The sequence below is a fragment of the Micropterus salmoides genome, unplaced genomic scaffold, assembly GCF_014851395.1.
Source record: "Micropterus salmoides isolate LMB-PRFRI ecotype aquatic unplaced genomic scaffold, ASM1485139v1 Ms_hic_scaffold_7, whole genome shotgun sequence".
In the NCBI taxonomy this organism is placed as follows: domain Eukaryota; kingdom Metazoa; phylum Chordata; class Actinopteri; order Centrarchiformes; family Centrarchidae; genus Micropterus; species Micropterus salmoides.
This window is the reverse complement of record NW_024044459.1, coordinates 38,086,337-38,193,836: the sequence shown is the minus strand read 5'-3', so window position 1 is coordinate 38,193,836 and position 107,500 is coordinate 38,086,337. Positions and strand designations below refer to the sequence as shown.

The 107,500-nt window shown below is 42.4% G+C and overlaps 2 protein-coding genes and 1 long non-coding RNA gene across 7 annotated transcripts in view; all 3 read right to left on the bottom strand.

The window, feature by feature from the left end:
* The window catches only part of LOC119891605 (scavenger receptor cysteine-rich type 1 protein M130-like), a 9,958-nt gene extending 4,864 nt beyond the window's left edge, over positions 1-5,094 (bottom strand). Inside the window, exons 1-5 of one of the 3 annotated variants that reach the window (XM_038703378.1) lie at positions 4,782-4,894; positions 3,313-4,542; positions 2,487-2,617; positions 624-1,850; positions 233-523 (exon numbers count right to left, since the gene is read on the bottom strand). In XM_038703378.1, the coding sequence (XP_038559306.1) occupies positions 233-523; positions 624-714 (382 nt within the window). In that variant the 5' untranslated portion in view covers positions 715-1,850; positions 2,487-2,617; positions 3,313-4,542; positions 4,782-4,894. Of the gene's footprint in view, positions 1-232; positions 524-623; positions 1,851-2,486; positions 4,543-4,781 lie in introns of all 3 variants that reach the window. The other 2 variants (XM_038703377.1, XM_038703376.1) reach the window with 2 other exon arrangements.
* Positions 5,095-10,489: 5,395 nt separating this feature from the next.
* Positions 10,490-97,680, bottom strand: LOC119892346 (scavenger receptor cysteine-rich type 1 protein M130-like). Its single transcript, XM_038704541.1, has 16 exons — positions 97,627-97,680; positions 95,223-95,331; positions 92,264-92,599; positions 91,880-92,170; positions 79,591-79,914; positions 79,213-79,497; positions 48,193-48,498; positions 30,322-30,609; positions 25,066-25,407; positions 24,963-24,972; positions 20,750-21,024; positions 14,647-14,961; positions 14,271-14,561; positions 13,572-13,901; positions 11,843-11,937; positions 10,490-11,743 (listed from the first exon to the last, which is right to left on the bottom strand). The coding sequence occupies exons 1-16, from the start codon at positions 97,678-97,680 to the stop codon at positions 11,666-11,668; spliced, it is 3,729 nt and encodes a 1,242-aa protein (XP_038560469.1). The 3' UTR covers positions 10,490-11,665.
* Positions 52,534-61,776, bottom strand: LOC119891624. Of its 3 annotated transcripts, XR_005442467.1 has the most exons (6): positions 61,594-61,776; positions 60,628-60,794; positions 60,252-60,475; positions 53,637-53,790; positions 53,415-53,514; positions 52,534-53,259 (listed from the first exon to the last, which is right to left on the bottom strand). It is a non-coding gene; the product is annotated as an uncharacterized LOC119891624 (long non-coding RNA). The 3 variants fall into 3 exon arrangements; XR_005442466.1 differs by having other exon boundaries at positions 53,415-53,790; XR_005442468.1 differs by having other exon boundaries at positions 53,431-53,790.
* Positions 97,681-107,500: the final 9,820 nt, after the last annotated feature.

Here is a 107,500-nt window from a genome sequence, read left to right as displayed (position 1 = left end):
CAGACAGATCATAATAAATAATACACACAAACTACAACCAACAGGGAAAACAGACTGAAACGAGGATTAAAGAGAACACAGAGCAGACAAAGCCAAAATAAAGCAGACACAGAACAAGGAGTAAATACAAAGACATTAACTAAGACACAGAGCTAACATGCAGGAATAAGCCAAGATAAGAGACAGAACAGGTACTAAGTGAGCTAAACTGAATATGCAAAGGTGGGCTTACCTGAGCAGGTGAGATCCAGAATAGAGGAAGAGTAATATGATGTTACACACTTCCTCAGAGCAGATCCAGACTGAACACAGACAGACCTGATCCACCACACAGGTCTGTCTGAGGAATCCTCTCTCTCTCCTACAGAAACAGGAGAGCCACAGTGCAGCTCTCTACAGACAACAGCTGCTGCCTTCAGGGTCCAGTTATAGTATCTCATTGGTCTCCAGTCTCCCTGATATTTCAGCTCCAGTGTTCCTGCACAGCGACTGGCTCCTCCCACCAACCTGACATCATCAGCCTCTGAACAGAAACAAGAGAGTCATCAGTAAAGAAGTGCATTCAAGAGACTAAACTAAAACTTGACAGCTGATTCTCCTTCTGTGATTCTTTCTCTCTTTACCTGTTGAGGTGTGTTGTCCGTCAGCCTGGAGTCCTGTGATTGCAGCACAGCCGTGGACAGAAAAAAAACACTTTTGTAAAGAACTTTCCATCAGCTCAGAAACATCTCAGTGAACTCCCTCTGGAGTCATTTTACCAGTTTACTGTAGGTGAGATGAACATGTGAATACACAGAACAGCAGCCAGCAGACTGGTTCATATAGAGTTAAAGGAAAAGCTCTGCTTCACTTCATCAGGATGGAAATCAGTATGTGGATTCATGCAGTGAGAGCTGCACAAGTTATTTCTGTATTACAAGAAACAGAACATATGTTCATATTTACATCACCACTGTTGATAATGATTTCATCAGGTTTAGCTCTAGATATTATGTCCTAATCCCCAGGCCGTACCGCTATACAGCTTGTTTGCTGGACCTAGGAAGGCATATTAGGAAGTCATTACCCTCATGTTTTGGGTCCAGAAGAATGGCGTATTTACACGTTTATACGGCCTCATTTGGTTGACAATCACTAAAATGAATTACATTTTATGTAGTTGCTATAATGTATATGTTGAACAGATGCAGACTGCATTAACTGTTAAACATGTCTTACACTATTAATGTATTCTAAAATGTATGAACCACCATCTAAGACAATTAGACACATTAATTACAAATGTAAAACACCAAAACGCCAAGATTAAAACTTTTTAAAATATGTATCTGGATGTACCAAATGTGAATGGTCAAAATGAAAAAAATACTAATTGGCCCATTTGGCCCAGAAAACACTCGAGAGCAAACCAAAGCTGTACAATCAAGATTTTTTAATTAACATCTACTGGCTCCACTTGAAAATACAAACAGACCATTTTTTTCCACAGTGACAATTTTCAAAATACTATCTTGCAATGTTGAGAACAAAAAAAAAAAGCTATACCTCAAGTGTTGGCTGAGACATATTTCCCAGATTTCATCTAAATTTTTGAGATATCTCACAAATAGACGAATGTGACTGAGTATGTCTTTGGCCGAGGATAATATGAATTGTTGGACTGATCGGGCTTTGCCTTGATTTATAAAGATCTTAACCTGAAAAACACAAATCAAGACTTCTGTGCTGGTTTCACATTTATGTCCTGTGTTTAACCGTTAACCGATGAAGGCAGACTGCCTCATCCATCCATGATCTTCTGGCTGATCTGCAAAGCGGAGCAGGTGCAGTGAACTCCATGAGGGCTGATGCTGGGGAAAGGAAAAACATGTTTATATAATGTAACACACCACAGCAACCCCTCAGCTACCACCATGGTTAAAATACCAGAAGTAGAGATTGTTCTTACTGTGTTGAGGCAATGCTGCCACCCTGTGACTGAAAATGCCTAAGTGCCATTAGCTTTTGACTGCACAGAATATTCAAATACAGTAACAACTTAATTTCTGTTTATTAGGTTCACTGAGCTAAAACTAATGCAATCCAGTAAAACAGCCCTGCAATAAATGATATCTTCATGAGGGTTAAAATGATTTTTGTAATTTGTATAATGTCGTGATCATGTGTTTTTACTCTTTGTCTCCAAAATGGCTGTTTGACTGAAACATATAAAGACAATTCATACTTAATAGAGCTGAAGAATTTAACATTTTCAAAACGTAATCTTTACTCTAGAGAATTCCTTGTCCTTTACTTTAATACAAATGTTGGTGTGTTGCATCTCTTTTACAGAATAACAGTGTAAGCCACTTTTGGCACAATCTGGGAAATTTCCCACCAAAACAATTTTTTTCTGGAGGCACTGAAATCAAAATAAATCAGGCACCGACCAGCACCACTAAAGACAGCACCACTTATGATCACAAACTGTACACGGTAAGTTGTACCTGGTTCCACCGTGCCGTGTTCTTGGATGTTCTGAACGTGGTTCACCATCACATCTCCATTAGAGTGGAAGCTGCAATCCAGTACAGATGTTTAATAATGGCTGGCCTCCACAGACTCAGGTCCTTCCTTTCTGTAAAAAAGAAAATGTAATTATAACAACAGCCTAAACGAAAAAACCACCAGCCCTGCCATACGTTCGACCTGTACAAAGCTTACAATGCTCTGTCTCTGCTAATGTTCAGTCTGAGATGTGTTAATTATAATAATTTGCATGTATTATGTGTTTTCTAATTTCTAATTTTATAAAGGCAACCGTTTTTGTTTTTGTCCCCATTCATCATGAGCTGAACTCAAAGATCTAAGACTTTCTCTATGCACACAAAAGGCCTGTTTCTCTCAAATATTGTTCACATATCTGTCAGAATCTGTTAGTGAGCACTTCTCCTTTGCCGAGATAATCCATCCACCGCACAGGTGTGGCATATCAAGACGCTGATCAGACAGCATGGGGATTGCACAGGTGTGCCTTAGGCTCATTAGTGAAAATGAAGCAAAACAGTATTTAAGTTGTCATCAGCAGAGTAGCTATGACCTATGACTGTGCTGCTCTTGTTACTTATTTGCCTCTTGCTTGGCCAAGGCCATGAGTGCTCCCTTTGTAAAAGGAATTTCACATCTACAAAAACTCAGTACACATTTAAAAATATCACATTATACACTGAAACACTCATAATCTAAGAAAGAACATGCAAACTCCACACAGAATGGCCCAAGGCTGGATTCAAACCTGCCAAAATTTAAAAATTTAGGATTCACACAACTCACCGTTTCAGCCACGCTGTTGGCATCGCTCCTCAACTTCAGTCTTCTCTGATAACGTTACCGCTTCACTGCCGTTGCATCGGTGAAGAAAATTTGCTTCCAACATGTATCTGGTTATCTGTTTTATGTGTATCTTTGCACTTGTGAAAGCTTTTTGTAACACGGTAAAGTGCACTATAAATAAAGATTATTATTACTACAATGTATAAATCAGGAGGTTGAACACAGAGAGGCTGCCCCGGCAGTCAGGGGAAAGAAAAAGTCACGGATCATTCACAGTGCCTGGAGGTGCTAGCTGTTAGCTCCCCTTCCCCTCCTGTGGATCGCTGCTACACTGGGTGGAAATGGAATCAGCTAGTTAGTTATATTTACAACCAGGAAAAGCAAGCAGGCTAAGAAACCGGACAAAGAGACGTGTTCTATCTACATGCCGAACGATTTAGAGACCAACAAGTATTTAACTACTTGCCTGCAGTGCAGCTGCAGGTAAGCCTGTATGTGGCGCTTGCAGATTTTAATTGTTACGAAGGATCTGCTGGATTTACGGATTTAACAAACAAAGTTTCAGCGTCTGTGTGCAATGCATCCTCCAACTAACAGACATATTTCTCACAAATGTATGACTTAATAATCTCAGAGCAGATCCTTGTTTCTTTCTTGTAAACTTGTGAGTTTTATCTTGCACGTTTCCATTTTAATCTCAAAGAATATCTGAGTTTCTGTTCCTGTAATTTTTGCAACTTTAACTTTCAAAAATGTAGAGTTTTTACTAAGAATATCCCCTCATTTATTCGTTTTGTTTATTTCTTCTTTTCTTAAATGTTGTTGGACTTTGAATGCGATTTTATCCTTATTATAAAAAGAATAAATCAGTATCTTTAATTTGACCTCGCTGTATTCATAAATGAGTTTAAAATGACAGCCCTGAGGATGTGTGTGTGAGAGATGTTGGTGTGAGTGATAAGCCGTTTACAGTAGTGAACTACATGCAAACCGCAACTCCGTCACACACAGAGGGACAGAAGCTACTTGGGTGTGAATGTCAAATTATTTCCTTCTCCTTCAGCTGGTTGCAGTGTAACAGGAACAGTTGAGCCATTTCGTCAGAACCATGGATGAATAATAATCTGGTCAACATGTGTTCAGGTACGAGTCTGGAAAGAGTGGATCTTATTTCAGGAGTCAGCAGATTGTTGCATGTTGTGGATCATAAAGAGAAGTTTAGGAGGTTTACTGTGAAGAAGCAGACGAAGAGATGAAGTGTGTGAAATATATGAAGCTGAAGAGCAGAAATGAAATGCGACATGTGCAGTAAATATCTCTCCTGATGTTTAGGGACGTTGCTCTAAATCTTTGTTAGACCGAGACACCAGCTGTTCAACAGCAGCAGCCTTTCATATTGTTCTGATTTTCTCCCAGGTCCAATAAAGAGATCTGAATTCTAACACATGATGTTTAAAGCAGAGTCCTACCTGAGCTCCACAGCAGCAGCAGCAGCACCAGGTGATCCATGTCCAGGTAGACCGTCTCTCTGGCCGTCCGCCTGCTCTCTGCTCTGATCATCGTGTGCTGTCCTCAGTGTAGATCTGTGGACAGGAAGAGGTGGAGCTTTACTGGAACACAGCTCATGTAGTTGTCTTTAGTTCCACAGTGAAGACTCCTCGTCAGACTGAGTCTCTGTCAGGATCAGGGTTTCTGTCGGCCGTGTTCATAACCTGGTGTTTGTGAGGTCCTGTGTGGCAGATTCATGTGGGCTCTGAGAATCGCTCTCAGTCTGGCCCCTCTCATATCATGGTGAGTGGGGGCAAAAACAAAAGGGTTGTGTTTATAATTTTGTTCAGTGTACTTCATTCCAATTATGTGCTAGATCCATTAAAAACAGAGAGCAGGCTGTTGGCTCCTTCTCATCTCAGATGATCTACTCATTTTTACACAGCTGCTGCTTTTCCCCTCAGGTGGTGGACAGAATATGTGATGTGTTGAACAAAAACATGCAGCATTACTGCCCCTCATTTCTGCCACACAAGCACCAGGCCAACTTTGAAAACTTTAATATATTAAATGAACTGGATGATCTGAGGTTAAGATAGTAATCATGACAGAACAGAAAATAATATGTAAGAATGATGGTGACAGTTTAACTTCTGCTTTTGTGGTGCAAAGAGCCAAAAAAGAGACGTATGAGATAAGTATGTGTGTTTGTTGCAACAGGAACTGGTGCTGGTAGTGAAGGGCCATGTTTACTGTGTCGTCCACAGACCTGTTGGCTCTTTAGGCAAACTGCAGGGGGGGGGTCCAGGAGTGGGTCTGTGACGGATTTGAGGTGGATCAACACAAGGCGGTCAAAAGACTTTACGACTACAGAGGTCAGGGTGATGGGTCTGTAGTCATTTAGTTATCTGAGTCTGTCTGTAAATTATTTTTTGTCTTGTCTCTTTTTGTAATCTGCTTGGAAAATATCTGCCTCCACCTCATGTAAGCCTTGTTGCAGGCAGGCAAGCAGTCCGAGACAGCAGTTTGTAAAGTTGGGAAGCTCCAGGTCAGTATGTTTGGACATTGCTTTTGGTGGCCCCCAGGGGTCAGGGTTGGGCCCCAAACTGTTTATCTTGTATATTAATGACATATGTTCAGTATCTAATGTTGTTTGCAGATGATACAAATATATTCCGTTCAGGTGAAAACCTACAGCAACTAGTGGAGGACGTCACTAAAGAAATGAACAAACTAAAAATATGGTTTCATAGAAATAAATATTCATCATCAAATTTGAATAAAACAAATAATGTCATTTGGGAATTGCAATATGACTATTCAGGTGAACATACAAATGGATGGGGTTGTAACTGAAAGAGTGCATGAAAATAAATTTCTTGGGGTAATTATAGATGACATCATGTACAATCTAAACTATCAAGATCAACTGCAGTATTAAACAAAGCAAAACAGGTTCTGGATCAAAAATCACTCCACATCTTGTACTGTTCAGTAGTTTTAATATATTTCAATTACTGTCCTGAGATTTGGGGACACAACTACAAATCTGTTCTCCAAAAAAGAACAATATGGATTATTCACAGCGCTGGGTATAGGGATCACATTCACTCATTCTTCTTACAGTCATCCATCCATCGTCAACTGCTTATCCTGTGTACAGGGTCCAGCTGACATTGGGCGAAAGGCAGAGTACACCCTGGACAGGTTGCTAGTCTATCGCAGGGCCACACAGACAGACAAACACTCACACACCAAAGGACAATTTTGGAGACACCAATTAACCTAGTCCACATGTCTTTGGGTGGTGGGAGGAAGCCCAGTGAATTTGCCACGGGCTTCAGACACTGCATAAATGTGTTAATCATCACTTCCTGTGTCCCCTATGTGGCGCTACATAGCACTTCGCACTACGACTATAACTGAACATGTAGATGTGTTTGGGGCAGGACTGTAATGAAGCATGTAAAGTTTGGTGCAGATGTGAGCATGTACACTGAAGTTAAAACAACTTCCTCTTTCATGGCAAAGAGTATAAATTTACCACTACGCCACCGCCACACCGTTAACTGCAAAGTGTACAAGTTTTACAACATGGCTTCATCAATGTGTTTAGGGTTTTGAACTGGGACAGTTTTGAAGTTGATACATCTAACCTGCTAGGAGTAGTACATTACAACATAAAACGTGTCATTTCCGGTTGCCAGCAGGTGACACTATGACACTGAGTAAATACTGGCATATGGATGTGTTCAGGGTGGGTCCCTTAATATACATATCAAATTTGGTCCAGATGTGAGCATGTATACTGAAGTTATAACAACTTCCTGTTTCATGGCAAATCATCAATACTTGACAGCACGCCATAGGCAAACTGGTCGACTGGTAATAACCGTTTGAATAACTCAGAATAACTTATCAATGCGTTTAGAGTACACAGCAAATATCTGAAGTTGGTTGGACTAAACTCCTAGGAGGAGTTCATTAAAGTACAAAGTAAATCACCAAAAATAACCATTAAATCCAAAATGGCCAACTTCCTGTTGGGTGTCTGGCATCGCTCTAAGAGGCTTTTTTGTACGTCTGGACATGATACACATACCACAGAAATGTCATACACGTAGGTGAAACTTTGTTCGGGGGCTACTCTGTAGGGGGCGCTAGTGAGCCATCTTGCCACGTCCATGCGTGAAACCCATAAAATAGTTTGGTGAGTTTGAGTATGTTTAGGCTCCCAAAATTGAGGTTGCTTTAGTCCTTAATCCTTTAGTTTCAATAGGGACCCCACACGTTTCGTGCTCAGGCCCTAACTAAAGCAACGTCCAGACATAAATCAGTTTAAAATCAGATATAAAGATATGGTTTTCTAGGGTTACAGGGATGAAGAAGGGTGTCAATAATCAACGAGCGTTTTGTGTTGTTGGGGCTAGTATTTTCTTTCATTTAATTGATAAATCGTTGCAGCTGTATGATGAACATCTTGTTGTTGAAGAGTGTTTGTAGCATCACTCAGAATCTGCTGCTGTGAAACCAGGTTCTGTTCCAGAAGTTAGAAAACTTCATTCTTTGACTTTTGCACGTATTTAGAGAAATAACTGATATCTCTATAAGAACAAGGCTTACAGGCAGTTGATCCAACAGATCGAGCAGCACAGAAACAGGCAAGATACTCCAGACACGACAATGACCGGACAGAGACTGAACAGAAACAGTAAACATTTAACACCTGGTGTAGGAGCCATTTCAATGTTTATGTCCAGGTTTGGCCATTAGGTGGCACTAGGGTTATGGCATAGTGATTGGGGCTTATCTACTTAGGCTAGCTGTAATCAAGGACAGGTGTTGCTAGAGGGAAAAGGGCAAACTAGTTTTTGAACGCCACGCCAGGCGACGGAGGCTGTGGTTGAATGCATGTTAAGTGACTGTTGGTGAAGATGGAATATTGTTCTGTTATGGAAAAGGAAATCCTTGTGTAAATCCAATAAACATCTCTCACAACAGAGAAGAAAAGATAACTTTAAGCTTTGTTGTATCATTGCTCAATCAAGCCAAAGCGACCACGGTAAGCGCGTCAACTATAGCCCACTTTAACCCTCTGCATAACCCTCGGCTGTTTTAAGCTTAGCGGTTACACCTGGGACTAACAAGCAGGCGGGAGAAACACAGATGAGAGGGATCAGGACTAATGAGACAGGCAGGCAGAGGGATTCTGAACTAACAGACAGGATACAGGTTACTAAACACTAAACACAGACCATATCAAAATAAGACGTAACAGATCAGGGGCCCATTCTTCGTACGTTGCTTAAAACAACCGAGATCAAATGAGACATCCAAGATAATATCATCGGCCTAATCATGATCTGGCTAATTGGGTTCTTCGAACACACCTGCCTTTTATGATTAGTACAGCTGGATTGAGTTATCGGAGATAATTGCACGTTCATGTGCTGGTTTAAAAGGGGATATGTATCGATAGTAGAAACATTGATCAGCAATGCTGCTATTGGCTGTTCACCATGGCCAAAGAGCGCGCTCAGTTTTTCCTCTGCAGCAGAGCAAGAGTTATTGCTAGAAGGATATACAGAATTTGAAAACTTACTTAAAACGTCAGGGAACACCTTACAGTGTGCAAAAGCCAGGAGAGAGGGCTGGCAAAAAGTTGCAGACAAATTAAATGCGTAAGTGCTCCATGTTATGGTTCTATCACTTATTACAGTATATATTCTTATATTTTAATAATTTAATTATTGCTTAATGTCAGAGCCACCTCAGGACCCACTAGAACATGGGAACAAGTAAAAGTGAAATACAAGAATATTCTTCAAAATGGTAATCTTTTCTACTTCAACTGTTTAGTCTGTTTTACCAAAATAAATGTTAAATTATGTGTTCGTCTGTTTGTAACAGCAACCAAGAAAAAGGCAGAGCAGAAAAAAAACAGGCGGTGGTTCTGCACCCCCACATTATACCCCGGCAGCTCTTCCTTAGACCAAAAGCCAGGGACCAGTCGCAACATCTTCATTACTGGTAAATGAGTTTTAAATTATCTTGCTGCACTGTAAATAATTTGTTGCTGCATTGAATTAAGTATGTCTATAATCCAAATGGCTGGTACAGTCATTTCAACTGATAAATATTGAGTAGTGATGAATTGCTTTGACTTGTGAAGGTGAAAACTGCATAACTTAATGTAAAAATATTTTGCAATATGTTATTGATCACATTTTTTCCCTAGTGTAGTACATTGTAATGCCATTGTGTTCTCCTCTTTTGTGCAGTTTTACATAATACACCAACACTTTTGTTGTGGTTCCAACAAATTAATGATGTATATGACACCCTCACGAGAAAAACGATATCTCTCAATAAGTATATTATCGCGCTGCGCTAAAGGATCCTGTCCATCTCGCAATACGCGATTAATTCGAAAAGCCCTTCGAATTATTCTCTCCATCTTCAGCAACAGGTTCTTCACACAGAGCTGACTGGTTCCAGCCACTCTCTGCGGCTAGTGTGCAGAATTATACGGCACAATCCACAACCCCTGCTGTCCTTGACGGAGTCCCATCAATGCTCTGGCTGCTTCCCTGCCAGGAGAAATGTGCTGGACAATCTGGGTGAAGGTACGGGTAAACAGCTAAAAGGAGTGGCAGACAGGAGAGTCTTGACCCCATTACCTCGAGGGCCATGCCTCGTCTCGGCCCTGATAAGTGGGAAATCACATAGGCGATCTTAGCTCCATGAGTGGGGTAGGAGCAGCTCAAAATGCAGGCTACACTGAGTAAGGAAGGCTCGACAGTCACCGGACTCACCAGAAAAGCGTTCAGGGCGAGACAGATGGGTTGAAGCCACAGGGAGCGCGGGCGGAGCTGGAGGCAGGTTTTCTACAGCAACAGTGGGGAACGCCGGGGTGATAGGTTCTGCTAATGGTGCGGGAGCCAGCAACTGTATCTGGTTGGACAGGTGGGAAATCTGCTCGCACACGATGGTCCAAGGTCTGTTTGCTGCTCAGACACACCACGCATCTCCTGCTGGATGGCTGAGAGAACTTCCTCCTGCTGGTACAGCCGCTGTCCCTGGATCCGCAGGGCTTTCCTCATAGGTTCGGAGTCGGCAAAGTCTCTTGTTTGGCCAGACCGTACTATCAGGCTCTCCCAAGAAATGAACTCACAATGCACAACTCCGATAAGATGAGCAATAACTTTATTGCAGGATGATACAAAAGTCCAGGTAAAGGTATCCAGAACACAAGGTGAGAGTCGGGGTCAAAAAACAGTGCTACGGTCAAACTCACTGATTAGACGGGAATCACACAAGGAATCAGGCTGGAAAGAAACCTCAAGGGAAGGTGGGTTTATATATACAAAGGGAGGGGAGACAATGAGACACAGGTGCAGCACATTAGGGTGGGGACAGTTAATCACACATGGAAGGAAGGCAGACGAAGACCTGAGACGAGACACAAGATGAGTAACTGAAACAAAACAGGAAGTGGTAACAGACAAGGAAACTGAACACATCACTCAACTCGGGGTAGGCACTAGATAGGCTAGTCTCATTTTTATTCATTTATTTTTTTTATTCAAGCTTCATATATCTATTCAGATTATTGGGTTAGTTATGAGGATATTTCACAGCAAATGCGTAAAAAATATGTGAAGTAAAAAGCAAAGAGAAATTCATATGAAATAAGCAACTTCCTTAATTACTAAAGGATTCAACGTGATTAGAAAAGAGGCTAAAAGCAAAATTCCTTCATGACAAAATATTCTGTATCCACAAATATGAAATTGTTAAAAAAACAAAGTTTCAGTTTTTGGTATTTTGAGGGTGGAAAAGACAGAAAAAGAAAGAGGGGATTCCATTCCACGCTATGTTGCTTGAACCTTTTTGCTGATTTATATTTTAATAAAGACACTTTGAGTAGAGAATCTTAAAGATTATTTTCCCCTCTTCCCCCTCCTGCTGCCAGGTAAGGTTCATCCACACTGCCTACACCAGCCTCCTGGGTCGGCGTGGCTCTGGTTCTGAACTGTGCCGGGTGTTTGGACCCTGATACTTAGTTTTAATATGAAACTCCATATTTGTGAGGAAGCTTTTTTTAAAGCTTGACGTCTTCAGGAGGAACCAATGGGCTTGGAGCTGAGAGCCACAGACAGGAAGTCTGAAAAGACTGACACGCTGTTGGTTTTGCTCTTTTCATGTTGAGAGTAATAAAATGTTTCCAATGTAATCTAATAATTCCAGCCGGATTGTTTAAAGGGAACATCAGTATAAAAGTGTAAAATCCTGGACTGAGCTGACATGATCCTTGGAGGTCCTACTCTGCTCCCTGAGCTCCTTCCTCTTCAGTCGGCCCACCTTAAACTGCACAAACACCCAGGTTATAATAATCCAGCTCAATGTCCTCCTGCCTGCCCGGCTTCTGCCCCCTGCTGGCCTGGAGAGACATGACAGAGACATGAGAGTTACTCTTCTTCAGTAAACACAGACTGAGTGCTTCATCTCAGTCCTCTGAACAACAGACACGTGTCAGTACCTTATAGTAGAAATAAAGGGCAGCGTTCACCAACACCAACAGCAGCAGCAGAGTCAGCGGCCGGACGACCAATATGATGAGAAGACCTGTTGGATCTGATCAAACACATGGACAGTCATCACATCACACACCATCATGAGTCCATCAGCTCCCATTAAACACAAACTGTAGAGACCTGAAATCTCCAAAACCACTTCAACATGGAGCTGTGGGATTCTGTCCGTCAGTAATCTCTATCAACAGATATCTGAACGCAGAGTCTGGAGGCAGGGGACCAGGTTTTGGTATCGGCACAGTTCTGGTTTCTGTTTAGAGTGCGACCAATCAGGTTTGAGCGGGCATTGGTTTCATGACGGTAAACGGTCCTTACGGAGAGCAAAAGAGGAATGCAGTGGCCCAAATGAACTCTGGGTATCAGCTATCGTCTGACGGTGGTTTACTTTTTATAAATGTATCTGCATTCAAATCGGCGTCAGACAGCGAATGGGTTCTGAGATTGTTCTGACAGAGACTCTTAAACTTCACTTCTTCCCCTTCATATTTACATTAAAGTTGGCTCTTGATCACTTCATTGTGTTTGTTAATATAGTTGTTGTCCTACTGGTCCATCGGTTTCCTGCCTGTCTGATCTGAAGCGGGATCTCTCCTCTGGTGATCCTCCTGAAGCTTCTTTTCTGTGGATTTCATGATCCTGTCCTGAGTGCTGTGTTTTGGGGTTTTGATTCTGAGGGTTTGGTTTTGTATCTGCATGTTAGTCCCGTCATCTGTTCTGTGTTTATTCATTTATCAGTTTGGTATCTGCTATTTAGTCTGTGTTTTGGTTCCATGTCTTAGTTCCCAGTCTGGTGTTAATGTCTTAGTATTTACTCCTGGTCCGTGTACTTCCGTGTTTGTTATTTTGATCTGTTCAGTATCCGTCTTAGAGTTGTTGCGTTTTGGGTTTGGTTCTATCTGTTGTCCAGTATCTCTTATATAGTTAGTCTGTGTACTTCTGTGTTTTACCCATGTCTGCTATGAGTTCTGTTTTGTCCCATCCTCAGTCTGTTTAGTTTTGTTGTGATCTGTCTGCTTGTGTCTGTTACCCCAGTAATAATGCATGTCAGTCTCTGTTTTCCCCTGCTCTCTCCCTGCCTGCCTGTGTCTCGTTAGTCTCATGTCTGTCACCTGTGTTGCTCCCGGCCTGCTCGTCCCTGTGTATATATACCTGGTGTTTCTGTTTAGTGTTTGTCCAGTCATTGTGGTGTGTTGTCCTGTTTTTGTCCTGCCTTGCTTGTCGCGCTCGTCTTGTCAACCTGTTTCTTTGGATTTAGGATTTTCTTTTTGGATAACCTTATTTTTTGTACTCTGTTTATCAGCCACTCCGCCTGTAAGTGTGCTTGCCTTATGTTAAATAAACCTTTTTGTACCGTACCAACTCTGCTCAGTGTCCTGCGTTTGGGTCCATCAACCTGCCTCACCACACAAACTGTGACAGTGGAGTTTGTTTTGTTCCTGTCCCGCCACACCTCTACACGATGCCTCAGGTCCTCGGACGCAACAACACTAGAAACCATCAGGACAAAGTGCCGGACCTGGGGTGACGGGGTCTTTGCAGTTGCTGCGCCCTCCCTCAGAAACACCACATGCTTGGAAACTATCAGCTGATTGTTGACAATCAGTTCGGACTGATCATCTTTTCCAAAGCTGCATGGAAACAGTGTGACGTTTCAGCTGCTCTGCTTCAGCTTACCTGAGACAGTGAGAGACAGCCGACGGCTCTCAGAGGAGAAGTCATGAGAAAAAACATGGACGTGATAAACACAGCTGTAGCTTCCTTGGTGGGCGGGCTCTGCGGCAAGAAACAGGAAGTGGGCAGAGTGATTGACAGCTGGCTGGGTGTAGTTGGTTGATATGATGGAGGAGGTGAAGGCGAGCTGGAAGGAGCCTCCTGGGTACTGTGGCTGGATGGAGCAGCTGATGTTTAAGGTGGAGCCCCTGGACACCTGAAAGCCCTGCTGCTGGGCCTCGGAGACCCCGTCCACGGAGGAGGACGCAGAGATGTTGGGCTGAAGCAGCAGGTCTGTAAACACACAGATGATGAAAGGTCACATCAACAAAATGGCCCCTGAAGAAGGAAGTGATGTCACAGGTCTGACACGGGTAACAAACATGGAGCAGAGCGATGACAGACTGTAAAAGGAGGGACTGGATCCACCTGGTGGGACGTCCCCAAACACAGAGACAGACAGACAGGTTCCTCCAGGTGTGTCCTGTCAGGTGAAGCTTCCAGAAACAAGCCCACCTCTCTACACTTTAGGACGTCACTGTCCTGGAGAACTTTACAGTTCAGTCCAATGGAAACCACTGAGACACTGAGACAGAGGAGAGGACACACTGGAGACATTACTGTCATACATGATGTCATAGATGATGTCACTGATGGGCTTACCTGAGCAGGTGAGATCCAGGATGGTGGAAGAGTAATCTGATGTTACACACTCCCTCAGAGCAGATCCAGACTGAACACAGTCAGACCTGATCCACCACACTGGTCTGTCTGAGGACTCCTCTCTCCGTCCTACAGAAACAGCAGAGCCACAGTCCAGATCTCTACAGACAACATCTGCTGCCTTCAGGGTCCAGAGAAAGGAACTCACTTTTCTACAATCTCCCTGATGTTTCAGCTCCAGTGTCCCTGCACAGCGACTGGCTCCTCCCACCAACCTGACATCATCAGGCTCTGAACAGAAACCAGAGAGTCATCAGTAAAACAAGTTTCATCAGAACAGAAATGAACCAAATCAAAGCTGCAGCTCCTCTTCTACCTGAGCAGGTGAGTCCAACAGCTTTTCCAGGTGAGCAGGTGTTTCTAGCTGAGCCTGAGCTTCTACAGTCCAGGAGAGCAGACTCATGGCCTCCACACTGGAACTCTTTGGTCCACATCGGAGCCTCCACTTCTCCATAGAGCGCCCCCTGGAGGACTGAAGGAGCCCCACAGCCGAGCTCCCTACAGACCACCTCTGCATCCTGCTGGTCAAAGTCAGCTTCACACACTGAGGACCACCTCTGGTTAGACTGGTTAGACTTCACCTCCAGTCTGCCTGAGCACAGACTAGTCCCGTCCAGCAGCCTGACAGAGTCTGGAGAGATAATAGAAGATGAAATAGAGATAAAGACAGCAGACACAAAAGAAAAACATGTCATGAAACAACAATTCAGTGATTCAAGGTGGACTCAGCACAACTCCAACATCAGTTCATCATTAACAACAGAACACATCTTTCTACCAGCACAGACTGCAGCAAGTTCACCAGCACATTTCCATTTAATACTCTGTCACATGGGCTGTGCGATATGATGATTAACATCATCTGATGATAGAAAAACATTTATTGTTTACAATTATGTTCTATCATTTAGAATCAGCATATACAAAGGGAGTCAGCGGGGTCCGTGTTTCATCCCATCATTCAATTATTCCATTTAATCTGGCAAACCAATAACGAAAAAACGAATAAACATTTAATTTTTCTGTTTTTCTGTATGAACCAAATAGGAAACTTGACATTTGTTTCCTTACTTTCCGCTCAAAACGGAAAATATAATAAACAAGGAAACCAAAATAAATCTAGAACTGCAAGCAGTTGTAAGCTCCCGGCGCCAGCCTCTCCCCTTGTCCCGCGGAGGCCGCGCAAGTCGACCCGTGCGCCCCGCCCTGGTTCGGGGGGCCCGTGGGGAATAAACGACAATGTATGTCTATGGGAGTGTTATTTCATATACGCTTAGTAGCTCCACCTAGAGGCCAACTGCCACCAAATTTCACACAGCCCGTCGGGAGGGCGTGGTGTGTAGATTGGCCATTGCAAACCTAAGATATGACATGACATCCAGTTTTTTGAGTTTGGGCAAAAATTAAATTAAAAAAAAATTTATAATTAGTTTATAATTAGGACGTTTTTTGGCGGAACTTAATTCCCTCTACAAGCCTTTATTGGCTCGGTCCAGAGATGGTCCGTGCCAATCGGCCATTCCAAACCCAAGATATTACGTCACTTTGTGTTTTTAGCGTTTTTCGCAAATATTTGTTAGCTTATAAATGCAGCATTTTTCTTTGGATCAGAATTACCTCTACAAACTTTCATCAGCTGGATATAAGGTTTTTGATAAAAGCCTTCGTGAGCTCCAAGCCCAAACGCAAAAGAATTTGTTATAGCGCCCCCTAGAGGTGGAAGTGTGCAAATTTTTGCGCCTGCGGTCGCTGCGGTGACCTGAACCTACCCTATGAGTTTTGCATCTGTAGCACTTACCGTCTAGGCTGTAGTATCAGTTTTCTTCATGGAAGAATAATAAACTGGTTCCCAGCCCACTCTTACCCCTAATAATAGGTCGAATTTACATTTTCTTTATTTTTCTGTATTTGTTTTCCCATTTCCCACAGTGCCGTAAATTCTGTTTTGCGCATGCGCAGTGGATCTCTCTCTCTCTCTCTCTCTCTCTCGTCGGGCCTAACGTGGGGGTAGCATCAGAGCTCCATTGATGATGGCTTTTTTTTTATCCCCACGCACTTCCATCCGGTTCAACATACTCAGAGTTGATTGAACTAATTCTCAGCTGCTGTTCTGGAACCGAAAACCCGAACTTTCTCAGGTTTAGTCAACTCAGAGCTCAGGGATAAGCTCAGTGTCTGTTAAGCCTGCTTCCTGAAACAGGGCCCTGACTTCAGATGTTTGGACCCCACTGTAACTTAGGTGTAGGTGAATCTTATCATACAAATCAAGGATTATTCCGATTTTATAATGTCGTTCTTATATTTTAGGGTGCCGAAATCTGAACCCCATACCCTACAATGCAGAATACATGGGGCACAAGCTGCATGTAGATCAGAATGAAAAGCTTGTTATGTTTGGAGTGACCCAAGTAATGGCTAACGATGGTTTTAGCAAGAAGGTTGTCAGTCACTCCTTCCAATAAAGAACAACATATTCATTTATGAGGAAGTGTACAGGTAAAATAACCGTTATTGGTAGTGTGAATGTCAAAATTTCATTGGTCAAGATACTGTGCCCAAATTGCTCGGTGGTTGTGTGGTAGCTTGCCGCTGTAACTCCAAATTCTGCGAGCAGTCAGATTCTGTGTCAAAACCCAAACCACAATCTTTTCTTAAACCATTTCCTCTTTGGCTTGGAGGGACCAGTTTGCGTCCCTGGTTTGCTTCCATTGTCGTGGCGTCCCACTCTCACTAACAACTACATTCTTTAACCGGCTTATGCGCACACACACATGTACACACACACACACACACACCCACCCACACAGACACACACACCCACCCACACAGACACACACAGTGTCAGACACAGACACAAACAAACTTAGGTTGTCCCTGGTAGAATTATTCCTGATGCTTTTCTTTCAGTTACTTATTTAAATTAATTATTATTCCAGCTCTCGTGGCTGTGCTGTGTTGCTTATTTAGTGTGTGTGACTGTTTCTTGTTTTCATTTTTCTCTTAGTTGTCTTACTATGTCAGCTGTTTATTGCTGCTGTTCGGCTGGTTGTCTTTTACTATTATTATTATTTTTTATTGTTTGTTTTTGTTTGTTGGTGTTGTTTTTCTCCTCCCCAAGCCCCCCTCTCTGTTCTATTGCAGGTTTCGTTGCTTTCTGCAATTGGTGTTTCCCACAGCTTTTCCCTGTTGTCCCCACCTTCCATCCCCCTTCTCTTGCAGGTGTTGTCCTTTCTCTGTGCTGTCTGTTTGTGCCCCCCCATCCCCGTGTCTGCCCCCCTGTCCGGCCCGGTGACAAATCAGTACATAATTAAATAAATAATAAAACAGACAAAGGAGTATTTTAATACTCTCTTTTTAAAGTAAAATCTGTCTGGCACAATATGGTGTCCAGGTCATTATACTCTACACCAGGCTGCTGGGCAGGACAGGTTTTAAAAAAACAAAACAAAAAGCTGTGTAGTGTGAACAGCACGGCTGTGTTGTCTGCACGAGGCTTCACTAACTGTGATCCTTGATCACTGATGCTGCCTCATAACACAAAAGACACAGATCTTGCCTACGGGTTTTTCTCCTTGAAGCACAAACATGTATTCACTTTCCCACCATTCATGAAATTGCCTTCCTTCTGCATAAATTTTTCTCATCTTGGACATTTAGGGATTGTTTGTAAACATTTCTCATCTCCACTTGTCGGAAAACTTCTGTAGTGGGTGTGGAAACATCGCAATCTAGTGGCGGGATGCCGTCTTGGATCACAAAATCGACATGCATTGTGGGAGATGTAGTTTATGACTTTTATTTTAGGACAATTATGAATTTTTAAAGCTTTCGCGGGCCACATAAAATGACGTGGCGGGCCACAATCGGCCACAGGCCACAAAAGCTGGCAGAACACAGATACAATACTCAAAGGCAGCCTTACCTTCAGACTCCTTCTACAAGGGTGAAATAAATGTTTTGTTAAAAATGAATCCAAGTTTCTTGCAATTGTATTTCTAATGAGGGCAGGGAGACTTACACTATCCTTAAAAACCTGCACAGAACCATGTGATCGAGAGAATGTGGTAAGAGGTGAATGCCCAAGTCAACTACACTTTAAAGGCAGCTTTGATAGAGCTGGTGGACCAAGAGGAACTGGACATGGAGGACAACACATCAAAGTATTGTGTGTCAAACCTGGCATGCCAGATGGCTAGGATTGGCATCACAAAATTCACAGAGGCATGGAATGCACACAGGATCCCAGATTAATTTCATTACTATCATGACTTATTAATTAAGCAGTTTAAATCTTTTTTGCTGTTCTATTAAAGATTTAAATATGTATTGGATTAATTAATTTGAATTAAACTACAAATTTAGTACTGACTAAAACTGCAGTATATGGGCAGAACATGTAAAACATGTTATGTCTTGCAGGAAAGGGAATACCCTAAAGAAGGGTGTCATGCAAAACTTCGAGGACCTTCTGCCTATTGGTTCTGTTGCAGCTGACCTGTATCAGCAGGAAGTGGGATCAGTGTTGAAAAGGGAATCCATTTTTGGATGTGATCCTTTCCCCTCTGGAGAGGCCCAACAATGGACTGAAACTGAGTTTGGTTCTCACTTCGACATGATATCACCATACGAAAATGTGGTTCACCATAACTACGGCCCTTTTAAAGATGCAATTAGGTCTCTTATTGATTTCACCTGAAGGTGTGTGTAACCTGTTACACAGTGACCTGCAATGGTCAATAAAGAAGCAGTATACTTCCAAAAATAACATTTATTACAAAGGAAACTGTAAAAGTGGTTTCAGTCCATAACAAGCTAAATTGCACTAACAATGCAGTAACTGTGATTGTTTGCAATGAATACACAGCACGTACAATCTTTGTTTCTTTGTTAATCTTCGTTTTAAATGTAAATGTCATGTAAAGAAGTTGAGCTTTTGTCTAAAAATCAAGCTCAGATGTACAGTAAAGAACATAACATCAGTTAATCTGTTTTAACTACTTCCTTTATAAACTGTTCTTTTAAGAGGTCAGTGGCCGTTAGGAACAACTGCTTCATTCCCAAATCTGGTAAAATTGACCATGTTTCGTTATCACATCTGCATGTTATATAAATCCTGTTTGATGTTTTATAACAATGACCTCTTCTACACTCAAACTGTCTTCAGCCCTTCGACTTAAATGTAGGATCAGAAAAAAAATTATTCAAGATGTATTCAAATTGTGTATACTGTATGAACAAATGATTAAACATCTTTCTGAATATTTTACTCTGTAAAAGTGCCAACCTACGGTACATTCTCTAAGCTGTTGTAAATTTATATTTCTGTAGGGTAAATAGTCTTTTTTTGTGACCAAATATGTTACTGAGTCAACAGTAAAACACATTTTTCAAAAGCAACGTGTTACAAGCAACATAATATACATAACCCCCCCAAAAATTTATTAAATAAATAATTATAAAAATAATTATAAAAATTAAAAAAATAAAACCGAATAAACAAAAATGTATTAAAAATTAAACAAGGCAATGCTAAAATACACAAATAAATAAAGATAATAATAAATAATATAAATTATTAAAAAAAGTAATATTACTAATTCAAGTTAGTGATGGCCATACAAAAATATGCATATCACATCGTGCCTAAACATACACACGCACATTATATAGATATAAAAACCTACAGACACACACAGATCTGAATCACATGCCAATACACCCACATATGTAAACCCATGTCACCCTACGCTCCCCAGGACCCCATGGGCTGGTAACTGTAACCCCAGTCTGTCTTTTACTGTCTCTGCTGCTAGAAGCCACATATCCACATTTATCTGTCTAGCTCCATTGATGCGGGCTGTTGAAGGTCGGATGCCACTGCTTAATGGTCAGAGTGTGTGGAGGCTTCCAGCGCACAGCCACCATTTTTTTTTGCAGCTATAAGTACAGCGAGGACTATCCTTTTCTGATGTTTAGAAACCTGGGGGTAAACAGTCTTATAATTAAATTATAATGATTAAATTCTAGGGCTGGGCACGTTAATGCATTAATTAATTAACGCCAACAATTATTTTATCACGTTAACGCAGCTTTTATTATTATTATTGTGAAAGTCTGTTTCTCACTGGCCCTGAATACACATCCAGTCAAACCATGGATCACGGGGGGGGGGGGGGTCGATCAGCCTGCAAATCACCCAACTGAACTAGCAGATAAGGGAGGCTTCGGCAGACTACGCTGTCATGAAATGTCCTAATGTCACCATCTGGCCAAAAGAATGATTTACCAGTGTGCTTTATACTGTGAGAATCTTTCTTCTCCGTACACATTCCAGTGTGTATAAAATGTAACATGCAATGTCACGCTGGAGACATTACTGTCATACATGATGTCATAGAAGATGTCATTGATAGGCTTACCTGAGCAGGTGAGATCCAGGATGAAGGCAGAGGAAGTTGATGTTACACACTCCCTCAGAGCAGATCCAGACTGAACACAGTCAGACCTGATCCACCACACAGGTCTGACTGAGGACTCCTCTCTCTGTCCTACAGAAACAGCAGACCCACAGCCCAGATCTCTACAGACACCAGCTGCTTCCTTCAGGGTCCAGTCAGAGTATCTCACTGGTCTCCAGTCTCCCTGATGTTTCAGCTCCAGTGTTCCTGCACAGCGACTGGCTCCTCCCACCAACCTGAAATGATCAGGCTCTGAACAGAAACCAGAGAGTCATCAGTAAAACAATAAATTGAGTTTCATCAGAAGAGAAGTGAACCAAATCAAAGCTGCAGCTCCTCTTCTACCTGAGCAGGTGAGTCCAACAGCTTTTCCAGGTGAGCAGGTGTTTCTAGCTGAGCCTGAGCTTCTACAGTCCAGGAGAGCAGACTCATGGCCTCCACACTGGAACTCTTTGGTCCACATCGGAGCCTCCACTTCTCCATAGAGCGCCCCCTGGAGGACTGAAGGAGCCCCACAGCCAAGCTCCCTACAGACCACCTCTGCATCCTGCTGGTCAAAGTCAGCTTCACACACTGAGGACCACCTCTGGTTAGACTTCACCTCCAGTCTGCCTGAGCACAGACTAGTCCCGTCCAGCAGCCTGACAGAGTCTGGAGAGATAATAGAAGATGAAATAGAGATAAAGACAGCAGACATGAAATAACAATTCAGTGATTCAAGGTGGACTAAGCACAACTCCAACATCAGTTCATCATTAACAACAGAACACATCTTTCTACCAGCACAGACTGCAGCAAGTTCACCAGCACATTTCCATTTAATACTCTGTCACATGGGCTGTGCGATATGATGATTAACATCATCTGATGATAGAAAAACATCTCTGGTTTAAAATGATGTTCTATCATTTCATCAGAATCAGAAATACTTTATTGATCCCCGAGGGGAAATTCTTCAGTCCCAGTTCCTCACATTGGACATCAAAGTATAAAGGAAGAGAAATAATAAGAGAAAGTTGGTCAATAGCAGATAAAGGAATAAACAATTTAAAATAAATATTAGAATATAAATCAGAGTGTGGAAAATGTAAAGTGTTTCAGGCTGTATGAGAGAAGTTTACTGATAAATAATAATAACAATAATTAATACAGATAGTGTTGAATGTATTAAAATCCTTAACCTTGGACAGAGAGTAGAGAATACTGCACATCAGTTTCTGAAATATTTCACTACAAGCTCTGTTACTGACTAACAGAGCGTGGGACTCTCTGAGGGAGGAGTCAAAGAGTTTGAAGGACTTCCTGTGGCGCTCTGTGGTGCACGTTGAGTCTTGCACTGAAAGTGCTCCTGTGTTTGACTATCACTACAGGTGCTGGTCATATAATTAGAATATCATCAAAAAGTTGATTTCAGTAATTCCATTCAAAAAGTGAAACTTGGATATCATTCATTCCACACAGACTGATTTATTTCAAATGTTTATTTAATTTAATTGTGATGATTAAAACTAACAACTAATGAAAATCCCAAAGTCAGTATCTCCGAAAATTAGAATATTACTTCAGACCAATACAAAAAAAGGATTTTTAGAAATTTTGGCCAACTGAAAAGTATGAACATGAAAAGTATGAGCATGTACAGAACTCAATACTTAGTTGGGGCTCCTTTTGCCTGAATTACTGCAGCAATGTGGCGTGGCATGGAGTCCATCAGTCTGTGGCACTGCTCAGGTGTTATGGGAGCCCAGGTTGCTCTGATAGTGGCCTTCAGCTCTTCTGCATTGTTGGATCTGGCGTATCGCATCTTCCTCTTCACAATAGCCCATAGATTTTCTATAGGGTTAAGGTCAGGCCAGTTTGCTGGCCAATTAAGAACAGGGATACCATGGTCCTTAAACCAGGTCCTGGTAGCTTTGGCACTGTGTGCAGGTGCCAAGTCCTGTTGGAAAATTAAATCTGCATCTCCATAAAGTTGGTCAGCAGCAGGAAGCATGAAGTGCTCTAAAACTTCCTGGTAGACGGCTGCGTTGACCTTGGACCTCAGAAAACACAGTGGACCAACACCAGCAGATGACATGGCACCCAAACCATCACTGACTGTGGAAACTTTACACTGGACTTCAAGCAACGTGGATTCTGTGCCTCTCCTCTCTTCCTCCAGACTCTGGGACCTTGATTTCCAAAGGAAATGCAAAATTTACTTTCATCAGAGAACATAACTTTGGACCACTCAGCAGCAGTCCAGTCCTTTTTGTCTTTAGCCCAGGCGAGACGCTTCTGACGCTGTGTCTTGTGTAATGCGACAGCTGAAACCCATGTCTTGCATACGTCGTGGTGGTTCTTGAAGCTCTGATTCCAGCTGCAGTCCACTCTTTGTGAATCTCATTTTTGAATGGGGTTTGTTTCACAATCCTCTCCATGGAGCGGTTATCCCTATTGCTGGTACACTTTTTTCTACCACATCTTTGCCTTCCCTTCGCCTCTCTATTAATGTGCTTGGACACAGAGCTCTGTGAACAGCCAGCCTCTTTAGCGATGACCTTTTGTGTCTTGCCCTCCTTGTGCAAGGTGTCAATGGTCGTCTTTTGGACAGCTGTCAAGTCAGCGGTCTTCCCCATGATTGTGTAGAACTAGACTGAGAGACCATTTAAAGGCCTTTGCAGGTGTTTTGAGTTAATTAGCTGATTAGAGTGTGGCACCAGGTGTCTTCAATATTGAACCTTTTCACAATATTCAAATTTTCTGAGATACTGATTTTGGGGTTTTCATTAGTTGTCAGTTATAATCATCAAAATTAAAAGGAATGAACACTTGAAATATATCAGTCTGTGTGGAATGAATGTAAACATTATACAAGTTTCACTTTTTGAATGGAATTATTGAAATAAATCAACTTTTTGATGATATTCTAATTATATGACCAGCACCTGTATGCCTGCTGAGGTATTTGATCGATCTTTGCTGTACACATAATGCCCCGGTTGTTTGTCATGTCCAGCACAATCTTTTCAATTTGCTCTCAAAGAAAACATCTTATCTGTTGAAGCATATTCCTCAGCTTCTTTACATTTGTGCTCTTCTTCTCATAAATCCTTTTCTGCAGATTCCTCCTGGTCTCTCTCCTCCTCAACAAGGTTTCAAATTATATCTAGAGCCTCTGACACAGTATAGTATGGTAGAGCATGATAGGGAGGCCTCTTTATCATGTTGTCTCGGACTGAAAAGCTTCAAAAGCTCAGATTTATCAACTTTTGTTTTGTTGTTGTGAAAGGCATATCAAAGGAGTGGTAGGAGTACGTGTACAGAGACGTACTTACACTGAAGAAACACTTTTGTTTTTGTCCCCATTCATTGTGAGCTGAACTCAAAGATATAATACTTTCTCTATGTACACAAAAGGCCTATTTCTCTCAAATGTTGTTCACAAATATGTCAACATTCTGTGTTAGGGAGCACTTCTCCTTTGCAGAGATAATACATCCACCTCACAGGTGTGGCATATCAAGATGCTGATCAGACAGCATGGGTATTGCACAGGTGTGCCAGGCTGGCCACAATAAAAGGCTACTCCAAAATGTGCAGTTCCATCACAGCACACAGGTGTGTGTGTGTGTGTGTGTGTGTGTGTGTGTGTGGGGTGGGGGGGGGATTAATTGACTTTTTGCAATTAATTTATTGTTTATTTAGGGTGTAGTGTTGAAGCATCCATGTTATTTTGGTTTAATTTCATGAAAGAAAACCATATTTTTCATACAAAAGAATTTGAAAACGGGTCAAATTTGACAACACAAAGGTTTTAAAAATGTATTAAATACAGGAGACTTCCCTGTTGAAATAAAGGTTAAATTAAACAAAGACATTACTGTCATCGAGGATGTCACTGATGGGCTTACCTAAACAGGTGAGATCCAGGATGGAGGAAGAGGAATAGGAACGTGATGTTACACACTCCCTCATAGCCGATCCAGACTGAACACAGTCAGACCTGATCCACCACGCAGGTCTGAATGAGGACTCCTTTCTCTCTTCTACAGAAACAGCAGAGCCACAGTCCAGATCTCTACAGGCAACAGCTGCTGTCTTCAGGGTCCAGACAGGGTATCTCCCTGGTCTCCAGTCTCCCTGATGTTTCAGCTCCAGTGTTCCTGCACAGCGACTGGCTCCTCCCACCAACCTGACAGGCTCTGAACAGAAACCAGAGAGTCATCAGTAAAACAATAAAGTGAGTTTCATCAGAAGAGAAATGAACCAAATCAAAGCTGCAGCTCCTCTTCTACCTGAGCAGGTGAGTCCAACAGCTTTTCCAGGTGAGCAGGTGTTTCTAGCTGAGCCTGAGCTTCTACAGTCCAGGAGAGCAGACTCATGGCCTCCACACTGGAACTCTTTGGTCCACATCGGAGCCTCCACTTCTCCATAGAGCGCCCCCTGGAGGACTGAAGGAGCCCCACAGCCGAGCTCCCTACAGACCACCTCTGCATCCTGCTGGTCAAAGTCAGCTTCACACACTGAGGACCACCTCTGGTTAGACTGGTTAGACTGGTTAGACTGGTTAGACTGGTTAGACTTCACCTCCAGTCTGCCTGAGCACAGACTAGTCCCGTCCAGCAGCCTGACAGAGTCTGGAGAGATAATAGAAGATGAAATAGAAATAAAGACAGCAGACACAAAAGAAAAACATGTCATGAAACAACAATTCAGTGATTCAAGGTGGACTAAGCACAACTCCAACATCAGTTCATCATTAACAACAGAACACATCTTTCTACCAGCACAGACGGCACCAAGTTCTCCAGCACATTTCCATTTAATACTCTGTCACATGGGGCTGTGCGATATGATGATTAACATCATCTGATGATAGAAAAACATCTCTGGTTTAAAATGATGTTCTATCATTTCATCAGAATCAGAAATACTTTATTGATCCCCGAGGGGAAATTGTTCAGTCCCAGTTCCTCACATTGCACATCAAAGTATAAAGGAAGAGAAATAATAAGAGAAAGTTGGTCAATAGCAGATAAAGGAATAAACAATTTAAAATAAATATTAGAATATAAATCAGAGTGTGGAAAATGTAAAGTGTTTCAGGCTGTATGAGAGAAGTTTACTGATAAATAATAATAAATAACAATAATTAATACAGATAGTGTTGAATGTATTAAAATCCTTAACCTTGGACAGAGAGTAGAGAATACTGCACATCAGTTTCTGAAATATTTCACTACAAGCTCTGTTACTGACTAACAGAGCGTGGGACTCTCTGAGGGAGGAGTCAAAGAGTTTGAAGGACTTCCTGTGGCGCTCTGTGGTGCACGTTGAGTCTTGCACTGAAAGTGCTCCTGTGTTTGACCATCACTACATGAGGTGGCTGGAGACATTGTCCAGTATAACATGTAGCTTGGACAGCATCCTCCTCTCTGACACCACCGACAGAGTCCAGCTCCACCAGTCCACTTCATTTCCTTGTGTCGCAAATTCCAAACTTTATGGTCATACTTTAACGAGGGGACGACGCTTTGCGTTCTAGCACACGTGCCAGATGCAGGAAAGACATTGAAATTGATAATGAGAGAGATGTTTCCTCAGAGCTGGGTAACAATGAACAGGAGGACTCAGACCATGCGAGCAGAAACCAGGAGCTCATACTGTTCTAGAAGCTCAGTCTGATACTATTTATCTCCTGAAGGGACTGAACCCGGGAATGAGCTGGCTGACACGCTGCTGTGATGCTAACTGTCCTTCAGACGATGTGACGTTGCTGAATGTTGTTGAATGACAATAAAGATTAATTCCTTTTTTGTGCTGCCTTGACAAGTGTCTATTCTTCTCAGTCTCAGCAATAAACCATAAACCACATACCAAAGTGTTCCCTAACAGTTCAGCTCTATAAGAACAGATTCTTAGCATGATAGCGCACTACCACAACAATAAATATGTCATCATATAACTTATAACATCTGACTGCAAACATTCCAATGTCAATGCTGTAGATCCTGTTAGTGTGGATCAGTGAGTCGATGCCTTGCTCATTTCTGGCATACAGCTTGATGCCATCCATGTAGAGGAGGTGACTGATGGTTGTTCCACTTTGGACCCGGTATCCGTAGCCAGTCTTTGTGATGATCTGGCTGAGGGGGGTTCAGGCCTTTGCAGAACAGCAACGGGGATAGTGCATCGCCTTGGTATATGCCGCACTTGATGATGACTTGTGCAATTAGTGTTGAGTTGGCTTCCTGACTTGTTTTCCACAGCCCCATTGAGTTCTTTATACAAGAGTAACAGTTAAAAAAAACACACTTAAAGTATTAAAAACAACACGACACATACGGAGCTACTGGATCAGCGTCCTGCTCGTGCCAGCGCCAGAAGTCAGTCAAAACAGTCAAATTTCCTACTATTTCAAATTAATCTGTAAACTGTACGCTGGAAACAAACAAACAACAACATAATGCACACATTTAAATAATTATATGAGGCCGATTGTAGAAGAAGAGCATTTAGTCGCTATAATAAAAGTTAAAAGTGAATTTGGCATAATAATGTTTTAGATTTAGTTCCGCTACTGGAAATACTGCTCTTCCCGTCTGCTCTCCACCTGGACCCCCTCCCAGCTAAACTATTCCCGGATTCTGTTCTGGACCTGCTCAGATCAGACTCTTTCACTCTGGACTCTCAGCTACGGTTCCCCTGCTCTGTACAGCAGCCACCAACTTGGTTCGGCACGGATCTATTTTGGCTATCTATAATGGCTCTCTTCAATGTGAGATCACTTTCAAGTGAGACTTTTATCTTAAATGATTTTATCTTGTCTGCAAATCTAGATTTTATGTTTTTAACTGAATCCTGGTTGCAAATGAATGACTATAGCCAGCTAGCTGAACTGTGTCCGCCTCAATATGATTGTTTTAGTCAACCGAGGGTCAGTGGTCGTGGTGGTGGGCTAGTGAGCGTGTATAGGAAAAATTTAAAATGTCATCAAGTACGCTGTGATGAATTTAACTCCTTCGTCTGTTACTCATGCTGCCTCACCAAGCTCCGTGTGTTGTCGCATCTTTAATGAACAAAGTGTTTCAAAGTTTTGCGCATTCTTTCAGAGCCAAAGCCAACACCTGCCTGATTTCAACACCAACAATCTGGTCGATCACTTCAATCATATCTGCTTGTCGTCACTAAATATTACTGCTCCTCTAAAGGTTAGGCCTACGTCTAAAGCTAGTAAGCAACCCTGGATAAATGACAGCATTTGCAGCCTCAAAAGGGAATGCAGGTAAGCAGAGCGTAGATGGAAAAAATCCAGTCTCCAAGTCCATTACCTCAGTCTGAAGGATTTATTAATTAACTACAATAACATGGTTAAGGATGCGAGAACACACTATTTTTCTGAACTCATTACTACACATAAACACAATCCCAGGTTTCTGTTTAAGACTGTGGATCAGCTGGTAAACCCAACCCCTCCTTGTGTCTCAGCTGGAAGTAATGATGACTGTGAATTGTTTTTATCTTATTTTACCAATAAGGTGGTGTCAATCAGAGCCAGAGTCGGCTTGCGTGAACCCACTTTTAAAGAAACCTGGTTTAGATCCCTCCCTCCCACATAATTTTAGACCAATTTCAAAACTGCCTGTTATTGCAAAGATTCTAGAAAGAATTGTGTCCAAACAGCTGCTCACTCTACTGGAAAACAACAAAATATTTGAAAAGTTTCAGTCTGGTTTTAGGAAGTACCACAGCACTGAGACTGCCCTGCTTAAAGTCACCAATGACCTTTTAATGTCTGCTGATGAAGGCATGTGCTCAGTCCTTGTACTCCTGGACCTTAGCGCTGCTTTTGACACCATTGATCACAACATCATGTTAGACAGACTGAGGCACTAGGTGGGGATCTCTGGTACTGCCCTAGAATGGTTTTCATCCTACCTGTCAAATAGGAAGTTTTGCGTGTCTGTAAACAACTATGTCTCTTCATTCTGTCCAGTTAAATATGGTGTGCCTCAGGGGTCGGTCTTAGGACCCATTTTGTTTTCCTTGTATCTGCTTCCCCTTGGACATATTATCCATAAACATGGCATTTCTTTTCATATTTATGCTGATGACACACAAATATACTTGCCCGTCAGATCCACAGACCCTGGAATGCTGAGTTCACTTAACAACTGCCTTTGTGAAGTTAAAAAAAGGATGTCAAATAATTTCCTCCAGCTGAACTCAGACAAAACAAAAAACCTGGTCATCGGGTCCCAGCAGATGGCAAAACAATAACTGCAACCTGCTGGTTCCCTAGTAAATAATAATAATAATAATAATCTTTATTTGTAGAGCACTTTTCAAAAACAAGTTACAAAGTGCTTTAACAAGTGTAAAGACAATAATACAAAAACAATACAAGATAAAAGCATGAAAACATTTAAAAGACTAAAATACACGTTTAAGATTAATATAAAATTAGTAAAATACAATAAAATAAAAGAGATAAAATAAAGTTAAAATCACATTAAGCCTGTGGCAAAGAACCTAGTTGTCTGGTTTCATAGTAATTTAAATTTCGAGCAGCACACCACAAAGCTTGTTCAATCATGTTTTTATCAACTTAGAAATATAGCAAAAATTCGATCTATGTTAACTTTTAAGGACACCGAGACCATTTTACACGCCTTCATCTCATCACGCCTGGATTATTGCAACAGCCTTTTCACCTGTTTAACCCAAAAATCTATTGATCGACTCCAGACTGTCCAGAACTCAGCTGCCAGGCTTTTAACCAGAACAAAGAAATATGACCACATTACTCCTATTTTAGCTTCATTACACTGGCTCCCAGTATGTTTTAGAATTGACTTTAAAATTCTATTGATCACTTTTAAAGCTCTTCATGGCCTCTCGCCTTGTTATATTTCTGACCTTTTAGTCCCATACGCACCAGCACGTACCTTGAGATCCTCGGGCAGAGGTCTGTTGTCTGTTCCAGAGTCTCGACTGAAAACTAAAGGGGACAGAGCGTTTGCTGTCAGGGCCCCAAGGCTCTGGAACAGCCTGCCCGAGGAAATCAGGTCGGCTGAGTCAGTGAACTCTTTTAAGTCCCTTCTTAAAACATACTTTTATAGGAGGGCCTTTCCCGATCTTATTTTACTTTATTTTATCCCTTTTATTTTATTCTATTTTACTAATTTTATATTTATCTGTATTTTAGTCTTTTCAATGTTTTCTTGCTTTTATCTTGTATTGTTTTTGTATTATTGTCTTTACACTTGTTAAAGCACTTTGTAACTTGTTTTTGAAAAGTGCTCTATAAATAATAATAATTATTTTCTGTTAATTACTATCAAACCATCAAAGCTCAAAAAATGACATTCAGGCCAGCGCTAATATATATCTATCTATCTATCTCTTGGTGTATTCAGCAGCTGATTTACTGAGGCAGCAACCCATCAGACTCCGTCATGGCTGCCAGAGACAGTCTGCTGCTATTCTAGCTGGTGTCTGTATGTCAACCTGGGTACATTACTGTCATAGATGATGTCTGAAGGGCTTACCTGAGCAGGTGAGATCCAGGATGGAGGGAGAGGAAGATGATGTTACACACTCCCTCAGAGCAGATCCAGACTGAACACAGTCAGACCCGATCTCCCACACAGGTCTGTCTGAGGACTCCTTTCTCTCTCTTACAGAAACAGCAGAGCCACAGCCCAGATCTCTACAGACAACAGCTGCCGCCTTCAGGGTCCAGTCAGAGTATCTCACTGGTCTCCAGTCTCCCTGTTTCACCTCCAGTGTTCCTGCACAGCGACTGGCTCCTCCCACCAACCTGACATCATCAGCCTCTGAACAGAAACAAGAGAGTCATCAGTAAAGAAGTGAATTCAAGTGACTAAACTAAAACTTTACTGCTGATTCTGCTTCTGTGATTCTTTCTCTTTTCTTTCTGTCTTTACCTGTTGAGGTGTGTTGTCCTTCAGCCTGGAGTCCTGTGATTGGACAGAAAAAACACTCAGGTTGTTTTGTAAAGAACTTTCCATCAGCTCAGAAACATCTCAGTGAACTCCCTCTGGAGTCATTTTACCAGTTTTCTGTAGGCGAGATGAACATGTGAATACACAGAGCAGCAGCCAGCAGACTGGTTCAAATACAGTAGAGTTAAAGGAAAAGCTCAGCATTCAGTGAAGTATGTTCGCTCTGCTTCACTTCATCAGGATGGAAATCAGTATGTGGATTCATGCAATGAGCGCTGCACAAACAAGTCAACAACTACAGCTGCTCGAATCTGCAGCTACGAGACCAAAATGCTGCTTTTTGCTCACAAATGAAGAAAAGTTTCTCCTTCTCTGATTTTTTACTCCACATATCTTTGTGAAATGTAGAGCAAAAGTGATTTGTGCACCAGGAGTGGTCACTGTAATATAATAATGCAATAATAATAATTTCATCAGGTTTAGCTTTAGATATTATGTTTTGGGTCCAGAATAATGGCCCTCATTTGGTTGACAATCAATAAAATTAATCAGATAGATCGATCGATCAGCCATTCCAAAACTAAGATACAACATCACTTCCTGTTTTTAGTGTTTTTAGCAAACATTTGTTAGCTTACTACATTTTGTTGTCCATCAAAATTTCCTCTACAAACTCTTCGTCCAGAGATGGTCCATGCCAAGTTTGTTGCCAATGGAATTGCAGCTTCGTAGGAGTTAATTAAAATATTTTTATTTATTTCATTTTGCAAAAAAGATCACTACCTGCAGGAACACCTGCAGGAAGTGATAGGAGGAGAGAGGAGAGGGACGAGAAAGCACAAGACTACCGGAAAGGGAAGAAGTTGTGTTAGTAACATGCAATAATGGGATGAGGTTGCATACAGAGGGAGAGAAAGTAGAGGAGAGAGGAGCTCAGTGCATCATGGGAAATCCCCCGGCAGTCTAGGCCTATAGCAGCATAACTAAGGGATGGTTCAGGACTCACCTGAGCCAGCCCTAACTATAAGCTTTATCAAAGAGGAAAGTCTTAAGCCTACTCTTAAATGTGGAGATGGTGTCTGCCTCCTGAACACAAACTGGAACCTGGTTCCACAGGAGAGGAGCTTGATAGCTGAACGCTCTGGCTCCTAGTCTACTTTTGGAGACTCTAGGAACCACAAGTAACCCTGCATTCTGGGAGCGCAGTGCTCTGGTGGGGTAGTAAGGTACTATGAGCTCTTTAAGATAAGATGGTGCCTGACCATTAAGAGCTTTGTAGGTAAGAAGAATGATTTTAAATTCTATTCTGGATTTTACTGGAAGCCAATGCAAAGAAGCTAAGACAGGAGAAATATGATCTCTTTTCCTGGTTCCTGTCAGAACACGTGCTGCAGCATTCTGAAGAGTCTTAACGGACTTTTTTGAGCAACCTGATAATAAGGAATTGCAGTAATCCAGCCTAGAAGTAAAAAATGCATGGACTAGTTTTTCTGCATCATTTTTAGACAGGATGTTCCTGATTTTCGCAATATTACGTAGGTGAAAAAAGGCGATCATTGAAATTTGCTTAATGTGAGACTTAAACGACATGTCCTGATCAAAGATAACTCCAAGATTCCTCACAGTGGTGCTGGAGGCCAGGGCGATGCCATCAAGGGAAACTATATCTTTAGATAATGCGTCACGGAGGTGCTTAGGCCCCAGAGCAATAACTTCAGTTTTATCTGAGTTTAACATGAGAAAATTACAGGTCATCCAGGTTTTAACATCCTGAAGGCACATTTGAAGTTTAGCTAACTGATTAGTTTCATCTGGCTTGATCGATAGATATAACTGAGTATCATCTGCATAACAATGAAAGTTTATGGAGTGTTTCCTGATAATATTGCCTAAGGGAAGCATATATAAAGTGAAGAGGATTGGTCCGAGGACAGATCCTTGTGGAACTCCATGACTAACTTTGGCGTGCATGGAGGACTCATCGTTAACATGTACAAACAGAAATCGATCTGATAAATAGGACTTAAACGAGCTTAGAGCGGTTCCTTTAATCCTTTAATGCCAATGAAATGTTCCAGTCTCTGCAATAGGATCTGATGGTCAATGGTATCAAATGCAGCACTAAGATCTAATAAAACCAGTACAGAGACAAGTCCTTTGTCTGATGCAATAAGGAGGTCGTTAGTAATTTTCACCAGTGCTGTCTCTGTGCTATGATGAGCTCTAAATCCTGACTGAAAATCCTCAAATAAACTATTGCTCTGTAGAAAGTCACACAGCTGTTTAGCAACTGCTTTCTCCAGAACCTTAGAGAGAAATGGAAGGTTAGATATAGGTCTATAGTTGGCTAAAACATCCGGATCAAGTTTGGGCTTTTTCAGGAGAGGTTTAATTACAGCTACTTTAAAGTACTGTGGTACATAGCCTGTTAATAAAGATAGATTGATCGTATCTAGTATAGAAGTGCTGACTAAGGGTTAAACATCTTTAAGCAGCCTAGTTGGGATGGGGTCTAAGAGGCAGGTTGATGGTTTAGATGAAGAAATTATTTAAGTTAGTTGGTAAAGATTGAGGGAAGCAAAACAGTCTAAACATATATCTGGTTCTACAGCTGTTTCTAAGGTTCCTGAGTTTAGAGATAAGTTGGTGCCAGTTGAGGGCAGGTCTTGGTGAATTTTGTCTCTAATAGCTAGAATTTTATCATTAAAGAAGCTCATGAAATCGTAACTACTGAGAGCTATGGGAATACTTGGCTCAATAGAGCTGTGACTCTCTGTCAGCCTGGCTACAGTGCTGAAAAGAAACCTGGGGTTGTTCCTATTTTCCTCTATTAATGTCATTATCAACGTCCACATGAATATTAAAATCCCCTACAATAATAACTTTGTCCGTTTTAAGGACTGAAGTGGACAAAAACTCTGCAAATTCAGATAAGAATTCAGAATTCAGACCAGGTGCTCGGTACACTATAAACTACACTATAAATAATTGGTTGCAGTGATTTCCAACTTGGGTGCGAAAGACTAAGAACAAGACTTTCAAATGAGTTATAGTTTGGTTTAGGTTTAGAGCTGATTAGTAGGCTAGAGTCGAAGATAGCTGCAACTCCACCTCCTCGGCCTGTGCCTCGAGGAATGTGAGTATTAATATGACTGGGAGGGGTGGATTCAGGTTTTTATGCACAGCTCCTCTTCTGTTTACCTTTTTAAATAATTTCGATGGTCGGGGGGCAGACACCGTCACTATAGGATTTTCACTAAGTAACTCCTGAAATGGAGGAGCAGAGAAGTGTGTTAGACTGCGACTCTGAGGAGTAACTGAACATCTGACACACCGAGCAGGAGAAAGTAGGAGAGAGAGAGGGAGAAGGAGAAGCCATCGCTAGCTGCTAAGCTAAAGTCGCTAACGGCGAAGCTAAAGTACTGTAGCGTCAGCTACTAAAACTTTTGAAAACAACTATGAGATTAAACAGCAGTCACTAAAGGATGGAAAGAACTGTGAGTACTTAGGCAAAATTACTTTAAGAATAAGTGTTTAGCGGACAGTTTGCTTGTTTTGTTTTTTTTAAACAAAACATTAAATATATTAACACAACTCTGACTTACTTCCAATTTATTTTAATTCCCTCACACTCACGGAATTATTTAATACTCGTTTAACAATCGTTTAATTCTTTTGGTGTTATTGGAATACATGACACTATAAAATCAATAAAAATCTTTATACTATACTGCGGCATTGGGCTGCAGGCATAATTAAAATAAATGCTATCTAAATACCTTTACTCATTGTTTCACAAGCAAGATGCCAAATGAGTAAAGATAATAATTACTGATGGTCTCATGGCCTTAGTTTCACATTTGAGGGAGGGCTGTCTGTATCAATATCTATCAGCATACAACAAACTCATAGAATGGATAGTTATCAGATGAAGAACCCACCATCAAAACTATGAAGTTACTGTTCAAAGAAAGACACTTTATTCATGGAGTGGTCAATTTTGAGACTTTCGTCTATTTTGCTTCCATGTCTTCTTTTACTCTAATGGAAATAAAACTTGAAGAATACACCTTTAGATGGTGTTGGTTTTAAGCCTGCTACTCTCCATCTGTTTGCATTTATAGATTTCTTTTAAATTAACCAAAAGAAGCTAATCTACATAATTAAACAGAACATTTCAGGGGAAAATACTCTGTGGTGTGACATGCTTTACTTATTTGTTTATCCCATTCACCTGCAGTGAAGTGTCAAATGTGTGCAAATTAGCGCATTTTAATTAGTTAATGCCTAATTTGCATATCAATGTGGATATTATGATGAAGATATTAGACACAAATATTACTGTATTCACCTGTAGTGTGTCCATTAATGACAGTACATTAGCCTGTAAGGCCATGAAATATTGCCTTAGCTAAACTTCAGCTAACTTATCACATTAGCTCAGCTCATGAGTCATGCGTTAGCAAGTATAAGTCTATATTTGCCTTTTGTCTTTAGTTTAATTAGCGGTAAACTCGAGGCACTGGTAGTTTAGTCTTTTGTTCATCACCACTCACGTCCACACAAGCCAAGAAAAACACTGCTGCATGTCTGTGTTGTGCTGCTGCGGGGAGATGCGGAGCTTTAGCTTTTTAAAAACCACTTTAATAAAACGCCACTGATTCACAGACATAAAAACATTCAATAAGTCAGAGAATCAAATGGTTGACAAAGAAAAAGAAACAATTCCACCCAAATAAAAAATAAAATTTTCTAAAAACATGACAAACTTCTTCTTCTTTCTTCATCCACCACAGAACAGATGACATCATCATAACACCACTGACGTACAAACACATCCAAGCTGTTCATCAGCTGATGGAACTTAAAATCCACTAACACTCTGGCTTTGACCAGAGAGGTGAACACAGGGACTATGTCTCCACACAGCCGTCCTTCTACCTGCTTCTTCCTACTCATGTATATGGACAGTTTGGCTTCTCCTAAAATAAAATTTAACAGTTGCCACTTTGTTGCATTGGTCTTCCTGTAACCTGCTCCAAAAACAAAAGCAGTGTTAGACCACACTTCATTAAAAGAAGAAAACAAGCACCCCAACACATTGAACAGTTCCCCCAGTCTGCTGCACTCTAAAAACAATGAACAACAGTTTCCAGCAGCCCACAGAAAGGACAGCCGTCAGAGACAGAGGGATTAATCACAGAGATAAAAGAATTCACCGCAACAGCCCCATGTAATATTCTCCACTGTAAGTCACCTGTGCGCTTCTTTAAAGGAAGTTTGTAAAAGACTCACATCCAACAATAGACTAGAACAACAGTCAAGATTGGGTACCAGTCCCAACTTCGGAAAAGGGTCCTCTTCGTCCGGAGCTTCCTCACCTTTCCAGTACAATACCAGGCCTTGCCCCCCCCCCCCTTCCTTTGGTAAAAAAGCACAGTATCAGAATAGGCCGAGTGCAGTAACAGAGGAACAGAGGTGTGGACCCAAGTTGCAGACACTGATTAGGAGGTTGCAGTGAAATAAAGATTTATTTCAAACAAGCTAAACAAGCTTACGTGAACACAAAGTGAGAGTCCAAACAAAAGGGGCAATCCAAGAAACACAGTAACCCTAACGGGGAACAAATCCAAAATGCAGAAAAGTCTGTTAGTCGAGGAATAATCCATGAAGCAAAGAACAGGCAGCATAAGACGATAACACCAAGACAATACACAAGGACATGTGAAACCGGGAGGCAATGATCAACTAACCAAACCTAAACAAAAACAAATAGGCAAAGACTAAAACAGGAATGGACATAATCAAAATAACACAAAAACACAAGAGCATGACACACTCCGAGGTATCCAGTGTAACCTGTCTCAAAAAACCCCACTAAAACTGCTTGTAAACCAGTAAACCAGTAAACCAGCAGGTGGCTCCATACAAGCTAAACATTTTTTTAACCTTCCTTTCATCGTCTATCATGCCCTCCCAGTTTCTTATAACCATTTCTTCTTTGCGAAGATAAATACCTGGATACTTTCACACATCATTTCTCCATCCTAACCCCACCGGCAAGACTGGAAGACCACCAAACCAGTTTCCAACTGCTAAAGCTTCACTTTTTGTCCAAACCCAAACTCAGACAGCAATTTTTCCATCAATATTAATTTCAGCTAAATTTCTAACCAGGACCATGACATCATCAGCATAAGCAGATAAAACATGTGGTGTGTTAAAACCTGGGAAAACCAAACCATGAATACAGGACCGGATTCTGTGTAGCAAGGGCTCAATGGACAAGGCATCCAGAGCCTTGGACAAGATCTTATAGTCTGAACAGAGGAGGGAGACTGAAGTTCCCCTTTCTTCAGCAGCAGGGTTATCACAGCGCTCCTGCAGCTCAGAGGCAGGATCTGATTTTCAAACATTTCATTGAAAACATCCAACAAGTCTTGACCAAGCTCTTTCCCAAAGGTCTTATAGAACTCGTCAGGAGGACCGTCAATACCTGGAGCCTTCCCTCCATCCATCCCCTGCAGGGCAGCATGCAGCTCTTCTAAAACCAGAGGCTCCTCCAGCTCAGGATGGTCATCTCCAGAGATTCTGGGCAGTCCTTCGCTGAAACCCTCAAACAGCTGTTCATTCTCCACATGCACTGTTTTATACAGCTCAGAGTAAAACTGCACCACCCGTCTCGGGATCTCATGAGGCTCCGTGAGTTCTTCCCCATCAGCTGACTGTTATGTGTGGATGTACCTGCTCTGCCCATTTGTCTTTTCCAAGCCAAAGAAAACTTGGACGGAGCGTCCATCTGGTTGATGCTCTGGACACACTCACACGGCCCTCCTTTTCCAAAGCCAAAACACTTCACGTAGCAAACAGAACATCTTTCTCCGCTTCGTCTACAAAGATCACCACCGCCCCATTCATCCTGGTGGCAGATCTGACACCGCCGGCCCCGACAACCTCCGCCACCCCTAACGCTCACTAAAAAGTTAAACTGGACACCTTCACTTCATATGTTAATTATTAAAGTTCCATTCTGTATTGAACACACTTGTTTTAAGCCCCACATGGACATGAAAGTGTCCAGAATGTCTGTCAGTTTATAAAAAGCGAAGTCAACCTTGAGGCGTGCTGAGAGAAGGCCAGTCAACATCATCACAGGGTCCAGTGAGCCCTGCTGACCCTGTACTCTCTTTTTCCTGGTTTTCCAGATTGCCAGTTTTGCAGTCCCAAACTAAACATTAACAAGAACATGTAACTATTTTTCCTTTGGTGAATATTTTGGACCAAAAATAAAGTGCTTCCAAGTAAAGGGTTGTCCCAAGCACCCTTGTAGTACTCTAAACAATCCTCTCAGCCTTGCACGTTCTCGGAATAAATGCTTTGTTGTTTCCCCAAGCACTGCAAAAAGGGCACCCCTCCCCACTACCAGGATTTAGGTGGGCCACGTGCCTGTTTGTAACTATAATCCCATGTACAATTCTCCACTGGAGATCCCCTGTCCGCTTATTGACAGGGGGTTTGTACAGGGACCGCCAGCATCCTTTTGGGGAAGAGCCTGGGCCAAAGTAGTCAGTCCACCTGGAGGCCTTCATCCCCTCTAGAGAGCGACAGTGCGACACTTTGACACAGGCGTTATAAATTCCCTTTTTGTCTACAGTTTCAAACTTACCCAGCTGTGGGGTTGTAAAGGACAAAAGGTTTCCTTCCTCCTCTTGCCAGCCCTCCACAGCAGGAGAGAGTGTCAGAGAGAGAAACAGGCACCACTGATCAGCTGCAGTACGATCCTCAGCCATAGTTCTGATGTGTCCTGGCAGGGATGCACACACCTCCTCCACTGGTCTGTCCAGCAGCCTCACAGACCGGATTTCAGTCAGTTCTCTCAGCCGTGCAGTGGAGATTATCAGCAGGTGACCCAGCTTAACTACTCCTGCCCCTCTCAAACTTGTCCTCAAGCTGGGAGACTACAGTTCTCTGGTTCTCAAGGCTGTGTTATAAAAAAGCGGCTCCTCAAAAATCCACATTCCTGGAGTTGAACAGGTGTCTCTTTGGGCATGAAACACCAGCCAGGACTTTAGGACAGAGTGGTAAAAGAGAGCGAGTCCATTAAAATCCATTTCTTCCTGCTGAATAAGGAAAAGGTGTTTATCGTAACCTAGGCGACCAGCCCTCCTCAGCAGCAGTTTGGCAGAATCCCCCAACTCAGTCCGGTGGTGTAGAGGAATCTCTGCGCTGCCTGGATATGAAAAGCTGTTATTCTTGAGTGGATATCCATCAAGCCCTGACCTCCCTCCTGTAAAGGGAGGCAGAGGACAGGCGCCTTTAGCCAGTGCTGGCCAGACCAGAAAAAGCTGTTGATGGTCTGCAGTTGCTTGATCAGCCCCTCAGGTGGAGGCAGAACTCTCAGTCTGTGCCATAGAGATGAGGCCACCATTGTTGGCCACCAGAACTCTCCCCCTGTACGACAACTGTGGGAGCAGCCATTTCCACCTGGACAATCGGGCACACACCTTCTCCTCTAAACCCTCCCAGTTTTTGTTTCTAAAGTTATCTGACCCCAAGAACACCCCTAAAACCCTCAGTCCCCCCTTTCCCCACCTGAGGGCCCCTGGAAGACTGGGAGCTGCTCTGTCCCCCCATTGACCTAACTGTCGCGCCTCACTCTTCTCCCAGTTAACTCTGGCAGAGGAGGCCCTTTGGTATCCGTCCAGGCTCTCCAGCAGCCTGTCCACATCTTGTTTAGTGTTAATAAAAATGTTTATCATCTGCATATGCAGAAACTATGAAAGGTTGGCTCTGTGGAAACCCAGGTAGTGAATAACCAGTCAGTCTGCCCCTTATTGTACACAGAAGTGGTTCTGTGACTAGTGAGTATAGCTGACCTGACATATTGCAACCTTGGCGGATCCCTCTCATGACAGGTACAGGCCGACTCAGACCTCCCCCCATCTTGACCATACATGACGCCCCCTTATATAGCAGCTTCACCATTAAAATAAAACCTTCTCCAAAACCAAAACCCCTCAATACAGAAAATAAGTAATTATGATCAACACGATCAAAAGCCTTTTCTTGATCCAAAGAGACCACTCCCGCTGTGCTGTTACACAATTCACAAATGTCAAAGATATCCCTCATTAAGAACAAACTGTCCATGATACTTCTTCCGGGGATGCAGTAGGATTGATCCTCATGAATTATTTTATCTAAGATGCTTTTGAGTCTGTTGGCTAGAACCTTAGAGGGGATCTTGTAGTCTGTGCAGAGCAGGGCTAAAGGCCTCCAGTTCCTCAGCAGTGCAAGGAAAGAACTGCCCTGCGGCTCGATGTCGGCAGCGAACCTCTGCCGACACACTCCAGCAGACCGTTTCTCAGGTCCTCCCCCCTCTGCCTTGAAAAGATCCGTGTAAAAAATCACTGCTTTTTTCCTCATCTCAGCCGGATCAGTTGTTAGACCGCCATTAGGGAGACGGAGGCAGCCCACTTCCTCTGCGCTACAGTCTTCTCCAAGTTAAAGAAGAAGCTGCTTGGAGCGTCCATTTCACTAATAGATGTGAAACGTGCTCTAACTAATATTCCCTGCACCAGATGTGCCGTAGGCGTGGCTACAGGATCCATTGACTGCAAACCAGGAAATACGTTCTGATTATTTTGTTTTATCTCCGTAATGTATGTAGGGCAAAGGCAATGTGTTCATGGCCGACCTGCTCTCCCACAGCAAGGAGCACTTCCTCAACTGAAAAGGTCGGTTCTGCCACAATCCTTACCCGGATCCTACGTCGGGCTGGCCATTCGGGCCAGACCCGACACCACACAAAAACCGAAAAAAAAATTACAACCTCACTAATGTAACAAGTTAAAAAAAGATACTAACAAACGAGAAAATAAGCAGCTCAAACGCAGCATTACTCTCACCACGCACTCCCTCAGAGGGAGAGAGAGGGGGAGAGAGGGCATAGGAACTCAACAAAGTCTCATCTTCCGAACTGATATTTAGTTTTTTTCTCCAAAAGACATATTTGTCGGACATAACCCCAGAAAAAAGGACACATTGCAGGTGCTGAAGCTCTTTTTTATGTCTATGTGTGCACGTTCCTGGGTGAGAATCACCTTTACCTGCTGCAACACTGGAGTGATGAGCATAATAATCCATCAACAGTCTGATTGATACTAAATATTATCTGAATGGGCCTTAGTGCTCTTTCTCTTTTGGTACCTGGGTGTGTTTTGATGCTGGTACTTTTTCTTGGATGACATTGTGAAAGTGGGATTTTTACTCCTACGGATTTCCACACTGTGGTGTTGGTACCTTGCTTTACTTGTATTTGAGTACTCGTCCAGCTCTGCCTACAGGATATCAAGCATTTACTTGAAGGCATATATTAGAGACAGGACTGGATCAATTCCCCGTCTGATTTCAGGCACTGGAGTTACCCACATTGTTGAGACTTTGGGACTTTGGACCTTGATTTGAGACGCAGCCTCTATTTTATCACCAGCTTTGTTTGAGAAATTGGGACACACCTAGATCCTCTAGGCACCTCACTCGAGTCCTCCTGGAGGGGTCCTACCAGCAATCTGTGCATAACAAGTCTCTCTGCTGGAACCTCACATGACAGTTTTTAACAACTGCTTACACACAAAATCTTCACATGTCACATGACTTTTGAAACCTCGCATTCAAAACAAACAGTTATGTAAAACCCTTACACACAATTCTCTACCTACAACACAAAAATCTAACAGGAAGTGACTTGTTTTCATTTTTCAAACAACCAATCAAAATGCTGCACTTAATTACAAGGTCACACATCCACTCCGCACATGTGCGATCACTAACTGCTTAACTGATCACTAACCGATCACTGCTTTAGTATGCAGTAGACCTATACATAGGTCAAAGGTCAGGTTACCTGTTTTGAACAATGGACAGAGAGCAAGGGGAGGAGGAGGGAGACTCAGGGGACGACAACGAGGACAAGTTCAAGGAGGAAGAGTTGGAAGAGGAAGAGGGCAAAGAAGAGAAGGAAGGAGAGCCATCACTGATGAGTTCAGGGCCACATTTATCATGTGATCAACCACAGGTTGACAATGAGCTGGATTGAGAGTCCAGGACAACTTGAGTCGCTTTACAGAGGGGACCATAACAGACCACTAGAACAGGTTGCAGCTATCTAATGGTTGTTTCAGCAGTACAGTACTGTAAAATAAGTATTACAGTTTTGGCAAAAAAAGTAATAATTATACTTGTGGTTTATACATGTTTATGGTTTCCTTTTCTTGTACGCTGCTGTTACAACTGTAATGTTTTGCCGAATAAATATTTGCTGTTTAACACTGCATTGGTGTTTGTACTTTTCAGCCCCTCTCAGCAGATTACTTTCACTCTGTTCAACATTGTATGGAAACGTACACATCAGCCTATGAAAGACAGACGAGCTTTAGAACAACAGTGTGTAACAAAGTGTTTGCCATCTGATGCAAGTGCTTCATTTTGAGATGTGTTCATGGCATTTTGAAGGACATATGAGGCATTTTGCACTTTGTGTGAGCAGTTGTAAAAAACTAATCCTCAGCTAATAGAGTTCACTCCTGTCCTCATCCAGCAGGTGATGGTCATCTGACCCACTCAGTAGCCCCCTCTGATCTGCATGCTAATAAGAAACTAGTTCATGCTGAATATGTGTACCTTAATATAAAGTCTTACCCACATGTGTTTGCAGTAGTAAACAGTGGGCTTTGTGAGGGTCATTCATCCTCTGGGTCCAGTCCAGCCCTACTGAAGGGGGCCTTGAGCAAACCCCTGAACCCCCCGCTGCTCGGCTCTGCAACCCTCGCTCTGACTTCTGCCCATGTGTTTGTGCATGTGTGTGTATAAAACTAAAAATAATGAATTCCCCCTTGCAGGATTGATAAAGTACGTCTTCCTCTAGCTGACTCATCCCTTGGATCTCAGACAAACTGGGGACTCCCAGTCCCTCCTATACTTTCCCACACCATGTTGAATTGTTGTCCTAATGTCAATATCTGAAACAGGTCTTATTTTTGTTGCTTTACACACACACACAAAATATATAATATATATATATATATCTCTCTCTCTCTCTCTCTCTCTCTCTCTCTATATCTATATCTATATCTATATATCTATATATATATATATATATATATCTATATATATATATATCTATAGATATAGATAGATATAGATATATATATCTATCTCATGACAGGCTGTCACTGAGTTTGAACTCACACCCACATTTCAAAAGAGGAAGCAAGTACACTGAATATTTGATTGAAACCTTGAATATTCGTCAGGGAAGTTTTCTAGTAAAAGTCTAAAGTTAGAGTCATTATAAAAGTAAAGAAATATTTAATTATTTATTAAGATTTTTTATCTTAGTTTTAATAATTTTGTTTGTTTCTTTTCTTTTCATAAATGTTGTTGGACTTTGAAAGTGATTTTATCCTTACTATAAAAAGAATAAATCAGTATCTTTTATTTGACCTCGCTGTAACATAAATGAGTTTAAAATGACAGCCCTGAGAATGTGTGTTGGGGGGGGGGGGGGGGGGGGGTGATGCTGTTTTTGGTGTGTGAGAGAAGATGTTTAAGGTAAAAATAGTGAACTACATGCAAACCGCAACTCCTTCGCACACAGAGGAAGAGAGGCTACTTGTGAATGTAAAATGATTTCAGCTCAGTCAGCTGGTTGCAGTGTAACAGGAACAGTTGAGCCATTTCGTCAGAACCATGGATGAATAATAATCTGGTCAACATGTGTTCAGGTACGAGTCTGGAAAGAGTGGATCTTATTTCAGGAGTCAGCAGATTGTTGCATGTTGTGGATCATAAAGAGAAGTTTAGGAGGTTTACTGTGAAGAAGCAGACGAAGAGATGAAGTGTGTGAAATATATGAAGCTGAAGAGCAGAAATGAAATGCGACATGTGCAGTAAATATCTCTCCTGATGTTTAGGGACGTTGCTCTAAATCTTTGTTAGACCGAGACACCAGCTGTCCAACAGCAGCAGCCTTTCATATTGTTCTGATTTTCTCCCAGGTCCAATAAAGAGATCTGAATTCTAACACGTGATGTTTAAAGCAGAGTCCTACCTGAGCTCCACAGCAGCAGCAGCAGCACCAGGTGATCCATGTCCAGGTAGACCGTCTCTCTGGCCGTCCGCCTGCTCTCTGCTCTGATCATCGTGTGCTGTCCTCAGTGTAGATCTGTGGACAGGAAGAGGTGGAGCTTTACTGGAACACAGCTCATGTAGTTGTCTTTAGTTCCACAGTGAAGACTCCTCGTCAGACTGAGTCTCTGTCAGGATCAGGGTTTCTGTCGGCCGTGTTCATAACCTGGTGTTTGTGAGGTCCTGTGTGGCAGATTCATGTGGGCTCTGAGAATCGCTCTCAGTCTGGCCCCTCACCTGGGTCATGTGCCCTGGGAGACCCCGCCAGGAGTCTCCCACTATGTTTTTCGACATACACAATATATTTGACGTTATCATAGAATAGAGTTTTTGGAAAAGTTCCACTGAAGCTAAAATAAAAATAGATTTGTGTTGTAACCACAGACTATAAACATTTGGTGTTGCATTGGTTCTTTTGCACTTGCTTGTTGTGACATCTTGGATCTGGGGATTTTTAAAAAACTGAAACTGCAAAAATAGCAAGTGGATAAATTTACCACAAGTCAGCAGTCTCCCTACTTTGTTATTCAGCTTAAATGTTTGCACATACAAATCTGATGGACATAAAAATAAACTGCCAGTAAATAACTGACATATTAAACAGTCTTCATAATTCTTTTAGATTTTGTATCATGTCAGCATATAGGTTTGTTTGTTATGCACCAAGTCACCAGAGCAAATTCCTTGTCTGTGTAAACCTACTTTGTACTAAAGCTGACTCCGATAAATAAAACATGTTAATAGTCTTTCGGTCATCCTTAGTTTTTTATGTGAGAACTTACATCTTCTCTCATTACATTGTCCTCAAACGTTTGAGATTTTCACATAATATGTCTATTGTGTTGCTTGGGAACTTCACCTGTCAATCTTTTGTTAAAACGATGAGCAACGTCATGAAAACGTGCCGCTCCTCTAACCATATATATATATATATATATATATATATATATATATATATACACACACACACACACACACTTTTTTAGTTATAAAAAAGTGTGTGTGCATGTAGAGAAAAGTGGACCCATCATTCCTTTTACAGACAAAGGGTGGGAAAATGTTTTCATTCAGTGTTTCTATAGAAATATCTTGAAACCAGAGGGAGAGGCAGTGTTCACCTCTTTCGGTCACAGGAGCGAGGCTTGTGCACATCTAGCTGCAGAGGACACTGCTGAGATGAAGAGAAGCACAACATAATTCAGCCTCTTGCTTCTTCAGTCCAGTTATGTGCTCAGTAACATTAAAACTACATCCATTAAAAACAGAGAGCAGGCTGTTGGCTCCTTCTCATCTCAGATGATCTATTCATTTTTACACAGCTGCTGCTTTTCCCCTCAGCTGGTGGACAGAATATGTGTTGAACAAAAATTACTGCCCCTCATTTCTGCCACACAAACACCAATTTAATATTTTATATAAACTGGATGATCTGAGGTTAAGGCAGTAGTCATAAGAGAACAGAAACAAATGTGAAAATCATGGTCAGTATAACTTCTGCTTTTGTGGTGCAAAGAACCAAAAAAAGACACATATGGAGAGAAGTATGTGTGTGATGTTGGTGTGTGTGAGAGGCTGTTTAGGGTTAAAACTGGGAAATACTGCACACTCTGCCACCCTAGCCTGTGTCAAACACACGTCACAAGCTACTTGTGTGTGAATGTAAAATTATTTCCTTCTCCTTCAGGTTGTTGCAGTGTAACAGGAACAGTTGAGCCATTTTGTCAGAACCATGGATGTATAATAATCTGGTCAACATGTGTTCAGGTGCGACTGACAACACGGCGGTGGTGGACTATTTGAATCACCCCCTGACCTCCCTGTCTGCGCTCGCGCCCGTTATGCAAGCTGGCACATCAGATCCTCCTGTGGTCCCAGCAGAGACTGCAGTCCCTCAGAGCGACATACGTCCCTGGGACCCAGAATCAGGGAGCAGACCTGCTGTCGAGACAGGGGCTGAGGCTCGGGGAATGGAGACTCCACCCCCAGGTGGTGGAGTTATTATGCAAAAGGTTCCGCTCCATAGACGTGGACTTGTTTGCGTCTCAAGAGATGACGCACTGTCCCCTGTGGTTCTCCCTAGCGGGGGTTGAATGCCATGGTACAGACGTGGCCGAGGCTGCGCCTGTATGCTTTTCCCCCAGTCGCTCTGCTCCCGGGGGTTCTGGAGCAGGTCCGTCAAGACAGTGTCAGTCTACTGCTGGTAGCCCCGTTTTGGCCGGCCCGAGTGTGGTTATCGGACATAATATCGCTCCTCGAGGGCCCGCCATGGCTGTCTCAGCCGGAGGGCCAGGTCATTCACCCTTGCCCCGCCCTGTGGAGACTGTGGGTCTGGCCCCTGAGGGGGCCCAGTTCCTGGAGGCGGGCCTAACACCGGGGACAATCGAGATGCTGCTCAGCTCCAGAGCCCCGTCCACGAGAAGGACGTACGGCCTGAAGTGGAATGTGTTTGCCACCTGGTGTAGAGAACGGGCGGTGGACCCAGTTACCTGCCCCCTGACTATGGTACTGGAGTTCCTCCAGGACCGTTTCTCTGCTTGCCTTTCCCCGTCCACACTCAAGGTGTATGTGGCTGCCGTGGCAGCGTTCAACACACCTCTGAGGGATGGACCTCTGGGGAGGCTTCCACTGGTCATGCGCTTCCTCCGTGGAGCCCGGAGGATGAGACCCGTGACTCGTTCCAGGGTTCCCACTTGGGACCTGGCAGTGGTTCTCGAAGCGCTGGCTGAGGCCCCCTTCGAACCCCTGGGGTCGGCTGAGGCCAAGCACCTGACCCTTAAGATGGCCTTTCTCCTCGCTATCACCTCTCTGAGGAGGGTGGGGGATCTCCAGGCACTTTCGTTTTCTCCTCAATGCCTGGAGTTTGCCCCGGGGAGGGTCAGAGCCATCCTGCACCCCTGTGCGGGCTATGTCCCTAAGGTTCCGTCAAGGTTGGCAGGGTCTACGGTGCTGTAGGCGTTTCATCCCCCACCTCATCTGACGGTGGAGGACGGGAGACTTCATCTGCTCTGCCCGGTCAGAGCACTGAGTATTTACACTCTGAGGTCCTCCCGGTGGAGGAAAGCAGACCAGTTGCTGTTGTGTTTTGGGTCCCCCAAGGCTGGGCTCCCCGCTTCTAAACACACGATCAGCAACTGGATTGTTCAGACTTTTTCCCTGGCCTATCAGGTGCGTGGGTCACCTTCACCAATGGCCGTAAGGGCGCACTCTACTTGAGGCAGGGCGGCCTCTAGGGCCCTCCTCGTAGGGGCTTCGCTCCAGGATTTGTGTGAGGCAGCTGGCTGGGCCACTCCTCACACTTTCATCCGGTTTTACAGTCTGGACCTTCCTTCTGCACCCGGCACCCGTGCGCTCTCCTCCTAGTCGTGCCTACAGGTTTCTGCATGCTGGGGGGGCAGCTGGAGGCTTCGGCGTAGAATAGTGGGTATTCTCTTTCCCATAGTGTCGTCACCGACGCAGTTCGAGTTCCCTCGAAGGGGAACGTCTCGGGTTACGTATGTAACCCTTGTTCCCCGAGAAGGGGAACGAGACACTGCGTCAGTCGGCCACACCTCGCCCCGCCTGGAGTGCCTTGCTTCATAGCAAAGAGCTAATGTGTCCGGTGTGCCGGCGTGCTTATATATGCCTCCGGTTACGCCGTCACACGCTACTGTTTTAGCAACGCCAATAGGATTGGAGTAGTTTCATTCATGATTTCAGCCCTGCCACGCCCAGAGGCGTTCCCATAGTGTCGTCACCGACGCAGTGTCTCGTTACGTAACCCGAGACGTTTTTGACGGTAAAGGTAGGTGTATGATATTTAACAGAGACTACAAGACACAGGGTACAGGGTATATACAGGAACCCTGAAGTAAAATTCAATACCTTTTAAGACCTTTTTCACAGTTCTGGTTTCTGTTTGTAGTGCGACCAATCAGGTTTGCGCGGGCTTTGGTTGCATGAAGGTAAACAGTCCGTACAGAAAGCAAAAGAGGCGGAAAGCATCGGCCCAAATGAACTCTGGGAACCCTTCAGCTATCATCTATATCATCTTTTTATTATCTTTTTAAAAATGTATTAAATCCAGGAGACTTTCCTGTTGAAATACTAATAATTACTGTCATTCAAGATGTCATACATTTACCTGAGCAGGTGAGATGCAGGATCAAGGGAGAGGGACCTGTTTCTACACACTCCCTCAGAGCAGATCCAGACTGAACACAGAGAGACATGATCCACCACACATCAGAAGAGAAATGAACCAAATCAAAGCTGCAGCTCCTCTTCTACCTGAGCAGGTGAGTCCAACAGCTTTTCCAGGTGAGCAGGTGTTTCTAGCTGAGCCTGAGCTTCTACAGTCCAGGAGAGCAGACTCATGGCCTCCACACTGGAACTCTTTGGTCCACATCGGAGCCTCCACTTCTCCATAGAGCGCCCCCTGGAGGACTGAAGGAGCCCCACAGCCAAGCTCCCTACAGACCACCTCTGCATCCTGCTGGTCAAAGTCAGCTTCACACACTGAGGACCACCTCTGGTTAGACTTCACCTCCAGTCTGCCTGAGCACAGACTAGTCCCGTCCAGCAGCCTGACAGAGTCTGGAGAGATAAAAGATGAAATAGAGATAAAGACAGCAGACACAAAAGAAAAACATGTCATGAAACAACAATTCAGTGATTCAAGGTGGACTCAGCACAACTCCAACATCAGTTCATCATTAACAACAGAACACATCTTTCTACCAGCACAGACTGCAGCAAGTTCACCAGCACATTTCCATTTAATACTCTGTCACACTTGTTCTCCACATCTGAACACTTTCAACATGTTTCCAAACAACAGCACAACATCATCTGCAGATTTCTCTGCTCTGTTCCTTCTGCTCAGGTTCTCCACAATCTTTGCTCTCCACACAAACAAGTTCAACACTTTTCATTCTGTCTTAATGTTCTAAGAAGATCTGGAACCCAGAAGAAAAACCACCCATCCATTGTCAACATATCCTGCGTACAGGGTCGCGGGGAGCTGGAGCCAATCCCAGCTGGCACTGGGCGAAAGGCAGGGTCCACCCTGGACAGGTCGCCAGTCCATCACAGGGCCACACATAGACAAACAACCCCAGAAGAAAAACCTGCTTAGAAAATGCTCCAACAACTCAAACAGGGATAGGGGCTGGACTCAAATTAGCTTTATTGGCCTGAATGTATAACAACAATATTGCCAAAGCTAAATATAAAGTGCATATGGACAATTAATTTCATACATTTCATTAGATAAGAAAATAAAAACAGCAAAAGTTGTGTTTGCGTGTGTTAATACAAAATAAAAATATATAAAATATAAAAAATTTTGTGGCATTCACCAACTTTCTCAGTTGCCTGTAACAGTCTGTATGGGCCAACAGTTTTCTATGTGAAGGTCAGATTTCTTGCGAAAAGCAACTGTCTTACATAAACTACGACGTTTATGTACGCAATATTCATGCAAATCATGTGAAACACAGTGTAATTTTGTGTTTTAGTTGGTTTGAACTAGATAATGTCAGCTTGCCTGCAATGATGTGTGTAATAACTTTCATCGACCACTTGATCAATACAACAAAATTCAAACAGGCCAGAAGGGAACAAAGATGAAGAGAATAAACTGAGCGATGAATAACATAAGTAGTGTAGGCGGTATAGCACAGATAGAACCTGGAGGAGGAACTAGTCTAAATGACTGGATTAGTATAATATTATAACATTAAATTAAAAGTATATTGTTAATTTAATAGTAAACTGTAAGTTTGACATTAATATATTCATTATGCTACTATATTCAATATAATTTCATATAATAGTATATAACTTACCACTAGTATAATATTAATTCAAATTACAGCTGCTTCAGTTTGGGGTTGTTTTTTACTCATTAACTATGTGCAAGAAAAATGCTCCAGGCTACATGATAGTCTCCAAGCTTGATTTTGGGCAGGCTACTAACTCATCAGTAATCATAACTGTTTATGCAGAACACTGAGTTCAACATTTATAAAGTTTGTTGCAGCACATCAAACTAAAAAAAAAAAAAAGAAAAAAGAGTGAAATAGGCGCTCGGTAGATCCCTGCGCCTAACGTTACAGAAAGGAATCACAGTCGCTACTCCCTGCCCGTCTAGTATTTTGGCCACGCAATATAAATAAATTTGTACACCTACACTTTTAGCAAACAAACTTCAAAATTGAATACCTTGTTAAATGGCGATTAAGAATTTTTAATACTTTTTAATGACCTTAATTTTTGCAAAATTGATTTATCACCTTTCAAGACTTTTTAAAACACCCTGGTTTCTGTGTCTGATATGAATTCGGGGTATATTTGGGAAATGTTTTATATTGAGGGCTAGAAAGTGCAGCTCTGTCTCTACCTGACCCTGTCACAGTAGGAACAGAGTCTCTCCTAGCCAGCTCTGTCTGTGGCGGGCCAGACTGTGTTCACTCAGTCTGTCTCTCCTTTGGCCCAGGGGCCTCCTGAAGCAGCAGACATGGATGTATACAGTATCTCACAAAAGCGAGTCCACCCCTCACATTTTTGTAAATGTGTGATTATAACTTTTCATGTGACAACACTGAATGACACTTTGCTACAATGTAAAGTAGGAGGATGGGTGAACCAGAAACTGGACTTTTACTCCATACACCAGTTTGTTACCCCTGTGAAATATAGTCAACACTGAATGTTTTTATTTAAGTTACGTAGGTTACGAAAGTTGCGTAAGTTGTGCAAATAACGTTATTTAATTAACTCCCATAAGGAATGTTTTTTAACGAATGGCATGGCCTTTAAGTTCCAGTTTCCTCTCTCTGTGTGAGGCTGGTCAGGGGATGGTAAGGCGCAGGTTTCTCCAAATACAGATGTGATGAATTGGGGATCACTTGTCTATAAAATCATCATCACCTTCTTAATGGTGTTCGGTTTTGGAACAGATGAAAAGGCTTGTATGCATTGGGGGAGAGAGATTTAGTCCCACTGTGATCACATTCCCAGAGAAGTTTTTCTGTCTATTCGAATTGCAATTGGAGACAGACAGACAGACAGACAGACAGACAGACAGACAGACAGACAGACTAGCCTTGTGTGTGGTCACTGTGGGCTTAAGGCATTAGTAACACAATGGCCATGGAAGCATGTTTCATCTGTGATGGACTGCAGTACAAAATGTACAAAGGCCTCTACCAAGTCTCCAACAGAGAGACGTGTGATAACTGATGTAATAAATAATGGGACATTTTCAGACCTGTAGTGCTCGCGGCTGCACCACTGCACTTTCCACCACTGTTCCTCTCAGATGTTTCTCTCCTGGAACATCTGGGTGCGTACAGGTCCCTCCAGCCTGCAGCAGTGAATCAAAAGAAAACATGTTTAATACTAAGAAGCGCTTCTTGTTTTAGGAGATGTCATTTCACATCAAATCATCAAAAAAATCAATCAGCACCAAAGGCATGAGGTCACAGTTGAATGTTTAACTATGGTGTGTGTTCCGGCCGCTGTTAGCAGCCGTTGTATTTGGTTGCTGTTTGTGTGTGTTCCCAGTATACTTAGCAGGCTTTCCAACCACGGCTGAGGATTGGCTGGTGTCGGTGAGGACCTGTCTGTTCCCGCTTACATCCATGGTCCTGATTGGAGCAGCCCTAAGACCGTCCACCATTCTGCGAGCTGTGGTTGGGGCGTGCTGCTTTTACTGAGCCTGACTTATGTGTACTGTGTGCTCGTTCCAGCAGCTTCACTTCTGTGGGCTGCTTGTGTTTGTGATCTGCTGCTAGTACTAAGAGTCAGTGTTTATTTTGTTCAGAGTAGACTCTGTGGCAGCAGTTTATTTCACTACTGAGAGTCAGTAAGTGTTTATTTTTGTTTAGAGACACTCTTGAGTTAGTTGTGTTTAACCGTGTGTCTGCAGAGTTGGGCTCGGTTTTAGAGTAATACTGACACCCACGCTACATGTTTAGGATTTCTCTTTGTTTAGCTCTTCAGGTTTAGGGGTGCTGCGCTCCCTGTGTTTGTTTTTGAGACTCCCAAAATAGAGGCTTTGTTTTCATTTTGGTTTCTGACTTAGTAATCCCGGTTTTGGAGGGATCTCTTTTTGTTATCTTCTGTTTATGTTTTCGCAGCACCCACTTGCCCAACTTTAGTTGTTTAAACCTTGTAAACTCTCGTGTGAATAAATAACTTTCCCACCGTACCTCGGTACATCTGGTTTATACGTACTTCCCTTTGTGAGCTGGGACGTAACAGTGTGTAAGAAGAGTTCAGCGGTTCTCTTAACCAGAGCAGTGCTTTTTGCTGTACAGGGTTCTCGGATCCCAACTCACGGGCCTGTTCTCAGTCAGCCGACTCCTGGTGGACCTCCATCCTCACATCCCTCCATTTCCAAATCACTTTGCATCTGTAGCGATGGTTGTTCAGTCTTGGCCACCGGTGGTCTTAACGACTGTAACGACTGTCGTCACAGCAACCAGGAACACTAACGAACCAGCGGTATCGATGACCCGGGCCAACGACCCCACTGAGGTTAAATAGCTGAGTTTCCCTGCCAGTCAGTCAGAACTGAAGAAGTCCTTTGGATGAGGGACGAAACGTCTTCCAGTATCTTCAAACAAGTCCAGTTGCCCTTGATTTTAACCTTCGTTGGAGAACTATGACCTGGATGACTGAGAATCTTCATAGACATCTTGGCATCTGTAGACACCGCCCTTGGTACAGCTAAGATTAGAGGAGATAAAGAAACCAAACAGCGGCAGCCCCCCCTCGTCCAGATTATCTGTTGCATTAAATTAAAAAAAAGACAATTTTTACTGTCCCTATTTCATAAATCATCAAAATAAAATGGATTCCTGAGCATCAAAGCTGTGTACTCTGCAGTGAGTCTATCATGTGTAGAGAGTGTGTGTCACGCTCGCTCCCAGCAGCAGCTGTGTGTTTACAGAAGTCCTTCATTCAGTGCTCTGATAACTGAAATAAGGTTTAATTACTATGTCTTCAAATTCAGCAACCTGCTACCATAGATTTCCTTTTACAGGCCTCCTGACTGCCCCTCTCTGTTTCCCACAGACGATGCAGCAACATTTTCACCTGCTAGGTTAAAATCTACCGACTCTTACTTTGGCAGTTTAATAAACTCTTTGCGGTCATCATTCATCACAACTGAAGGCTGTTCAGGTTTATTATTGTGACTCCCCCACTGTGTGTGTGTCCAGCTGTATCCTGTCACTAGTGTCCGTCCCCTCCAGCTCAGTCCAGGTCTCCTTTTGATCTGTCCAGACAATCTCTGTATGTCCACTTGTGCCCACTGTACAGTCCGTTTCCTCGTAGCTGATTAAAAACCTCAGAAGGATAAAAGTACACTTTGATTAAATAGATATTCCGCAAAATAACTCAAATAGTTTCTCAGTATCTCAGACTTTCCAATATTATTAAGAGGATGCGAGTTTATTTTATTCCCTAGGAACACAAGGCAGGGGAAAGCTCAGTTCACTCACTGATCTCGATCTTCACCTGGTTTGTGGCCATTTGGTTGCTCCTGCACTCGTTTGCAGTGGGCAGCATGAATCCAAGTTGCTCTTTCTGCCACCGTCACTGCTGACAACATTTTTGGAGAAGTTATAGAACCCCTTTGTGAACCAGTATCTGTTTAGTTTCTGGGTCATACTCCCTTTTGATACATGGCCTTTGTGTCAACTAAGCATAATGAGGAAACATACTTAGGCAGACTTCTCATCTGGGTCGTACGGCACTTTGTCAGCCTGCTCTTTTCCAAACAGCTCTCTCCTCTGGAGTTGCCCTCGTCAGTGGCAGATGTCAGTTAAACAATACATTGAGAGATTAATGTTTGTTTTGGTCCGCTGTGGCGTTCCCCTGTGAGATAAGATCCAAACCGTTAGTGTGAGCGTTACATTTACAGCATCAAGAAAAAAACTTCTCACCCCATGAGTTGTGACTCTTTTTTGCATATTTACATGCTTCTGTCAACTAACTCCGCTGCTTCTGCAGAATAGTATTAGGAAGGAAGTGGTTTAGCCACAGTTGTTACTGCAAGACCTGCTTCATTTTTAACAGTTGCTGGGTCACGTGATGCTGATCTGTCCACAAACAACTCCCTGTTTGTTAGAAGTGTCTCCTGTAAGTCTGCCCTTGGGGAGCTAGCTTCTGTTATCACTGCAAGATAATCATGCTGCAGTCCTTCATCTGGAGTTGAGAGGAGAGTAGCAGGATTTAGTACAGTGCATCTTCTAACAGTGATGTTAGACAAATCAAGCAGCACAGTGTTGTATCTCAGCCACCTGGTTGAAGAAAGATGAGATGTTTTCTGTTCAAGCAAAATCACTGACACATGTGGAACCAACAAATTAAAATCTGTAGAACCCACAATGTCACATGCTGCGATGACAGCTTTTCCAGTTTGGATGAAAAATTGGCTACTGGCCTAAGTTGTCCCACATGGTCCTGCTGCAGCACTGAAGTGACCTCCCTTCTTGTCAACTGTGAAAGGTTTGTTGTGTAAGTAACTGCAAGAAAAACCTTTGAGGCCTTCCCATGCCCAGTTTCTGCCCATGGTGCCTTAACGTTCGCATCATTTGCTCACACACCATCATTACCAAAAAGTTAATTTACCTGTTTCTTTGTCTCTGATTTTGGGATGGTCCCCTCTGCAGTGATCACATGACCCAGTAATATATATTATGAAACAGACTGCAGTTTAGATACTGTAGCTTTATGGCCATTATCAGGAAGGTGTTACATTTAGAGACATCCTTCACAAAGATTTGTTTGTCATGACTTGTTTTATCATCTGTTATCTAATTTGGCATCAGAAAAATCTGCTTTCACTACAGCAAAAATTTTTTAACACCTCACTGGAGACATGCCATGTGCCAGCCTGCTTTAAATCCTCCACCATCATCCCTGTCCTTAAAAAACCAAGCAGCACAGGACCAAACGAATACAGACCCGTCGCCCTGACCTCTGTGGTAATGAAGTCTTTTGAGCGACTTGTGCTGTCCCACCTTAAATCCATCATAGACCCACTCCTGGACCCCCTGCAGTTCGCTTACAGAGCCAAAAGGTCTGTAGATGATGCAGTAAACATGGCCCTTCATTACATATTAATATTATAATCTTTACTTATAAAGCACTTTGTGCAAAGACAAACACATAAAACAGATAACAAGTTACACAATAAAAGCAAGGAAACACTTAAGAAATTAAAAAAATAGTGAAAGGAAAATTAAATAAAAATCGACTAAAATCAGGAAAGGCTCTCCTAGAAAAGTATCTAAATCACACTGGGAGCCAGTGTGATGAAAACAGGTGATCATATTTCTTTTTTCTAGTTTGTCGGAGATCAGCTGACGGAAATGATTTGACAAAATATTTGACTGACAGACGCAGTCTTTAAGTGGGTTTAAGTACATCTGGGTGTCATCAGTGTGGAAACTGGACTGGACAGACCGAAGCCCACTACAGGAAAGGACGGGGCGGGCTGTTCTTCTAAACAGTACCAGAGATCCCCACCCAGCGCCTCAGTCTGTCTAACATGATGTTGTGATCAATGGTGTCAAAAGCAGCGCTGAGGTCCAGGAGTACAAGGACTGAGCACATGCCTTCATCAGCAGACATTCAAAGGTCATTGGTGACTTTAAGCGGAGCAGTCTTAGTGATGTGGTACTTCCTGAAACCAGATTGAAACCCCTCAAACCTTTTGATATTTTCCAGTGTGCAGAGCAGTTGTTTGACACTAGTTTTTCTAAACTTTTTGAAGTACAAGTAAATAAGCTGGAAATTTAAAGAGATAAACAGAAGTGCCTGCCTATATACAGCAGACCCAGCCTACTAGTCAGCACAGGTGCCTGCCAATCAGGTGATCAGCTTAGAAGGGCCAACAGGAAAACTCACTGTAGAACAGACCACTAAACCAAGTAAAACCAACTTTTCACTTTTGAGTAGATTTTTATACCTGAAGTTTTACTCGTAAGTAAAAGTTCAAAGTAATTGTACTTTTACGTAAATAGAATATTTTTGTATACTTTCCACGTCTGATGTTTAATAACTGATTAAAACCAACATCTGCACTCGTGTGTTCACTGTTGCTTTATCAGGGCCCTGTTTCAGAAAGCAGGCGTAACAAACTGAGCTTAACCCTGAGCTCTGAAGTTCCAGAACAGCCGATCAGAGTTAGTTCAGTCAACTCAGAATATGTTGAACTGATGGAAGCGCATGCGTGGGGATGAAAGAAATCCATCAACAATGGAGCTCCGATACTACGATTCTTCACAGCAACGGATAAATAAGGCAGAGCCTCCATTTTAAAATCGGTTGGAGCTAGAAATATGAATGAATGTTCACCAACGCAGACCAAAAAGTTGTGTTGCTGTGTGTGTCTGTCTGTCCCCCGCAGGTGTGTACGCGTGCCTGCTGAGTGACGCTGGGTGGAGCTCACAGCTGGTTCCGATCAAGGCCAATTAGTAGGCTATGTAAGCCGGGGACGGAACAAAGTGGGCTATTTATGTCAAAACGCAGGAGTGGAGAAGGATCAATACGTTTTTAACATTACATTTTATACAGTGTTGCTCAATCATTTGCCACACTGGACTTTCTCTAATGAAGGAAAAAGTTAACTCATGGAGCTGTGATTGTAAAGTCCGACCCAGTATGTTAGTCTGTTCATTATTTTTTTGCAGTAGAAAATGTGTCTATAGGATCAAACTGAAGTTTTAAACATCTGTTTTATGTTAATAAAATCTTGGCCATTATGTATTTTATGAAATGACGTCAAAACCCATTCAGACTGTAGCTAATAATGAAAAACTCACTTTTAAACTACATTTCTTTGTTTCAGCTGCACCACAGTCATCCTCACTCAGAAATATTCACATCATGTTGATAACTACGATAGGAATGTTCAATCTGTGCGACAATATCAAAGATTACTGTTCAGTGATCAGTTTTATACAGATTAGTTTAAACAGTGATTACTGCAGTAATGTAACCCACGGTGGTTCACAGAGTCAGTGTTACTATCTAGAGTTTATCTGATCTCGGTCTCAAGCAGAAAACCCGGAGTTTCCCTCATCTCAGGCTCAACATACGTAGAGTTTTCAGTAATCCCGCTTTCTGAAACAGGGCCCAGTTTAAGGCAGGACACTTTTTTCATGGAGTTGCTCTATTTGTTTCTTCTAATGGAAAGAAAACTTCTAATCTAGACCTTTAGATGGAGTTTGTTTAAGCCTACTACCCTCCATCTGTTTGCATCTGTAGATTTCTTCTAAATGAACTAAAACAAGTTAATCTGCATATTTCAAGAACAAAAAGGGGAAAAGCCATCAACTGAGGAAGTTCTGAGGTGATATGCTTTAGTTATGTTTATCCTATCCACTGCAGTGTCTTGTATGCAAATAATGAATGATAATTTATATATCAATGTGTTGATTGTGATGAGGTTATTAGACGAGCGAGAGACTCACCTCCAGAACGGATATTTTGTGTTTTTATTCAATATATTTGTTTGAAAGAGCACAAACTAAAAATATTATATACGCGTGGTGCTGCGACAACAACCCGCTGCTCAACACCAAGAAAACTAAGGGGCTCCTTGTGGACTTCAGGAGCAATGCTGACACTCATCGGGAACTGTTGCAGAAGGTGGTGAAATCCGCCCAGTGCATCGCTGCAGCCTCACTTCCTGCTATCAAGGACATCGGCAGGAAACTTTGTCTCAGGAGAGCAATAAACATTAGAGAAGACTCCTGCCACCTCGCACACAGACTGTTTGCCCTCCTGCCCTCTGGGAGGCGCTACAGCTGTCTCCCTGCTGAACTCTGCCCCCCCTTCACACACACCAGCCCCCATCCTGCATCCCCTCACATTCACACTCACCATCCTCCCCTGGACTGAACCAGCTACACTTACCTCAGTGACACTGCCATCATGGACTTTGACACCACTGCACTATTAACTGCACCTTCCATCTGAGCATATTGCACTACTGTACATTCTGTATCTACTCTAAATCAGGGGTCAGCAAATAAGTCAGACATCCGGCCAATTTTTAAGTCAAATTATTTCAAATCCTTGCGTACCTGTGTGCATGTTTAGCTCAGTCGGTACTGTGTGGGAGTCCCGTTAGGAAGGTTGATTCCAACTAACTGTGGGTATTTCTTGTCTTGTTCTTTATTAAAAAGGACACTTTTGCACATGCTCACGATAAAGCATGTGCTGCAGTTTGTGTTCGTCCCAGCGCTGGATCCACATTCATAAACCTGGACGCCTATTTTCATTTCCCTGAGGAAATTCAGGGAAATCCAATCACACGTTTACTGACAGCTTTTTCAGAGGGTGTCATGCAAGCCAGAGACTCTTCTGAATGTCCTTCAGAACTCTTCAAAGTAAAAGCTCTCAATAAACTTGTCATAAAGCATTGCTGCACAAAAAGTTGTCACACTTTTATTTTGGAGGCACAATCACTTAGGAGGAAGTGATTGTGTGAGTAACTATCTGTCATGACCGAGATCTGTTTCAGCACCAGCTGCTATCAATTTATTGATTTTTTATTTTTCTGCTATCAAAGCCGTGGGCCAGATATTATTGATTATTGCCGACCACTGCTGTAAATCATTCCCTTGCACTACTGTACATACTAATAATTCATACTGTACTGCCACAGTCATAACCTGTACCTACCTGTATCAATAGACATTCATGTAGACATTTATATTTATCTATCATTCATACCTTGCACTTTGTATACTAATGTATCGTGTTCTATTCAATTATTGCTTAAGCACTTCTGGTTAGATGCTATTTGCCTTTTTCTTGCTTTGGACCAGTGACATGTGCAATGACAACAAAGTTGACTCATACATAATAGTATACTCAAAAAAAAAAAACATCCCAGGAAAGAGAGCACATTCTCTTGAGGAAGAAAAAGGGCAGGCGCTGAAGCCCCTTTTGGTGTCTTTGTGTGCACATGCTGCTAGTTAATCACGTTCCATGCTCCGTGGTTTGCACCTGTGAAAGCTTTTAGGCATTTATTTTAGGCGAAGTAAAATAATTTTCATGTAAACCACATTGGACCTGGTCAAGATCAAAAACCAGCTCTCAAATCTGGACGAGGTTGTCCCAGAGAGGCTAAATCTTTTTTAAACAGTTTCGGATTTGTGAAACTTTTACTTTATTTGTGAAAATACAAAACAGGGAGAATTCACTGCTTTTCTTTTACAGCGAGTAGCCTGGCGACAATAATGCTAAACAAGCTCTGGGCTCTGCACGGAGCTCAGTCAGAATCAGAATGAGGTTTATTGCCATTTTCACATACGAAGAAACAAATATAGAAATATAAATATAGATAAACTAAAGTCATCAAAAATGTGCAAGTATAGGCTACAAAATATTACAATACTACTTTACTAACTTTTTCTGTTATGTTTTCTAATAATTATACAAATGGAAAAACTGTATAGAGTTAACTGTTAAGTATGTTTGGTTTGTGTGGGTTGCAGGTGGTGAGTCACTGCATTTGTGGTTCCCTTTTCCTTGTTTTATTCTGTTGGGCGTGACTTCAGTGAAAGGCTGCACTCATGTAATTGCTCATAGCTCCTCCCTTCAAGAGAGGAAATGACGAATAAGGGAATTGAGAAGAACCCCATGTCGTCTTCACCTGCACACAGTGTAAGCACGTTGTGCAACAGTCATAATTGTCCGTGCGAAACAAATTATTCTAATTTCTCGATAAATCGTTTCAGCCCTAGTCTAAGTGGGGCCTACACTATATTCCAATTTCTAGGCTGTGCCAGTTTCAGTCCAAGCCCCTCGCCCCTCACAAACTAAAAAGTAACGCTGAAACTAATAAATCTAAACTAAAACTAAACTAGCAAACCCACATTAAAAACTAATTAAATCTAAACTGGAAACAAATAGTAAGATGAAATAAAAATATAAACTAATCCAAAACTAAAATAACTTTGCTCAGGAAATGGAATAATGAGTGTTTTTCCTGTTTCCTGAATGTCTCCATTCTGCAGAGATGTATTTTAAAAAACCCGGGAAACTATGTTTTAAAGAATCTTCTGGTTTTTAATGTGGACCTGTTCTTATGTGGGTTAGGTACTTGAAAGAAAAGCAGTGAAATTTCCCTTTTTATTTAAGTTAAATAGCATAAAGGTTTTATAGATATTAATGTGTTACAGACTGGGTTAAGCCTTTCACAACAGTAAGAGGAGCACAACACAGAGGATCAATCACTCAGCAAAGTCACTTAACTTTCCTCCTAACTGCAGAACTGGAAGCTAAATTCAGCAGCAGCACAGTGAGCAGAGTCCTACCTGAGCTCCAGAGCAGCAGCAGCAACAGGTAGTCCATGTCCAGGTAGACCGGCCCGCTGGCTGTCCGCCTGCTCTCATCATCACACGGGCCGTCCTCAGTCTAGATATGGCTACAGAGAGGAAGTTCACTGCAGCTGCACGTTTGACCAGTGGGTCAGTTTACATCAAGTGGCGTCCAGCAGCAGAGGCGTTGTTATCCTTGCGGATGTCACTGAAACACAGACCTGAAACATTCAGACAGTCAGAGAAACAAACTGTTTACAAGAGAAAAGTAAAATAGAAATGAATATATAAAAAGCTAAAACGAGCTAAAAACAGGACTAAACATGACGTCATCATCCACCAGTGACCAGACGAGCTCATCATACAAACACACCTGCTGTTCATCAGCTCCTGAAACTGAAAGCTCTCTAAAAGTCGGGCTTTTCGCAGCGAGGTGACCCCTTCCTACATCAGACACAGACGGACAGCAGCTCCTACCCAAGATGGGTTTTTTTGGACGTGAGTGGTGTTGAATAAAAGACCAGTGCCTCCAGTTTACAGCTAATCAGACAAAAGAAAATTTAGTTAACTTGTGTCTTGACTCATGAGCTACTAGCTAATGTAATAAGCTAGCTAAAGTAATTTATCATGGCCATACAGGCTCTCATACTTTAGGCCTGCCTAATAGACACCACAGCTGAATACCTATACTATAAAACTGGATATAATTGATATGCACAGTAGGCAAATTCAAATGTTCTAGTTTGCATACATTTAACTACAGTGAAAACATAACTAAAGCATTTCACCACAGAACTTCCTCAGTTAATGACTTCCATCCGCTGAAATGTTGTTTAAATATGCAGATTCCACAGCATTCTATTCATTTAGAAGAAATCTACAAATGCACACAGATGGAGAGTAGTAGGCTAAAAATAAAATCCATCTAAAAAAGGTGCATTTACAAAGTTTTCTTTCCATTAGAGTGAAAGAAGACATGGAAGCAAAATACAGTTCACATCTTAACATCTTAAAATTCAAATTGACCATTCCATGAAAAAAAGTGTCCTGCCTGAAACAGTAAATTCATCATTTTGATGTTAGGCTCCCCATTTAATAACTATCTGTTCTATTAGTTTGTTGTATGCTGATAGATCTTTACCTGATACACACAGGCCTCCCTCAAATGTGAAAATAAGTTCTTGTCCTGTGTGAGTGTGACAAACCTCAGATCGAAATCCAGGGGAGGAGAGGTAAGTACAAGTATAAATGTGGCAATGGATAAACACAAACACAAAGGTAGCGATAGCCGCACAGCACCTGATGCACATGGTGCAAACAAAACAGTAAATCACACTACCCTTAACCACAGGACTTCCACTGTCGCCACTGTCGGTTCATCCAGCAGCTCACAGTTGGTCCTCGTGGTCCAACAACTGCACTGACTCGACTGTCTCTGCTGACTACCACACGCTCACTGCAGACTCCCAAGCGGTAGACACCGTTTCTCTTACTGCAGACCACCATATCCTCCCACTCAGCAGCTTCCTGCTCCAGCCCTCGACTCTCCACTGATTAGGAGAGAGGAATCAGCCGCGCTCCTCCAGCATTGGGGGCGGGGAAAGGTCCTGCCTAGGCCAGAGAAGAAAACACACAGAACATCCCACATACACATGAACGGCCCTCGGGTCGTAACAGTGAGTTTGCACAAGCAGTAAGTGTAGTTATAAAAGCAATAATAATGACTATATGAAAGTTAAATATATTCAGCCAATTCAGTATTCAGCTTTTTTGACTTGAGCCCCTGCCTCCAAAAATGTTTGTGCACACGCCTGACTGCAGCACCCCCATGTAGGATTCTCCACTGTGAGTGAGCTGTTTGCTTCTTTAAAGGAGGTTTAGGCTTCACAGTGTTACTGACACCAAGTTTCTCCAACCACACCGGGTCCTTTCTACCATCCTACCTGTTCTTACAGAACACTGTAACACCTAGAGATCATGTTACCAGTCACAGTGTGCACATCTGAATGTTTCCTCTGTTCTCTGGATGGCACTGTGGTCAGATACAGCTAGGTCGATGCATTGCAGCTGGGAGGGAGTAGTAACAGTGGAGCACACCAGATCCAGTGTGTGACCTTTGGTGTGAGTGGGACCTTTGACGTGCTGAATGATGTTGAGGCAGTCCAATAGTGACAGGAAATCAGCAGCAAAGGGACAGCTGTTAAAGTCCACATGGATATTTAAGTCTCCGAGCGGGAGTGTGGATGGAGACGTGGAGCAGATGGAGATGAGTAGCTCTGATAGCTCGGCCATGAAGATGGTGGAGGTTTTTGGGGGCGATAAACAAGGACCACTTGGAGCTGTACAGACCCAGCCAATGTGAAACGAAGACACTCAAATAAGGTGATGTTAGGCACAGGAAGTTCTTTCACTGGGATGTCAGCTTGGTGGACAACAGCCAGACCACCACCACAGCCCGTAGAGCGAGGCTTCTGTATGTACGCCTGGTGGGGTGGCTTGGTTGAGTGTCATAAAATCCTGCTGATTTTGCCAAGTTTCTGTTAAGCAAAGAAAATCCATTTTCCATTTTCAGAACAACCTGGAGCTTAACACACTGAAAACTGTGGAGATGACCGTGGACTTCAGGAGGAGCCCCCCCCCCCCCACTCTGCCCCCCATCACCATACTCAACAGCCTTGTCCTTCAGGTTTCTGGGTTCCACTATATCCCAGGACCTGAAGTGGGAGCCCCAACATGGACACCATCATCAAGAAGGCCCAGCAGAGGATGTACTTCCTGCGTCAGCTCAGGAAGCTCAACCTGTCTAAGGACCTGCTGATCCAGTTCTACACAGCCATCATCCAGTCTGTTCTCTGTACCTCCATCACTGTCTGGTTTGGATCTGCCACCAAAAAGGACAGGAGCAGACTACAACAAGTCAAGCCGTAACTCTGATGAACAGCTGATTTGTGACTCAGTGTCAGGAACAGTTCCTGTACAATAACCCAGTAACTCTGCCTCTAATCAGCACCTGTTTATTGGTTACCATTTATTTTTTATTCACCATCCTCTATTTCAGTGCTGTTCATAGTATCACGTCATATTGTCATATTGTATATACATCCTTTGCACTATGCTCCATCGCACTGTCTACATATGTACATGTATGCATGTATGTGTATGTGTACCTGTATATCTCATCCACCTCCGACATGTACATAATAATGATAATATTTTTCTCCTGCATACTTTGCACTCTACTCACTGCACTACTGGTCAATATGTCAATATTGTGTATGTTGTCTACACTGTAGCCTGTGTGTGATTTATTTTATCATTGTGTTTTTGTATTATTGTATGAGTAAGCACATCGTGAGCAATGTACAATCCTGAGTCAAATTCCTTGTATGTGTACAAATACCTGGCAATAAAGCTGATTCTGATTCTGATAGTCCTGATCCTTCCCACCTGTGTTGCTCCCACCTGCTCTTTTGAGCACCTTGTGTTGTCCCACATTAAATCCATCATAGACCCACTCCTGGACCCCCTGCAGTTCGCCTACAGAGCCAACAGGTCTGTAGATGATGCAGTAAACATGGCCCTTCACTACATCCTCCAGCACCCGGACTCCCCAGGAACCTCCAGCAGGATCCTGTTTGTGGACATCAGCACTATCATCCTGGCCCTCCCAGGACCTCAAGTGGGAGCTGAACATCACCTCCCTCATCAAAAAGGCCCAGCAGAGGATGTACTTGGATGGTGCACTTCTACACCGCCATCATTGAGTCCATCCTCACCTCCTCCATCACCATCTGGTACGCTGCTGCCACTGCAGGCTGCAGAGAAGGTGATTGGCTGCAATCTTCCATCACTTCAGGACCTGTACGCCTCCAGGACTCTGAGGCGAGCAGGAAAGATTGCAGCTGACTCCTCCCACCCCGGACACAAACTGTTTCAGACTCTCCCCTCTGGCAGGAGGCTGCGGTCCATCAGGACATCAAGACATCGCCACAAAAACAGCTTCTTCCCATCTGCAGCTAGCCTCATTAACAAGACCCAGGTCCCCGACTTACACTGCACTGTAACTTTTACTGTCCTGTTTTCTTTTTCTGTGTTTTTAGCTTTTTACCATTGATTTTAAGTAAATATTTCCATTTAACTCTTTTCACCCTGATTGTAACACTGTAACTTTTATTATTTTTCCCTGTTGCTTTTATGTTTTGTAGCACCTTATCACTAAAGCAAATTCCTTGTATGTGTAAAACTACTTGGCAATAAAGCTCCGTCTGATTCTGATTCCACTTTTCAACCTTCCTGTCAGAGAGGTTTGAATTGAACACAGACCTTCATTTCCTGTTATTTCCATTTACAAACTGTTGCTGCTATCAAGAACGACACCAAGACTCCTGCCACTGTCACTGACAGCCAGGGAAGGAAAGACACACTCACATTCATCATCCCATTGGTCTTCAGCAAACCTCTGAGGACTTCTGGCAGGGAAGCACAGACCTCCTCCGCCAGCCTGAGCAGCAGTCTGCTGGATCTGATGCTGATGAGGGACGGAGGTCTTCATGAGGTGGCCCAGCTTCACACAGCCCGGCTCTCTCAGTCTGGATCTCAGGCTGACAGAAGACAGAACCTGAGAGCTGATCCAGCAGTTCCCAAACAGCCACATCCCTGTTGTCCTCACAGCTTCCTGCTGGAAGGTGAACACCTGCCACCTGTAGGACAGACAGGTGAGCCAGACCAGTTTGTCCAGAACTGGGCTGAAGCAGGAACAAGTTTGTTTGTTGGTCATATCCTAAGCACCCAGCCCTGCTCAGCTGCAAACAGGCAGTGTCTGTCCACAGCAGGCCAAAGCTGGACAGCTGTCTCTGAGCCGTCTGTCCACCAGGCCCTGTCCTCCCTCTATCAGTCTGAGCGAAAGTATTGATTTATGATCTTTTCCTGACCAAGTGGTTTTGGTGCCTAAACCTAACCAAACTGTTATGTTAACCACTAGTTTTATGTTGAAAGTCTAACCAGACACTGCACGTTTATTCTTGCCCTTCATGTACAGAAACAACGCTAAAGAGTACCCAGGGCGTTCAAAAAGCGACACCAAGGGGTCTTCACAAAGATCAAACTCAGGAGGACATTTAAGCCTATTAAACCGGGTAGCCATCATACCTCCGTCTCCTTACAGAGCGATGACTGATAACCATCTCATCCTTTTTTAATTACAGACAGTTTCTGGTAATTGTCATAGTTGTGAGAACCTTCACATTTTCTCTCTGGTCAATGCAAAGCGCTCACATACAAAGAAAACAACATTTTCCAGCTCTAGTAAATAAACACTGTTGACCTGATTAATGTCAGGGCTGGGGAGAAGCTAACATCAGCTGCCAAGACCACCTCCTCTGATCTGCTAGCAATGGCTCAAGACTGGGAGCTGAAAATCGACCTGGGGACACAACTGAAGTTCCCAGAAACTTCTGCCACAACAATGTTAAGGCCAGACATGTTGCTGATCTCTGAACCCTCCAAGCAGAACCTCCTGCTAGAACTCACGGTTCCCCTGTGGTGTTCAATAAGGGCCAATGTTTTTTTTCTCCAGGAATTTATTATGTCACACTGAAGTTGACCTTGTGGGTAAAAAATGTTATCACTTCATCGTTATATCCTGTTAAACATCTATTGTGATCGTTGTGTGTATCGTTGTGGTCTATTCTCGTCTTGTCTTCTTGTCACAAGATTGCTGACGTAATCTGTAGCCACCTGTCTGAAGCTCCGTCTTACACCAAACTCTTATCCAGTTTTAATCCAGTCTTCTTCGTTACATTTTTTATATCCTTTTTATTAAACTTAAGTTTTTAACTTAAGTTTTACGTGGGTTAAGGATTTTAATCATCCGACATGGATTTTAAGCTAGATGACCGTGAAAACGCGATCAACGCTACTGACCACAACAAAGCTCCGGTGACTATGCAAGCCGAGATAACTCTGCCCCTTGAGGACTGCTCACTCCTTAAGAAAGCGAACAAGAAGATTGTTGACCTTATGGAAGACATCCGACGACTTTCAGAGGAACTCAAAGAGAAAGATTCCCTGCTGACTGGCTTTATGGATGTGGCTTCAGTACAAGCCAAACAGATTGTTTCTCTTGGCCCAACTGCTAACATCCAGGACACCGTGTTTTGGGACCCCTCTAGTCTTCCCAGGCTTTCATCCTGCTCGACTCCGAAGCATCAGTCAACCTGGGCTGAAGTGGTGGTCCGCGGCTGCAAGAGAGGCTCGGACGGGGCTGCCTCTCCTCCGGATATCGGCCTCTCCAACCGCTATGCAGCCTTGTCTAACGACACTCCGGTCCAAGTCTCTGCGGCTTCAAGTCTCCCTGATACGGATCTCTTTTGGCGCACAGTGCCTGCCGACACTGTTGCATCTCCTCCACTACATCTCCTGCACTGGGCCGCCGGTCTGCCGCCGGGCCTGATCGGCGGCCGTCATCCCGGTCAAAAACCTCCGCTTCCCGACGTAGGATCCTGAAGGAGGCTGTGCTCAGACGCTCCGGAGGCCGTCTCTGCCCTGCACCGTCGGGTAGCCCTTCTCTCAGGTCTGTTACTGCTACTCCAACACAACACTCGGCAGCTCACACACTCCATCCTCAGTCCACACGCAGTGTTGAAGCAGATTCTGCTCAGTCCTGCTCTGGAACCACACAACCAGCATCTCCTCGTCCCCTTTTCTCCCCAACCACACTAATAATTGGTGACTCCATAACCAGAAACATCCGTTTCTTTAAAAAAACACCAGGACCTAATGCCGTCGCTCCCGTCCTCCATCACAAGAGTGATAGTCCATGTCGGAACAAATGACACAGCTCTTCGGCAGTCTGAGCTGACAAAATCAGATTTTAACCGTCTTCTTAACTTTTTAAAGCAGTGTGGAAAGTCCGTTTTTATCTCTGGTCTCATTCCCACATTCGGTCGCGGTGCTGGCCGCTTCAGTAGACTCCTTGGCCTCCACGACTGGCTCCAGTCCGCCTGCAGGGCTCACCGTGTGTGTTATGTGGATAATTTTAATATTTTCTGGCAAAGAATGTCTCTTTTTAAGACAGACGGACTTCACACAAACAAACGGGGCTCAGAGATGTTAGCTGCGCACATACAGCATGTGGTGCGGTCCACACATGACTTACGTGAATGACTAATCATTCATGCAGCACACCTGGACACACCACCGCTCACTGAACAGATCTCTGCCTCACTGCCACAAACAACTGTCTCCACCTGCTGGCATGTAAAGCCGTCTGCTCCCAGCGCTGTTCCAAAGACTTCTATTCCTGTCATCATCACGCATAGACCAGTAAACCGAAATGTGCACATCCCACACAGAAATAATAATAATCTCTTAAGGATTAGGACAACTGCATCAACTCCAGCACCTAGAACAAACTCATTTAAAATGGCTCTCTTCAATGTGAGATCACTTTCAAGTAAGACTTTTATCTTAAATGATTTTATCTTGTCTGCAAATCTAGATTTTATGTTTTTAACTGAATCCTGGTTGCAAATGAATGACTATAGCCAGCTAGCTGAACTGTGTCCGCCTCAATATGATTGTTTTAGTCAACCGAGGGTCAGTGGTCGTGGTGGTGGGCTAGTGAGCGTGTATAGGAAAAATAAAATGTCATCAAGTACGCTGTGATGAATTTAACTCCTTTGAAGTTCTCGCTCTTAAAGTTGGAGGGCTGCAACCTATCATATTTGTTATAATTTATCGCCGCCCAAAACCGCCTGGAGGATTTTTATCAGAACTTCCTGAATTTCTATCTACTCTGGTTTTAAATTATGACAGAATTGTTCTTTGTGGCAATTTTAATATTCATGTTGATGACCCCAACAATGTTAATGCAACTGACTTTTTAAATATGGCCACTTCTTTTAACTTCAAACAACATGTCAGAGGGCAAACACATAACCGTGGTCGTACACTGGACTTGGTTTTTACCCTGGGTGTCAGCATTTCCTCTGTGGAATTAGTGGACATGACCATATCTGACCACAGATGTATTGTTTTTAGCTGTGATTCGCCTGTTACTCATGCCGCCTCACCAAGCTCCGTGTGTTCTCGCATCTTTAATGAACAAAGTGTTTCAAAGTTTTGCGCATTCTTTCAGAGCCAAAGCCAACACCTGTCTGATTCCAACACCAACAATCTGGTCGATCACTTCAATCATATCTGCTTGTCGTCACTAAATATTACTGCTCCTCTAAAGGTTAGGCCTACGTCTAAAGCTAGTAAGCAACCCTGGATAAATGACAGCATTCGCAGCCTAAAAAGGGAATGCAGGAAAGCAGAGCGCAGATGGAAAAAATCCAATCTCCAAGTCCATTACCTCAGTCTGAAGGATTTATTAATTAACTACAATAACATGGTTAAGGATGCGAGAACACACTATTTGTCTGAACTCATTACTACACATAAACACAATCCCACGTTTCTGTTTAAGACTGTGGATCAGCTGGTAAACCCAACCCCTCCTTGTGTCTCAGCTGGAAGTAATGATGACTGTGAATTGTTTTTATCTTATTTTATCAATAAGGTGGTGTCAATCAGAGCCTCTATTACCCCCGCGGCCTCTTACTCAGAGGTTCCTCACCAGCAACAAGAGACTTTTAAGCAGTTTACACAAATAACACAACAGTAACACAAATGAGAGTGTCCTCCATCCCACTTGATGTAATACCTACAAAGTGTTTACTGAAAGTAATGGATTCTGTTGGGGCCCCATTTGATCTCTGTTTTCAACAGCTCCCTATCTACTGGTTGTGTCCCTGATTATTTTAAAACGGCTTGCGTGAACCCACTTTTAAAGAAACCTGGTTTAGATCCCTCCCTCCCACATAATTTTAGACCAATTTCAAAACTGCCTTTTATTGCAAAGATTCTAGAAGGAATTGTGTCCAAACAGCTGCTCACTGTGCTGGAAAATTACAAATTATTTGAAAAGTTTCAGTCTGGTTTTAGCACAGCACTGAGACTGCCCTGCTTAAAGTCACCAATGACCTTTTAATGTCTGCTGATGAAGGCATGTGCTCAGTCCTTGTACTCCTGGACCTTAGCGCTGCTTTTGACACCATTGATCACAACATCATGTTAGACAGACTGAGGCGCTGGGTGGGGATCTCTGGTACTGCCCTAGAATGGTTTTCATCCTACCTGTCAAATAGGAAGTTTTGCGTGTCTGTAAACAACTATGTCTCCTCGTTCTGTCCAGTTAAATATGGTGTGCCTCAGGGGTCAGTCTTAGGACCCATTTTGTTTTCCTTGTATCTGCTTCCCCTTGGACATATTATCCATAAACATGGCATTTCTTTTCATATTTATGCTGATGACACACAAATATACTTGCCCGTCAGATCCACAGACCCTGGAATGCTGAGTTCACTTAACAACTGCCTTTGTGAAGTTAAAAAATGGATGTCAAATAATTTCCTCCAGCTGAACTCAGACAAAACAGAAATCCTGGTCATTGGGTCCCAGCAGATGGCAAAACAAATACTGCCATCTGCTGGTTCCCTAGTAAATCACATTAAGCCTGTGGCAAAGAACCTTGGTGTTTGGTTTGATAGTAATTTAAATTTCGAGCAGCACACCACAAAGCTTGTTCAATCATGTTTTTATCAACTTAGAAATATAGCAAAAATTCGATCTATGATAACTTTTAAGGACACAGAGACCATTTTACACGCCTTCATCTTATCACGCCTGGATTATTGCAACAGCCTTTTCACCTGTTTAACCCAAAAATCTATTGATCGACTCCAGACTGTCCAGAACTCAGCTGCCAGGCTTTTAACCAGAACAAAGAAATATGACCACATTACTCCTATTTTAGCTTCATTACACTGGCTCCCAGTATGTTTTAGAATTGACTTTAAAATTCTATTGATCACTTTTAAAGCTCTTCATGGCCTCTCGCCTTGTTATATTTCTGACCTTTTAGTCCCATACGCACCAGCACGTACCTTGAGATCCTCGGGCAGAGGTCTGTTGTCTGTTCCAGAGTCTCGACTGAAAACTAAAGGGGACAGAGCGTTTGCTGTCAGGGCCCCGAGGCTCTGGAACAGCCTGCCCGAGGAAATCAGGTCGGCTGAGTCAGTGAACTCTTTTAAGTCCCTTCTTAAAACATACTTTTATAGGAGAGCCTTTCCCGATCTTATTTGACTTTATTTTATCCCTTTTATTTTATTGTATTTTACTAATTTTATATTAATCTGTATTTTAGTCTTTTCAATGTTTTCATGCTCTTATCTTATTTTGTATTATTCTTTACACTTGTTAAAGCACTTTGTAACTTGTTTTTGAAAAGTGCTCTACAAATAAGGATTATTATTATTATTATGTGTGTGAAAATTTGTCATAATTACAGCATCAGTTCTGGAGTTAAAACATTTTTAAGTTCATTTAGAGGTCACAGTGACCTTTGACCCCCAAACTCTAATCAGTTCATCATCGAGTCAAGTCATCAAGTGGACGTTTGTGCTGAGGACGGACGGATGGAAAGAGATGCTGAAAACACAGTCTCATAGTTTATTTAAGTGCTTTTATTGTCTTTTGAACACAGCAAATAAGCTTAAAGCAAAAAGACTAACATGCTGTTGGTTTTGCTATTTTCATGTTGAGAGTAATAAAATGTTTCTAATGTAATCTAATAATTCCAGCTGGATTGTTTAAAGGGAACATCAGTATAAACGTGTAAAATCCTGGACTGAGCTGTTGGTGGGTTGTGTGGCAGCTGAGATGATCCTTGGAGGTCCTACTCTGCTCCCTGAGCTCCTTCCTCTTCAGTCGGCCCTCCTTCAGCTGCAGAAACACCCACGGTAAACCTATTCAGTACAATGTCGTTCTGCCTGCCCGGCATCTGCCCCCTGCAGGGCTGGAGAGACATGACAGCACACATGCGAGTTAGTGCATCACTCCTCCTCTTCTTCAGTAAACACAGACCGAGTGCTTCATCTCAGTCCTCTGAACAACAGAAATGTGTCAGTACCTCACTAAAGAAACAAAGGGCAGCAGTCACCAACACCAACACCAACATAAACAGCAACAGCAGAGTCAGCATCAGGACCCCTTGGAATCGATGAATTCTGGGATCTGATCAAACACATGGACAGTCATCACATCACACACCATCATGAGTCCATCAGCTCCCATTAAACACAAACTGTAGAGACCTGAAATCTCCTAAACCACTTCAACATGGAGCTGTGGGATTCTGTCCGTCAGTAATCTCTATCAACAGATATCTGAACGCAGAGTCCGGAGGCAGGGGACCAGGTTTTGGTATCGGCACAGTTCTGGTTTCTGTTTATAGTCTGACCAATCAGGTTTGAGCGGGCTTTGGTTGCATGAAGGTAAACAGTCTGTACAGAGCAAAAGAGACGGAAAGCATCAGCCCAAATGAACTCTGGGAACCCATCAGCTATCATCTGACGGTGACTTAACTTTTTAATAATGTATTAAATACAGTGTTGGGCAGTAATGCGTTAATGTAATATTATTACTTTTCCCAGTAATTAGTAGTGTAACTAATTACTTTTCTAAAACAGTAATATTATTACAGTTCCTAATGAAAGTAAAGTAGTACTGAACGCACCGTCCTTGATTTGACTCCACGACTGCGCTGCAGGTCAGCGGAACCAGACCTTATGTTGTTCAAGTCAGCGGATAGCCAAAAACTAAAGGTAGAATGGAGAATGAGCGAGAGAGGAAACACAGACCAAGTGCTTCATCTCACACACTACTAATGGACACAAACACATATGAGACACTGAGACGAGACCCAACCAGCGGATACAAGAAAAAAGGCCATAGAATGTCTACAACAGTTACAGAAGGACAACACCATCACCCGTGAACAATATTACCGTTTGTATCCTGGAGAAGCCATTCCATGCATTTACGGACTACCCAAGATACACAAAGAAGGAGCCCCACTCAGGCCGATTATCAGCAGCATCAACTCGGTCACCTACAACATTGCCAAACACATTTCTACCATCTTAGCTCCATTGGTGGGAAACACGCCTCACCACATCCAAAACTCTATTGACTTTGTAAACAAAGTTCGAGGACTAAAACTGGATCCAGATGAAACCATGGTATCCTATGACGTGACTTCTTTGTTCACCTGCATCCCCACCATAGAGGCAGTAGAAACCGTTAGGAAACGGCTAACACAAGACAACACCCTGGACAACAGAACCAGACTCAGCCCTGACCAAATCTGCAAATGACTCGACCTCTGTCTAAACACCACCTATTTCCAGTACAACGGTGGATTCTACAGACAGAAGCATGGCTGTGCCATGGGCTCACCGGTATCCCCGATTGTGGCAAACATCTACATGGAAGAAGTGGAGAGTAAAGCCCTCAACTCCTTCAGAGGAATAGCACCGAGCCACTGGTACAGATATGTGGACGCTGTGCAAGCTAGGGGTCATGAGAACCCTGCACCACAGAGCGGAAAACATACCAACAAGCGCCCAAGCCAGAGAGAAGGAACAGAAGCACCTGAAGGGGGCACTTACAGCCTGTGGAGACCCTAAATGGACCTTTGTCAAAACAGCCACAAGATCCAAGAAGAACAAAACTACAGGGGAGGAGGAAAGAAAGTCAAACGCAACAACATTGTGATTCCATACGTGTCTGGAGTATCAGAGAAACTCAGGAGGATTTTCAACAAACACAACATCCCTGTGTTTTTTAAACCCAAGAACACACTAAGACAGATGCTGGTCCACCCCAAAGACCGCACACCCAAACACAAGAAAAGCAATCTAGTGTATGCGGTCCAATGCAGTGAGGAATGCACAGACCTGTATATTGGGGAGACTAAACAACCACTACACAAACGCATGGCTCAACACAGAAGGGCCAACTCCTCAGGTCAAGACTCTGCAGTCTACTTACATCTGAAGGACAGAGGACACTCGTTTGAGGACCACCAGGTGCACATTTTAGACAGAGAAGATGGATGGTTTGAAAGAGGTGTCAAGGAAGCATCTACACCAGGGTGGAGAAGCCGTCATTGAACAGGGGAGGGGGTCTACGCCACCACTTATCCCCCACTTACAATGCTGTCCTTTCATCACTTCCCAGGAAACTCAACAAACGTAACCTATTGGCCTCAGGTGAAGATACCAACGATGGTCGTTCAGTCTTGGCCACAGGTAGTCTCAACGACTGTAACGACTGTCGTCACAGCAACAAGGAACACTAACGAACCAGCGGTATCGATGACCCGGGATAACGACCCAACTGAGGTTAAATAGAGTTTCCCTGCCAGTCAGTCAGAACTGAAGAAGTCCTTTGGATGAGGGACGAAACGTCTTCCAGTAGCTTCAACCAAGTCCAGTTGCCCTTGATTTTAACCTTCGTTGGATAACTGTGACCTGGATGACTGAGAATCTTCATAGACATCGAGCAAGAGAGGCATTATTTCCAGAGCTGTAAGTAGCTACTGCAATTATTGTGTCACAGCCTAACATGCAAAGAACATTTTCATCTACTTTAAACTCTGTGTGACCAGCAAAAGCTTTCCACCACAAACATTTCTACATCTGATTTATTGAAGCTGTCACGATCCTGTCCGGAGGTTGTTGGTGTTTGTTGTTGTTATTTTGACCATGTCTGCTTTGTGTTCAGTTCTTATTGTCTGTATGATCAGTTTTTAGTCTGTTCTGTGATCCAGTATGTTTATTCTGTTGAGATAGGAACAGAGAGAAAGAGAGAGACAGGGGAGGAGCACAGTGCATCATGGGAAGTCCCCCGGCAGTCTAGGCCTATAGCAGCATAACTAAGGGATGGTTCAGGACTCACCTGAGCCAGCCCTAACTATAAGCTTTATCAAAGAGGAAAGTCTTAAGCCTACTCTTAAATGTGGAGATGATGTCTGCCTCCTGAACACAAACTGGAACCTGGTTCCATAACTATACGTCTATAACAAGTCTAATTATCAAACTTAAAGAAGTTATTTAGCTTTGTGTTAACATTACATTACCCTGTAATATGTGGTTGGTCTTGACATTGGCTGTTATGACACCATTTTGATTGTGTCATGAATATTTTACTTAACCTCAAGTAAAGTGGAACACGTTGGACTAGTTATAAAAATGTCATTAAGTGTTATTACACTGTCAAAAGCTTTAATAATAGTGTCATGAATATCTTCCTTGACCTTAATTACAATACAACAATTTAGACTTGTCATAAAGATGTCATTAATACACTGACAAATGTTTATAAATACCCTAACCAAAGAAAATGAAATGTCAAGAGATACTCTTTTGTTGTATTTGCACAATACTTGCATTTGTTCTTCCTCAGAGTGTTCAACTTCTGGCATTGATTCAGCACATACATTTTGTACTTTGGGATAAAAAAAGGATTACTTGTTCTTCCTTAAACAGAGGGCTCAACTTCCGGTTCAGCACATTGTACTTCTGAAATATTGGTTAAAAAAAACAAAATGAAGAATTACTTCTTTAACTTGAAAAAAGGTTATTTCAACAGTCCTAGGTGTACGTATACATTATTGGGAAGAGTTTTCCACTTTTTATTTTTTTTGCTGTGATCATTTCAGCCATCTCCTTCGTTATAGCCTTCCTACAGCGCTCTGCAAACTGGGAGATCTTCTCGTTATTTTCGTTTCCTGGGAGCAGGTCCTTGAAGGTGTCCGGAAATGTGATCGCTAGCTCAGCAATTACAGCTATCTTGCAATCATGTTGTCAACATTAATCTTGGTGAAGGCCTTTTTCATGCTTGAGAACTTGGTGAATCTCTTCAGGGCATTCTCATAGCGGCTGATCACTCCATCCACCGTGGTCACTTGAAAAAAAAAGAACAAAAACATAACCCGCCTGGGAGGAGGATGCACAGTGAACCAGCACAGTAAGCATAGTTCTTTCTTATCTCCTTCAGAGGATATAAATATACTTATTATATTATTATATATTGTATAGCTAACATAAGCCGATGAGAGTGAGGTTGCTATTACACAGGGCTGTAGACATCTAAATCACTGAATACTAAAATATAACAATAAATATTGAAGATGGACATGACGTAGCATCTCTTAGGCCCTCTCTGAATATTATTAACTAAGTACTAAGCTGTTTCTTAAGCTGATGATACATGGGGCAACTTTTTGAGCAATGTTGCTGGGCAATGTTGCTGGTGGCAAGTTCAACTATGTTTTGAATGGAAAGGGGCAGGGTGGGGTGGGTGACTACAGTAGTAATCTTAACTCATTACCATTGACAACATTGCCCAGCACCACTGCTCTAAAAGAAGCTCCCTGTATCATCAGCTTTAGACAGTTAAGTAATGGGCAACTTTAGGGTAAATGTGAATCAGTGTGTTTCTTGGACTTCTTCTTCTTCCTTTTCTTCTTCTCCTCTTCCTCTGAGGATGATGAGGAGCTGAAGTCTGCGGAGGAAGAGGAGGCAGTAGGAGACGTTGAAGATGAAGGAGGAACTCGAGCAGTCTTTCTAGAGCCTGGGGGCGGATGGAGGAGAGAGATCTATTAGTAAAGGTTTAAGAGAAGATGCTAACACTGTAGTGTTATGTAAGTCCTTTGTCACTTTTGAAAGCAGAGCAGAGCACCAGTGGAAACCCATACCATTAGAAATAATGGGTTTCCAAGTGCAGAGGTGGAGTTACCACATTCTGAAACTGAATCTGAATCTGAATCTGAAAGCCACTTAAAAGGATTGACATCTAAAATCTGAAGTATTATTAAAATTACACGTGCATCATCTTGGTTTGAGGCGGACTCTGTCTCTGCACCCTTAAATCAATTGTTTCCTATGGCTTCACAAAAATGGCTTTTTGTTGCACTGAGTAAAGCGCCTCTCAGTGACCATGAGTATCTCACTCTGCGCTTGAAAACCCAGACTATTTTGCTCTCTACTCCATGACTTCCCCGAACATCTAGTACTGCAAGAATAACGTTAATTGTATTGCCATTGTACCTGATTTGCCACTAGATGCAGGCACCACAGTGGCTTCCTTAATTTGGGTTAGAAGGAAGTCTTCTTCGTTTTTCAACTCCCTGTTGGCCTCCTGCAGATGTTTAATACGGTCCTCAAGGTGTTCTATCTTCTTCTTTGTTTGTTGTTTCAGTTTGGCCAACTCCACTGCCCATTGGTGACCCTGCACATACGTTTTTGGTAAACAAATGTGATTGTAATCAGCCTTTATTTAACTACTTTCTGCATACTGTGCAGGCAGACAAATGTGCGGTAACAGGATAACAGGCTGTTATAAAGTGCAATATAATTATCAGAATTATATTTATGTCTTATCTGGACTAAACAAGTTTTTTTTAATTACTAAAGCTGACCAAAACTATTCTGATCAAATATTTTTTAGGCAGAAGAAGTCCATATAGCCTACCAATGTTGCTATTCAGAAGGCATCATTTACAGTTTTAGGCACATGAGGTCATTAGAAATTGTATTTTTTTCACTGAAGTTAATGGGCATTCAAAGAATTATTTTCAGCCAGATACAATAGCTTGTGGATGTGTGCAAGAGGCTTATTAATAAATAAACAGATTGAACACCAGTTTCACAGATTTAACAGCCACAGACAAACTTTTAGCTGCTTAAAATGTAACTTATTTATTTACTGGGCTGGTGGCAGTTGTTAATTTCAAGCCTTTCTGGAGAAAATAGTAACACAAAAAATTACTTACATAATTTCCTCGGGGAATATTTCATCTGCTTCTTTGTCTTTGGTCGAACAGGGACTTCTTCTACATCTTGTGGCTGGTGCTCGTTCGCCTCCTCCACAACCTGTAGCAGGTCTTCTTCAACATCCTTTATCCCCCCACCGTGTGTCCTTTTGCTAAAACGAGCCTCCATCTGGCTAAAGTTGGCAAAGCACATCAGCCAAGTTGCTTAAAACACACAACGGGTAACTTTGACTAACCTAGTAGTAATGTTACTAATTTGCTAGATTAAAATTGGCTTTAAAATGCGTTCAAGATCATTGGCAAACGTTATGGAGTTTGTTAACTTTAGCTAATTTAAACTTAGAGCAAGCATTAACGTTAATTGCTGAAAGCTAACTTTACCTAGAACAAAAAATATTCCCCAATGTTATGTTCCCAAAGATCTAAATTAAATATTAAGCTTACCTCAAATATGGAGGGTAACTTAACTTCTGTTTCCTTTCACACAGGAGGACTGGTCTGCTTGTTGTATCTTATGTTAGGTGCGCAAGATGACGATGTTATTTGAATGTCACGTTAATGTACACACATGGAGTCGCTATTCTGTCTGGTAACTTAAAGCGTGACGAGGAAGAAGTCAAGCGATGTAATAATCCTAATATGTCCTAATATGAAAAGCCGACCCAAAAGTGTGCCGTAAGACCACATACTGTAAAAATAATGACACGATTATTACAAAGACTCCTTAAAAATATTAGGCTTCCTCATACAAAGAAAAACAAAAGATGAATAGTGAAATGGATGCAGAAATGGGGTATTCTGAAGAGGAGGATGAACAGTGCAAAATGCCATCGAAGCAGCTGCAGCTGGTAAAATGCGATCGCAAGGTGGTAACGCTAAATAGATAACTGTCAACTTAGCTATATTATCTTTTGTTATTTAAGAAAAGTAGTAGCGTGGAAACGCACATATACACACTTTATCCCTAAACTTGCACATACATTATATTTATCAGATTCCATTGTAAGGCATTATCACAAGTGAACTTGCTGATTTTTTTTACATTTGAAGGTGTGCATTTCTGCCGTTAAGCGCCTGAGTAAGAGAGGAATGAGAATTGGTGGTCGTCATCGCTTTGTTGTTATCAATGAGAGCAAATTTACCCACAAACGAAAGGTAGATCTACTATAACCTTCCTTTACATTCATGAATTTTACTAAAATGTTGCTATTGAGAACAACTGAAGGAGCATTCTCAGTGATAGGCCAAACAGGTTGTTCAAGCAGGGAAGAAAATCCTATCTTGGCATTTTATTTTGATCCCAGTCTGTTTTTTAATAAGATTGCTTCTGACATCGCACAAGTTTTGACTTTCAAGTAAACATTGAGCCAACTACATAGGAAATACAGAGAACCTGTGATGTCATCAAGCATAAGTTGGGAGCTGCTCCATAGACGACAAATGGGAGACTGATTTTGTTTTCTGTTTTATACCCAAATCAGTTTTGTTCTCTTAACCAAGACATTTTTTTCTTGGTTAATGTCAAGTTATCATAACCAAGACATCTCTGTTGTTCCACTTTACTTGAGATAAGGGGAAATATTAATGACACTGTTGTTAAAGCATTTGACAGTGTAATAACCCTTAATGACATCTTTGTAACTAGTCCAACGTGTTTCACTTTACTTGAGGTCAAGTAAAATATTCATGTCATAAAGACATTTTAATCAATGTCAACTTTGCATTAAAAGTGTCATAATTTACCAAATGACACTTAATGACAACAGTCATAAACATTCATAAAGACTCCTTCATGTTCATGGCAGGTGTTATGTCATGTGTATGACAGTGTCATGTCAGTCTTAATGTCCACCCCTTCAAATAAAGTGTTACCCTTTGATGTTTCTGTTCAGTCTGTGTCCGGTCATTGCAGTGTGTTGTAGTGTGTACAGCCTGCCTTGATCTGTCCCTTCATGTCATCCTGTTTCCCTGCTTTCTGGATTATTTACATTTACATTATATACAATTATTATATACAACTGAGTAACTTGCCCAACACTGGCTAAATACAGGACTTGTCATAGACACTTTCCTGTTTAAAATAAAGGTTAAATAAAAATAAAAAAAGACACAAGCCCACCTCTCTACACGTCAATTTCCAGTGGAAACCACTGAGACACTGAGACAGAGGAGAGGACACACTGGAGACAATACTGTCATACATGATGTCATAGATGATGTCACTAATGGGCTTACTTAAGCAGGTGAGAGCCAGGATGGAGGAAGAGGAATCTGATGTTACACACTCCCTCAGAGCAGATCCAGACTGAACACAGTCAGACCTGATCGACCACACAGGTCTGTCTGAGGACTTCTTTCTCCATCTTTCAGAAACAGCAGAGTCACAGCCCAGATCTCTACAGACAACAGCTGTTTCCTTCAGGCTCCAGTCGAGGTATCTCACTGGTCTCCAGTCTCCCTGATATTTCAGCTCCAGTGTTCCTGAACAGGGACTGGCTCCTCCCACCAACCTGACAGGCTCTGAACAGAAACCAGAGAGTCATCAGTAAAACAATAAAGTGATTTTCATCAGAACAGAAATGAACCAAATCAAAGCTGCAGCTCATCTTCTACCTGAGCAGGTGAGTCCAACAGCTTTTCCAGGTGAGCAGGTGTTTCTAGCTGAGCCTGAGCTTCTACAGTCCAGGAGAGCAGACTCATGGCCTCCACACTGGAACTCTTTGGTCCACATCGGAGCCTCCACTTCTCCATAGAGCGCCCCCTGGAGGACTGAAGGAGCCCCACAGCCGAGCTCCCTACAGACCACCTCTGCATCCTGCTGGTCAAAGTCAGCTTCACACACTGAGGACCACCTCTGGTTAGACTGGTTAGACTGGTTAGACTTCACCTCCAGTCTGCCTGAGCACAGACTAGTCCCGTCCAGCAGCCTGACAGAGTCTGGAGAGATAATAGAAGATGAAATAGAGATAAAGACAGCAGACACAAAAGAAAAACATGTCATGAAACAACAATTCAGTGATTCAAGGTGGACTCAGCACAACTCCAACATCAGTTCATCATTAACAACAGAACACATCTTTCTACCAGCACAGACTGCAGCAAGTTCACCAGCACATTTCCATTTAATACTCTGTCACATGGGGCTGTGTGATATGATGATTAACATCATCTGATGATAGAAAAACATCTCTGGTTTAAAATGATGTTCTATCATTTCATCAGAATCAGAAATACTTTATTGATCCCCGAGGGGAAATTCTTCAGTCCCAGTTCCTCACATTGCACATCAAAGTATAAAGGAAGAGAAATAATAAGAGAAAGTTGGTCAATAGCAGATAAAGGAATAAACAATTTAAAATAAATATTAGAATATAAATCAGAGTGTGGAAAATGTAAAGTGTTTCAGGCTGTATGAGAGAAGTTTACTGATAAATAATAATAAATAAGGCAAGTTTATTTGTATAGCACATTCAACAACAAGGTAATTCAAAGTGCTTTACATAAAACATAAAAGCAACAGGGAAATATAAAAAAGTTTAAAAGCAACATAAAATATAATAAAAGTTACAGTGTTACAATCAGGGTTAAAATAGTTAAATGGAAAATAAAAACAGGCTGAGGGGTCGAACTTATGATTGAGTTACAATTATTGTGAAGAGAATAAACAGAGAAGTACACTTAATCTACTCTCTCTAGCTAGTCTGTACTCAGGTCCATAGCAATCTTTGGGTCCACTAAAACTCCAAAACCCTCGGACACTACAGAGAAACCAGAACATCTCTGTCCGCAGGCCACTTTGATCCAGTTATACTCTGGACCCACCTTCGCGTTTACAGGTGGACAGAGGTTCCTGCAAATCACTCGGGCGCGAGATTTAAGACCACTTCCTTCAGTCTATTCAACCTCACTCTCATTATCTTTTCACTAAATTACCTACTCATTTCTCGCTGTGTAAATATTTAATTAAAAGCAATGGTAAAAAGAAAAGTCTTAATTTAAAAGAACTGACAGTTTCAGCAGACCTGCAGTTATCTGGGAGTTTGTTCCAGATATACGGAGCATAATAACTGAACGCTGCTTCTCCTTGTTTAGTTTTGGCTCTGGGGACAGAAAGCAGACCTGATCCCAGACGACCTGAGAGGTCTGGATGGTTCGTAACGAAGCAGAAGATCAGAAATGTATTTTAGCCCTAAACCATTTAGTGCTTTATAAACTAAAAGCAGGATTTTGAAGTCAATTCTTTGACATACAGGAAGCCAATGTAAAGACCTCAGAACTGGAGTGATGTGATCCACCTTTTTGGTCTTGGTGAGGACTCGAGCAGCAGCGTTCTGAATCAGCTGCAGCTGCAGCTGTCAGATGGATTTCTTAGGGAGCCTGTAAGGACACCAGTACAGTAGTCGATTCGACTGAAGCTAAATGCATGGATAAGATTTTCCAGGTCCTGCTGAGACATAAGTCCTTTAATCCTTGATATATTCTTCAGGTGATAGTAGGCTGACTTTGTAATTGTCTTAATGTGGCTCCTCAGATTCAGGTCTGAGTCCATGATTCTTGTTTAATTGATTTAATTAAAATTCTGGCACATCCAATCGTTGACCTGCTCAATACAGTTACTCAGCACCCGTATGGGACCATAGTCCCCTGGTGAAATGGTTATGTAAATCTGTGTGTTTTTCATAATTTGAGCCAGTGGAAGCATGTAAATGTTAAACAAAAGAGGCCCCAGAATGGAGCCTTGGGGAACTCCACATGTAATGTGGTTAGCTAAAGACACAAAGTAGTCCCTGTCCTTTAAGTAGGATTCAAACCAGTTTATTACAGTGCCAGAAAGTCCAACCCAGTTTTTAAGTCTGTCTAGTAATATGTTGTGGTCGACAGAATCGAATGCAGCACTGACATCCAATAATACTCGGACTGAAATTCTACTACTGTCAGTGTTTAAATGGATGTCATTGACGACCTTAACAAGAACCGTCTCAGTGTTGTGGTGTGGTCGAAAACCTGACTGGAAGACATCAAAACAGTTATTTAGTGCCAAGAAAACACTAAGCTGTTGAAAAACAGCCTTTTCAATGATTTTACTTAAAAATGGGAGATTTGATATGGGCCTATAATTGCTCATTAGTGAACTGTCTAGATTGCTCTTTTTTAAGAGTGGCTTAATGACTGCAGTTTTCAGGGCCTGTGGGAAAAACCCTGAGAGGAGAGACATGTTGACAATTTGTAGTAGATCTGAGGCCATGCATTTAGAAACATATTTGAAAAAACCTGTTGGCAGAATATCAAGGCAGCATGAGGAGGATTTCAGATGTTGTATTATGTCCTCCAGGTTTTTATGGTTAATACAATGAAATTGTCTCATGCTATATGAATTGTTTTTAAGTGGACACAGGGACGGGACATATCCTGTTACTGATATAGAGGCACTGATTGCTTGTCTTTTGTCTGTGAAGAAGGAGGCAGATTCATTGCAGGCCTTGCATTTCTCAGTTCTAAATTATAAATGCGAAGTCTCTCTTTGTAGACATCATAATGAACCTGGAGATTTGTTTTCCGCCACCTGCGTTCAGCTTTTCGACACGCTCTTTTTTGAGTTCTAACCAGCGTGGCATTTCTCCATGGAGATCTTCTCTTACCAGAGACCACCTTCACCTCGGCTGGAGCAATGGCATCAATAACATTTGTAATTTTAGAACTGAAATTATCTACAAGCTCACTGACTGAGACCTGTGAGAGAGCGGGTGTGGAGGAGAAAACCTCAATAAATTTTTCACTAGTGTTTTCAGTGATTACCTCTGTTTGTGTGCACGCAGACAGCACTCTCAAAGAAAACACAGGAATGATCAGAGAGAGCAACATCAGTCACCACAACCTTGGAGATGACCAAAGTGTGCCCCTTATTGTGCGTGGGCCTCGTCACATGTTGAGTCAGTCCATAATTATCAAGAACACAACACAGTTCTTTAGTCCCTCTGTCCTGGGGGTTGTCAACATGGATGTTAAAATCACCAACAATAACCACACAGTCAAAGTCAATACAGATTATAGACAGCAGTTCACCAAAGTCATCAAAAAAGTTTGCACAGTATTTAGGGGGCCTGTAGATATTTAGAAAAATAGCTCGAGAAGAGGAATTCAGCTGAAGAGCCACATATTCAAAAGAAGCAAAATTCCCATAAGACATCTTTTTGCATTGGTGGGAGTCATTAAACAAAATGGCGGCTCCACCTCCTCTCTTATGCACTCTAGCTTCACTCATGAAACTGAAGTTGGGAGGGGTAGACTCGATAAGGACAGCTGCACTGTTATCTTGGTCCAACCAAGTTTCAGTTAAAAACATGAAATTAAGATTGTGAGTGATTATAAAATCATTGATTAAAAATGTTTTTCCTGCCAAAGACCTAACATTTAACATAGCTAATTTTAGTGTGTTAAAAACATTATCTGGCCCACTTTTTTCGACAGGCTGCGGCTGACGAGGAATTACTACTAAATTTGCAGGATATGTTGAGTGCTTCCTGTTTTTCAACACATTCAGCATGCTTTTTCTGTTACCTGTCAAGACAGGGATGGAGAAGACTACCAGCACATTGGGCCCCGGCTCTTCCTGGGAAGAGTCATGAGTGCTATTTTCCTTGTAGCCAACTCTGATCATTGGCAGTTCCATTTTGAGAAACGTGAATTTAGCGAAGCCAGCGGCCATAGTTAAGTGCATCCCTGGGGCCAGAGCGGGCGACATTGAGTCTTATTTGAAACTGCTGGCTAAGGATAAACGTAAATACAGTAAGATTGTTATTCACGTCGGCGGTAATGACTCCCGGTTACACCAATCGGAGGTCACTAAGATTAATGTTGAGTCGGTGTGTACATATGCAAAAACAATGTCGGACACCGTAGTTTTCTCTGGACCCCTGCCAAATCTGACCAGTGATGACATGTATAGCCGCATGTCGTCATTCCGCCGCTGGTTGTCGAGGTGGTGTCCAGCAAACGATGTGGGCTTTGTAGATCATTGGCAGACTTTCTGGGGAAGACCTGGTCTGATCCGGAGAGACGGCATCCATCCCACTTGGGAAGGAGCAGCTCTCATTTCTAGAAATCTGGCCAAGTTTATTAGTGGACCAAATCCATGACAACCCAGAGTTGAGACCAGGAGGCAGAGTCGCAGTCTAACACACTTCTCTGCTCCTCCATTTCAGAAGTTACTTAGTGAAAATCCTATAGTGACGGTGTCTGCCCCCCGACCATCGAAATTATTTAAAATGGTAAACAGAAGAGGAGCTGTGCATAAAAACCTCATAAAAATTAAAACCACAAGAGCAATAGTGCAAATGAATAGGAGAGTTAAATGTGGACTCTTAAACATCAGATCTCTCTCTTCTAAAGGTGTACTAGTAAATGAACTAATATCAGATTATGATATTGATTTATTTGGTCTTACTGAAACCTGGCTGGGTGATGGAGAATATGTTAGCCTAAATGAATCCACCCCTCCCAGTCATATTAATACTCACATTCCTCGAGGCACAGGCCGAGGAGGTGGAGTTGCAGCTATCTTCGACTCTAGCCTACTAATCAGCTCTAAACCTAAACTAAACTATAACTCATTTGAAAGTCTTGTTCTTAGTCTTTCGCACCCAAGTTGGAAATCACTGCAACCAATTCTCATCGTTATAGTGTACCGAGCACCTGGTCCGTACTCTGAATTCTTATCTGAATTTGCAGAGTTTTTGTCAACTTTAGTCCTTAAAACAGACAAAGTTATTATTGTAGGGGATTTTAATATTCATATGGACGTTGAGAATGACAGCTTTAGTACTGCGTTTATCTCTTTGTTAGATTCCATTGGCTTCTCTCAGAGTGTTCATGAATCGACTCACTGTTTTAACCACACCCTCGACCTTGTTTTGGTGTATGGTATTGAAATTGAACATTTAGTGGTGTTCCCACAGAATCCCTCTTTGTCCGACCACTGTTTGATAACTTTTGAGTTTGTATTGCTGAACTACTCGCCATTGGGCAAAAATTTCTATACAAGATGTCTGTCTGATAGTGCTGTAGCTAAATTTAAGGATGCGATTCCATCAGCTCTAAATACATTATCTAGTCACAAAGTAACAGAGGACTCCTATGCTAGTTTCAGTCCCTCCCAAATCGATCATCTTGTTGATAGTGCTGCAGGCTCGCTGCGAATGACACTCGACTCTGTAGCCCCTCTAAAAAAACAATACTAAAACAAAGTAGGTTAGCTCCATGGTATAATACTGAAACTCGCAAATTAAAGCAAATATTGCGGAAACTTGAGAGGAATTGGCGTTCCACCAAAGTGGAAAATTCTCGTTTAATTTGGCAAGATAGTCTTAAAACTTATAGGAAGGCCCTCCGTAATGCCAGAGCAGCGTACTACTCGTCATTAATAGAGGAAAATAGGAACAACCCCAGGTTTCTTTTCAGCCCTGTAGCCAGGCTGACAGAGAGTCACAGCTCTATTGAGCCAAGTATTCCCATAGCTCTCAGTAGTTACGACTTCATGAGCTTCTTTAATGATAAAATTCTAGCTATCAGAGACAAAATTCACCAAGACCTGCCCTCAACTGGCACCAACTTATCTCTTAACTCAGGAACCTTAGAAACAGCTGTAGAACCAGATACTTGTTTAGACTGTTTTGCTTCCCTCAATCTTTACCAGCTTCAATAATTTCTTCATCTAAACCATCAACCTGCCTCTTAGACCCCATCCCAACTAGGCTGCTTAAAAAAGTTTTACCCTTAGTCAGCTCTTCTATACTAGATATGATCAATTTATCTTTATCAACAGGCTATGTACCACAGTACTTTAAAGTAGCTGTAATTAAACCTCTTCTGAAAAAGCCCAAACTTGATCCGGATGTTTTAGCCAACTATAGACCTATATCTAACCTTCCATTTCTCTCTAAGATCCTTGAGAAAGCAGTTGCTAAACTGCTGTGTGACTTTCTACAGAGCAATAGTTTATTTGAGGATTTTCAGTCAGGATTTAGAGCTCATCATAGCACAGAGACAGCACTGGTGAAATTACTAATGACCTCCTCATTGCATCAGACAAAGGACTTGTCTTGGTACTGTTTTTTTTTAGATCTAAGTGCTGCATTTGATACCATTGACCATCAGATCCTATTGCAGAGACTGGAACATTTCATTGGCATTAAAGGAACCGCTCTAAGCTGGTTTAAGTCCTATTTATCAGATTGATTTCAGTTTGTACATGTTAACGATGCACGCCAAAGTTAGTCATGGAGTTCCTCAAGGATCTGTCCTTGGACCAATCCTCTTCACTTTATATATGCTTCCTTTAGGCAATATTATCAGGAAACATTCCATAAGCTTTCATTGTTATGCAGATGACACTCAGTTATATCTATCGATCAAGCCAGATGAAAATCATCAGTTAGCTAAACTTCAAATGTGCCTTCAGGATGTTAAAACCTGGATGACCTGTAATTTTCTCATGTTAAACTCAGATAAAACTGAAGTTATTGCTCTGGGGCCTAAGCACCTCCGTGACGCATTATCTAAAGATATAGTTTCCCTGGATGGCATTGCCCTGGCCTCCAGCACCACTGTGAGGAATCTTGGAGTTATCTTTGATCAGGACATGTCGTTTAAGTCTCACATTAAGCAAATTTCAAGGACCGCCTTTTTTCACCTACGTAATATTGCGAAAATCAGGAACATCCTTTGTATAAATGATGCAGAAAAAACTAGTCCATGCATTTGTTACTTCTAGGCTGGATTACTGCAATTCCTTATTATCAGGCTGCTTGAAAAAGTCCATTAAGACTCTTCAGCTGATCCAGAATGCTGCAGCACGTGTTCTGACAGGAACCAGGAAAAGAGATCATATTTCTCCTGTCTTAGCTTCTTTGCATTGGCTTCCAGTAAAATCCAGAATAGAGTTTAAAATCATTCTTCTTACCTACAAAGCTCTTAATGGTCAGGCACCATCCACTACCCCACCAGAGCACTGCGCTCCCAGAATGCAGGGTTACTTGTGGTTCCTAGAGTCTGCAAAAGTAGACTAGGAGCCAGAGCGTTCAGCTATCAAGCTCCTCTCCTGTGGAACCAGGTTCCAGTTTGGGTTCAGGAGGCAGACACCATCTCCACATTTAAGAGTAGGCTTAAGACTTTCCTCTTTGATAAAGCTTATAGTTAGGGCTGGCTCAGGTAGTCCTGAACCATCCCTTAGTTATGCTGCTATAGGCCTAGACTGCCGGGGGATTTCCCATGATGCACTGAGCTCCTCTCTCCTCTACTTTCTCTCCCTCTGTATGCAACCTCATCCCATTATTGCATGTTACTAACACAACTTCTCCCCTTTCTGGTAGTCTTGTGCTTTCTTGTCCCTCTCCTCTCTCCTCCTATCACTTCCTGCAGGTGTTTCTGGCTCTGGAGCTGTGGAGTCTGGATCTGTGGTTGCGGGTCACCTGCTGCCCCCGTGTTCCTGCTCGACACCCTCTGCTGCAACGACTATTGTTGCTAGTCCTATTGTTATTATTGTTATTATAATCATTAACATTACGATGGTTACCATTAACACTATTATAAATATCTGTACCATTTTTCATTTAGTCTATAGCAACATCACCTTCACTGTCTGTACCTCTGTGTGTATATTGTGTAGACTGTCTCTCTCTCTCTCCTTCCATCCCTCTCTTTTTCTCTCTGTTCCTCTCTTGCCCTCTCCCTCTCTCTCTCTCTCGCTCTCTCTCTCTCTCCTTCACCCCCAACCGGTCGAGGCATATGGCCGCCCCCCGTAAGCCATGGTTCTGTTCTTAAAAGGAAGTTTTTCCTTGCCTCTGTCGCCTAGTGCTTGCTCTTGGTGGGAATTGTTGAGTACGGTCTAGACCTGCTCTTTTATATAAAGCGCTGTGAGATAACTGTTGTTGTGATTTGGTGCTATATAAATAAAACTGAATTGAATTTAGATTACTTAGAGGTGGAGCTGAAAAATTTTACTCCTGACTTGTTAAGGCGATGTCCATCTGCCTTAAAAAGATGTCTGCGGTCCCACAGAAAGTAAAAGTTTTCGATGAAATGCACTGAATGGACAGTACACGCCGTTGAGAGCCACGTGTTCAAAGCCATCAATCTGCTGAATCTCTCAGCTCGTCTTCAGATTGGCGGTATTGGGCCACTGATAAACACCTCAGCATTCAAAGAGCTGACTTTGTTCAGCAGATTATTAAAGTCCTCTTTCAACACTTCAGACTGTTGCTTCACAACATCATTGGTCCCGATGTGCAGAATGATGTTTTTCACAGAAGGATGTTCAGCCATGATGCAGGATTATTTCTGCCAAGTCAGACACCATATCCTTCAGAGTATTTTGGTGTTCTTACTGCACATGCTTCTTACATCGTTTACAGCAGAGTCACCCACAATCAGAGTTTGAGGCCCAGTCGTTAGCTTTCCCTGCAACCTTTTACTTGTTGTGTGTGTTATGTTATCCAGGTCATCAGACGGAGATTCAGGGTCCTGCAATAGTGGTGAAAATCTGTTCTGCTGTTGCACACTTGGTTGTTGGGGAGGTTTGTTGCTAACTCTCCCTTTCGCAGCTGTCCACAGCTGTGTCCTACCAAGAACAGGGGTTGAAGAGGCGCTCTGCCTTGATGATAATGCAGGCCAGCCAGTCGCATCACAAATCTCAGGGCGCTGGGTTCTGCCTGTTACTCATCCTCCCATTTCCCAAGGAAATGATTTACTCTTAGGCTTTGCACCAAGAGCGTTCCAGGGAGGACTCCCACTTTCAGATTTATTACCTGGTACACAGGCCTCCTGTTTCTTGGTAGTCTTGCTGGTGCTAATTAGCCATGTGTTAGCATGCTCTTGTCCAACGTTTTGGGTCCACGGTAAAGTGGTTTCATTCCCACATAGTCCATTCACTTCCACATTGACTTCCAACCTGTGGAACTTGGTTTCCAGCACTGCAATTTTCTGTAGAAGTTTGTAGAAGTTGTCAGTGGAGAAGGGGGGCATCTTATTGCTAATTAGCATTAGCTATAGCTCCAGTCACTGCAGTACAGGCAAGTGCTATTGACAGTAGTAGTAGTATACTTTATTGTCCTCGAAAGGAAATTTGTTTTGGACTGCATGGTTGCTGCATGTACATAGAAATATACAATATACAAGTATAAAAAGTATAAAAAGTATAAAAAGAGGAAAGACAATTAATTTACAAATTTAAAATGAATAAGATAGACTGTTATTCAACATACGTGTAGACACAGGAACAAAATAATTTTTATACCGGTTTAGTTTGCACAGTGGAACTCTATATCTTCTGCCGGAGGGGAGCAATTCATACTGAGAGTGCAGAAAGTGAGTTTGGTCCCCCACAATTTTCTGCACCTGATTTAAAGTGCTATTCTCAAATAACTGTTGGAGATTCAAAGATTCCTCATTTCCAACTGTTTTAAGTGCTGTTAACACCAGATGTGACAATTTGGATTTTAGCTGGATAGATAGGTTCCCAAACCATACTGTAACACCATACTTAACAATACTTTCTAAAACAGCCTTGTAGAACAGCATCATAATTTTCTTATTCACCCCATAAAAACGTAATCTACGTAAAAAATATAGTCTCTGGTGCAGCCGTGTGCAAACCCATTCCGTGTGAGTTTTCCAAGTAAGTGAGCTGTCTATATAAACACCCAGATACTTGTAAGTCTGCGTTTGGGTGATGTTTTGGTCATGTATGACCACTTGATGATGGTCCCCAATACCTTTTGGATCGAATATGATCTCCGCTGTTTTCTTTATATTTATTATTAGATCATTTTTATCACACCACTCAACAAACTGACTTATTTCTGGCAGGTATCCATCTCTAATATTATCGTCTTCATCAAGAAGACTTAAGATGGCTGTGTCATCTGAATATTTAAAAATATAGTTTTTTGAATGCTTACTTGAACATTCATTTGTAAATAAAGTAAAAAGAATTGGAGAACTGACACAGCCTTGTGGGACACCTGTGCTAGTCTTTCTTTGTTGTGAAAGACAGTTGTTTACTTTAACGCACTGAATTCTGTCAGTTAAAAAAGATGAGTACCACTTTATGATAGCTTGGTTTACACTCAACTGCTCCATCTTTGAGATTAACAAGGGTGTTTGAATGGTGTTAAAGGCCGAACTAAAATCGATAAAAAGTAAACGAGCATAGGCTTTGTGATTCTCTAAATGCTTCAGAATTAGGTGCATAATGCTAATAATAGCATCCTCAGTTCCCCTCCCCTGCCTATAGGCAAACTGTAAAGGATCTAGGTTGTTAGCAACCTCTGCTTTTAACATTGACACAATACACTTTTCAAAACATTTCATAATCACAGACGTTAACGCGATCGGTCTAAAATCATTGTTTACTACGGGCCTGGCTATCTTCGGGGCCGGTATGATTACAGCCCTTTTCCAGAGGCTAGGAACAGTACCAGTGTCCAGAGATTGTTGAAATATAGGAAGCCATACTGGAGTCAGTTCATCAGCAAAATTTTTTAAGATGTAGGCTGAAATTCCATCCGGGCCTGCCGATTTGTTAGGACAAATGTGTTTAAAGTAATGGTTGATCTGATTAGCATCAATCAGCAACCTTTCTCTAAGAACACCAGAAGTCTCTATATCGCTAAGGCTGTTTGCAGGAGTTTGGCTGCACTTCTCAAATCTTAGATAAAAATTATTTAGATCATTGGCTTTCTGTAGATCATCTGAAGTAGATACATATTTCTGTGAAGGCTGCATATTTGTTATGGATTTCATAGAGTCCCAAAGCTGTTTAGGGTTAGACATATTTAGCTTGTTCTCCAAAAGTTCTTTTTGTTTATTCCTGGCCTCCCTCAATAGACCATTCAATTCCTTCTGTACTAATCTTACTGCAAGGCGATCTTGGTTATGAAAGGCTAGTTTCTTTTTATTAATACAGCTTTTAATTTTCTTAGTTATGTAGGGCTTATTGTTTGCATAAATGATCACCTCCTTTTTTGGTACTACATTATCCGTACAAAATTTAATATAAAATAGGCCGCACTCGCGTAGCACTAAGATTATAAAAGTTTTTAAAGTATGGCAAGAGCCTACTTTATCTGACAGTCCCAGTGATTTAAAAGTATCCAAGAACTGCTGATTTCTAGCAGGAAAAAAAGAGTGTCTGCAATTTAAGAAAGCCTTCAACAAGGCTATTTGCTACAGACAACAGCAAATAAAAAAAATTAATACAGGTAGTGTTGAACGTTACTGACAAACAGAGTAGCTGGAGACATTGTCCAGTATAACATGTAGCTTGGACAGCATCCTCCTCTCTGACACCACCGACAGAGTCCAGCTCTACCAGTCCACTTCATTTCCTTGTGTCGCAAATTCCAAACTTTATGGTCATACTTTAACGAGGGGACGACGCTTTGCGTTCTAGCACACGTGGCGGATGCAAGGAAGAAACTGAAATTGAGAATGAGAGAGATGTTTCCTCAGAGCTGGGTAACACTGAACAGGAGGACTCAGACCATGCGAGCAGAAACCAGGAGCTCATACTGTTCTAGAAGCTCAGTCTGATACTGTTTAGCTCCTGAAGGGACTGAACCCGGGAATGAGCTGGCTGACACGCTGCTGTGATGCTAACTGCTGTTAGAACACACATGTGAGTTAGTGCATTGCTCCTCCTCTTCTTCAGGAAACACAGACCGAGTGTTTCATCTCAGTCCTCTGAACAACAGACACGTGTCAGTACCTGCTAGTAGAAACAAAGGGCAGCAGTCACCAACAGCAGAGTCAGCTGCAGGACGACCACTATGATGAGAGGAATTTTGGATCTGATCAAACACATGGACAGTCATCACATTACATCAGATGATGTCACTGACGGGCTTACCTGAGCAGGTGAGATTCAGGAAGGAGGAAGAGGAATCTGATGTTACACACTCCCTCAGAGCAGATCCAGACTGAACACAGTGAGACCTGATCCTCAACACAGGTCTGAATGAGGACTCCTTTCTCTCTCCTACAGAAACAGCAGAGCCACAGTCCAGCTCTCTACAGGCAACATCTGCTGTCTTCAGGTTCCAGTCAGAGTCATAGTAACTCACTGGTCTCCAGTCTCCCTGATGTTTCACCTCCAGTGTTCCTGAACAGCGACTGGCTCCTCCCACCAACCTGACAGGCTCTGAACAGAAACCAGAGAGTCATCAGTAAAACAATAAAGTGAGTTTTATCAGAAGAGAAATGAACCAAATCAAAGCTGCAGCTCCTCTTCTACCTGAGCAGGTGAGTCCAACAGCTTTTCCAGGTGAGCAGGTGTTTCTAGCTGAGCCTGAGCTTCTACAGTCCAGGAGAGCAGACTCATGGCCTCCACACTGGAACTCTTTGGTCCACATCGGAGCCTCCACTTCTCCATAGAGCGCCCCCTGGAGGACTGAAGGAGCCCCACAGCCGAGCTCCCTACAGACCACCTCTGCATCCTGCTGGTCAAAGTCAGCTTCACACACTGAGGACCACCTCTGGTTAGACTGGTTAGACTGGTTATACTGGTTAGACTTCACCTCCAGTCTGCCTGAGCACAGACTAGTCCCGTCCAGCAGCCTGACAGAGTCTGGAGAGATAATAGAAGATGAAATAGAGATAAAGACAGCAGACACAAAAGAAAAACATGTCATGAAACAACAATTCAGTGATTCAAGGTGGACTCAGCACAACTCCAACATCAGTTCATCATTAACAACAGAACACATCTTTCTACCAGCACAGACTGCAGCAAGTTCACCAGCACATTTCCATTTAATACTCTGTCACATGGGCTGTGCGATATGATGATTAACATCATCTGATGATAGAAAAACATCTCTGGTTTAAAATGATGTTCTATCATTTCATCAGAATCAGAAATACTTTATTGATCCCCGAGGGGAAATTCTTCAGTCCCAGTTCCTCACATTGCACATCAAAGTATAAAGGAAGAGAAATAATAAGAGAAAGTTGGTCAATAGCAGATAAAGGAATAAACAATTTAAAATAAGTATTAGAATATAAATCATAGTGTGGAAAATGTAAAGTGTTTCAGGCTGTATGAGAGAAGTTTACTGATAAATAATAATAAATAACAATAATTAATACAGATAGTGTTGAACGTATTAAAATCCTTAACCTTGGACAGAGAGTAGAGAATACTGCACATCAGTTTCTGAAATATTTCACTACAAGCTCTGTTACTGACTAACAGAGCGTGGGACTCTCTGAGGGAGGAGTCAAGAGTTTGAAGGACTTCCTGTGGCGCTCTGTGGTGCACGTTGAGTCTTGCACTGAAAGTGCTCCTGTGTTTGACCATCACTACATGAGGTGGCTGGAGACATTGTCCAGTATAACATGTAGCTTGGACAGCATCCTCCTCTCTGACACCACCGACAGAGTCCAGCTCCACCAGTCCACTTCATTTCCTTGTGTCGCAAATTCCAAACTTTATGGTCATATTTTAACGAGGGGACGACGCTTTGCGTTCTAGCACACGTGCCAGATGCAGGAAAGACATTGAAATTGATAATGAGAGAGATGTTTCCTCAGAGCTGGGTAACACTGAACAGGAGGACTCAGACCATGCGAGCAGAAACCAGGAGCTCATACTGTTCTAGAAGCTCAGTTTGATACTGTTTAGCTCCTGAAGGGACTGAACCCGGGAATGAGCTGGCTGACACGCTGCTGTGATGCTAACTGCTGTTAGAACACACATGTGAGTTAGTGAATCGCTCCTCCTCTTCTTCAGGAAACACAGACCGAGTGTTTCATCTCAGTCCTCTGAACAACAAACACGTGTCAGTATCTGGTAGTAGAAACAAAGGGCAGCAGTCACCAACAGCAGAGTCAGCTGCAGGACGACCACTATGATGAGAGGAATTTTGGATCTGATCAAACACATGGGCTGTGTTTGAACGGGCTAAACTGCTGTCTCAGAAGATGTCTAACAGGACAGCGAGGCATCGAGTGCTGTTCGAAACGGCTCGAACGATCTCTTCCTTTCTCCTGAGATGCCTTCAAGCTGCCCCAGTAACGGCCAGTTTTGAAGGCAGCATTGATGCTGACTTGATACTGGCTATTACCCATAAAGCAGCACGGCTGCGGCCGCCGGAGCTATCAAAAACTGGTCAAGATGGCGGACAAACAAGCCGAAGTTGTACACAATTATATGTTTTTAAAAGTTTTTAGAAGTTTTCTCACTTCGATTTTTGAAAATCTAGCGAGAACTAAACACATATTAGCCATCATATTAGCCCGTGACTGTAACCAACCAAGTTTGTTCAGTATGATTTCTGAGGCGTCTGTTAGCCGTTTGGCTTTTCAATAGCTAGTGTGGTGTCCGAACGATAATGCTGCGATGATGTGTTGAGAAGAAATCCGCTTGACACTGTTCTTGATTATAAAAGTTTATTACATCAAAGAATTCAGCATCAATTACAAGCTCTGCAGCAGCTTGGAGAGTGACCCAGCCCGATGGCCACTCTGTCTCTCTGTACATCGAACACAGCTTATATAAGACATGTTTAGGTCTCTGCTAAATACCATATAAGGGCACAGTGCTGTAGAATAAGTGTAACCATCTGTTAGACACCACTTCCCCTAACACTGGGTCCACTGTGTCTCTCTCCAGCTCTGAGTCAGGGGTCAAGTTCTATAGGAGGGTTCACTCTTGGTTCACCCATCAATCATTACTTCCTCATAAGGGTTCACTGTTCCTCTCACCAGCTGCAGAGCATTATATTAAACTGTAATGTCAAAAGCATATGTTATACACCACACTAGTTAGCTTATGCTAAGGCTAGCGTCTCTTCTGACAGCCAGAAGAGACGCAACACGGCGTGCTGACGTCACACATTGCCGTAAGTGCTGCCATAGAAGGCTGTTTGAAACTAATGTAAACAGAGCTGCCTTCACTTGAAAGTGATGCCTTCTGAGGCAGCTGTCTACTACGGTATCGAGGCAGCGAGGCCTTCCGTTTCGAACACAGCCGTAGACAGTCATCACATCACATCAGATGATGTCACTGACGGGCTTACCTGAGCAGGTGAGATCCAAGATGGAGGAAGAGGAAGTTGATTCTACACACTCCCTCAGAACAGATCCAGACTGAACACAGTCAGACCTGATCTGCCACGCAGATCTGAATGATAGCTCCTCTCTCTGTCCCACAGAAACAGCAGAGCCACAGCCCAGCTCTCTACAGACAACAGCTGCTGCCTTCAGGGTCCAGTCAGAGTTTTTCATTGGTCTCCACTCTCTCTGATGTTTCAGCTCCAGTGTTCCTGCACAGCGACTGGCTCCTCCCACCAACCTGACAGGCTCTGAACAGAAACCAGAGAGTCATCAGTAAAACAATAAAGTGAGTTTCATCAGAACAGAAATGAACCAAATCAAAGCTGCAGCTCCTCTTCTACCTGAGCAGGTGAGTCCAACAGCTTTTCCAGGTGAGCAGGTGTTTCTAGCTGAGCCTGAGCTTCTACAGTCCAGGAGAGCAGACTCATGGCCTCCACACTGGAACTCTTTGGTCCACATCGGAGCCTCCACTTCTCCATAGAGCGCCCCCTGGAGGACTGAAGGAGCCCCACAGCCGAGCTCCCTACAGACCACCTCTGCATCCTGCTGGTCAAAGTCAGCTTCACACACTGAGGACCACCTCTGGTTAGACTGGTTAGACTGGTTAGACTTCACCTCCAGTCTGCCTGAGCACAGACTAGTCCCGTCCAGCAGCCTGACAGAGTCTGGAGAGATAATAGAAGATGAAATAGAGATAAAGACAGCAGACACAAAAGAAAAACATGTCATGAAACAACAATTCAGTGATTCAAGGTGGACTCAGCACAACTCCAACATCAGTTCATCATTAACAACAGAACACATCTTTCTACCAGCACAGACTGCAGCAAGTTCACCAGCACATTTCCATTTAATACTCTGTCACATGGGCTGTGCGATATGATGATTAACATCATCTGATGACAGAAAAACATCTCTGGTTTAAAATGATGTTCTATCATTTCATCAGAATCAGAAATACTTTATTGATCCCTGAGGGGAAATTCTTCAGTCCCAGTTCCTCACATTGCACATCAAAGTATAAAGGAAGAGAAATAATAAGAGAAAGTTGGTCAATAGCAGATAAAGGAATAAACAATTTAAAATAAATATTAGAATATAAATCAGAGTCAAAGAGTTTGATGGCCACAGGCAGGAAGGACTTCCTTAGTTTTTGGGTTGGTATTTTTATTAAAATATTCTGTACCTTGCAAATAGCACTAAGGCCTATCTGCTTACACTTGTACTGTGCATGTCAGCGTTTACTTTGCAACGACTCCCAGTCTGTTTTCCGCCGCCACAGTCCCGTGATACATTCAGTAACAGTTCCAGCTCAGTATAGGTGCATGCAAAAAAAAAAAGTTTGTTTTTTTGTTTTAATTATGTGTGTATCATCGTAAAAAATTTCGCATTTCGGCTCTGTTGTCAGGCGCAGTTACGTTTAAAGAAAGGCTAACGCTAGAAGTAAGCACGCTCACAGTGAGGTAACATTAACTTTGCACTTTTGTGAAATGCTGTCACTGTCAGTTAACTCACGTTAGTTAACGTTATATTGTGGAGACAGGCAACCTCTGTGTTTGTTTATAAGCTGTTCTTGAAATAGTGTTGATGATACAAGTTTAATGTTATTAGCTGTAAACCTAATGATTCCCCTCAGCCCTTCTGTTGCAGAGACTAGTTGCCTCTGTGAGAATGAAACCTTTTAACTGGTGAAGAATGCTCAGTTTTCTTTAACTGATGATCAACTATTTTATCATTTGTTCATTTAGGAAGATGTTTGTGGTAATGTTACATTGACATGAGTTGTATTATTACACAAAATAGTGTGTGTTATTTAGCATCTCAGATATTAATGGGATGGACAAAATAACAGAAGCACCTCTCCATGTGATAACCTTACAAATTACCAGCAGCACAACTGCAGTTTCCAAAACGATCATAACGTTACAGTCGAATCAACAACTCCCCGAAACAGTTTCATCCAAAACTGAACATTATCATTGTTATGGAGGATTTATGATGGGAATGTTGTATTACTGCATTACTTTTTAGCTAGATGTAACTATTTAACTGGTAACTGACTCTTATAGACTAAATACATTTTTCACAACATTAAACTATTCCAGTATCACATGTTTGTGAGAAGTGTTTACATGGCCATTATTGTGTAAACTAATAAAAAGTTGGTGTTCATATATTGTGTGCCCATTAAGTACTATAGAGTGCTGCTGAAGGGATTTCATCTTGTCCATAATTACCTGACTTGCTAAAGCACCTCTTGTATCGCTGAGTAAGTGAAATGATAAAATATAGTATTTTAAAAAATCAGCAATTGATGACGTTCTTGTTGACTGGACTTACGGGAATTCTTTGTGTTTTATCTGCTCCTGCAGGATTAAGTATTGAGTGACACTACAGCTATCCAAGGTATGTTTTCAATTTGCACATCTCTGCATCAGAGTTAGTATATTTCGTTTGAATTATTTAAGATTATGTAGACTTGATAAATTTTATACTTCATAGATTTGAAAGACTTCAGTTAAGGTATTTAAAGGAACATACATTTATGTCTTTGTGTTTGAACGTCTGCAGGTGTTTTCTGAGTTCCATCGTCATGATGACTAATGTTGAAGCTATGGAGCCAATTCAACTGTGAGTTTGACACCACAGCTGATTGTCCTGTCCAGGTGGAGGGCCACACATACGGGCAAGACAGCAGAGGCACTGCGGGGATCCTAGGATTTACGACCTCCAGGTGAGTGTAAGATTAATTTACCCACAGCCACAATGTAGATCACATAATGTGTGGTCATTACAGATTAGGACATCTCTGCAATACAGTTCTGAATTTGTGATGACTATGATGACATCTACTCTCAGTGGTCATTGCACATTTGCACAGTTCTGTCATTTTTTTTTTTGCTTTGTTTTCCAGTAAATGATCACTTTAAAAGTTGTAGCAAGCCTATTTTAAATGGCTTTATTTTTTACTTGTCCAAGAGACCAATGCCATCGATGATTGATCCCTGTAGGGTCTACTGACAGGTGCAGAGGAACAGACAGAGAGAGATGTAGTGTAAGATCCATCCAAAAGTTGTTGACATGGAATCTGGGCTAAAGAGGTTCAAAACGCAGGCAGTGTTTTTTTTTTGGGCTATAAATCTTACTGCTGACAAACCACGTGTCTTTGTCCCTGTATGATACAGCAAGAGAAAATCAGAAAGAGGTGGTGTGAGCTGTTGTGCGTGTGCAGAGTTGAGGGTTGAAGTGTGGGTGCTTGTGAGAATATCAAAATCACCAAATCTAAATCTGAAAACCTGCCCAGTGAATAATAGGGGTGGGAGAATTAATCGATTCTTAGATGCATCGCGATGCTGACGTGGAGGATTATGAATCAATTAACAAATATCTAAAAATCGATTATTAAAAGTGAATTGATAACGCAATGTTGACAGAACGCAAAAGGAACTCAGGAAAGTCCTGCGGAGCGCGCGCAACAGAGAGACCAGAGTCCCCCTGTATTTGACATACCACAGCTGCAGAATGAATAACCACCCTACTAAAATGTCACATAATCATTAATATCAATGCGCAAGTGATGATTTAAATTTGTACACTGCGAGCATGGCGACACTCGACGCTTGGCAGCTCTCTGCGTATCCTGTGTGCGAGGCTGAGCGAGTGAGAGAGAGAGCGAGTAGCAGAACGTGACGGTGAAAGTTAGCGGAGGAAAATATTAGCAGGAAGTTTCAGTCAGGTAGTAAACGTGCAGTGTAGGTCACAGTGTGTCCATTAATAAAAGTCTGTAGTTTCCCCAACGGCTGGAAAAGTGAAGGCTGTTAGCGCGAGCTAACATCTCCCATGGACAAGGGCCTGCTCTCTGTCCCCCACACCAGACATTCATCCTGAATGACTTTTTTTGTTGTCACTGTAACGATGTGTAAAGCGTTCTTGGGTCCCGTGAAATGCGTAAAAATATTTATTTATTTATGTAACGTTAGCTAAATTAGTAATGAAGTAATGTTAATTTTCAGCTGTAACGTTATGTCATTATTAACTAACCCATTAGTCAAGGGTTGAGAACATCAGGTACAAGCTTAGACTGAAGTGGTGTACAGCTCTGTTCTGTACACATACTGTAGGCTATATCCTAATAATTAACTTTGTCTGTTTTCAGAGGATTCTGAATGTTAAAGAAATGGACCATGGAGCTGAGGTTAATAAAATAAATTAGGGATGCAAACTAGTCCTTATAAGCTAATTAGGAGATGTTTCATTTGGATTTAAATGTGCAAATTAAATGCTTAGTAATTATCCAGGGAAAGGTTATGTCAAGAAGCATCGATACTCGTTTTATAATCAAATCGCAGCCCTCTGAATCAAAATCGAATCGTGAGGTGCCCAGAGATTCCCACCCCTAGTCAATAACTAGAATACTGGGGTCCAGCCCTACTGCACTGGCTTCCAAATATCTTTTGTCATGTTGTAAGTCTTGTCTTATAGGTAGTTGCAGTTGGATGGATTTATTATTGTTATTGCTGTTGTTGCTAATAATAGTATTATTATTCTTTTAGAATTACATTGGTACAACTGTTACACTGTATGCCTTAATGTACTGAAAAAACATTTGTATAATGATAATTATTTTGATTATCAATCTAGAAACAACATGATGTACACATGAGACACATTCTGGCCCTTCATCCCTACAAGAGGATGACTGATTTCTTCAAGACCCGCAATGTAAGCCCTCAGTATACTCACACACAATGTAAATGTCATTGAAGTGTACTATGGGAAACCAACTTTAATGCCTCTTCCAGTATTTGACAGACTGACAGACTTCACTTCTTACATTACAAATCGTGGATATTTTACAAGTAAGACCAGGTAAAGCAGCAGTCAACACACAGGGTACAGATGTTGGTTTCGGTTATTTTGAAAGGCTATGTCATTAACAAGCTGGCACGCAGCTCACCTGCTGCGGTGATAACGGATCGTGGGTGGAAAAATACAGAAAAGTTCTGTGTCATTTAGGCAACTTTATCAAACATATTGCTGATGGATAGAGTTGTGTCGTTCAAAGAACGTTTCGTTCATAAGACCTAATCTTGTGTATGACTCAGGAGGAACGGGTCGTCTCAGTGAGTAATTCGTTCATTTTCACGCATGCATGAAGGATCTTGGACTCTTATGTTCCCTCGTCACACGGCAGCAGCATGGACTCCGTCAGCACAGGAAACAGAACTGATTAGTTCATGACTCATAGCATGTCTCCAGGTTTGAGTCGTTCATTTGTCACGTGACAGCTCCTACTGTGGAGCAGGAATGAACGACTCGTTCAGCGCTCACATGGCTCCTCCTCAGCCTTTCGTTCACTCGGCAGGCTGAGTGACTGCCGGCGCCGGAGAATGAGAGGCAGGTCGGATGTCAGGTAACAGTCACTGGACTGACATATATCTAATATCTATTTTGATAATTTTGTGACATTTATTACAGCGCAGTGATGCTGTGCTAAGTTATAGTTTTAACGCAGTTGCACCTTAACTTTAGTCCTGCTAGTGTTTACAGCTAACAGCTGATGAGAGTTGTTCTGGGTCCACTTCAGAGCCCTGACAGGGTTGTACCGGGATCCGAATTACCTCAGAGGTCGTCTCCTCTCCAAAACAAACAGACCTGGTCATGTTTACAGCTAACAGCTGATCCGGTAACGTAACTTTTCCTTTTTATTTACCAACAGAGCCGGGCTGTTGTTTCACAGCTTGACTGCTGAACAACCTGCAGTGTTTGAGAGCGACGTGCTCATGTGTGTTTCTCTGTCTGCAGAATCAGGACCTGATGTGACCCATTCTGCGTCCAGACCTGCCAAACTGCTGCGTTTACATGTGTTTATTTCTCTGTTCCTCTCTCTGTGCTGGAGTTCTTTTAAGAACTTGGTGGCTTGATCCAGATTATTATTAATTGTTGGTTTGGTATTGGTTGAATTTTAATAAGAGTGTGTTTATTCATATAGTGTATCAAGCTTATTACTTCAGTATATTTACTGCTAATCTGATATTAATATTATACTTATCGATAGAGAGGTTAGGCTACTGTATGAATGAGCACTTCAGAGATAATGATAGTAATTATAATTATATATATATATATATATATATATATATGGCTGGTCTGGTTGTAAACTCGGGAAAGACTGTGACAATGGAAGGATTTAGCTGGAGTAGTGGATTGCATATAGACAACATATTTCTCTGGTTTTTACATGGTTTGAATTTGGTTGTGGGACCAAAGTATTGTGTAATGATGATAGAGTGTGGTCAAAAGGTGAATTTGCACATTATACTTTGTCAAATAAAGCAAGCCAGGCAGCCTTCCGTGTTTGGGAACGGTGCTGTTTTTTAATCCCCCACTAGAGGGCTGCAGCACTTAAAAAAGATTTGAATCTCGTTCATTAAAATCTTTTTTGAGTGCTGCAGCCCTCTAGTGTCAAAAGAGTCAAACTTGCCATCACTACTGATGGAGAAAGTGGAGTAGACAGGGGTAGAGATACAGAGAGAGGCGGGACAAGCCGGTGTGTTTGCAGTGAGAGACCAGAGGTGTAGGTGTGTGTGAATGTGGGGAGAGAAGTCCAATATTCATGAGGATTAAAAACTGCTTTCACAGTGTAGTATAATGTGAAAAATTAAGACTAAGATTACAATCACGATGCCGGCTCAACATCGTGATGTCTGTCAGTCATCGTCTCGGTCCAACCCTAATTCACTGGTTTTATTTTTCTTCTAGTCTATCTCAGTAAAATGCTAAAATGTGATTTGTACAATAAAAGAGTAATTGGTGCTTTCAGTTTGTGGGGGGCACCGATGAAGCAGTGCATGACTTGCACTGTCTTTTAAAATTATCCTCATAATTGGATTGTTTGCAAATAGGCAAAAATATTGACTTGTACTTTTAATTTGACGTTTTTTTTTTTAAGTTAAGTTAAGTAGTACTCAGTTGCCACAAATAAGCTCTGGGGTAAATTATTTGAGTATGAGGAAGTCAATGTTTTTGAGTTAGTAGTAATTAAAAATATTGAACAATAAACTAATAAATATTGAGTTTACATGATACACTGGGTTTTCATACTTAAAATGATTAATTTCTGTCCAGTGAATATTTTAGAGTTGCATTAACTATAAATATTTGAGTTACGTTAATCAGTAATTTTATATAACTGTAATCAAAAACATGTAACCCAAACTCCAAATATTTAAGTTCTGGAAACTTTCGACTTTTGAGTTTCTAGACTCGAAAAAATTGTGGCAAATGATTGCCTTAATTTTTTTGAGTACTGTTAACTTATTCGGGTTTACAGTGTACGGAATACACCATCTCCTTCAGGTTTACACCGGCACGCACATGCCCAGTGTACCTGAATGGCCACTAGATGTCACTGACGGGCTTACCTGAGCAGGTGAGATCCAGGATGGAGGAAGAGGAATCTGATCTTACACACTCCTTCAAAGCAGATCCAGAATGAACACAGTCAGAGCTGATCCACCACACAGGTCTGCGTGAGGACTCCTCTCTCTCTCCTACAGAAACAGCAGAGCCACAGTCCAGCTCTCTACAGACAACAGCTGCTGTCTCCAGGTTCCAGCCAGAGAAACGGCCACTAACTCGTCTCCAGTCTCCCTGTTTCACCTCCAATGTTCCTGAACAGGGACTGGCTCCTCCCACCAACCTGACAGGCTCTGAACAGAAACCAGAGAGTCATCAGTAAAACAATAAAGTGAGTTTCATCAGAAGAGAAATGAAGCAAATCAAAGCTGCAGCTCCTCTTCTACCTGAGCAGGTGAGTCCAACAGCTTTTCCAGGTGAGCAGGTGTTTCTAGCTGAGCCTGAGCTTCTACAGTCCAGGAGAGCAGACTCATGGCCTCCACACTGGAACTCTTTGGTCCACATCGGAGCCTCCACTTCTCCATAGAGCGCCCCCTGGAGGACTGAAGGAGCCCCACAGCCGAGCTCCCTACAGACCACCTCTGCATCCTGCTGGTCAAAGTCAGCTTCACACACTGAGGACCACCTCTGGTTAGACTTCACCTCCAGTCTGCCTGAGCACAGACTAGTCCCGTCCAGCAGCCTGACAGAGTCTGGAGAGATAATAGAAGATGAAATAGAAATAAAGACAGCAGACACAAAAGAAAAACATGTCATGAAACAACAATTCAGTGATTCAAGGTGGACTAAGCACAACTCCAACATCAGTTCATCATTAACAACAGAACACATCTTTCTACCAGCACAGACTGCAGCAAGTTCACCAGCACATTTCCATTTAATACTCTGTCACATGGGCTGTGTGATATGATGATTAACATCATCTGATGATAGAAAAACATCTCTGGTTTAAAATGATGTTCTATCTATCGATATTGAAATATCATATCAATAAATTAGGTCTCTACTAGATTACCGTTTAGCTAAATGACATGCAGTTAATGAAATGTTATGCTGAGGAGCAGAAAAACGGCAGTTTTACCATTAGTGAGTATAATGCTGTGACAGCTCTACACCTAGCCTGTGTAACTATTTGTTTTTATGTAAGTTACAGTTATGTTTCAAATTCTCTCTGTGGTACAACTGTTTATATTTCAGTAATGCATACAGTATATTAGTAATAATTTACACTAAGCTAAAAACTAGGCTAAGTTTGAACACACAGCTGCTGTAACAGGCTGCTCAGCACCTTGTCTGTAAGCTACTGAAGTTACTAACCATTTCACAAAGAGGACCAGTAACGTAACAAACCAGGATTCACTTCAGGACTGAAGCACAGGGATGGGTTGAAGCCGACTTCAAACTTGGAACATGTAAGTTGTGGACTTTACAGTATATTAGCCAGGTGAACTTGGCGCTAGCATCCACACACTGAGCAGTGTCGGAGTAACATTATTTCATACTGAGAGACAGTCTAGAGGAATTGTGTGAACGTTAAGCCTTGTATAAAGTACATTAAATAAGAAGTAGTAGGTGTGGTAAGTTGCTTTAGTGGGATTCTACTGCAAAGCTAACATTAGCTCCGTGGTTAACGTGGCTACCGTTAGCCCCGTACAAGCCTGAAAAACAAATGGTCACTCTCTTGGGTTTAACTTTAACATCAAGCTGAAAACTTGCTCATACCCAAAAGCTTTAACGTTAGAGAACCGTTGGGCAGTGTGTCTAAAGTCTGCTAAACTAGTATCAGTGACAATGCTGCAGCTCTGTTACAGGTTCAGTATAAAATAAATATAGGAATACTGCTCAACATCACAACACCATTTACAGTTAAAGTCAAATCCATCTATCGTCAACTGCTTTTCCTGGGTACAGGGTCGCGGGTGGCTGTAGCCAATCCTAGCTGACATTGGGTGAAAGGCGGGGTACACCCTGGACAGGTCGCCAGTCCAACGTAGGGTCACATATAGACAAACAACCAGGCACACGCACATTAATTATTTACAATTTGGCCTAGCCAAATTATTATTTACTAATGTGGAATGGTGTGTTTTGAATTGGCTAACTGAGCAAAAGACATGTATGGAACTTTAAATATCTTTATTGCTCAGTGTTTCCTATGTTGTGCAGAATATGGCAAGGTGCAGCGTAAATTTGTTAATGCCAATGTTTGTACCATAAGGACAATAGCTGAAGTCTAATGAGTCAGAGCTTATGCTACAAAGACATGATAAGCATTGCTGACCGTTGTTTTACACAGGTAACCCCTCTGCAAATATGTGTTGCACCACTTTGGATCCAATACTAAGGTCTAACTGCCCAGACCCAATGAAACATAACAGTATAATGTTCAAATAACAGTGACTGCCATGTTTTACAGTCATCTGAGTGACATGGTGAAGCTCGCGTTTGATGAGATGTTCCTGGACCCACCACATTCTACTCAGTCTGAAAACTCAGGACGACAATATTAGTGGGCAGATGTCATGTATGGAGGTAAATCGGTGCCAAAAACATTGAAAATGGCCAGACTAAAAGTCACAAACAGATATTACAACTTGTAAACACATAACACAATCTACAAATAGATTAACAATCCGCAAAGAAAGTTCTCATGATCCGCAAATGTAAAACACGATCTACAAATAGATAACAAATCCTCAAACAGACTCTTCATGATCCACAAATATAAAGCATGATATACAAAAAGATTAAAAATCTACAAATAAACACATCATGATTCACAAATAGAAATCAGTGACTTGTACTTGAAAACCAGTTTGTAGATTGTTTTGCATTTATTTTCAGAATTTTGGCACAACTGTTGCGCTGTTTTCCCCATTAAAACTTCTACAAATGCCCTCCTCACAGTTTGCCTACCAAACACAGTCAAACTTATTTTCAAACCACTGTAAAAAGACATTCTTACACATTCTGTGCAAAGCTCAGCATGCAAGTGTTGAATCTGTGTTTGCAGATCACAGGGCATTCACAGATCCCTCTGCACACGTCTACAGATAATCTTGGTACTATCTTTCCACACAGTGTGTGACTATGATCCACACATGTAGTTAGCCTATCAGGGGTATTGCTTCAATGTGATGTCACGTCCCCTCAATAAGCCCATTTCAAAATAAGAGCTGACGCTTCTCGGATAGGTCGGTTAGACTCACTGCCAGTTGCCGGTGCTGGTGTCACAGCGCTGACAGGCGGGGAGGGGCTCTGCAGACAGAGCCTCTGCAGACAGAGCCCTCTGCAGACAGAGCCTCTGCAGACAGAGCCCTCTGCAGGCAGAGCCTGTGCAGACAGAGCCTCTGCAGACAGAGCCTGCGCAGACAGAGCCTCTGCAGACAGAGCCTCTGCAGACAGAGCCCTCTGCAGACAGAGCCTCTGCAGACAGAGCCCTCTGCAGGCAGAGCCTGCGCAGACAGAGCTCTCTGCAGACAGAGCCCTCTGCAGGCAGAGCCTGCGCAGACAGAGCCCTCTGCAGACAGAGCCCTCTGCAGACAGAGCCCTCTGCAGACAGAGCCTGCGCAGACAGAGCCTCTGCAGACAGAGCCCTCTGCAGACAGAGCCTCTGCAGACAGAGCCTCTGCAGACAGAGCCTCTGCAGACAGAGCCTGCGCAGACAGAGCCCTCTGCAGACAGAGCCCTCTGCAGACAGAGCCTCTGCAGACAGAGCCTCTGCAGACAGAGCCTCTGCAGACAGAGCCTGCGCAGCGCTGGGGAAGGACAGACGAACGCTCTCAAGATGGGTTATCAGGTAAACGGTCGCTCGATCAAGTAATTATGTGACATTTAATAAAGAAAACGTTATCGCAGACCAGTAACCATTAACGTTATGCACTAGTGTTAAAACTGTCCAGAACCTGGCTCACCAACAGCCCGGCGTTAGGCTTGTGCAGACTACACGACTTTCTTCGTCGGCTGAACAAATGGCATTGTGTAAATGTGGCTAACGTTAGCTTTGCAGTAGAATCCCACTAAAGCAACTTACCACACCTACTACTGCTTATTTAATGTACTTCATACAAGGCTTAATGTTCACACAATTCCTCTAGTCTCTCAGTATGAAATAATGTTACTCCGACACTGCTCAGTGTGTGGATGCTAGCGCCAAGTTCACCTGGCTAATATACTGTAAAGTCCACAACTTACATGTTCCAAGTTTGAAGTCGGCTTCAACCCATCCCTGTGCTTCAGTCCTGAAGTGAATCCTGGTTTGTTACGTTACTGGTCCTCTTTGTGAAATGGTTAGTAACTTCAGTAGCTTACAGACAAGGTGCTGAGCAGCCTGTTACAGCAGCTGTGTGTTCAAACTTAGCCTAGTTTTTAGCTTAGTGTAAATTATTACTAATATACTGTATGCATTACTGAAATATAAACAGTTATTCCACGGAGAGAATTTAAAACATTAAAGCTGCAAGCAGCGTTGGGCGGGCCCTCGCACTTGTAACGCGTCCGCGCGTGAACCGGCCGAGTTGCATATTCTGGAGCTCTGCCGGTGCGGCTGTGAATTTCCTACGCGTTTCCGATGCCGCATGAAGGTGCTATATGTCACTTCCTGTGTCCCCTATGTGGAGCTACATAGCACTTGCCGCTATGAATATAAATCGGTATTGGTGTGTAGATGTCTGCGGGGTGGGAGAGTTATCAAGCACGTAAAGTTTGTTTCAGATGTGAGCATGTACACTGAACAATAATGTACCCAAACAATAAAATAAATTCCTTTTATATTTCCCTGCCTTGTTGTTTATGTGTACATACAGAGGAAGAATGTGAGAACAGCACACATTTCATCGTTACTGTGTGTTAGAGCATGGGAGAACAGTGGATACTTTTAATACAGCCCACACCCCTAATACTGTGTAACTATAACAAGTAGAGAACAGAAGAAAAAGATGTTCTTTCTTTACAACTGTCTGCATAGCTTATTCATATTGTGTAATGAATGAAAATA

Coding starts and splice junctions, on each gene's coding strand:
- LOC119892346 (XM_038704541.1), bottom strand. CDS start 97,680: ATGACGATGGAACTCAGAAAACACCTGCAGACGTTCAAACACAAAGAC. Junction 92,171..92,263: donor TGTTGGACTCACCTGCTCAG/GTAGAAGAGGAG, acceptor GTTTCTGTTCAG/AGCCTGTCAGGTTGGTGGGA. Junction 30,610..48,192: donor TGTTGGACTCACCTGCTCAG/GTAGAAGAGGAG, acceptor GTTTCTGTTCAG/AGGCTGATGATGTCAGGTTG.